Raw genomic sequence first — 144,179 nt, 5'->3', positions numbered from 1 at the left:
ACAGTGACAAAACTGACCCCATCTGGTTGGAGGACAGCATTGCTCATCGGGTTGGAAGACACACCACTGTCAATCAAGGTTTGCCTCCACCCCACCCATCAAGTGCACATCTGAACAATTGACCCCTTTAAGCACCTTTGTCCTTGATGGCACCGGGCCATTGGTCCTTTTGAACGACCTGGGCTGGACCACCCAGTCCTCCAGCGGTATAAAAAGTGCCACATGCTTGATTCTGCCTCTTTGTCTTCTCTGAGGGATATTGAGGTAAACTGTGCACTGCAAGGGTAATTAGTTAAGAATCCCTGGGACCTAGGAGCCGATGTTTGCACTGAGTCAAGGAGGGTGGCAGGTGTCGTATTGTTTCTTCCTTGATTTGTTTGTATCCAGTTTATGTGTGTGTGTGTGCGCGCGCATCTCACCCCATTGTGATTTCCCCCACGTTTGCGATCACCCGTGTGTGTGTGCGCGTGAGTGTGCATCCGTTCCCATTCGTTCTGTTCCCGCACTTGTCTTTGTGAATAAATCATTTTTAAAACTCCACGAAGACTGTGTCCAGAGTCCTCTACCTTTGAGACCTCAAAGAACCTTTTCTCATAGCACTGGGTGGGTGGGGTCTTTGATTATGCTGGCTGCTTCACCAAGGCAGTGAGAGGTGTGGACAGAGTAATAGTAAGTGACGTAGAATTTAAATTTAAAAGAGTGGAACATGTGAACTGTCCTTCACAAAGCCATGCTGGCTGTCCCTAATCAGACTATGATTCTCCGAATACCCATAGATCTTATCTCTAAGAATCCTCTCCAACAGCTAGCCCACCACAAACGTAAGGCTCACTGATCTATAATTCCCTGGACTATCCCTACTTTTTGAATAAGGGGACAACATTTGCCACCCTCCAATCCTCCGGTACCATTCCCATGGACAACAAGGATCCAAAGATCCTAGCCAACGGTTCAGCAATCTCCTCCCTCGCCTCACGGAGCAGCCTGGGGAATATTCTGTCAGGCCCCGGGGACTTATCTGCCCTAATATTTTCTAACAGCTCCAACACATCCTCTCCCTTGATAGCAACATGTTGGCTTGCCTGTAGAAAGCAGAGGGTTGTGGTGGAGGGAGTGCATTCAGATTGGAGGGCTGTGACTAGTGGTGTCCCTCAAGGATCGGTTCTGGGACCTCTGCTTTTTTGTGATTTTTTTAAAATTAATGCCTTGGATGAGGGGGTAGAAGGGTGGGTTGGCAAGTTTGCAGACAACACAAAGGTTGGTGGTGTTGTGGATAGTGCAGAGGATTGTTGAAGATTGCAGAGGGACATTGATAGGATGCAGAGCTGGGCTGAGAAGTGGCAGATGGAGTTCAATCTGGAGAAGTGTGAGGTGGTACACTTTGGAAGGACAAACTCCAAGGTGGAGTACAAAGTTAATGGCAGGATTCTGGGCAGTGTGGAGGAGCAGAGGGATCTGGGGGTCCATTTCCACAGATCCCTGAAAGCTGCCTTACAGGTAGATAGGGTAGTTAAGAAAGCTTATGGGGTGTTAGCTTTCATTAGTCGAGGGATCAAGTTTAAGAGCCGTGAGGTAATGATGCAGCTCTATAAAACTCTGGTTAGACCACACTTAGAGTACTGTGTCCAGTTCTGGTGGCCTCCTGTGGAAGCGTTGGAAAGGGTGCAGAGGAGATTTACCAGGATGCTGCCTGGTTTAGAGAGATTGCATTATGAGGCGAGACTAAGGGAGCTAGGGCTTTACTCTTTGGAGAGGAGGAGGATGAGGGGAGACATGATAGAGGTGTACAAAATATTAAGAGGAATAGATAGAGTGGACAGCCAGCGCCTCTTTCCCAGGGCACCAATGCTCAATACAAGAGGGCATAGCTTTAAAGTAATGGGTGGGGAGATATCAGAAGAAGGTTTTTCACCCAGAGGGTGGTTGGGGCATGGAATGTGCTGCCTGGGGTGGTGGTGGGGGCAGGTACCTTGGTCAAATTCAAGAGATTACTAGATAAGCATACGGAGGAATTTAAAATAGAGGGACATGTGGTAGGAAGGGGTTAGATAGACTTAGGCGAGGTTTAAAGGTCGGCAGAACATGGTGGGCCGAAGGGCCTGTATTGTGCTGTACTATGTTCTATAACAATTACAGTATAAGTAATGAGTAGATCTGCAGAGAGCAGCTAGCAATGAGTCGCCACGCTCCAGTTGGTCCTTGTTTGTATTAATACCTGCGACCCCTATTCTGTAACCACTGGAAGATGTCTCGTATCTGACAATTCCCTAACAGGTGGACGCTATTTACTTGGATTTTCAGAAGGCCTTTGACAAGGTGCCGCACACGAGGCTGCTAAACAAGGTAAGAGCCCATGGTGTTAGAGGCAAGATGGAGGGAAGATTGGCTGACTGGCAGAAAGCAAAGAAGTGGGAATAAAGGGGCTGCCGGTGACTAACGGAGTTCTGCAGGGCTCAGCGTTGGCACCACAACTTTTCACCTTATACATTAATGATCTGGGTGAAGGAACTGCCGGCCAAGTGTGCAAACGACACCAAAATAGGGGGAGGAATGGACAGTGTTAGGGGCAGGGAGTCTGCAGGAGGAGTTGAACAGGTAGGCAGAGTGGGCAAAGAAGTGGCAGATGGAACAGAGTGTAGGGAAGTGCGAGGTTATGCACTTTGGTTGGAAGAATAAAGGGGTAGACTTTTCTAAATGAGGAGAGAATTCAGAAATCTGAGGTGCAAAGGGACTTGGGAGTCCTAGTTCAGGATTCCCTCAAGGTTAAGTCAGTAGTAAAGAAGGCAAATGCAATGTTGGCATTCATTTCGAGAGGACTAGAATATAAAAGCAAGGATGTACTGCTGAGGCTTTATAAGGTGTTGATCAGACCGCATTTGGAATATCGTGAGCAGTTTTGGGCTCCATATCTGAGGAGGGATGTGCTGGCCCTGGAGAGGGTCCAGAGGAGGTTCGCAAGAGCGATCCCTGGAATGAAAGGCTTAACCTATGAGGAGCGTTTGTCTCTGGGCCTGTACTCAATGGAGTTCAGGAGGATGGGGGGGGGGGATCTCATTGGAACCTACCGGATACTGAAAGGCCTGGATAGAGTGGGCGCAGAGAGGATGTCTCCATTAGTGGGAGAGTCCAGGATCCGAGGGCACAGCCTCAGAATGAAGGGATGTCCCTTTAAGACAGATGAGGAGGAATTTCTTCATTCAGAGGGTGGTGGATCTGTGGAATACATTGCCACAGGGGTCTCCGGAGGCCAAGTCACTGGTGTATTTGAGACAGAGATTGATAGGTTCTTGATTGGTAAGAGGTTTAACGGTTACAGGGAGAAAGCAGGAGAATGAGGTTGAAGAAATAAAAAATCAACTCCATTGATCGAATGGCGAGCAGACTCGATGGGCCGAATGGCCTCATTCTGCTCCTATGTCTTTTGGTCTTGTAGGTTATACTGCACAGAATAAGGCCATTCAGCCCCATCAGTCCATGCTGACTGTCATGCTCCTCACAAGCCTCCTCCTGGCCTTCCTCATCTATCAGCATAAGCCTCCATTTCCTCCTCTCTCATACCCAGCCTCCCTTTACAAGTAACTGTCCCAGTGTCTTTAACCGCTCCTTGTGGGAGTGAGTCCACATTCTCACAAGTCTTTGGGTGAAGAACTTTCTTCTGAACTCCCTGTTGCATTTCTGGGTGACCGCCTTATTGACGACCTCCCCTCGTGCTCTTCTTCACAAGTGGAAACATTTGGTGTCCACTCTGCCAAAACCCTTCACCATTTTGAAGGCCTCTATTAGCTCAGCCCTCAGCCCTTCCTCAAAAGAAGTGATCCAGTGTGTCCATCCTTTCCCGTTGTGTATACTCTCCATTTCTAGTATCACTCTTGTAGGTCTCTGCACCCTCTCCAGCGCCCTGAGATAGAACACAGGACAGTACAACACAAGAGCAGGCCCTTCGGCCCACGATGTCTGTGCTGACCACGGTGCCAATTTATACTGCTCATCTTCCTGCACATAGTCTGTATTCCTCCAGCCCCTGCCTGTTCATGTGCCTGTCTAAATGCCTCTTAAACATTGCGATTGTGTCTGCTTCCACCATCTCCCCCGGCAGCACGTGCCGGGCACCCACCACTGTGTGTGTTTAAATCTCCTTTAAACTTTCCCCCTCTCACCTTAAACCTTCACCCTCTAGTATTTGGGCCCTGGGAAAAAGACTGACTCTCTACTATAATTTTATAAACTTCTATCAGGTCTCCCCTCAGCCTCTGACGCTCCAGAGAAAACAACCCAAATTTGTCCAATCTCTCCTTATGCCCTTTTTATAACACAGACAAATGCTTCACACGTTACCCTTGATCTACCCAAGGTTTGACTCAAGTTTAGCAGAACATCCCTACTTTCCAATTCTGTCCCACTAGAAGTCACCCAAGAGCTGGATCTGCCTGTTTCGATGTCCTCACTGCCCTGTTTACAAGGCCTTTCCAAAAAAAAAACCTTTTCAAAATTTGGCTATCCTCAGAAATGTGTTAATATTCTGTCCACGACGGCATGCAAGCTGTGATCATCCACCACAAACCCAATCCCAGTGCAGACAACTTTCTCGGCATGAATGAGTTGAGCCATGCTGTATAACCAGGGTCAAAAAAGGCTGTCTCACTTTTCTCAGTGGAGTATTACACCTCACCTTGAACATGCCTCCCAATTCTACAGGAAACTGTTTAACCAAGGTCACACTAACCCGCATCATCAAATTACAGCAAAGCAAATGAGACTTGTGTGTATGCACCTTGAATTATTCACTAACGTGTTCAGTGCAAGGCCCATTTTCTTGAACTTCTTGAAGACAAAGACCCTTCACCGATTTGCCCTTGCTGTAGAACACTGCCCCCTGACAATAGTGGCCCAGGGCAAGGAAAATGTGGGACCACTTCCTACATCTCAGAGCTACTTCTTAATGAAAGCAAGCATCAGCAATGGAATTCACCACCACCTCCAGTGAGACAGCGCGGTGCTTGGCCATTTTAGGAAAAGATCAAGTCTCATGGACTGCAAGGTAGCAAGGATCCCACACTCCCAAAGAAACAGAGTCATTCCCTTCTCCTGAAAGATCGCCTGGGAAGAAGAATACAAGTGTCACAGAATCAAAGAATTTTACAGCACAGCTCAACTTGTTCACACTGAGAAAGTTGTCTGCCTGAGCTGTTCCTATTTGCCTGCATTTGGCCTGTATCCCTGATTGTCAGTTTAAACTGATTTGCCCAGAACTCAGTGCTGAGTTCAGGTCGGGAGTCACACCTTTAACCAGTGTTCTCAGCATCACCTCACACACACTGATTGCACCCACATTTACGTGATCCTAACACAACACACACAAGGTGCTGGGGGAACTCAGCAGGTCAGGCAGCATCTATGCAGGGAAATAAACAGCCGACCTTTTGGGTTGAGACCCTTCATCAGGACTGGAAAGGAGGAGGGTGATAGGTGAGAGGGGAAGGTAGGTGTGTGGGGGAGGGGGGAAGGTAGGTGTTTGGGGGAGGGGGGATGTAAGAAGCTGGGAGATAGGTGGAAGAAGCAAGGGGCTGAAGGAGGAGGAATCCGGTAGGAGAGGACAGTGGACCATGGAATAACGGGAAGGAGGTGGGGAATCATGAGGGCAGGGGAGGGGAAAGAGAAGGGGTAACAGGGCCACAGGAATAGGGTAAAACAAAAGGGAGGGAAAGAGGGGTGGGGTTACTGGACGTTAGAGAAATCGATGTTCAGGCCAGCAGGTTGGAGACTCCCAAAGCGGAATATGAGGTGTTGTTCCTCCAACCTGTGTCTGGCCTCAACGTGACAGTACAGGAGGCCGTGGACAGACACGTCTGTATGGGGATGGGATGTGGGATTGAAGTGGGTGGCTGCAGGGAGGTCCTGCCTGTTGCGGTGGACGGAGCAAAGGTGCTCGACGAAGCGGTCACCCAACCTGCGTCGGGTCTCACCGATGTACAGGAGGCGGCACCGGACGCGATAAATGAGACCCTTGGACTCACAGGTGAAGCGCTGCCTCACCGGGAAGGACTGTCTGGGGCCCTGAATGGTGGTGAGGGAGGAGGTGTAGGGGCAGGTGTGGCACTTGGTATCTGTACAGGGCAGGGTGCAGTGGAGGGGTGACTCTGCATTCAGCAGCAACAGTCTGCTGGAGGGTCGAGCAGCATCTGTGGAGGGAGAAGACGTTTCGGGTCGGGATGCCCATTGAGCTGCTCACTCCTCCACCCCCAGCCCCACCCCCCCCCCCCCCAAGCCCCAGTTGAGCCTGACCGGTGGGGAAGAGACCCAAACCCCACCCACCCATGCCACCCACCCCACTTACACCCCCCACCCACATGCCGCCACACACATCCCCACGCACCCCCTCCACACACAACACCCCCCTCCACACACAACACCCCACACACACCACCCACACCCCCCCTCCCCCCCACACACACCACCCACACACTCCCCCCTCCCCCCACACACACCACCCACACACTCCCCCACACACTCCCCCCACACACTCCCCCCACACACTCCCCCCCCACACACTCCCCCCCCACACACTCCCCCCCCACACACACACTCCCCCCCACACACACACTCCCCCCCACACACACTCCCCCTCACACACACTCCCCCCCACACACACTCCCCCCCCACACACACTCCCCCCCCCCCAACACACACTCTCTCCCCCCTCCCCAACACACACTCTCTCCCCCCCTCCCCAACACACCTCTCTCCCCCCCTCCCCAACACACACTCTCCCCCCCCTCCCCAACACACACTCTCCCCCCCCCTCCCAACACACACTCTCCCCCCCTCCCCAACACACACTCTCCCCCCCTCCCCAACACACACTCTCTCCCCCCCCTCCCAACACACTCTCCTCCCCCCCTCCCCAAAACACACTCTCTCCCCCCCCAACACAGACTCTCTCCCCCCTCCCCAACACACACGCTCTCCCCCCTCCCAAACACACTCTCCCCCCAACACACACTCTCTCCCCCCCTCCCCAACACACTCTCTCCCCCCCCAACACACTCTCCCTCCAACACACACTCTCCCCCCCCCCCCCAACACACACCACTCTCCCCCCTCCCCAACACACACACTCTCCCCCCTCCTCCCTCACACTCTCCCCCCTCCCCACACACTCTCCCCCCTCCCCACACACTCTCCCCCCTCCCCACACACTCTCCCCCCTCCCCACACACTCTCCCCCCTCCCCACACACTCTCTCCCCCCTCCCCAACACACACTCTCTCCCCCCTCCCCAACACACACTCTCTCTCCCCCCTCCCAACACACACTCTCCCCCCCTCCCCAACACACACTCTCTCCCCCCTCCCCAACACACTCTCCCTCCCCCAACACACACTCTCTCCCCCAACACACACTCCCCCCCTCCCCAACACACACTCTCCCCCCCTCCCCAACACACTCTCCCCCCCCTCCCCAACACACACACTCCCCCCCCCTCCCCAACACACTCTCCCCCCCCTCCCCAACACACACTCTCCCCCCTCCCCAACACACACTCTCTCCCCCCTCCCCAACACACACACTCTCCCCCCCTCCCCAACACACACTCTCTCCCCCCTCCCCAACACACACTCTCTCCCCCCTCCCCAACACACACTCTCTCCCCCTCCCCAACACACACTCTCTCCCCCTCCCCAACACACACTCTCCCCCCCTCCCCAACACACACTCTCCCCCCTCCCAACACACTCCCCCCAACACACACACTCTCCCCCCTCCCCAACACACACTCTCTCCCCCCCTCCCCAACACACACTCTCTCCCCCCCTCCCAACACACACTCTCTCCCCCCCTCCCCAACACACACTCTCTCCCCCCCTCCCCAACACACACTCTCTCCCCCCTCCCCAACACACTCTCCCCCCTCCCCAACACACTCCCCCCAACACACACTCTCCCCCCTCCCCAACACACACTCTCTCCCCCCCCTCCCCAACACACACTCTCTCCCCCCCTCCCCAACACACACTCTCTCCCCCCCTCCCCAACACCACTCTCTCCCCCCCTCCCCAACACACACATCTCTCCCCCCCTCCCCAACACACACTCTCTCCCCCCCTCCCCAACACACACTCTCTCCCCCCCTCCCCAACACACTCTCTCCCCCCCCTCCCCAACACACTCTCCCCCCCTCCCCAACACACACTCTCCCCCCCTCCCCAACACACACACTCCCCCCCTCCCCAACACACACACTCCCCCCCTCCCCAACACACACACTCCCCCCCCTCCCCAACACACACACTCCCCCCCTCCCCAACACACACACTCCCCCCCCTCCCCAACACACACACTCCCCCCCTCCCCAACACACACTCTCCCCCCCTCCCCAACACACTCTCCCCCCCCCTCCCCAACACACACACTCCCCCCCCCCCCCCCCCCGGCAGCGGGGCGGACCCTCCGCCTGCCGCCCGCCCACTGTCCCAAGTCCGGCAGCTTCCTGCCCTCGCTCCCCGGCCCCGGGCTATGCCTTTCCTGGAGCTGGAGAGTAACCTGGCGGCCGGCTGCTTCCCCGAGGCGCTGGTGGAGCGGCTGAGCCGGGCGGCGGCCGCCATCCTCGACAAGCCGCAGGAGGCAGGTGACGCTTCGGCGGCGGGTTCCCCTCTCCCGCCGGCCGGCCGCGGGTGGGGGTCCGGGAGCCGGATGGGGGTGGAGGCAGGGGGTCCGGGGGTGGGGGCAGGGGGTCCGGGGGGTGGGGGCAGGGGGACCGGGAGCCGGGGTGGGGGGCAGGGGGGGTCGGGGAGCCGGGGCGGGTTGGGGGCAGGGGGCAAAGGGGGTCCGGGAGCTGGGGGGGGGGTGGGGGCAGGAGGGCAAAGGGGGTCTGGGAGCCGGGGGGTGGGGCACGGGGTCTGAGAGCCGGGGGGGGGGGGGGAGGTGTGGGGGACTGTGCACAGGTCGGGCTGACGGTGACTGACCAGGAGCCGGGCAGGAGGGGACTGGGTGGGGGGCTGGCGGCGAGCTCCGGTGGGACTGTTGACCTTGTGCAGGAGGCAGCTTGGGCGATTCCCACCTGCTGCTGGAAATCTCATGTAAAAGCAGAAACTGCTGGAAACATCCGGCAGGTCAGACAGCATCTGTGGAGAGAGGAACAGAGTTAGCGTTTCAGCTCAAAGATCCTGCATCAAAAAGGTCCTTAAGTCGCAAAAGGCACTGTACTCGTTCCATTACTTCACGTTTCCAGGTAATGGTTTGGTCCTAGAGTTAATTTACTTAATTTGAATAGACACCACCAGCAATTCTTACAAAGTACAGTAGAAGCAACTTCATTTAGCTCATCAAGAGCAAGGTCTCCCAACAAAACATGCAGTGGCCAGTTGAATGAAGAGGTCTTTGTTCCACAGCCTCAAAGTAGTTGTGGTAATCGATTTGTCTTCATTGACCTTGCACCTTATTGTCTATCTGCACCGCACTTTCTCTGTAGCTGGGACACTTTACTCTGCATTCTGTATTGTTTTACCCTGTACTACCTCAATGCACTGTGTAATGAATTAATCTGTACAAACGGTATGCAAGACAAGTTTTCACTGTACCTTGGTACAAGTGACAATAATAAACCAATTCCAAATTCCAATAAAGTGCAAGACCATAACGAGGTAGATTGTGAGGTCAAGAGTCCATCTTATTGTACTATGTGACCGTTCAGTAGTTTTATAACAGCAGGGTAGAAGCTGTCCTTGAGTCTGGTGGTACGTGCTTTCAGGCTTTTGTATCTTCTGCCCAGTGGGAGAGGGGAGAAGAGAGAATGTCCGGGGTGGGTGGGGTCTTTGATTATGTTGGCTGCTTTACCGAAGCAGTGAGGTGTAGACAGAGTCCGTGGAGGGAAGGCTGGTTTCTGTGATGCGTTGGGCCGTGTCCACAACTGTACAGTTTCTTGTGGTCTCGGGCAGAGCAGTTGCCGGATAGGATGCTTTCTATGGTGCATCTATAAAAACTGGTGAGTGTCAAAGGGGACATGCCAAATTTCTTTAGCCTGCTTAAGGAATTAGAGGGGCTGGTGAGCTTTCTTGGCCGTGGCATCCACGTGGTCAGATCAGGAACAGGCTGTTGGTGATGTTCACGTCCCAGGAACTTGAAGCTCTCAACCTCGCACCATTAATGTAGACAAGGTGCATGTACACCCGCCCCCTTTCCTGAAGTCAATAATCAGCTCTTATGTTTTGCTGACATTGAGGGAAAGGTTGTTCTCATTACAGCATGCCACTAGGCTCTCTGTCTCCTTCCTATACTCTGACTCGTTATTTGAGAGTGTGTTGGGCCTGAGCAGAATTGACAAAATAGCTTTAAAGTACAGAGTATTTGGTATTGGTTCATTATTGTCACTTGCACCGAGGTATAGTGAAAAACTTGTCTTGCTACCGTTCATACAAATAAATTCATTACACAGTGCATTGAGGTAGTGCAGGGTAAAACAATAACAGAATGCAGAGTAAAATGTTACAGCTACAGAGAAAGTGCAGTGCAAGGTCATAACGAGGTAGATTGTGAGATCAGGAGTCTATCTTATCGTACTAGGGGACTGTTCAATAGTCTTATAACAGTGGGATAGAAGCTGTCCTTGAGCCTGGTGGTTCAGAGTAATTTATATGATCTAAGTGAAATTTTCAAGCAAATTGGTAAGACCTGGGATTCAAAGGCTCTGTCCTCTTCTCTGCTCTCGCAGAGCAGCTATGATGCTGTCCTGAAGTCTCACTGAGCCAACGGCCCAAACTCTCCCTAGATCCTGGTGTGCCAGAGGGCTCCCTGCCATTCTGAAGCCCAGGCACCCTGACTTATCCCCCTTGGACACTGAGCCGTGGAAGGGGTCAGCACCACAGTGAGGCAGGGGCGGCATTGTCGTCCAGGGAAAGGAGGGAACAGACTTGGTGAGGCTTTGTTCCTGTGTTGTCTGTTGTTGTATCATTTTCTCCTCTTGACGTCGAACATCTCCTGCCTAGAATATTAACAGGCTGCCCTTTTTTTCTTTGACCTCCTCTACAATTTTGCTGCCTCTTGCCTATTAATTCTCTAACCTTTCTTAGTTCTGACTTATCTGGAATGTGAACTTTGAGACTACATCCTGATGCTTCAAAATGAATCAAACTACGGCATAGCTATTACTATTAATGCATAATTTTGTTAATCTCTTCCTAAAAGAAAGTTTTATCTTTATAGAGAATCAATGTATCTGTGAAGCCAAACATGATCATGTCAATGGGAGGCAGCATGTCACCGTGCGCCCAGCTGATTGTGTCTTCCATCGGGGTGGTGGGAACCGCCGACAAAACAAGGAGCACAGCAATAAGTTCTTTGAATTCCTTACCCGGGAGCTGGGCTTATCTGCAGACAGGTAGGTGGTGAGAATTCAGCACCTTGTGCTATCACTGCCTTGTCCAAGTGGCAGAAAACCTTGTATTCAAATCCCGTGCTACAAATTTGGGCACATAATTTAGGCAGGTACTGCAGTACGGTACCGAGGAAATGCAGTTATGCAGTGGGCACTGCCTTTTGCATGCGTTAAATTGAAAGGAACATTTGAACTTCTATTATGCCTGTCAGAACCTCAGGACTTCCCAAAAGTGTTTTACAGGTAGTCAAATACCTTTGGTGCCTTCCTTTTCTTAGGCAGTCCCTCGGGGTCAAGGATGACTTGCTTTCAGTCTGGTATTGTGGGTTGTCAGGGAAGTCTTCAGAAGACCGTTGCACGGATGTGGTGGGAGGTGACTGACAGGGTGGGTGGGTGTTTAGTTTGTGAGGCGGTGGTAAAGTTGCAGTTTTTCCCGGTGTCTTTGAGCACATTCTTGAATCTTTGCCTCTGTCCACCTGGTGATCTCCACCCCTGACAGAGCTCAGAGTAGTGGCAACATTTCAGGAGTCTGTGAGGGACATGGCCTGCCCAACAGAGCTGAATGAGTATAACGGTGGCCATTGGTTTGTTATCCTCCCGAGTAAATTTGGAGGATTTTCTACAGACTGCATTGTAGCATCTTTCAGTGTCTGAAGATGCCTGCTGTAGGAAACGTTTATAGAATTAGAGTAATGCAGCATGGAAACGGGCCACGTTCATTGACCAGTGGGCACCCATCCATATTAATCCCATCTTTAGCACTTGGCCCATAACCTTCTGTGCCTGGGTGATTCCAGTGCTCATTCAGACATTATGTAAATGCTGTCGGTGACTCTGCTTCCACCAGTCTCTCTGGCAGTGTATTCCAGGCACTCACCACTCTCTGGGTGATAACGGCCCCTCAGACCCCCTCTAAATCTCTTTCCCCTTACCCTAAATCTGCATCCTCTAGTTTTATCTACCTGCGATATGGGGAAAGGTTTCCTGCAGTCTAACTTAACTATACCCCTCATAATTTTATATATCTTAATCGTGGCCCCAGTTAATCTCCTCCGCTCCAGGGGAAACACAGTCTCTCCTTCCAGTCTCTCCTTGTAAGTGAAGCTCCATCCCGTGCAACATCCCGGTGAACCGCCTCTGCACCTTCTCCAGCACTACCACATCGCATTCTAATGTTGAGAATAGTATCTGGCGATCTGCTGTCGTATCCAACACATTCAAACTTACTGTTGGGAGACAATTCTCCCTAGAAAATAGAAAACTGAAACCATTTTTTGATGGATAGGCTGGGGCAACTAACAAGAAAGAAGTCTGATTTCCTGGAAATGTGATCCATGAGTGAGCAGACGGTGCATTTGGTGATTGGGATGGCACACTCCACCCTGAGCACGATGATTGGACTGTGCAGTCTGATGTTCTGCTGATGTTTGTTGCGGGACTTGTGTATGGAGAGCCACTGCTAACCCAAGGTGCAAAGCCGGGCAGGTGCAATGGTCTGCTGTGTATTGTCATGCAAGACTAAAACACAGCGTTAACATACACATTCACCTTTAGCCAGCCACATTAAATACAATCATGTAAACCTGGTAACACTGCTGTACTTTTGTTTATTGGATAGCTTGGATTATGCTCATAAGTCTATATTTGAACACCAGAACATGTAGGTATCAGTAGCTTGGGAAATTAGGAATATTGAAAATGCTGTTTCAAACTTTATTAGGTTTGAAGAGGCTTCCTGGGGTAGCCTGCCACAACACTCTTGATTAATCCACTTCCGTGACTCCAGAAAGAAATAGAAAGAAATTGTAATTTAATGTTTTCTGAACTTTTAACTTTTTTTAGGATCCTGATTCGATTTTACCCATTGGAGAAGTGGCAGATTGGGAAAAATGGTACCGTCATGACCTTCCTGTAGACAAATAATGGACTCGGAACCTTGTGTATTGGCCTGCCCATGGCTTTAATCGACAGCCACATTTGTAAACACGTTAGTGGACCCATTATTAAACATTTTCATTGATTATATCAAACTGACTCTGATTCTAATTCATGAGCAATGGTTGAGTGGTGAAGAGGAAGTTGAACTTCACAGGCTAGGTCCTGTCCAAATGTTGTAGCACAATTGGTTTAGGGAGTAAACCACATGGGAGACCATATCTCACGAATTTGATCGAGTTTTTGAATAAGTAACAAAGAAGGTCAACGAGGGCAGGGCGTTAGACGTAGTCTATATGGACTTCAGTAAGGCCTTTGATAAGGTTCTGCATGGTATGGCTGCTGTGGAAAGTTAGATTGCATGGGATCCAGGGAGAGCTTGGCTAATTGTATACACAGTTGGCTTAATGGTAGGAAGCGGAGAGTGATGGTAGGAGGTTGTTTTTCAGACTGGAGGCCCGTGACTGGTGGCGTTCCTCGGGTCAATGCTCTGTCCATTGTCGTTTGTCATCAATATCAATGATTTGGATGAGAAGGCGTGGTCAGTAAGTTTGCAGATGACATTAAAATAGATGGTGTCGCAGACAGTGCAGACGTTTATCAGAATTTACAGAGGGATCTTGATCAGCTGGGTAAGTGGACCGAGGAATGGAAAATGGAGTTTAATTAAGATAAATATGAGGATTTTGGGAAGACAAATCAGGGTAGGACTTTCACAGTGAATGGTAGGGCCATGGGGAGTGTCGTGGAACAGAGGGACCTAGGGGTACAAGCCGATAACACCACTGTTGTTGGAGGAATCACAGGTGGTGGTGAGTCAGCGTACAGGAGCGAGATTGGACACCTGGCTGAGTGGTGCTGCAACAACACCCTCTCAACATCAGTAAAATTAAAGAGCTGATTGTTGACTTCAGGAAGGGGAAGGAGGGTGAACACGCGCCAGTCTACATTGGGGGATCGGCAGTGGAGAGGGTCAGCAGTTTTAAATTCCTGGGCATCAACATATCGGACAACCTGTCCTGGCCCAGCACATAGATGCAATCACAAGGAAGGCGTGCCAGTGTCTTTACTTTCTTAGAAGGTTAAGGGAGGTTCTGCTTAGCAAACACGCTAACAAACTTCTACAGATGTACTATTTGAAAGTATCCTGACTGGTTGCATCACGGTCTGGGACGGCAATTCGAATGCGCAGGAATGTAAGAATCTGCAGAGAGAGTAGTGGACTCTGCCCAATACATCACGGGCACATCCCTCCCCACCATCAGCACTGCCTCAAGAAGGCAACATCTATCATCAAAGATCCCCCACCATCCGAGCCATGCCATCTCCTCGCAGCTCCCATCGGGCAGGAGGTACAGAAGCCCGAAGTGCCACACGACCAGGTTCAGGGTTAGGAAGTTTGCAGATGACGCTAAGGTAGGTAGTATAGAGGAGAATGAGGAACGTTATCAAAAATTACAGGAGGATCTTGATCAGATGAGTAAGTGGGCTGAGGAATGGCAAATGGAGTTTAATTTGGATAAGTGTGAGGTGTTGTATTTTGGAAAGTCAAATCCAGGTAAGACTTCCACAGTGAACAGCAAGGCCCTGGGGCGTGTTGTAGAACAGAGGGACTGAGGAGTACAAGTACATGATTCACTGAAAGTGGAGTCACAGGTAGACAGGGTGGTGAAGAATGCTTTTGGCACGTTGGCCTTCATACGTCAGGGCATTGAGTACAAAAGTTGGGAGGTCATGGTGCGGTTGTACAGGACGCTAGTGAGGCCGCACTTGGAGTATTGTGTTCAGTTTTGGACACACTGCTATCGGAATGATGTTATTAAATGGGAGAGAGTACAGAAAAGATTTACAAGGATGTTGGCAGGACTTGAGGGACTGAGTTACAGGGAGAGGTTGGACAGGCTAGGACTTTATTTCTAGGAGCGTAGGAGACTGAAAGGTGATCTTGCAGAAGTGTATAAAATCATGAGGGGCATAGACAGGGTGACTGCACTCTCTTTTTCCCAGGGTTGAGGAGTGAAGAACTAGGGGGCACAGGTTTAAGGTGAGAGGGGAGAGATTTAATAGAAACTTAAGGAGTAACTTCTTGCACAAAGGGTGGCACGTATGTGGAACGAGCTGCCAGAGGAAGTGGTTGAAGGCAGGTACAGTAACAACTTTTAAAAGTCAGTTGGACAGGTACGTGGATTGGAAAGATTTAGGCTAAATGCTAGCAAATGGGGCATCTTGGTGGGCATGGACCAGTTGGGCCGAAGGGCCTGTTTCTGTGTTGTATAACTCTATAACAGCTACTTCCCTTCAACCATTCGGTTCTTGAACCAACCTGCATAACCCTAATCACTACCTCAGCAACACTCGGATCACTTTGCACTACAATGGACTTTGTTTTCTTGTTCTAATTGTGTTTTCTTGTAAAAATTGTGTATAATTTATGTTTAATTTATGTTTCTCTTGTGAATGCTGCTTATCTTGACGCTCTGTGCCTGTGATGCTGCTGCAAGTAAGTTTTTCATTGCACCTGTGCACACACGTACTTGTGCATGTGACAATAAACTCGACTTAGAACTTTTGAACTTTGAGTATAGTTCCCTGAAAGTGGCACCACAAGTAGACAGGGTGGTGAAGAAGGCTTTTGGCGTGCTTGCCTTCAGTCATGTGTCCAGAAGTTGGGATGTTATGTTGCAGTTATACAAGACATTGGAGAGGCTGCATTTGGAATGCTGTGTTCAGTTTTGGTCACCATGCTATAGGAAAGATGCCATTAAACTGGAATGAGTGCAGAGGAGATTTACGAGAATGTTGCTGGGATTCGAGGGCCTGAGTTATGATGAGAGGTGAGCAGGCTGGGACTTTTTATTCCTTGGAGTGTAGGAGAATGAGAGGTGATCTTATAGAGGTGTATAAAATCATGAGGGGCATAGATAGGGTGTACGTGCAGTCTTTTTCCCAGGGTTTGGGGAATCAAGAAATAGAAGATATGTTTAGGGTGAGAGGGGTGAGATTAATAGGAACCTGAGGGGCAACTTTTTCACCCAACTTGTTCAGTATATGGAACAAGCTGCCAGAGGAAATGGTTGAGGCAGGTACATTAACAACATTTAAAAGGCACTTGGACAAACTATTTAGAGAGGTAAACTGTTTTATTATTGTCACATGTACCAAGGTACAGTGAAAAACTATTTGTATGCATTCCATACAGATCATTTCATTACAACAGTGCATTCAGGTAGTACGAGGGAAAACAATAACAGAATGCAGAATAAAGTGTTACAACTACAGAGAAAGTGCAGTACAGGCAGACAATAAGGTGCAAGGCCATAACGAGGTAGATGGCAGGTCAAGAGTCCATCTTATCGTACTAGGGGACCATTCAATAGTCTTATAACAGTGGGATAGAAGCCGTCCTTGAGCCTGGTGGTACGTGATTTCAGGCTTTTGTGTCTTCTACCCGATGGGAGGGGGGAGAAGAGAGAATGTCCAGGGTAGGTGGGTCTTTGATTATGCTGGCTGCTTTACCGAGGCAGCGAGAAGTATAGACAGAGTCCGTGGAGGGGAGGCTGGTTTCTGTGATGCACTGGGCTGTGTCCACAACTCTCTGCGGTTTCTTGCGGTCCTGGGCAGAGCAGTTGCCGTACCAAGCCGTGATACATCCAGATAGGATGCTTTCTATGGTGCATTGATAAAAGTTGGTGAGTGTCAAAGGGGGACATGCCAAAATCTCTTTAGCCTCCTGAGAAAGTAGAGGCACTGCTGAGCTTTCTTGGCCGTGGTGTCCACGTGGTTGGACCAGTACAGGCTACTGGTGATGTTCACTCCTTGGAACTTGAAGCTCTCGACCTCAGCACCATTGATGTAAACAGGAGCATGTGCACTGTCCCCCTTCCTGAAGTCAATGACCAGCTCTTTTGTTTTGCTGACATTAGGGGAAAGGTTGTTGTCATGACACCATGTCACTAGGTTCTCTGTCTCCTTCCTGTACTCTTACTCATTGTTATCTGAGATACAGCCCACTACAGTGGTATCATCTGCAAACTTGTAGATGGAATTGGAGCAGAATCTGGCCACAGTCACGAGTGTATAGGGAGTAGAGTAGAGGGCTGAGGATGTAGCCTTGTGGGGCACCAGTGTTGAGGATAGTCATGGCAGAGGTGTTACTGCCTATCCTCACTGATTGCGGCCTGTTGGTCAGGAAGTCAAGGATCCAAAGGGAGGTGTTGAGTCCCAGGTCTGGCCCAAACACGGACAAATGGGACTAGCTTAGATGGGAATGTTGGTTAGCGTAGACTAGTTGGGCCGAAGGGCCTGCTTCCATGCTCTGACTCTGAGTAAACATTTAGTTACAGGTCTGCTTTTCATGCCACATCTATTCACTCGTGACTGTCAAGAAGTGTCGGCAAAAAAACTAAATCCTTAGGAACAGACAGTATCCCTACTGAAGTTCCAAACCTTGACAGTAAGAAACCTCATCACCCACATCTGGAGAGAGGAGGATATGTCAGGGAAACTCAGATGTTGTAAGTGTGACCATCTTCGAGAAAGGAGACAAATCTAACTGCATTAATTTCGGAGAGATCTCCCTGCTACATGCTACAGGGAAACTCATTACGAGAGCCCTCCCCAACCTCCTCCTTCAGTGGCCCAAGAGCTGCTGCCCCAAATCATAGAGCATCGTCAACCACCAGTCCTCATTGAGGGGTCAGCGCTGGAAAGGGTGAGCAGCTTCCAGTTCCTGGGCGGCAACATCTCCGAGGATATATCCTGGGCCCAACACATTGACGCAATGGTTAAGAAGGCACACCAGTGGCTCTACTTCGTTAGGATTTTGAGGAGATTTGGTATGTCACCAAAGATTCTTATAAATTTCTAAAGATGCACGGTGGAGAGCATCCTGACTAGATGCATCACAGCCTGGTATGGAGGATCGAAAGGGGCTGCATTAGTTATAGACTTAGCCAGCTCATCACAGACACAACCTACGCCACCATCATCTTTAAGAGGTGGCGTCCGTCATTAAGAACCTTCACCATCCGGAACATGCCCTCCTCTCATTACAACCATCGAGGAGGAGGTACAGGAGCCTGAAGATCCAAACTCAACAATTCAGGAACAGCTTTCTGAGCATCAGATTTCAGAATGAACCTTGAACCTCATTATTCCTTCCTTGTTGCACTATTTATCTATTTACGTAATTTATAGATTTTAATGTCTTTGCGCTGTACTGCTGCCACAGGACAAAAATTTCACGTCATATTGTCGGTGATAATAAATCCGATTCTGACCACCAAAAATGGCCTTTCTCAACCTCACTAAAGCCTTTGACTCCATCGATCGGGATGAGCTGTACAGCATCCTCCTCAGATTTGACTGCCCTGAGGAATTCACCTCTATTTTACTTTTGCTTTCTGGTGGCATACAAGCCACGATCCAGGCCAACGCGTCCACAATAGACCAGTTTTGGTGCAAACTAGTGTTAAGCAAGGCTGCCTCACTGCCACAGCTTTCTGCACCTCACCTCCAACTTATTCCATTCCAGCAAGAAGTTTATCTACAGGACTACTAGGAAACTCTTCAACCTATTATCACCTCCAGTCCAGAACCAAGGTCTCCCCAACTTCAGAGCTGGACCTGCAGTACATAGATGACACTTGCTATTGCGCAAGTGCTCCAAATAATCACTGAAACACACAGGAAGATGGACGTTGCACACAACTCCTGCAGAACAAAGGTCCTCTACTGACCCGTCCTGCTGCACAGCATGGCCATCTGACAATCAGGGCCCAATCTGAGACTCTCTGAAAATGTGGACCACTTCCTGTATCTCGGGGCCATCGCTCAGTGAAGACAGACATGGATGATGAAATTCATCATCACCACGAGTGTGCCAGCACACGCTTTGGCCAGCTAAGGAAAAGAGTGCTTGATGAACAGGACTTCAAACCCAGTAGAAAAGTCATGGACAACCATGCAGCAGTAAACCCTGCTTCCTTTATTCTTCTGAGATTTATCTACAGCAGGAACTTCAAAGCACTGGAAGATAGGGACCTATGGATTAGGAGCACGTGTTGGCCACTTGGTGCCTCAGGTCTGTTCCATCATTCGATAAGATTATGTTTGATCCTGACGGTAACGTTCTCTGGTAACCTTTCATCCCCTTGCTTATCATGAATTTACTTACCTTTGCCTTGAAAAGACTCTGCTTCCACTGTCCTGTGAGGGTAAGAGTTCCAAACACTCACTTCATTCCAAAGACTCACAACCCCCTGAGGGGAAAAAATTTACACCTCATTTCTTCTGCCTTAATTGGACAACCCTTTGTTTTTAAACACTAACACTTAGTTCTAGATTTTCCCACAAGAGGGAACATCCTCTCCGCCTTTCCTGCTGTGTGAACACCACTCAGCCTCTAACCTTTTTCCAGTCAAGTCCCCACTCGCCCTTCGAAACTCCGGTGGATAAAAGGCCAGCGTGTCTGACCATTCCTCAACCCACAGCACCCAATCCAGGTATCAACACACACGAAATGCCGGAGGAACTCAGCAGGCCAGGCAGCATCTCCGGAGGGAAGTAAGCAGTCCTGATGAAGGGTCTCGACCCGAAACGTCGACTGTTTACTTCTGTCCATGCTGCCTGACCTGCTGAGTTCCTCTGCCACTTTGTGTGCGTTGCTCCAGATTCCAACAATTGCAGAATCTCTTCTGTCTCTGTGTGCATTCTAGGTAATCTGCTAAACCTCTGAATGTGTTTATATTTCTTCCTCAGATTAAAAGACCAATACTGTGCACAATCCTCCAGATGTCTTCTAACCAATCCCCAATAACTAAAGCATAATATTTCTACATTCGTATTCAGTTCCCCTCTCAATAAATAATAGCTGTCAGCTTTCCTAATTACTTGCTGTAACTGCATGGTAGCCCTTTGCTTTTTTTTTGCCAATGTGGACAATTTTATAGTCCTCATAATGTATTCTATTTGCCAAATCTTCTCCAGCTCACTAAACCTATCTGTATCCCTTCATAGCCTCTTTATGTTTTCTTCACAACTTGAGAGGAGATACCAGCAATATTGTCTGCAAAATCCTTCAGATCCACTGGCAGGATAATCAAATCATCATTGGTGTCCCTGCCCGGGGTAACATTCCCAGCAGCGAGATCCTAATCGCAGCTGGCTCCAATTTCCGTGCCTGATGCTATTCCAAGCTGTATCACAGGAATCAATACCACATGGACTGAGGAAAAGATGTGAAAGCATTCCCAAACCTTCTTGGAAAAAAAACTGCAACATCCTCACTGACTCCAGGGAATCCCTGGCTTCAATTCTGGCAATCACCAGAATTCCAGATTTGAGATCTGCTCAAAGTGGAGGAGGAACATTCAGGGTATCCCTGAGAGCATTGAGTCCGTGCATCAGGAGCACACATGAGACCATTGTGTGATTCCTGTATACAGCTTGGAATAGCGTCAGGCATGGAAATCGGAGCCAGCTGTGATTAGGATATCGCTGCTGGGAATGTCCCAATACCTTCAAGAATCTAAAAGATCTTTTGTTTTACTCTTGAAAGTATTCAAAGACCGAAGATCACAGACCTTGAGCAAATAGCCACTCATTTACCCTGTTAATCCTTCTCAAAATTATATGTATTTCAAAGAGATTCCCTCTCATTCTTCTAAGCAGAAATGGATATTGACTCATTTTCCTCATCTCCCCAGGGCAACACCCTCTTCCCAGGAATCAATCTAGTGAATCACTGCTATTCTGTATATCTTTCTCTAGGTACAGAAACCTAAACTGTACATGGTACTCCAAAAGAGATCTCACCAAAGTGAAGTTCAAGTTAGCAGGACTTTTGTACTCCAACCCTCTTGCAATAAAGGACAATGCACTACTTATCTTTTCAATTGCTTGTTGTAGCTGTATGTTTACTTTCTACATCTCATGAATGAGCAATCCAAGCACCAGTGTTAAAGAAAATACCGTGTTTCCTTTCCAGTTGTCTTCTTCACAGGATGGTCCAGTCTTTAGACTAGAGGGTGTAAAACTGAGTAACAAGAAATAATGGGAGCCATCAAGAAAGGTACTTCAATAATCATGGGTGACATTCATTTTCTTAGAAATTGGACATATCAGATTAGCAAGATAGTTTTGGGCTGAACTCCATGGTGTACTTGGGTCAGTTTCTTGGAACCATACGTTGTGGAGCAAACCAGGGCAAAAAGGTTATTTTAGATCTAATCATGTGCAGTGAGACAAGATTAATTAATGATGTCACGGTAAAAGATGCTCTAGGGAAGAGTGATCATAACATGATATGAGTTCACATAAAGTCTGAGAGCAAGGAACTTAGGTCTGAAACTTAAGTTCTAAATGTGATTATGAAGGTATGAAGGCAGAACTGGGAAAATAGATTTAAAGGTAAGACAGTAATTGAGTAGCAAACACAAGATATTTCATTATTCTTAGCAAAGAAATAGCCTACTAAAAAATAAAGGCTCTACGAATAGGATGAAGCATTTGTGACCCACGAGAGAAGTTTAAGGAATGGTATCACACTAAAGGAAAAGCATGCAAAGTGCAAAGATTAGTGAAAGGTCAGAAGGTTGGAAATATCTTTGGAAACCGGCAAACGATGGCTTTAAAAAAAATTGAGAGCAAGCTGGCAAGAAAAGACGCACAGTAAGGCTTTCATAAAGTATATTAAAAGGAAGCAAGCAGTTAAAGTAAACATTGGTCCCTTAGAATATGAGACTAGCAAATTAATAGTGGGAAATAAAGAATTGGGAGAGATGTGACACACTTTGCCTAGTTTGCCTAATATTTCCTCCCTCCCTTTTGCCCTCGGATTTTCTACCACTATTAAAGTGCTTTTGAATAATAGTAGAAAATCAGAGGACAAAAGGGAGGAAATATTAGGCAAATTTAAAAAAATAGACTAAAGGCTCACAAGTCCCCAGGACCTGATAACCTCCATTCTAGGGTCTTAAATGAAGTGGCTGTGAAGATGGCAATGGACTGAGCTGTGATCTTCTAAAATTGCCTAAATTCAAGGCAGTACTGGCAGATTGGAATGCCACTGTTGAAGAAATGAGGGAAACATGAAGCAGTGAAGCGAGAAGCCAATTAGCCTGACATCTGTCATTGGGAAAATGCTGGAATCCATTATTAAGGTAATGGCGGCAGGGCATTTGGAAAAGCATAAAACATCCAGCAGAATCAACATGGTTAGTGAAAGGGAAATTATGTCTGACATGTTTGTTATCATTCCTTAACAAATAGTATTGAGTGAATGAATAATATTCGAGAATTAATGAATGAGTCATTTGTTAAACTGTAACCAGTGAGGTGCCACAGGGATCAATCAGTGTAGAGTCCTCAACTAGTTATAATCTAATGATTTAGGAACTGAGTGTACTGAAGCCAAATTTTTGGATGATACAAATGTAGATGGGAAAACAAGTTGTGAAGAGGACTTGGCCTGCAAGGGGACGTTAATTAGTTAAGTGTGTGGGCAAAAAATTGGCAGATTGTAATGTTGGGAAACGTAAGGTTATCTATTTTGGTAGGAAGAATAGCAAAGCAGAATATTATTTAAATGTAGACAATACAACTGTTTCTGTACAGAGGGATGTGGGGGAGGGGGGGCAGGGTCCTTGTGCATCAATCACTAAGTTAGACTGCAGCTACAGCAAGTCATTAGGAAGGCAAATGCAATGTTGGCCTTTATGGCAAGGGGGACTGTATAGAAAAGTAGGAAGTCTTGCTACAACTGTACAAAGAGTTGTGAGACTGCACTTGGAGTGCTGCATACAGTTTTGGTCTCTTTAAGAGAGGATTACACTTCCATTGAAAGCAGTTCAGAGAATAAATCATAGAACAATACAGCACAATACAGGCCCTTCGGCCCACCATGTTTGTGCCAACCTTCAAACCACTCCTATGACTATCTAACCCCTTCCTCCCACATATCCCTTTAACTTAAATTCCTCCATATGCTTATCTAACAATCTCTTGAACTTGTCCAACGTATCAGCCTCCACCACCACCCCAGGCAGCGCATCCCATGCACCAACCACTCTCTGGGTGAAAAACCTCCCTCTGACATCACCCTTGAATTTCCCAGCCATTACCTTAAAGCCATGTCCTCTTGTTTTGAGCATTGGTGCCCTGGGAAAGAGGCGCTGGCTGTCCACTCTATCTATTCCTCTTAATATCTTGTATACCTCTATCATGTCTCCCCTCATCCTCCTTCTCTCCAATGAGAACAGCCCTAGCTCCTTTAGTCTCTCCTCATAATCCATACTCTCTAATCCAGGCAGCATCCTGGTAAATCTCCTCTGCACCCTTTCCAACGCCTCCACATCCTTCCTATAATGAGGCGACCAGAACTGGACACTGTACAAGTGTGGCCAAACCAGAGTTTTGTAGAGCTGCATCATCACTTCGCGGCTCTTAAACTCGATCCCCCAACTTATGAAAGCTAACATCCCATAAGCTTTCTCACCTACCCTATCCACATATGAGGCGACTTTCAGTAATCTGTGGATATGAACCACCAGATCCTTCTGCTCCTCCACACTGTACAGAATCCTGCCATTTACCTTGTACTCCGCCTTGGAGTTTGTCCTTCCAAAGTGTACCACCTCACACTTCAGCAGATTGAACTCCATCTGCCACTTCTCAGCCCAGCTCTGCATCTTATCAATATCCCTCTGCAATCTTCGACAGCCCTCCACACTATCCACAACACCACCGATCTTTGCGTCATCTGCAAACTTGCTAACCCACCCTTCTACCCCCTCATCTAAGTCATTAATAAATATCACAAAAAGTAGACGTCCCAGAACCGCTCCCTGCGGGACACCACTAGTCACAGCCCTCCAATCTGAATGCACTCCCTCCACCACAACCCTCTGCTTTCTACAGACAAGCCAATTTTGAATCCACATGGCCAAGCTTCCCCGGATCCCTTGACCTCTGACCTTCTGAAGCCTACCATGCGGAACCTTGTCAAACGCCTTACTAAAATTCATGGAGACCACAATCCACTGCACTACCCTCATCAATCTTCCTGGTCACCTCCTCAAAGAACCCTATCAGGCTTGTGAGGCAAGATCTTCCCTTCACAAAACCATGCTGGCTGTCCCTAATCAGTCCATATTTCTCCAATTGCTTATAGATCCTACCTCTTAGAATTCTTTCCAACAGCTTACCCACCACAGACGTAAGGCTCACTGGTCTGTAATTCCCTGGACTATCCCTACTACCTTTTTTGAATAAGGGGACAACATTCACCACCCTCCAATCCTCCGGTACCATCCCCATTGACAATGAGGACTCAAAGATCCTAACCAATGGTTCAGCAATCTCCTCCCTCGCCTCACGAAGCAGCCTGGGGAATATTCTGTCAGGCCCCGGGGACTTATCTGTCCTAATATTATCTAACAGCTCCAACACATCCTCTCCCTTAATATCTACATACTCTAGAACATTACCCTCACCTGCACAGTTCTCAGCATCATCAACTCCCCTCTCCTTGGTGAATACTGAAGAGAAGTATTCATTGAGAACCTCACCCACTTCCACAGCTTCCAGGCACATTCTCCCACCTTTGTCTTTAATCGGACCCACCTTTACTCTCCTCATCCTTCTGCTGTTTACGTACGAGAAAAAAGCCTTGGGATTCTCCTTAACCTTACTTGCCAAAGCCTTTTCATGTCCCCTTCTCGCTCTCCTCAGCCCTTTCTTAAGCTCCTTCCTTGCTACTCTATATTCCTCACGAGCCCTGTCCGATCCTTGCTGCTTACACCCTATGTACGCTGCCTTCTTCTTCCTACACTAGTTGTTCCACCTCTCTCGTCACCCACGGTTCCTTCACCCTGCCATCCCTTCTCTGCCTCACCAGTGGTCACTGTCCCCCAAATGCTCACCCACCGATAGATCTGTCACTTGTCCCGGTTCATTGCCTAAAACTAGATCTAATATGGCATTCCTCTGGTTGGCCTGTCAACATACTGTGTCAGGAATCCATCCTGGACGCACTTAAACAAACTCCGCCCCGTTTAAACCTTTGGCACTAAGTAGGTGCCAATCAATACTTGGAAAGTTAAAGTCTCCCATTATAATAACCTTGTTACTTTTGCATCTTTCCATAAACTGCCTCCCAGTCTGCCTATCCTCACTGATTGCTGTCTGTTTGTTAGAAAGTCAAGGATCCAGTTACACAGGGAGGTGTTTGAGTCCTAGGTCTCGGGAGTTTGGTGACAAGCTTGCTTTGAATTATAGTATTGAAGGCAGAGCTGTAGTCAATAAACAATAGTCTAACGTGGGTGTCTTTACTGTCTAGATGCTCCAGAGCTGACAGGGGAGATCATGTCTTACAAATTAGATTTGAGTTTTTTTGAGGAGATCACTAAGAAAGTTAATAAGGACAGGGTGGTAGTCGGGTTTACATAGACTTCAGTAAGGCTTTTGACAGGGTCCCACATAGTAGGCTCGTCCATAAGGTTAAGGCATGTTGGCAAACTGGATCCAAAATTGGTTGGGTGATAAGAGGCAATGTGTAGCAGTGGAAGGGTGTTTTTCTGACCGGAAGTCTGTAACAAGTCTGTACCACAGGATAGGTTCTGGGACCTTTGTTGTCTATAATATGTATAAATCACTTGCTGAAACTGGCAACGCAGGTGGATAGGGTAGTGAAGAAGGCAGTTGCCACGTTTGCCTTCATAGGCTTAGCATTGAGTATAAGAGTTGGGACGTCACGTTGCAGGCTGCGCAAAACATTGGTTAGACTGCATTTGGAGTATTGTGTACAGTCCTGGTCGCCACACTACAGGAAGGATGTGGTAGCAATAGAGAGCGTGCAGAAGAGATTCACCAGTATATTGCTTGGAATATAGGGTTAAAGTTTTAAAGAGAGATTGGATAGGCTGGGTTTATTCTCACTGGAATGTAAGAGGCTGAGGGGTGATCTTATAGAGATTTATAAAATTATGAGGGCAATAGGTAGGATAGATAGAGTCCTTCCAAGGACATGGAAAGCTAGAACTGGAGGGCACAGGTTTACGGTGAGAAGGGCGGAAATTTAAAGGGGATCTGAACGCTAAATTTTTCACACAGATGGTGATGGTTATCTGAAATGAGCTGCCAGAGGAGGTGATGGAGTCGGATACAGTTACGTGTTTAAGATGCATTTGGACAGGTACTTGGATAGCAAAGGCATACAGGCCTAATACAGGGAAATGGGATTAGCATAGTTTGGTATTATGGGGCAGGCCACGGTAGTGTAGCGGTGAGCATCATGCTATTACAGTGCCAGCGACCCGGGTTCAATTTCCCACCGCTGTCTGTAAGGAGTTTGTACGTTCTCCCCGTGTCTGCGTGGGTTTCCTCCGGTGCTCCAGTTTTCCTCCCACATTCCAAAGATGTACGGGTTAGGAAGTTGTTGAGGAGGTGTAGGATTAATAAACTATAACTGTATTCATATCTTAAAAATGGATGAGGACTATGGCTGCTCGAAATACGATTAAAAAGTGTCCTTCAGGCCAGAACAGCCATACCACTGCTTCCTGGTCTGGGTGCTGTGTGTTAATTGCTGTGTCTGGAACTTAATTGGATTCCCATTATGTTGGACTATGGAGATGATGGGCAATCTTAACGGGAAATGGGAAGGCTGTCTCAAACAATGAAGGTGATACCTGCCTTTGTCTCACCTGATAGCAAATGATTAGCTGAACCTGGGGTGTGAGGCTGCTCTTTGTCCATCTGCAGTAGCTCTTTGTCCGTTTTCTGCTCAACCAAGAGCTCTGGCGCCGGACTCATTAAAGTGTGAGTGACAATGTTGTATAAATTACTGTCTGCTCCCTCTGTACCTTGGAGAACCCCATTGCGGACTCTGCCTGAGAGTCAGGAGGTTCCTCCCTAGTGATATATGCTAAATAAAACGCGTTTGAATTAACCTGTGGCACCGTGTGATTTACAGCAGATGGAAGTGGGACTTCAAAATCGGGTTAACATTGTGGGCTATGCTATGTTGGCGCCAGAAACGTGGCGACACTTTGCGGACTGCCCCAGAACACTCTACGCAGAAAAGATGCATTTCACTGTGTGTTTCGATGTACATATGACTAATAAAGATATTTTATCACAATCAGTATGAACAAGGTAGACCAAGAGGGCCCTATTTCTTTGATGTGCAATTATATAATTCCTATGACTCCTATTATTTGTTTGGGTTTGCGGTCTACATCAGTTTGTGCTTATGGATCTGAGTAAATATGCAAGCTCCAAATCGAAAAATTCTTTCAAAACTCTTATCTTCCATGTAATCCTGGTATTCACATTGAAGATCCTTACCTGCAGAAAAAAACTGTTCCATTGGACAAGCTGCAGGTTTGACCTAGACTCTGGTAATCCGATGCAGATTCCATGCTGCCAATGTCTAGACTGCACATACATCCTAACTCAATGTTTTTAGCTCCAAAACGAACATAAGGAATTGAAGCAGGAATCGGCCTTGATCTTTCAGCCAACTGCACATCCAGTAAGGTCACGGATGATCTGATCTTGACTTCGACTCCACTCTCCTGCCTGTTCCCCATAAGCTCTCTACAAGACAAGATCCATCTCTCCCTTGAACGTATTCATCAATTCAAACTCTACAGCTTTCAGAAGATGGGAATTCAAAAGTTCACAAGGTACTGAAAGGAGAAATTCTTCCTCATCACCTTAAACTTTTAATCCTTTATTCTGACTCAGGCACTTTAGTTCTATGAGGGGAAACGTTCTTTCAGTGTCTACCCAGAATCTAATATTTCTTATAAGGGCACCTCTCAATCTTTTACACACTAACTGGCATAGGTCCTCCCTGCTCAAACTTTCCTCATAAGTCAATCCTTTCATCTCAGGAATCAGCCTAATGAATCTTTTGGTGACCATTGCTCCATAACCTTAGAATTGTCATGGACAGGGATAGGAGCAAAGAGGATGGGAAGGTATTTAATTGTGGGAAGGCAAATTATGAGGCTATAAGGCGAGAACTTGGGAGGGTAAATTGGGTTGACATTTTTGAAGGGAACTGTACTATGGAGATGTGGTCGATGTTCAGGGATCTTTTGCAGGACGTTAGGGACAAATTTGTCCCGGTGAGGCAGAGAAGGAGTGGCAGGGTGAAGGAACCGTGGGTGACGAGAGAGGTGGAACAACTAGTTAGGAAGAAGAGGGTAGCATACATAAGGTGATGATGCTGAGGACAGTGTTGGTAAGGGTAATGTTCTAGAGTATGTAGATATCAAGAGAGAGGACATGTTGGAGCTGTTAGAAATATCAGGACAGATAAGTCCCCGGGGCCTGATGGAATATTCCCCAGGCTGCTTCGTGAGGCGAGGAAGAGATTGCTGAACCGTTGGGTTAGGATCTTTGAGTCCTCGTTGGCCACGGGGGATGGTACCGGAGGATTGGAGGGTGATGAATGTTGTCCCCTTATTCAAAAAAGGTAGTAGGGATAGTCCAGGGAATTACAGACCAGTGAGCCTTACATCTGTGGTGGGTAAGCTGTTAGAAGGATTCTAAGAGATAGGATCTATGAGCATTTAGAGAATCATGGACTGATTAGGGACAGCCAGCATTGGCTTTGTGAAGGCAAGATCTTGCCTCACAAGCCTGGTAGGGTTCTTTGAGGAGGTGACCTGGAAGATTGATGAGGGTAGTGCAGTGGATGTGGTCTACATGGATTTGATTTGATAAGGTTCCGCATGGTATGCCTTCTTCAGAAGGTCAGAGGCCAAGGGATCCAGGGAGGTTTGGCTGTGTGGATCAGAATTGGCTTGCCTGTAGAAAGCAGAGGGTTGTGGTGGAGGGAGTGCATTTCGGATTGGAGGGCTGTGACTAGTGGTTGTCCCCAGAGGGGATCGGTTTCTGGGACTCTCTACTTTCTGTGATATTTATTAATGACTTAGATAAGGGGTGGAAGGGTGGGTTAGCAAGTTTGCAGACGACCATAAAGATCGGTGGTGTTGTGGATGCTGTGGAGGGCTGTCGACTCACACCAAATCAGCCCCTTCAAACCAACAAGTGTATCTCAGTATTAAACAAGCAGGAAAATCTGAAGCATATTTACTCAATTGTTCCCACCCTCATCTGGTTATCCAATTATATAGTTAATTTGACTCAGGGACTGGTACAGAAATGGTACAGAAGAGGCAGAAGATATTACAGCCTTGTGGGCCAGTTTGCATTCGCCACTGAGCTCTGCAAACCATCGAGGCAGGACAGAAACTGGGATAGAAACAGGAGAAAAAAGGGATAGAAGATGGGAGCAGATAACAGTTGCAAATAGGGGGGAGGGACAGAGAAAATGGGGGAAGGGGTTGGGGAGGATGGGGGCAAAGGGATTGGTAAGAGGACAAAGGGGTGTGGGGCAAAGGGGTTGGTGAGGGTGGGGGAGAAGGGGTTGCTGTGAGGGTAGGGGGGTGAAGGGGTTGGTGAGTGAGGGGTGGGGGCGACGGGGTTGGTGAGGGGGGTGGTGAAGGGGTTGGTGAGTGAGGGCAGGCGAAGGGGGTTGGTGAGGGTGGGGGGTGAAGGGGTTGAGGGTGGGGGGGTGAAGGGGTTGGTGAGGAGTGGGGGGGCGAAGGGGTTGGTGAGTGAGGGGGTGAAGGGGTTGGTGAGGGGTGGGGGGGGCGAAAGGGTTGGTGAGGGGTGGGGGGGCGAAGGGGTTGGTGAGGGGAGGGGGGTGAAGGGGTTGCTGAGGGGTGGGGGGGGGTAGGGGTTGGTGAGGGTGGGGGGAAGGGGTTGGTGAGGGGTGGGGGGAAGGGGTTGGTGAGGGGAGGGGGTGAAGGGGTTGCTGAGGGGTGGGAGGGGGTAGGGGTTGGTGAGGGTGGGGGTTGAAGGGGTTGGTGAGGGGAAGGGGTTGGTTGAGGGTGGGGGAAGGGGTTGGTGAGGGGTGGGGGAAGGGGTTGGTGAGGGGGTGGGAGGGGGTAGGGGTTGGTGAGGGTGGGGGTGGAAGGGGTTGGTGAGGGGAAGGGGTTGTGAGGGGTGGGGGGAAGGGGTTGGTGAGGGTGGGGGGAAGGGGGGTGGGGGGTTGGTGAGGGTGGGGGGAAGGGGTTGGTGAGGGTGGGGGGTGGAAGGGGTTGGTGAGGGTGGGGGTGGAAGGGGTGGTGAGGGGAAGGGGTTGGTGAGGGGTGGGGGGAAGGGGTTGGTGAGGGGTGGGGGGAAGGGGTTGGTGAGGGGTGGGAGGGGGTAGGGGTTGGTGGTGAGGGGAAGGGGTTGGTGAGGAGTGGGGGGAAGGGGGTGGGGGGGTTGGTGAGGGTGGGGGGAAGGGGTTGGTGAGGGTGGGGGTGGAAGGGGTTGGTGAGGGGTGGGGGTGGAAGGGGTTGGTGAGGGGGAAGGGGTTGGTGAGGGGAAGGGGTTGGTGAGGGGTGGGGGGGAAGGGGTTGGTGATGGGGTGGGAGGGGGTAGGGGGTTGGTGAGGGGAAGGGGGTGGGGGTTGGTGAGGGGAAGGGGGTGGGGGTTGGTGAGGGGAAGGGGGTGGGGGGTTGGTGAGGGTGGGGGGAAGGGGGGTTGGTGGGGTGGGGGGGTTGGTGAGGGTGGGGGGGAAGGGGGGTTGGTGGGGGTGGGGGGAAGGGGGTGGGGGGGTTGGTGAGGGTGGGGGGAAGGGGGGTTTGGGGGGGGGGGTTGGTGGTGCGGGGGGGTGGTTGCCATGGTGAGGGGGTGCCGGTTCCACCGCGCGCGCTGTCTTCTACGTCACCGCCGCCATCTTTGTTGCCTCGGCGCGGAACGAAATGGCGGCGGGCGCGGGGCGCGTCCGGGAGGAGCCGCGGGCCTCGGGCCCAGCCGGCGCGGAGTGAGCCCGGGGCCAGCGGGCCTGTGATAGGGTGAAGGTAGGAGCTGCCCCATCACACCGGCCACTCGCATTCAGTTCCTTTCCAACCTGTGTTTTTTTTTATTATTTAAAGTAATTATTTCCGCATTTCAGCGCCCGGTCTGTGGTTCACGCACCAACTCTGCCCTCCCCAGTGGCCCACCCCCGGAACCTTCCCGGCGGCTCTCCCACCCCGTCCTTCACGCCCACCCCCAGCCCTGCCCCACCCCCCATTGCCCCACCCCCCCATTGCCCCACTACCACCGCCTCTACAACCCCCCATTGCCCCACTACCCCCCATTGCCCCACTCTCACCGCCTCACAACCCCCTATTGCCCCTCAACCCCTCATTGCCCCACTCTCAAGTGCCCCACAGCCCCCCATTGCCCCACTCCCACCAAGTGCCCCACAATCCCCCCATTGCCCCACTCTTGTGCCCCACAACCCCATTGCCCCACTCCCAAGTGCCTCACAATCCCCTATTGCCCCACCACTCCCACCAAGTGCCCCACAATCATTGCCCCAATCTCACCGTGCCCCATAACCCCCATTGCCCCACTCTCACCGTGCTCCACAATCCCCCCATTGCCCCACTCCCACCAAATGCACCATTCCAAATGCCCCACTCACACCCAAATGCCCACACAACCCCCTCATTGCCCTATTCCCACCAAATGCCCCACTCCTCACTGGTGCCACAGCCACTTCACTTACCTCACTTCCAGATACTCCCACACTTCCAATTAGCGCACTGCCAGCTATTCCTTCTCCCTTCCAGTTATCTTACTTGCTGCTGATCATACAGCCCCTCCAATTATCCACTTCCTGCTCTTCCTAAAGCTCCTTAAATTATCCCACTTCCTGCTATTTTCACAACTTCTGAAATTACCCCACATCATCTCATTACCACAGCCCTTCCAATATCCTACTCCCTATATTCTCACAGCCTTTTCTATTCTCCACAGTTCCTTCAATTTCCAGACTCCCTGCTATTTCCATAAGGGCTTCTGTCACCCCACTCTTCCTCTGCTCCCTCCTGTTCTTGTAACCACTCCAGTTACCTTCCCCTTCCTGCTATTTCTGCAGCCTTCCATTTATCTCAATGCCCGCTATCACCCCAGACTCACCAATTTATCTCACTCCCTACTCTTCTCATGGTTCTTACAATTATCGCACTTCTCTCTAGTCCTACAAACCCTCCAGTTTCCCCACTCGGTTCTATGCCCACAGTCTATCAATTATCCCATTTCCTTCTATTCTTACAAACCCTCCTCTTCCTATAGGGTTATCCCACTCCCTCAGCCCTTCCAATTATCCCACTCCTGCTATTACCACAAACTCTCCAATTATCCCACTTTCTCCTTTTCTGATAGCCTCTCCAATCACCCAACTCCCCACCATTCCCACAGCCTCTCCAATAATCCTGCTCTCTCCTCTCTGACAGCCACTTCTTTCTGTCTTTGCCAAGATTTCACGGATTGTTTATTCACGAGTCTTCTGCCTGAAACATTGTTGAAAGTTTTCTGAAAGTTTAACCCAATTAATTACCTTGTTCTGAAGTCTAACCCAATTGAATTACCTTGTTCTGAAAGTCTAACCCAATTGAATTACGTTGTTCTATTAGTTTATTTGATCTGTAATTGTGAAACATTTTTAAAGATCATTGCCTGATAATTTCCTTCAGTCAAACATTGCAATAGTAAGTAAGTACCTTTTGAAGGCTGTTTTTACAAGTGTAGGGTGTGAAATTTTTCTTAGTTGCTGGCACAGTTCTACCTGGTTCTCTTTTTCACCAAAACCAACCCTATGTTTTTATGTTGCTAGAAACATATTGATGAGAATAGAAATTATAGAGGCAAATATAGCGCACTCTGTAGCATTGCCTGGGTTAGTGATTTGTGGCTTTAAGGCTTGCTTCAGGATTTGTGAATGCGATCACTTATGATACTACAGATTACTGTTGAGATACTTTAGCTTATCTTTTAGTTAACTTACTGAGCTGAAGTCTGTCTGAAGGAGGGTAGAGAAATGTCTTGCTAAGTAGGCTGACACTCCTCCTTCTACCAGTGCCATAGAAGAGCACTTGTTCATTCATCTCATTCCTGCATTTGGATATGGAAATTATATATTACTCCACTGATTATTGCAGCTGTGTGTGCTTTACTCCATGGCTGCAGTTCTGGTCCTTGGCATCTTCTCCCTCATCTGCCATTGTTTCTCAGTGTCATCATTAACATCCAGTCTGTGTGTTGCCCAGAATCTCTGACCATCTCTTTTGCCATCAACACACACACACTTGAACAAATATACAAAACCATTGGATCAAAGCCTTGCTGGACCATGTACCTGGCCCCATTTTGTTGTAATATATTATATATAGAACAGCCAAAACTAGTCACCTGAGAGTGTTAAAATCCAGAACAACATCAAGTAGGAATTAGTAATATTGAACATTAATTTCCAGTATCTTGGTGACTGAAACTAGTTGAAGAGACTGCATTGGTACCAGAGTCTTGCACGATATGATACTTGTCTACAACTGGATTAGATCCAGCTCTCACTTAGAGGTACACAGTGAATGGCACTTGGTGCACAAACATGCAACTTGTTCCATAGTCCTATGGAAAAAGTAGACGGCCTAATATCAGAATAATTTCTTCTCTCACAAGTGATCAATGGTGTATCACTGCACCACACCTTCCCATCCAACGTGTATTTCTCTGACCACTTGTTCAGGTTGGAACAGACTGTGTGAAACCTTTGAGGCACGATCATAAGATCACAGGATAGTTGGGTGCGAAGGATGCCTTTTGAAGCATCTGAATATCTGTTCAGAAAGAACGTAAATTACCACAAAACAGCTTTAAATTGTTCCTTGACAGGTTCTGGGGTTTCCTCTCCATTATTCCTAGTCTTTGTGTTACTAACTTTGTATGAAATTTTTTTGACATTAATTCTGTGTGATCTAGCATAAGTTTCAAATCCTACATGTTGCTCATTATCAAGACTGCTTGTCATTGCTTCAGCCCACCAATTGCTCCTCCAGCTTTTTTCCCTTAAACTTGTCCGTGCAGCAGCTGGCCATACCTTGCCCAACAATAAGTCTTCATTTGCCCATTGCTTTTGCTATCGATGACCCAGACTGATTTGATAGGGTTGATGTGGAGTTACTATTTCTGGATAAGAAAGCAGGAGGTCATAAATGTAAGGTTTCTGCTAATGCATCAAATAAAAATTTAGAAAGGTTTACTTTATACGGGATAGTGAGAATATGGAATGTACAGCCAAAGAAGTGCTTGAAGTTGGAGCAGGTTTGCACTTAGTGAGAGAATTGATACATACATGAGTAAAAGGAGTAGAAGGAAATGGAGTAGTAGGCTTATGCATAGAGCAGTTGGGCCAAATGGACTGTTTCTATGCTGCAGTTACTCTAATTCTGATTGGATTGCTTTTACTTGGCTCTTGTGTGTGTTTTTTTCTGTAGCTTTGGCCATGACTACTGGACAGCTGCATTCAGTTTCAGAGACCCAGATATTTCCATCCCGGACAACAGAAGCTATTGCCTTGGGAGTCTTGTGACCAGTACACATGCAATAATACTTCTTAATACTTCAATAATTTACTGCTTTGGAAAGCAAGCTATTTAAAAAAAAATAGCAGCGGATAGATGATGAGCCTGCTGAAACTGTTGGTTTTGCTTGTGGGTTCACTGCCAATGAAAAACTGTAGTTAAAGACTTAAAAACAAAAGCAATGACTGCTGAAGTTTTTAAAAAAATATGGTCCTGGAAACGTACAGAAATCAGCAACTGAAAAAGAGAAGATGGCAGTTCATATTCAGGTGGAGCCCTTCTTCAGATCTTGTGGTTGGGTAGGTGTTTTGTCTTAATGTGTTATGGGAGTATTTAAGGAGATTTTTGATTTTAAGTTTTAAAAATCTGTGCTCTGGTGAGTTGGCAGAACTTTTGCCTGAGTTAGAAGGTTTTTCTTTCTAATTTTTCTACAACATCCTCGTCAGTCCTGTTTGTCCTGCTTAATTCCCTGCTACCTATATACTCTCATATACATACTCCAGAGACTCAAGTATATAATGAAGCTGACTGTCCAGTGCAATACTGAGGGAATTGTGAACAGTTGCATATATCTATAATAAGTTCTTTGTTTAAATAAGTCATACTACCATAGTAATATCTCATAATATAATGCCTCATATAATAAAAATCATTATAGTGAAGTTTGCACTGGGTCTTCCTTTCCTTTTTGTTTACTACAAATTGTTTGGCCAAATATTCAAAATAAATATTTTGAGCCTTTCTATAATTGTTCCATGAATTTTCGTTGTCGAAGGCAAAGTGGTTTCTTAACAAGGTACTACTGTACTATTTTCATTTGACAGGAAGTGCATAAAATGGGAAATCCGGTGTAGCTGTTAATCAGATGGTGAAATTAAGTGGCCCTGGCAGCAGATCTTAAGAGTGCAGACTGATGTGTTATATTCCATCAGATGAAGGCATTATGGCACCTGGCATTGGCCTTCAACTTCAACTTTGTAGAGTAGTTGTCTGTACTTTCTACCATCTGTAGATATTGATTAAATGCCATTGAATATGTTTGAGGTGTAGCATTAGGGATCTCTGATGTTGGGTCAACGTTGAGGTGTTTGTGCATGCATTGTCTTTCTGCATAGTGGATCAATGACTGTAACGTGAATGTTAACTGTGGTTTCCCGTAACAGGCAACATCATGATTTGTAGTGGGTCTTAAGTCTTATTGAATGTGAAGGCCAATGTGCCTGTGATTTTCTCTTTCATTTCACAGATTCAGAGACAATATTGTAAAAGGGATCATTAGCTGAAGCGATACTCTTCATATGGTTCTAACTCAGGTGACCAAGCTCCATACTCTGGATTTCCCTCCCTAATCTCTTCTTTGGGACCCTGGTTAAAACCCAGCTCCGTAACCAAGGATTTAGTCATTCTTAATACTTCAATCCCTTTTTGACTGAATCACTGCAAAAGAATATAAAACATAGCAGCAAGCCAAAACAAAATACTGCAGATGCTGGAGATACAAAACTAGTTTTGAAGATGCAGATAAAGTGTAGGAGTGGGTAGAACAAAAGTAGACATCTGACATCTGAAATAGTGAAAGGCTGGAGATATTGAATGATAAAAGTGGGTGAAAGAGGGCAGCAAGAGCATTCGTGAACAAAATACTTTGAGAAGAGATCATTTCTTAGTTCCACCCAACTGATCCTTCTTGAGTTTCCAAGCTAAGATCCTTTCCATCTACTGCCTTTAATCCCATCTTTCATTATCAAGGCTGTTTGTCACCTTTTCCATTCTGCCTTTCTTTTAACAGAGTTATCGGGAATATTTAATACCTAAATCTTGATCACTTTGCAACCATGTCTCCACAATGGCCACTAGATAAGTCATAAATCATTGATGTTTACTTCTATTTGTGCTATCAACTGGTCTATTTTGTTACAACTGTTGCATACATTCAGATAAAGAGCCTTCAGTCATCTTTTTACCATTTTCCCTAGTATGACTATAATTGGAGGTATAGGGCAGGCATGGTAGTGTAATGGTTAGCGTAATGCTATTACAGCACCAGCGACCTGGGTTCAATTTCAGCCACTGTCTGTAAGGAATTTGTACATTCTCCCTGTGTCTCCGTGGGTTTCCTCCCACATTCCAAAGACGTACGGGTTAGGAAGTTGTGGGTATGCTATGGCAGCGCCGGAAGCGTGGCGACACTTGTGGGCTGTCCCAGAACACTATGCAAAAGATGCATTTCACTGTGTGTTTTGATGTACATGTGACTAATAAAGATATTTTATCTTATCTGGATTGAAAATTGGCTGTCATATAGGAAATAGAGTTAGAAAAAGTGGGTCCTTTTCAAGTAGGAGGGATGTAACAAGTATTGCTGGGGAATGAAATGTAAGGTTTCCAAGTTTGCCGATGATATGAAAATAGTGGAAGGGCAGGTTGTAATGAGAACATTGTGACTCTGCAACAAGATACACATAGAATGAGTGACTGGGTGAAAACCTGGCAGATGGAATTTAATGTGGGCAAGCGTGAGGTCCTGCACGTCAATCAGAGGAATCAAAAGGCAGATTATTATAGGAATGGAGAGAGACTGCAAATGAGTGAAGTTGAGGGATCTTGGTGTGCTAATGCATGAATCACAAACAGTTAACAGGCAGAATCAGATTTATTATCACTGATGTATATGATGTACAATTTGTTGTTTTGTGGCAGGTCCAACAAGTAATCCAAACAATATTTTGACCTTTATTGCAAAGGGGTTGGAGTTTAAGAACAGGAAGGTTTGTTACAATTGCACAGGGTGATCGTGAACCTACACTTTGAATACTGTGCACCCTTATTTAAAAATGGATACAGTAGCATTGAAGAAGGTGGAAGGGGATTCATCAGGCTAATTCCTAGGATGAGACATTTGTTGTATCAGGAGAGGCTCAACAGTTTGGGTCTGTATTCCTTGGAGTTAAAGGAATGAGTTGTTATTCTTATTGAAACATACAAGATCCTAAAGGGGGCTTGCCAAGGTAGATGTGAGCAACAAACAATCCAATGAAGACTCAGTGGGTCAAGCAGCATCTGTGGGAGGAAAGAAATCATCAATGTTTTGAAATGTCAACAGTTCTTTTCCTTCCACACATGCTGCTTGACCTGCTGAGTTCTAACAGCAGATTGTTTGTTGCTCCAGCTTCCAGCATCTGCAGTCTCATGTGTCTCCAAGGTAGATGTTGAGATGTTCAGTAGTGGAGAGTCAAAGGGCCAGTTATTTAAAATGGAAGTTCATAGACTTCTCCTCTAAGGTAGTGAATCTGTTAATTTCTGCCCCAGAGAATGAGGGAGACCAGATGATTAGCTATATTTAAAGTGGAGATAGATAAATATTTGAAAGATTGAGGAATTGAGGGTTATAGACCAGCCATGATCATGCAAAATAGTGGGGCATGTTTGAGGGGCCAGTGACTTACTCCTGCATCTATGTTCTTGTGCATGTCAAAGCTCTGTCCATTCTCAACATGTTGATTACTCAGTGCAGATTAGTATCACTATTCTTTTTAATTCTGAATTTTTCCTTCACCCAAACCTCCTAGAGGAGGTAACATTATAGCACAGTACAGGCCCTTTGGCTCACAATGTTGTGCCAACATTTTATCCTGCTCTAAGATCTAACCCTTACCTCCCACATAGCCCTCCATTTTTCTATCATACATGTGGCTACCTAAGAGACATTTGATGTATCTGCCTCCACCACCTCTGCCAGTAGTGTTCCACACACCCACCATTCACTGTAAAAAAAACTTACCCCTGACATCCCCCATACCTTCCTCCAGTCACCTTAAAATTATGCCCCCTTGTGTTAGCCATTTTCATTCTGGGAAAGTCTGACTGTCCACTTGATCTATGCCTCATCTTGTACACCTCTATCACATCACCTCTCATCCTCCTCTCCAAAGAGAAAATCCCTAGCTCACTCAACCCATCCTCATAAGACATGCTCTCCAATCCAGGCAGCATCCTGGTAAATCTCCTCTGCACCCTCTAAAGCTTCCACATCCTTCTTATAAATTGACAACTAGAATTGAACACAATACTCCAAGTGTGGAGTAACTAGAGTTCTATAGAGCTGCAACATTACCTCACACCTCTTGAACTCAATACCCTGACTAAAGGCCAACACCATATGCCTTCTTAACAACCCTATCAACCTGTGCAGCAACCTTAAGGATCTATGGACATGGACCCTAAGATTCCTGTTCCTCCACACTGCTAAGAGTCCTGCCACTAACCTTGTATTCTACTTTCAAATTAGATCTTCCAAAGTGTATCACTTCACACTTCTCTGGGTTGAACACCATCCGCCACTTCTCAGCCCTACTCTATGTCCTATTAATGTCCTGTTGTAACCTACAGCAACCTTCTATACTATCCACAATGCCACCAACCTTTGTCATCAGCAAACTTACTAACCCACCCTTCCACATCCTCATCCAAGTCATTTATAAATATCACAAAGAGCAGGGGTCCCAGAACAGATCCCTACAGAACACCACTGGTCACTGACCTCCAGGCAGAATACACTCCATCTACCACCACCCTGTCTTCTATGGGCGAGCCAATTCTGAATCCACAGCCAAATTTCTCTGGATCCTATGCCTCCTGACTTTCTGAATGAGCCTTCCATGAGGAACCTTATCAAATGCCTTACTAAAATCCATGTACACCACATCCACTGCCCTACCTTCAATGTGCTTTGTCACATCCTCAAAGAATTCAATCAGGCTCATGAGGCATGACCTGCCCCTCACAAAGCCATGCTGACTGTCCCTAATCAGCCTATGCTTCTCCAAATGCCCATAAATCCTGTCTAAGAATCTTCTCCAGTAATTTGCCCACCACTGAATTAAGACTCACTGGTCTAATTCCCAGGGTTATCCCTACTCCCTTTCTTAAACAAAGGAACAACATTTGCCACCCTCCAATAATCTGGCACTACTCCTGTAGCCATTGAGGATACAAAGATAATCACCAAAGGCACAGCAATCTCTTCCCTAGCTTCCTGTAATAACCTTGGATATATCCCATCCGGCCGCGGTGACTTATCTATCCTAATGTTTTTCAAAAGTTCCAGCATCCTCTTTCCTCACGTCAACATGCCCCAGCATATCAGCCTGTTGTACACCATCCTCACAAATGTCAAGGTCTCTCTCACTGGTGAATACTGAAGCAAAGTATTCATTAAGGACCTCCCCTACCTCTTCTGACTCCAGGCACATTAAGGACCTCCCCTACCTCTTCTGACTCCAGGCACTCTTTTATCCCTGATCAGTCCTACCCTCACTCTAGTCATCCTCCTATTCTTCACATACATGTAGAACACCTTAATCCTACTCAAGGCCTTCTCATGCCCCCTTCTAGCTCTCCTAAATCCATTCTTAATCTCCCTCCTGGCTACCTTGTAACTCTCCAGAGCCCTGTCTGATCCATGCTTTCTAAACCTTAGGTCAGCTTTTTGCCTCTTGACAAGATAGTCTACATCTTGTGTCTACCATGGTTCCTTCACTCTACCATCCTTACCCTGCCTCAATGGGACAAACCTATCCAGAAGCCTATGCAAGTATTCCCTAAATAACCTCCACATTTCTGTTGTTCACTTAAAGAACATCTGTTCCCAATTTATGCTCCCAAGTTCCTGCCTAATAGCATCATAATTCCCCCTTCCCCAGTTAAATACTTTCCCATATTGTCTGCTCCTTTCCCTTTCCAAGGCTATGGTAAAGGTCAAGGAGTTATGCTCACTGTCTCCAAAATACTCTCCCATTGAGAGATCTGAAACCTGATCAGGCTCATTGCCTAGTACCAGGTCCAGTTTGGTCTCTCCTCTAGTCAGCCTGTCCACGTACTGTGTCAGGAATCCTTCCTGTACACACCAAACAAACTCTGCCCCATCTATCCCTTTTGTACTAAGGAGGTGCCAGTCGATATTAGGGAAGTTGAAATCACCCATGACAACAACCCTGTTATTTTTGCATTTCTCCAAAATCTGCCCCTCAAGTGTCTTTGCTGCTATTGGGGGGTAGCGTCTGTAGAATACTCTTAATAGAGTGGTTGCTCCCTTCCTGTTTGACTTCCACCTGCACTGACTCAGTAGACAATCCCTCCAGGAGGTCCTCCCTTACTTTAGCTGTGACACTGTCCCTGATCAGCAAAGCCACTCCCCCACCTTTTACCTGTCCCCATCCCTTTTGAAACATCTAAACCCCTGAATATCCAGCAGCCATTCCTGCCCTTGTCTCTGTAATGGCCACCACGTCATAGTTCCATGCACTTACCTATGCTCTAAGTTCATCACCTTGTTCCTGATACTTCTCACATTAAAGTAAACACACTTCAGCCCATCCAACTGAAGAAACAAACTGTACAATTTTGCCCTTTCAACTGCCTATCCTACCTCCATCTTTCTCCACTCTGCATCTACTTGTGCACTAACTTCTGACCGATCACTTGGGTTCCCATCCCCCTGCCAAACTAGTTTAAACCCTCAACAGCTCTAGCAAACCTGCCCAGAAGATAATTGTTCCCCCTCCAGTTCAGGTGTAACTGGTCCCTTTTGTACAGATTGTTCCTTCACCAGAAGAGATCAGAACCTGGAACAAATCTGAAACCCTGCCCCCTGCACCAACTCCTTAGCCACACATTCATCTGCCAGCTCAACCTATTCTTACCCTCACTGGCACATGGCACAGGCAGCAATCTAGAGATTACTATCTTTGATGTCCTGCTTTTCAGCTTCTAACCTAGCTCCCTATATTCCCTCTTCAGGACCTCATTTCTTTTCCTACTTATGTCATTGGTACCAATATGTACCACAACCTCTGGCTGTTCACCCTCCCCTTTCAGAATGCTGTGGACCTGATCAGAGACATACCATCTGGGAGTCTTTCACATCCATAGCATCTCCTGTCTGCCCCCTTATTATTGAATCCCCTATCCCTACTGTTAACCTCTTCCCCCCTTCCCTTCTGCACCACACAACCAGGCACAGTACCAGAGACTGGGTCATTATGGCTTTCCCCTGGTAGGTCATTTCCCCTCCAACAGTATCCAAAGCTGTATACCTGTTACTGAGGGGAAGGCCACAGGGGTACTCTGCACTACCTGCCTATCTTCCTTTCTTCACCTAACAGTCTCCCAGCTACCTGCCTTCTGCAGCTCAGGAGTGACTGCCTCCCTATAGCTTTTATCTATGAACTCCTTATTTTTCCCTAGGAGCCAGAAGTCATCCAGCTGCATCTCCAGTTCCCTAACACAGTCTAAGGAGCTGCAGCTGGATGCACCTTCTTCAGATGTAGCTATTTAGAGAGACTAGAAATCTCCAGAACTCCCACATCTCACAAGATGAGCACACCACTGACCCTGGAGCCATTCTAACTACCCTGGCACTAAAGGAAACACCAAAGCAAGAAAGAAACTTACCAGAGATTTACCTTAGCCTCCATCACCACTCACCAACACCTCTTGAGCCAAAACCTCAGTCAGTCAGTCAGTCATCTCCATCTCCTCCTCACCCCCCTCTTCCTCCTCCCCCTCACCCCCTCCCCCTCCCCTCCTCCCCCTCACCCCTTCCGTTCCAAGCTCCTGTTCAGCTCTGAAGAGTTCTTCTCAACCATGGCACCAGGCAGCATTGCAGTCTGTGGGATTCACAGGCTGCAGTGTGGCTTCAGAGAACAGTATCTCTTCACATATTGGTATTGGTTTATTATTGTCACTTGTACTGAGGTACAGTGAAAAACATCATGCATACTGATCGTACAGGTCAATTCATTACACAGTGCAGTTACATTGAGTTAGTACAGAGTGTATTGAGGTAGTACAGGTAAAAACAATAACAGTACAAAGTGTCGCAGCTACAGAGAAAGTGCAGTGCAATAAGGTGCAAGGTCACAACAAGGTAGATCGTGAGGTCATTGTCCATCTCATTGTATAAGGGAACCGTTCAATAGTCTTATCACAGTGGGATAGAAGCTGTTCTTAAGCCTTGTGGTATGTGCCCTCAGGCTCCTGTATCTTCTACCTGATCGAAGAGGAGAGAAGAGAGAATGTCCCGGGTGGGTGGGGTCTTTGATTATGCTGGCTGCTTCGCCCAGGCAGCGAGAGGAGACGACAGTCCAAGGAGGGGAGGCTGGTTTCCATGATGCACTGGGCTGTGTCCACAACTCTCTGTAGTTTCTTGCAGTCCTGAGCAGTTGCCGTACCAAATGATAGATAGGTCTTCTACTGAGAATGGTCATGCTTGACTGTCATATAACATCCATTTTCATTCTTTGTTCAGAAAGTTTATTTTTCATTCTTTATTCAGAAAGTTTATTTTGAGTGGAAAATGTTGCCCCACCGAAATGGGCAAAGAAGAACTGGTTGGTTTTGGTTCACCCATTGGTTGATATGAAGAGGGCATTTCTGCAGGTTAAGGTCTCCAGAATAGGGGAGTTATTTATAATACAACAATAGGATACTCTGGGGACACAAGAGGAGGCAGAACAGAGGAGGTTCACCAGGTTGATTCCGGAGATGAGGGGGTTAGCCTATGAGGAGAGATTGAGTCGCCTGGGACTATACTCACTGGAATTCAGAAGAATGAGAGGGGATCTTATAGAAACATATAAAATTATGAAAGGGAGAGATTAGAGGCAGGAAGGTTGTTTCCACTGGTAGGTGAGACTAGAACTAGGGGACATAGCCTCGAGATTAAGGGGAATGTATTTGGGATGGAGATGAGGAGAAACTGCTTTTCCCAGAGAGTGGTGAATCTGTGGAATTCTCTGCCCAGGGAAGCAGTAGAGGCTGCCTCATTAAATATATTTAAAACACAGATAGATTTTTGCATAGTAGGGGAATTAAGGGTTAAGGGGAAAAGGCAGGTAGGTGGAGCTGAGTCCACGACCGGATCAGCCATGATCTTATTGAATGGCAGAGCAGGCTCGACAGGCCAGATGGCCGACTCCTGCTCCTATTTCTTATGTGCTTATGTTAAGAGACAGCGGATACTGGAATCTGGAGCAACAAACAACTTGCTGGGGGAACTCAGCGGTTTAAATAGCATCTGTGGGGGGAAAGGAATTTTAGATGTATCAGGTTGATATCCTGTATAGATATACTCTGGGTGCTGGAAATACTCAGTCAAGTGGCACTGGTGGAGAGAGAGAGACAATTAACAGATGAAAAGTCTTTTTTTCTGAAATGCTCTGTTTTTCTCTCCACAAATAAGATCTCTTTATTAGTCACATGTACATCGAAACACACAGTGAAATGCATCTTTTTGCGTAGAGTGTTCTGGGGGACAGCCCGCAAGTGTCGCCACACTTCCGGCGCCAACATAGCATGCCCACAACTTCCTAACCCGTACATCTTTGGAATGTGGGAGGAAACTGGAGCACCCAGAGAAAACCCATGCAGACAAGGGGAGAACATACAAAATCCGTACAGACAGCGGTCGGAATTGAACCCGGGTTGCTGGCACTGTAATAGTGTTACGCTAACCGCTGCACTACCATGCAGTCAGTTGTTAATCATCAAAGTCAGAGCCAGGCCTTTCAGGATATATCTAGGAAAGCTTCTTTGCACAAGTTACTTCAGTCCTGAAGCTGCTGTGAATGTTGAGGCACCTGACATGGTATAACAGCCCTCCTCTACACCACCCTATGTGGTCTGGCATTGTTGACCCTATCTGACTCTGACCCATCCAATGTGAGATGGTTGAGTTGCTTTGCATTTCTCTATGGGCAGAGTGACCTGCCATCCGCTCTCCTTGTATTATTCTTGTTTTTACTCCGCCAGCCTGATTGGCCTCTTGCACTACAATCCCACCACCCATCAGTCACCATTGGATTAGTCAGCGAAACAAAGGTATTTTTAGTCCAACGGTGTTTTCTTGAAATATAAAGCTGCACCTTTGTTCTTCGCTCAATGTTCACATTCTTTAAGCACTGCACACTGTGCTTAGTAGAACCATGACTTTATATTCCCGGGTTCCACAAGTTCTGCCCATAGCTGAATATTGTCCAACTCATGCTGTATATACTCAGCTTCTTATGCTGAAGGATTGTGAATAAGTTTGAACAGTTGTGCAATCATCAACAAACTTTTGACTTATGATCCCAGATTCTGTGAATTCAGGTCAGGCTGACAGTAATTTTGGTTAATCCATTCCAGCTGGGTACCTAATTAACTGTAAGATTGACAGCCAACTTGTTTATAACATATTACACCTCCATATTTCTGCAAATGAAAAAGTTTAAGAAAACTTGACAGTAAAGCTAATCATTACTCAGCAGAGTCCATATTCTGTAGAGATTGTACCAAGTGGGTACTGACTACTATGCTGCAAAACATTTTTTTAAAAAATTCCAGTTTTAGTTAAATGTATGTGTTAGATAATTTAATGCAAACATTTGTCTGCCATCTTGGGTTAAAAGTTAGATTACCGAAGTATGCAAAGCAACATGCGAGTCTGAAAATTACCATTAAAAAATTGCTACAAGAATTCCTGGGGTACTGTCCTAGGCTCAAGCATCTTCAACTATTTCTATAAAGACTTTTCTTCTCTCAAGGGAATGCTTGCTATGACTGCACAGTGTTCAACTCTGTTTGCAACCCCTCAGAAATGAAAGAGTCCTGTGGTGTTGGGACATTTTATTATGCTAAAGGTGCTATTTGAATGCAACTTATTATTGAGATTGGTTGCTTTAACAATAATCAGAGAAGAGAACTTGGTTGACCAGCCTGGATGTGGGTGTGATGATAGAATAATTCCTGTCTGCTGAGCATATTGATGTTTCATCAGAGCTCCATCCATCCCAATCCTGCCAACATTCCTGAGAAAAATTGTCATGGTTGAATACTGAACTATGGAAAATAATATGTTCACAGAACAATCACAGTCTCGGCAGATGGTACATAACTTATTTTTCAGCAGGTCAGATAGAATCTGTGGAGAAACAATTAACATTTTGGGTCAATTTCATCGGAACTTTCTGATGAGAGGTCATTAATCTGAAAAGTTAACTTTTTTGCTATCCACAGATGCTGCCTAATCTGTTGATTTCTCTGCCCCCCCCCCCCCCACCAATGTTTTCTGTTTTTATTTCAGATTTGAAGCATTCTTTCATCATAAGGTCAGAAGTGGAGTTGCTCACTGTTGAGTATACAATGTTCACTTCCATTTGCAACTCCTCAGCAAGTGAACCAGTCCAGGTTTGCATTCAGCAAGACCAAGACCACATTCATGTATCAGCTAATAAATAACAAGTAATATTCATGCCACCGTGGTGTTTATGAATGACCATCTGAAACACAAGGAAATCTAATCGCCTACCCTTGACATTTAATGACTTTCAAAGGTACCAAGATTGCTGAGTTACTACCAACATTCTGGGAAGTCACCATTAATGAAAAAACTCAGTTGGACCAGCCACACAAATACTGTAGCTATAAGTGCAGGTCTGATGTTTTGGGTCAGGACCCTTCTTCAGGACTGAAGATAGGAAAAGGGGAAGCCCAATATATAGGGCGGAGAAACAGAGCAGTGATAGGTGGACAAAAGACAGGAGGTGGGGTGGGCACAGGGTGGTGATAGGTAGATGCAGTTAAGAGATAGTGATAGGCAGGTGTGGGGGGAGAGCAGATCCACTAGGGGATGGGTCAAAGGTAAGGAGGCAGACGGCATGGGGGAGGGGAGGAGAGGAAAAGGAGAGAGAAGGGAAAAAATGGCAAGGGGAAAGAAGAGAGATAGCTAGGAAAGGGAAGAAAAGAAGAGGCAAAGTGAGGGCGGGGTTGGTTTACTTAAAGTGGGAGAATTCGATGTTCGTGCCATTAGGCTGTAAGGTCCCAAGATGGAAAATGAGGTTTGTTCCTCCAGTTTGCGTTTGGACTTCTCCTGGCAGTGGAGGAGGCCGAGGACTGACATATCAGTGATAGTGTGGGAGGGGCAGTTGAAGTGACTGGCAACCCAGAAATGCAGATCGCAGTTACGGATGGAGCGCAGGTGTTCTACGAAATGGTTACCTCATCTGCGTTTGGTCTCGCCAGTGTAGAGGAGGCCACACTTGAAGCACCGAATGCAGTAGATGATATTAGGAGAAGTGCAGGTAAATCTCTGCCTCACCTGAAAGGACTGCTTGGGTCCCTTGATGGAGGTGATGGAGGTGGTGTAGGGGCAGGTGTTGTACCTATGGTGAGGGCAGTGGAAAGTTCCCTGCCTTTCTTAGGGACTGCTCTCTCTGCGACTCCCTAGTTCCCACCCATCCCACCCATCCCGCTCCCACCCTGGGGATTTTCCACTCCATCACTGATATGTCAGTCCTCGGCCTCCTCCACTGCCAGGAGAAGTCCAGACGCAAAAACTGGAGGAACCTCATTTTCCATCTTGGGACCTTACAGCCTAACAGCATGAACATCGAATTCTCCCATTTTAAGTAAGCCAACCCCACCCCCCCCCACCTTGCTTCTTTTCTTCCTAGACCATCTCTTTACTCCTTGCCATCTTTTTATTCTCGCTGCTTTTCCTCTCCTTCCCTCCCACCATGCTGCCTGCCTCCATATCTTTGACCCATCCCCTGGTGGATCTGCTCTCCCCCACACCTGCCTATCACTATCTCTTACCTGCATCTACCTATCACCACCCTGTATCCACCCCACCTCCCCTCTTTTGTCCACCTATCACTGCTCTGTTTCTCCCTCCTATATATTGGGCTTTCCCTTTTCCTATCTTCAATCCCAGAGAAGGGTCCTGACCCGAAACGTTGACTGTCTGCTTTTTTCCACGGATGCTGCCTGACCTGCTAAGTTCCTCCAGCATCTTGTTTTTTCATCTAGATTCCAGCATGTGCAGTCCTTTGCTTCCCTAGTGCAGGTCAGAGACTGGGTATCCTGCATGCCCTCCCCCCTTCCCTCAGCCTTTCCACCATCCAAAGAGCACTAGTCAGAAGTCTCATGGAATACTCTCTACTTCCCTGGAGTGCTATACTAATAACCCTAGGATGCCATCAACATTCTGGTGATAAAGCAGCCCAGTTGGTTGATACCTCATTTACCACCCCAAACATTCATTTCCTTCACCATGAGTGCGCAATAACTGCAGTGCGTACCATTTAGAAAATGCACTGCAGTTGCTCACTCTGACAGCATCTCTTGTAATCACAGCCTCTGCCAGCAAAATGATAAGCATGGCAGATGCATGGGGACACTATCACCCAGCTGCAGGTCCCCCTCCAAGTTGTACAACATCTTGATCTGAAATTGTATCATCATCATTGGATCTAAATGCTGGAACTGGCTCCCCAGTAGCACCATGGGAGCACCTCTACCAGAAGCATGGCAGAAGTTCAAGAAGGCAGCTTATCATCATAGTTTTGAGGGCAGTTAGGATAGGCAATAAATGTTGGCTTTGCTAGCAATGCCCAGATCAAAAAAAATGAATGGAAAAAAAATCTGTTTCTTTGATGTTGGTTGAGGGACACCAGGGAAAATTCTCTGAATTGGTTCCTGAATCTATAACCTTCTGATTCCAAGGCTATCATTGGACAGTGAAAATCTGCAGAGTGACAGTCACTTGGAATCCAGTTAATTTTTTTATTGTTTTATCCAGCTCACTGAGGCCATTTGTAGGACTTGTTATCTCTTTTTCCTCCAAGATGATCCTCAAAGACTTTGTGTGTGACTTGGGTCTCAGAATATTGATAAATAATTCTCCTATGAAATACCTTGTGACATTTTACATTAAAAGTGGTATTTGAATACAGTTGTTGTTGAAATCAGTTGTTTCAACATTAACAAGGAAAGAGAAGCTGGGAAATTTCTGGATGACTCAAGACACTCACTAAATTACATAATTTATTCCTATTGGAAAGCTCCTATGTAGTTTAAATGATTTTGTTGAAAAGAAATCACCTCATTTTAAATATGAAATATATGGTTATTCACTTGTGAAATCATCAATGAAATGAATTGTCATTCAAATCAACTGGTGTTATTTTGTCCACTGTGGAAGAGAATTTAAAAGTGAAACTGTCACAGGGTATGTATAACAGTTGGGTCTATTTGAGATAGATAGTTCTGCAAAGTTCTTCCTACTCGTAAAGGTGACTTGTTGACCTGCATAATAAATTGAAAATTGCATTCCTGGCAGATTTCTCGAGTTAGCAGAAAGCTGTTTTATTTGGCTTCTGCACAGTATGCCTTTTTCTTTGTTACAGAAGTCGGTGCTTGTCTGTCTTTGCATTCTTAACAATTTATTGTATTTAAATTTTTCACAGAGCCATGAAGCATAAGAGACAATTTGGCCCATTGTACTTGCATTGTTTGTTTGAAAGAGAGTCTTTTTCTTTTTTTGCTTTTTTTCTTCTCTTTGAAAACGCAAACTAATTAGCCCAATCTCTGTTCTGTAATTTTTCCTTTAGGTATATACCCAATTCCTTTTTGCAAGTTGCTTCTGTTTCTGCTATCACTGCTCTCTCATTCCATACTATTACTTGCAATCTGTGAGATCTTATTTCTCAGAGTAGACTGTTAACCAGTGACCTAGTTTGAACCAAACTTTTGGTCACTATGTCCTTGTTTGTGTTTCCCACTTTTTTTTCATTTTGGGATAGTTTGCTACAATTGAGCTGTTATATAACTGCAAGTAATTATAGTTGATTGAACCTAGGAAATTGCAAATGGGTATTCACTGCCTAAAGGGAGTGAGTATGTATATTTCACTGGTTCCCTGTCAGGTATGTATTAGAACTGGGTAGCATTTCGGTGAGTGAATTTTTTGGTAAAGCAGTCACAGTAGATTGCTCTTGGGTCAGCTAGTTGAGGGAAACCATTGCCAGGGATTGGAGGCAAATTACCTGCCTAAGTAGTGGGAAGAAGAAAGTATAGATAGGTTGTACTTTTTAAATAGATATACTTTTTAAACAGATACTGGGTGTTGGCAATAAATGTTGGCCTCATCAATAGTGTCCACTTTCTGCAAATAAATGGAACCATTACTCTTTGTGAATTGAAGCAGTTTAAAGAAAAACTTCCAGACATACAGATTAAGGGTTAGAATGATGTAATCGGTTATTCAAAAGCAAAATACTGCAAATGCTGGAAATCTGAATTAAATTAGTAAATTCTGAAAATACTTAGCAGTTCTGGCAATTCCTGTGAAGTTAATGTTTCAGGTTGATGACTTTTCATCAAAACAAGTTATGATATTAGACTTGGAAGCATGGAGTTGTACAGGACTGAAACAGGCCCTTCAGCTCACCATGTTCACCGCTGGTCATTTTGCCCATCTGTTATTTGCCCACATGAGGTCCACACATTTATATGCCTTGCTTATTTAGTGACTGTTTAAATGCCTCTTATATTAGTGATTATATCTGACTCCACGATCGCATCTGGCAGCAAGTTCCAGATAACAACCACGCTTTGAGTAAAACAAAACTTTTCTCTCCAAGTTCCCTTGAAAAACTCCTTCCTCTCACCTTTAGACTCTCTTGTTTTTGATACCCCCTGCTTTGGGAAAAAGATTATGACCATGTACCTCATCAGTGCCTCTTATAATGTTATGTACCTCCATTAACCCTCAGCCTTCACTTCAGGGAAAGCAAACCCAGCCTATCCAATCTCTTCCCATAACTAAAGTGCTCCAATCCCAGCAACATCCTGGTGTATCTCCTCTGCACTGTAATCAGTGCAACTACAGCCTTCCTGTAGTGTGGTGACCAGAGCTGCAAGTGCGGTTGAATCAGTGTTTTGTAAAGTTGCAACATAAAGTCCAACATTTATATTCTATGCCCCACCTATGAAGGTAAGGATGCCATATGCCTTTTTCACTGCCCTATCTACCAGTGTTGCTACTTTAAGGGAAACTGTGAACTTGAACCCCAAGGCCCCTGTACTCATCAACATTCCTTACTGCCCCTACCATTAACTGTATGTTCTACCACCTACTTGACTTCCCAAAAATGGAACATCTCGCATTTGTTGGGATTAAATTCCATCTGATCTATGTCCTGTCATAACCTTAGACAACCCTTCCTCACTATCCAGAACACCACTGACTTCTGTATGACCCGCAAACTTACTAATCGTACTTCCTACCTTTGCATCCAGGTCGTTAATATATATCACTAACAACAAGGCTCCTAGCACCGATCCCTGTGGTGTGCCACTAGTCACAGACCTGTAATTAGAAAAGCATCCTTCCACCACTACCCTCTGCTTTCTATCACCAAGCCAATTTTTGATCCAGTTAGCCAGCTCACCTTGGATCCCATCTGCCTTAATCTTCTGGACCAGCCGATCATGCAGGATCTTGTCAGGTGGCTTATTAATGTCCATATAGGTAACATCAGCTGCTCTGCCGTCATCAATCATCTCAGTTATCTTCTCAAAGACCTCAATCAAAGCCATGCTGACTATCGCTAATCAGCCCTCCAAATCTACATAAATCCAATCCCTTACAATTTTCTCCATTTTTCTACCACTAATGTAAGGCTCAATTGGCCTGTAGTTACCTGGCTTATCCCTGCTGCCCTTCTAAAATAAAGGAACAACATTAGCTATCCTCCAGTCTCTGGCACATCACCTTTGACTAATAAAATGCAAAAATCTGCATCAGGGCCCCAGCTATCTCCTTCCTTGCTTCCCATAACAACCTGGGATAGACCTCATCTGGCCCTGGGGATATATGATGCATCCATGGCATCTAATGACTCATCCTTCTTAATACTGACTTGCTCCAGATTATCCATATATCCCTGAAATCACTATCTTCCATGTCCTTCTCCCTTGGTGAATACAGATGAGAAGTACTCATTTAGGACCTTGCCCACATCCTCCAGCTCCACACATAGATTATCCCTTTGGTCCCTAAGGGGATCTCTTGCTCCTGATATAGAATGTCTTGGGATTCTCCTTTATCTTACTTGCCAAGGATATTTCGTGGTCCCTCTTGCCCTCTTTAATTTCGTTCCTACATACACTATGTTCCTCAAGAGACTCTCTCAATCCTATACTTACCATATGTTTCCTTTTTGGCTGATCAAACCTTCAATGTCCTCTGTCATCCAAGGTTCCCTTGCCGTCATTACCTTTCACCTCTTTGAGAACATGCTGTCCCTGAATTAATACCATTTCTCTTTTAAAAGACTCCCACTTGTCAGCTGTTGTTTTACCTGCAAGCATTTGCTCCCAATCTACTCTTGCCAGGTCCTCTCATATGCTATTGAAATCAGACCCTCCCAAGACCTTAACGTGAGGACCAACCTTATTTCCATAACTACCTTGAAACTTACAGAATTATGGTCAGTTCCCAAGGTCTCCTACCGATACCTCTATCACCTGTCCAGTTTCATTTCCTACTGCCTGTCTCTAGTAGGACTCTCTACATATTGTCTCAAAAAACTTTCTTGCACTTAACAAATTCTGCCCTATCAAAGCCCCTTACACTAAAATTCCCCACTACTGTAACTCTATAACTCTTACACGTTTCTGTGATTTGCTTACATTATCTTTCTATAATTCCCGCTGACTATTGGGAGGCCGGCCCATAGTATAACCCCAGCAAAGTGATCACCCTTTTCTTATTCTTAAGTTTCACCCATATGGACTCATTGGATGATCCCTTTAGGATCTCCTTTCTAAGTACTGCTGTTATGTTCTCCCTAATCAGAAGTGCGGCTCCCCCTCTTGCATTCCCCTCTGTCACGTTTGAAACTTCTATGCCCTGGAACATAGTCTACAATTATAGAATCCTATTGGACACACCAGAACCATTCAATATCAGGTTGATTTAAGCATGGATGGCAGTGAGTTCATTAGTCAGGAATCCGGCTTCTAATCACCCTGTGGTTAACCCCTGCTGAGAAATGCCTGTGTGGAAATTTGGTGAGGATATTTCCCGTTGCCTCTAGGAGTTAATCAGTAGAGTCAGGCTACAGATCCCTATAGGCTATAAAACTCATTGGGGAAGGAGAAGTCAGTAACAAAAAAAACCTTGGATGATACAATGCAGTTTTGGTGTGATGCTCAGCTATAAGTTGCAGGGGAGTTCCAGGTTCATTCCTGTCTTTACTGTGATGATATAACTAGGACAGCAGAGGGAGCAATGAATTAGGATGTCCACTGAATATGGAGGCTGTGGATCAGCTGGGCTCCTGCTCTTACATAAAAAATGTATGTGGATATTGGCTCAGATAGCAGAGGGAATGAAGTGGGCTGAAGATGGATTGGAAGATCTAAGGTAAGAAGCTCTGCTCAAGATTAGATAGGTCCTGCAGTTTGTGAGATATCTTGTTTGGTTGAGACACAGGCTGAGAATTACCATTCTCAGATTTAAATATACAGTTCACCAAGCATAAATAGTCGTTTGTGGAAGTGATTCATATTTCTACTACTTTCTGTGTGTAGAAATGTTTACTTCACTTCAGAATGTACAGGCTCTAAATGTAAGACAATAATCCTGGTCATTGACTCCCCACCCAGTCTCCACCCTGTTAGTTTCCCATAATATCTTGACCCTCTAACTTCAGCACAATAAACATAAAAAGATCAAATCAGAAGTGATTCTGGCCTTTATTTGTAATATTTAAGCTGAATGATTTTGGCACATTTTAATATTTTTCAGAACAGTCAGTCTGGAAAGCCATCTGTTGGCCTGGTTTTCCTGAAAGTTGGGTGTCATCAACAACATTGACCATGGCAGAAGAGCGTGAGGGCAAACAGCAAAGTCAGAAAAAAGTGAGCCAGATCTATCAGAGCTCAGCGCATTCCCAGTCTCTGCTGGATGGACTGGTTGCACTCCGGAACAGCGCAAGTCTGTTTGATGTTATACTGATCGTAGAGGGCAAGTCCATTGAAGCTCACCGCATACTTCTAGCAGCATCGTGTGACTATTTTAGGTACTACACCAGTCTAGTGTGTGTGGGTATGGATCTCCGTGTGTCTCTAGGTTTTTTTTTCAGGTATGGTTGTGCATTGTGTTATGTGTGTTGTGATGTGGGCATTTACTTTGCTAACTAATTGAATATTGCAGCATAAAAAGCATTTTTATCTATTTGTATATTCTTCCCATTCCTTGGGATACATCAAAGAGCAGATGCCTGTTTTGGGTCTACATGGCTGAAATTATGAGGGAATCCTGATTTTTCTTTCCAGTCTAGTTCTGTTTTGAGCCTGCCATATAGATTAGACAACAGTTGTTCATTTATTCCATAATTGTTTCTGCTTCCTGTCTTGCCAGATTAGTATTTTTTTCAATTACCCAGAACCAATTACATTTAATATGTGCTGATCCATTGTCTTCATTGTGATTCTGATTGCAAATGTCTTCTCATGGATATTTATCCTAATTCAACTCATTCATTCAGAAAACAAACTTTCATTGATGTTGATCTAACTTTCAGTGTAGAATCTTTACTGAAATTCCTTCAGACAGAAGAAAGCTGTCCATCCCATCTTGCTTGGCCTAATCCTGCCTCTTGCCTCTTAGCTTGTTGCTTGAAGTTAATGGCAGTTATGTGATGTCCAAGTATCTTTAAATGTGAATGGGATTCCTTGCAGGTTGTGACCTTAAATCCCTACTACCCTGTATGAAAGCACTTCTGCTATAATATAAACCATTGTTCCCTGGTTAATGACACTGCTTTAAGGGATATAGGTTCTTTCTATTCACCCTCTGATTGCTCCACTTTCCTTGCACCTCCCAAGGTGAATTGGCCACTGTAAATTGCCTCTAGTGTAGGTGAGTGGTAGGAGAATTGGGGGGGGCTGGGGGTGTTACTGGACATGTGAGAGAGATTAGGTTACAGGGAAAGACGTGGGGGAATGGGATCGATGGGGTTGCTCTGAGAGCTGGCATAGACTTGACAGGACGAAATGACGCCTTTGATGTTGTAAGGATGTATGAGAACACTGTTGACCAGATGGCTAATTTTTCAGCTTTCTTTTTGCAAACTTCCTATTCATGGTCCTCACCTTTAAGTCTAAATAAAATCCTCCTCCTTTCCCAATATCCCTTCCCTTCTACGTCTGTCTTCCTACTATATCACACCTTCTCTCGCAAATCCTTACTCACTCACCTTCTACTTCCTAACCCATCCTCACCTTTCTCCATCTCCCTCTACCTCCACCCACACCTCTCACTCCACCCCACGTTTCTCTTTCCCACCCTCCCACCCACCCACCCACCCTCCCTCCCCCTTCCTGCACTCTTTCCCCCCAGTTTTCTCTTTTCCCTACACAGCCACATCCTTCTCCCCACACTTCAATTCCACATTAGTCACTCCTCATCCCATTTCCATCCTTCCCCTCCCTTCCCAAACTTCAATCCTTCCTTCCCTTCTCCTTCCCCCATTTCTCTCACCCACTGCTTTCCCATCACCCCATTTTCTTCTCTCCCTCCCCACTTTCTTCCCCCTCCCCTCCCTTTCTTCCCCCTCCCCTCCCTTTCTTCCCCCTCCCCTCCCTTTCTTCCCCCTCCCCTCCCTTTCTTCCCCCTCCCCTCCCTTTCTTCCCCCTCCCCTCCCTTTCTTCCCCCTCCCCTCCCTTTCTTCCCCCTCCCCTCCCTTTCTTCCCCCTCCCCTCCCTTTCTTCCCCCTCCCCTCCCTTTCTTCCCCCTCCCCTCCCTTTCTTCCCCCTCCCCTCCCTTTCTTCCCCCTCCCCTCCCTTTCTTCCCCCTCCCCTCCCTTTCTTCCCCCTCCCCTCCCTTTCTTCCCCCTCCCCTCCCTTTCTTCCCCCTCCCCTCCCTTTCTTCCCCCTCCCCTCCCTTTCTTCCCCCTCCCCTCCCTTTCTTCCCATCACCCACTTCCTTCCCCACCCTTCCCGTCTCCCTCTCTCTCTCTCTCTATATATATATATATTGCTTGCCTTGCTTAATTTTTCTAGAATTTTCTGCCTTAATTCATCTATGCATTTCTAAATGAAGTTACTATTGACCCTTATATTTTTTTTTCCCAGTAATCTGTCCTTCACACAGGATGGACTGACTGATTTAATTAACTGGTCTAAAACTTTCTCCCAGTTAAACAGTGTTGATGGTTCTGTACCTGTAGCCAGGAATGTTGAAAAAACTATCATCAGAGATTCTGCTATTTCCTCACTTGCTTCTCTTAATAACTTGGAAAACTTTTCACTTGGAAGTGGTGGTTTATATAACTGGAGAGATGTTAACACCTTCATATTTCTTTTTTCACCATGTTTTATCCCAAACAATATTTCACAGTTCTCCTTTTCCTTCTCATACTTGCCTCAGAATTTCTACGTTAACATGCTATCTGCACAGTTCCCAATGGTAGTTGCTTGCTGAAATTTTGGGAGGTAAAGGAAAACCATTCGGGTGGGGGATGGGCTGGGGGCTAGAGGGGAACAGCATGTCTTCAGTGTGTGTAGCTACCACACCAACCCCTCATACCTGTGATTTTCTCCACATATTGATTCCTGTGCACTGTGTACATCTAGAAAATACACAATAGTAATTCACCACTAAATAATGCAACAGTATTCCAACCTTCCTTTTTCCAACTGAGAATTTCTAGCAAGTTAACATGGTGCTTTTTGTGTATGGAACATGCTGGTAGAGGGAATAAGTGTTTAAGTTGGTGAATATAGTTCCAATCAAGCAGCCCACTTTGCCAGATAACATCAAGCTTCCTGAGTTTTGTTGGCGCTGTATTCATGCAGGCACGTATTCCATCACACGCTTGGCCACCTTGGTAGAAGGCGAAGTCTTTGGAGGGTCAGAGGATACAGAGGTCTCTTGTCACAGGATACACAGGCTCCAATTTGCTCTTGTAGCTACACTATGTGATTTCTTCAGTTGAGTTTCTAGTTAATAGTTAGTGGGGCATTCAACAATGTAATACTGCTGAATGTTAAGGAAACGTGGTTAGAGTTCTATATGGAAAATATTCATTGCCTGTCACTGTATGACACAGAAGTTGCTTGAAACTTCCGTCCCATGCCTGAATGGTGTACTTGCTTCATTACCTGAAGAGTTGTGAATAAATTGTGCAATCACCAGCAAACTTCCCCACTTCTGGGGCCTATGAAGGAGGAAGGTCATTGATGAAGCAATAGAAGGTGATTGGGCCTAGGACAGTATCCTGAGGAACTTCTGCAGTAACGTCCTTTGGATAATTACCCCACCCTTCCCCCCCATCATCCATAATTATTTTCCTTTGTGCTTCCAGAAGTGTAGCTTTTCCTTTTATTCCCATTAAGTTTACTTTTACTAGGACCCCTTGATGCCACAGTTTTCCTGTTACCTCCAGACTTGGGTTATTTTTATTTCTGGCATCATCGGCAACATCATCCATCATATAGCTGAGGTTGGAATCGGCTGATGGGATGATGGCTGACTACATTGGATTTGTACTGCTTGTTGGACAGTTTTCCACATTGTCAGGTAGATGTCACTGTGTGCTTGCTCTAGAACAGTTTGGGTAAAAGTCTTGCAAATGCTTGACCACAAATATCAGCACTGTAAGAAGAATGTTTTTGGCCCACAATCTTTGCAATTTCCGTACACTCAGTTGTTTCTTGACGTCACATAGAATGAATCAAAATTGGCTGAAGGTTGACTCCAGTGACAATGAGAACCTCAAGCTGGGGGCCAAGGTGAGTTGGCACTTACGATTTAAGATGATTACAAATGCTTCAGCCTTATTTATTGCCCAGTTGGACTCCAATGTTATTTTTTGATGGAAGTAGTTAGAGCCTTCTCCTCTTTCTCATATCAACCATTTTGTCATTCATGACAAGATGTGGCAAGGCTGAAGAGTTTTGTTGTGGAGTTGCTTAGTCGAGTCCATGTTTAGCATAAATGTAATCCCACATTGTGGGTTTGATAGTTTGGGTCTTCCTTTTCGGGTATGGAGTTGCTGTTCTCTCGATACTGAATCAAGGTCAGTCCTGTGTTTGAAAGTAATCAGAGTGTGAGATATGCAGACCATCAGGTTAGGGATTATGATAGACTATACTGTGGCTGCTGAAGGATAACAGTTTTTCATGGATGGCCAATATGAGCTGCTAGATCTTTGTGGAATCTACTCCATTCATCGCAGTTCTCGTGTCTTACTACACCGAGAGTATCCTTTATGTGAAAACTTTGAAAAGATTTTGTAGCCACTCCTACCAAAAACGCACATGGATGGATTCATGAGCAACAGGTATTGATGAGGGCGAGGTCAGGAATGTTTTTCCCACATGTTGGTTCTGCTGATGATTCTTTCAATCCTGGTTCTGCTGATATATCCATTAGAACAAGGCTAGTTGGATTAGTGGCGGTACAACCAAGACACTCGTAACAATGTTCCTCAGATCAAGTCTATAGTGATGTTGTGACTAAGTTACTCTGAGGTTCAGCATATTGACACTGAAGTTCTAGGTGATGTGACTGATGTTTGTTTGTGCTGTATCTAATATCTTTTGTGCTATGTTTGTAGGATTAGAAACCAGTGCTTTCTAACCTGTGACTGAGATTGTGGATGCTGTGACTGAAGTTCTGAGTGCTCTGATGGCTGGTTTTGATACTGTGATTGCTGTCCTTCTGGGTGAATGAGCTGTGATGCACATGAATGCTCATCTATATTCTGTTTCTTCCTTGGATTATTTGATCCTGATGTAGTTCTCAGACTATCAATTAACTCAAAATTGCTGTGGTTCAGGGCAGAGTGACACATTTATGATAATCACAGTCACTTAAATCATATGTGGGAGTCTTATACTATGGCTTTTTTTAGGAGAATCGTTAGTAAATCTCTGGCCAGTGATTCCAATGAGAGTGAATTCTGATCTGTGTTTTGTTGTTTGCAGGGGGATGTTTGCTGGTGGACTGCGGGAGATGCAGGAGAAGGAGATATTTTTACATGACATATCCTATATGGTCATGTGCAAAATTTTGGACTTTATTTACACTTCTAAGATGGAGCTGAACCTGGACAATGTGCAGGATGTGCTGGTGGCTGCTTGTCAGCTACAGGTAATGGACTAATAATTTTCCCCAAAGGCTTAACTACAAACACTAATCCAGGGAGAAGTCTGCCGACCAGGAATCAAGCACAATTTCATGTGATTACAAGTCCATGGGGTTTAATCTCAGGGGATACATCAATTCTAACACCAGAATTGAGACAAATCAGAACATCCTGTCACCAAATCCACAAGGAGAAGAGTAATTCTCTGGGTTTCAGGACTTGCCGGATCTGCTCATGTCCTTCAAGTGGAAGGGCCTCATTGGCAACCACTGGAGTGAAAGCTATAACCACCTGCATGAAAGCTCACACGATAGTTGTTTCTATCCTTGCACATTCCTAAAATTCACAGCTACCAAGACAGTTTCCTTTAATTTGGCCTTACCCTAGCCTTCAGCTTTCCACGTGCACCATATGTTCATCTAAAACAGGCACACTTACACACATCAGTTTCCATTTAGGGTCATGGCAAAGTTGACCAAGGGCTATCTTTAAAGACATCAGCAGATACTCAACACATTTAAATAATTTGACTTCCTGGTCAACGACTCAAGATCCACATTGGTTGTTGGTGATCAGAGGTGCCTCATCACTCATTGCCTCCAAGCTGTTTCATCGTCTTTTAGAAACTGACCACTCTTTGATAAAGAGATGAATCATCAGAGCAGATAACTTCCTTTGTATCCTCATCTGCTAATAATGATGATCATTGGACTACATGCTTGTCTGATCATAAGATTCCTTTAACTGAATCCATTTTTGGTTATGTAGAACAGCACAGGAACAGGCCCTTCAGCCCAACTAATTAAACTAGTAATTAAACGCCTAACTAAACTAATCCCATCTGCCTTCGTAGTGTCCATATCCCTCCATTCTCTGCACATTCATGTACCTATCTAAGAGCCTCTTAAAAGCCTCCACTATCGTCCCTGGCAGTGCATTCCAGGCACCCACCACTCTCTGTGTAAAACACAAGCTAGCCCCGCATATCTCCTTTGAAGGTACCCCCTCTCACCTTAAATGCATGCTCTCAAGTATTAGACATTTCAACCCTGGGAGAAAGATTATATGTGGCTCTCATAATCTTATAAACTTCTATCAGGTCTCCCCTCAGCCTCCATTGCTCCAGGTAAAAGAACCCATGCCTGTTCAACCTCCCCCCATAGCACATGCCCTTTAATCCAGGCAGCATTCCGGTAAACCTCTTCTGCACCCTCTCCAAAGCCTCTACATCTTTCCTATAATGGGGTGATTAGAATTGAATGCAAGACTCCAGATGCGGCCGAACCAGAGTTTTATAAAGCTGCAACATAACTTCCCGACTCTTGAACTCAGTGCCTCGACCAATAAAGGCAAACATGCCATACACTTTCTTATCCACCCTATCAACCTGTGCAGCACTTTCAGGGAGCTGTGTACTTGGACCCCAAGATCCCTCTGTACATCAAAAGATGGTTGTGTCATATCTGGTGATGCAGCATAATTCCATGAATCAAAATATTTCCCACATTCAGCCATGAAATAGCCTTGATCATAGATGTAGTGCCATTTTATAATGGAGGTTCACATAAAAATTGACCCAGACGTAGTCCTAGTGATGCATTTACAGCTTCATGGTCTGAATGGTACATTTAGCTTTGCAACAGTTTCCACAACAAGGTTGACCCCTTTGGCTGTGGAACATGGCAGTTGTTTAGAAGATAGACTAGCTGGATAGGACTCATTCCAGAACCAGTAGTCAAGATGCAAATCACTTAAGTGGAAAAATGCCAATTCTGAGATAGATTGTAGATAGGAAGGACGGAGTGAGTTGAGAGGAGGAAGGTATAAGGGGGATGTCAGGGGTAAGTTTTTTTTACACAGAGAGTGGTGGGTGCGTGGAACGCTCTGCCGGCAGAGGTTGTGGGGGCAGATACATTAGGGACATTTAAGAGACTCTTAGATAGACACATGAATGATAGGAAAATAGGGGGCTATGTGGGAGGGAAGGGTTAGATAGATCTTAGAGCAGGATAAAGTGTCGGCACAACATTGTGGGCTGAAGGGCCTGTACTGTGCTGTGGTGTTCTATGTTCTATTGTCAGCCATTCTCATTCATGCCAAGATGCTGAGGACTCTTCTTCCCAATCACTGGCATGAGGCTGAATGGTCTTCGAACAAAATATCTGCACCATCTGGGAAAGCAGTTATATAAAAAAGCATACACACTGAAAATTCAAGTCCAATTCCAAATAATCAGGTATGAACTCGAAGGAAAAAAATCTGAGAATCATAATTCTAGAAACATAGTCAAGGTGCATAAAATATTAAATGGTATGAATACAATAAACCTTCGAATTAAACTAGATAAATTAAACCAGTCAATGTAAGTTAAAGAGTGGCACTGATATATGTTTAGAATGATCTGCCATTTAGAGCAGGGGAAGAACAAACTCTAAAAATACTCATCTTGAAGCTGAATGTCTGAAGTAAGAGTTGGAGTAATAGTGGGGTATGGTTTCAGTGAGAACAAAACAAGGTTATCAAACAAAATTTGACACTGAGTTACATGAAGGATGTACTAAGCCAGCCTGAAGAAAGAAGTGGATTGTAGGGAAGTTCTTAAAGAAGGAAAGGGTGAGAGAAGGGCAGAGACCTTTAGGTAGCGAATTCCAGATCTTAGGGCTTTGGTAGCCACGTCTTCAGCTGCTAAAGGCAGAATTGTTAAATTTGGGAATCATCAGGATGTCAGAATTGGTGGAGCATAGACATTTTTTGAGAGTTCTAATTGTGTAAGAGTTGGGAGGGATGAGGCTATGGAGTGATTTGAAAATGATGAGAATTTTAAGATTGTAGCAGAACCCAGCTAGATACCGATATATATCAGGGAGGATAGGGGTGATTGTGAGTGGGATGGAGTGAGTTGAGATTCAGGCAATAAACTTTTGGAGGAACTCAAGTTCACATGTGGTAGAACATAGGAAGCCAGACAGGAATGCACTTGCATAGTCATAAAGGCATGGAGGAAAAAATTCTACACAGATGAGCCGGAGCAAGCCTGGGGTTTGTTATGTTACAGGAGTGCAAACTGGTAGTGTTGGTAATGTCACGGATATGTGGAGTGAAGTTCTTCCTGTTGTCAGGTTTGATACCAAAGTGGCAAAGAGTCTGGCTCAGGCTTAGACTGCAGACAGGATGACAAAGAAAGTCAGTGGCTAAGACACATAATTGGGGAAGTAGACCAGTATTCTAATGATCTTACCAATATTCAGACAAAAGAGTCTTGAATCTGGAACCAAACAACAGAATGTTGGAAGAATTCAGCTGGTCAAACAGCATCTGTGGAAGCAAAATGTCTAAGTTGACATTTTGGGCAGAGATCCTGTATCAGATTAATGTCTTGACTTGCAATGCTGACTTGCACGTTTTGCCTCCACAGATGCTGCCTGACCTGCTGAATTCTTACAGCATTCTGTTTTTCTTCTTCCCAGTATTCAATTGGAGGAAATTTTTGCTCATCCACTACTGGATATTTGATGAACAGTCTGAAAATTTATAGGCAGCAGAGGAGATGATGATCATGGTGCATTAAAGCACCAGAGAGATGGGTTTAATTGTGCGGGTTAAAGTACTAGAAATTTGGGCTTCAGTGAATGACATTGCTTCATTGGAGAGTTGGGATACAGGAGGAATAGATTTTGAGAGAGAGTTAAGATACTGAAAGGTCAGGGAGGGGGGCTTTGTTGGGAGCATGGGAGTGCTGGAGGAATTAAGTTGAGTGGGAGGGTTTGAAGAACGACCTTGGATGAGAGAGTTAGCTACAGGAGAGAGGTACTTTGATAGAGAACTTTGGGTACTGGAGAAATGGGCATGAAAAAGAGAGTTAAGCTTTCAAAGCATACAAGGACCAAATGTCCTCAGACTTGTAATCTTTTTATCAAAATTCCTATCTAATCAGCTGGCAGCAGGTTTAATTGAAGAACTGATTTTTGTTTGCACTTCTGCAATATACATTTCCAGTCACCAGGTGGCACAGAGCCACTTTGTGAATGCAGCAGTCCCTTTAAAAAGTAATTCCACTTTACTGATAATAGTCTTTTAATACTAGATGACTTGAACTCCTTAGTGTAAGAATTATTAGGAATAGGTTATAGCTATCTGCCTTTGAGAATATATGTCGTTGTCATCGTTGATCTATTTATGGGCTCTCAAGTGGCTTATGAGCCCAATCTTGGCTCTGAAAGTTCTTCCGCATTCAGGACAGGTAGTTCCAGGTGGCAGATTGGGCTTTGGTTTTGGCTGCCTGTCTCTTTCATTTTCTTCTCTTCTAATTCTGCACATCTGTTGGCTTCGAAAGTTGCTGTTCCTTCTCGGATGATGGTTTGCCAGAGTTTCCTGTCCTTGGCAGTGGTTTCCCAATTGTTGATGTCGATGTTACATTTCTTCATGTTGGCTTTTAAGACATCTTTGAATCTCTTCTGTTGTCCGCCTCTTTTATGTTTGCCTACTTTAAGCTGGGAATAGAAGATTTGTTTTGGCAGATGTTCGTCTTTCATCCGAACAACATGACCGCTCCATCTTAGTTGGTTCTTGATAACGTAGGCTTCAAGGCTTGTTGTTTTTGCTTCATTTAGCACGCTGACGTTGGTTCTTCTATCTTCCCAGCTGATATTTAAGATGTTTCGAAGACAGCATTGATGGAATTTTTCAAGTGCCTTCAGATGTCGTCGGTATGTTGTCCAGGTTTCTGATGCATACAGGAGCGTTGGGATCACCACTGCTTTGTACACTAGCATTTTAGTGTCTGTTCGGATGTCACGATCATGAAAGACTCTCGTTCAGAGACGTCCAAAAGCTATTCCAGCACACTTAAGACGATGTTGAATCTCGTCATTAAAGTCGACATTGGAGGAGAGGTGGATATGGAAGATATGGAAAGTGGTCCAAGATATGGAAAGTGGTCCACATTTTCCAGGGTTGTTTCGCCAAGTTGAATTGATGGTTCTATCCAATTTGTCTCAGTTCATGACGGTTGGTAGATGATCTGAGTCTTCTTGGAATTGATGTTAAGTCCTAGTTTCGTGTACGCACAATTGAAGGCAGTCAGAATCTGTTGTAGGTGGTTTTCTGAGAGAGCGACAACACCGTTGTCATCTGCGTATTGGAACTCGATGAGGGAACGTGGATGTCTTGCTTTTGAACTTAAGACGGACAAGATTGAAAAGTCTGCCATCTGTTCTGTAGACAATTTCGATCCCTGGGGATAGATCGTCCTTGATGATGTGGATGATTGTCGCAATGAAGATGGTGAACAAAGTTGGGGCAATCACGCATCCCTGTTATACTCCTGATTTGACTTGAAAAGGCTCACAGTTACTGTTGCTGACCATGACTGTGGCAAGCCTACCATCGTGGAGGAGTCTCAGGATTTGAATGTACTTCTCAGGGCATCCACAGGTGGATAGGACATCCCATAGGAGTTGCCTTGATACCGAGTCAAAGGCTTTGGTGAGGTTGACGAATGTCATGTACAAAGGCTGAAGTTGTTCACGACATTTTTCTTGCAGTTGTCGCATTGTGAAGATCATGTCGATTGCTCATTGTGATGGTCTAAAACCGGCTTGTGTCTCCGGAAGGATCTTCTCGGCTAAAGGCTTGAGCCGGTTGTTCATGATGCGGTTGAGGATCTTTCCTGCTGTTGCTAACAGGGAAATTCCACGATAGTTTCCGCATTTGGATCGATCACCTTTCCTTTTGTAGATGGTAATGATTGCTGAGTCTCTAAAGTCTGCTGGTACGTCTTCATTTATCCAGATCTTGATGAGAAGTTGATGCAGTTGGTAATGAAGCAGGTCACCTCCAATTTTGTAGACCTTGGCTGGTATTCCATGGAGTCCAGCGGCCTTGTTGTTTTTCAAGGTTTCCTTGACTTCTTCAAGTGTTGGTATTTTGCTTAGAAAGTCATCAATGGGCTGTTTTGGAACGTTATTAATCATATTCCTGTCAAATGAGATGGTTTGATTTAGAAGATCTTCAAAGCACGGTAGTGTAACGGTTAGCGCAACGCTATTACAGCGCCAGTGATCGGGGTTCGATTCCCGTCGCTGTCTGTAAGGAGTTTGTACGTTCTCCCGTGTCTGCGTGGATTTCCTCTGGGTGCTCCGGTTTCCTCCCACATTCTAAAAGACATACGGGTAGGTCAATTTGGGTTTAAAATGGGCGGCGCAGACTCGTTGGGCCGGAAGGGCCTGTTACCACACTGTAAATAAAATTTAAATTTAAAAAAGTGCTCCCTCCATCTAGAATTGATGTCAACGTTGCTGTTCAGGATGGTTGAACCATCTTTGCTTTTGAGAGGGGCTTGACTATGAATGGATGGGCCAAAAATAGCCTTCGTTGCATTAAAAGAGCCTCGAGTGTCATTGGCGTCTGCTAGTTGTTGGATTTCCTGAGCTTTCTTCCTCCACCATTGATTTTTCAGGTTTCGGGTGCTCTTCTGGACTGCAGCCTTGCATTCCTGATAGCGTTTCCTTTTAATAGCCGATTGTTGGTCATTTTGTAAAGTGATGAAAGCTTTTCTCTTTTCATCGATGAGTTGTTGGAGTAGTTTTGTCGTTATCATCGAACCAATCTTGATGTTTTTTTGTCTTGAACCCAATTGTTTCTTTGCAGGAGGTGATGATAGTGTTCTTCAATTGATTCCAGTGTTCTTCTACAGATGGTGAGATTTGTTGAGGCAGCTGTTCTTGAAGATTTTGTTGGAACTTCTGTACATATGTATCTTGCGTGCATTTAATTGAAACCGTGTATCATTACATATAGATAAAATTAAAGAGCTTTCTCTTTGTGCAATGTTAGAGTCATATAGCCCAGAAACAGCCCCTTTGGCCCACTAAGTCCGAGCCAGTCATTATATGTTATCGGCAGCTGAGCAGGCAGAATCTTAACTAGAGTTATCCTGTGGTCAAAGATTGTGCAGCGCAAGAATGAACTTGGGCTTGATCCTAAATTTACAGACTTCCAAATTCATGCCCATCTTTCTTGGAACTTCTCGTTTGATTTGGTCCTTCAATCAGTTTTTACCCTTGCCACGACCTGATGCAGATATATAAAACTATGAGAGTCATAGGTAGGTAGATAGGTAGAGACTCTTCCCCAGGGTGGAAATGCCAGATACTAGCGGTCAAAGGTTTAAGGTGAGAGGGGAACTTTTAAAGGAGATTTACAAGGGAAGTATTTTATACAGAGATTAGTAGGTGCCTGGAACGCGCTGCCAAGTTGGGTGGTGGAAGCAGATAGGATAGCAACGTTTAGGAGGCATTTAGACAAATACATGAACAGGCAGGGAATTGAGGGATACAGACTATGTGCAGGCAGATGTATAGTTTAAATCGGCATCATGGTCAGCATAGACATTGTGGGCCAAAGGGCCTCTTCCTGTGCTGTACTGTTCTATGCTCAAGTTTCCTTGAACAATCAACTTCCAGCTTTGGTCACCCTGTAGCCACATTTCCATAAAGTTATCTACCTTGTACCCATTTACTCTCTCTTGCAGTATTGATTCATCTGTCTTGTTCTGAATGCTGCATGCATTTAGATATAGAGTAAAAAGCTGATGGCACACTCAGGATTTTGGTGGTGCCGGACAGGCAGATTTCCCAGATTATCAGATATTACCCCTATTAATACACCAACACACTTTTAATTCACTTTTTTATAGATGTTACACAGTAGTATAATAAATTTTCCAGTGAACCCAGTGAGTTTAAGGAGAGCATGGGAAACAAGGCCCTAGTGAGTTTGAAAGGAACTTGGGAATGGGGCCCTGGTGAGTTTAAAGCCTGAGAAACAGACCCAGGTGAGCTAAATGCCAAACCATTGGAAGTTTCAAAAATAGGAGAGCAGATTATTGGAGTTCTCCTGTCAATTTTGCCATTTTAACATTTCTCTGTACTTTTAATCTGTTTGTTGCTTGTTTTTATTTCTGTTGCCTGTGTTTATTTCACTTACTACTTCTGTAACTTTCACTTCCTGCCTGATATTGCTCCTTCCTGAATTCCCCTTGAGGTTAGTGTGCTCTTGACAAGCCAGTGTAAAACTTCTCCAATAGCCACAGCAAACCATCCCCCATGAGGATATTGGTGCTGGTCCTGCTGAGTTGTTACTCATCTGATTTGTTCAGGTTCCATCTGCGCCAGAAAGATCCTCAACGCCTTTCCTCTTGCACCACCTCTGCAGCCATGCATTCGTTTACTATCTTCCCATATTGCTGTATTTATTAGCACGTGGCACTGGGAGTAATCCTGAGTTAACTACCCTTAAAATCTCTTTCCTGGCTCCTTCAAATCTGCTCGGAGGACCTCAATCCCTTTTTTTCTCCCTTTTGTCTCCCAGTGTGGACCACTACTTCTTCTTCAACCTCCCCTTCCAGGATGCTGTGCAGCTGTTCAGTGACATCCCTGCCACTAACACCAGAGAGCCAACATACCATCCTAGAGTTACGTCCCTGGTTAGAGAAACACCTGTCTATTTCCCCAGTTATTGAATTCCCTATCACTATTGCTCTATCTGCCTGCTCTTCCTAGTCTGCTTGGCAGTCCCCATTCCTTTCACGCCTCTTTTTGCCCCTCTGAATTTCCTTCTTTAATTTCTTTCCTACATCCTCTGTATTTCTGAAAAGGCTCATTTGATTGTAGTTGCCAATATTTGTCATATGCTTCCTTTTTTTTCCCTGATCAAAACTTCAATAACCTTTGTCATACAAGGTTCTCTAATCTTCCATCTTTGCTTTTCACTAATCAATTTAAAATAAACTCATTCCCTTATTCACCAAAGCCTGCACTCTGTCGACTGTGCACTCTGTCGACTGTGCACTCCAAAGGTGCTTGTGTTGGAACCACAATATGCTTTCAGAGCAACACAAAATGCTGGAGGAACTCAGTGGGTCAGGCAGTATCTGTGGAGGGAAATGGACAATCAATATTTCGGATTGAGACCCTTCGTCTGGACTGGCCTCTCTTTTGGTGACATTCATTCATTCTAGTCACGTGTCACTTGCATCTGTCCATGCTACTTATGTTCTGTGGCTCTAGAGCTAACAGTTGTGCACGGTTGTGACACTTGGTGCTAAACTTTTGTTTGATTGTGCATCTTAGGAATATTTTATAAAGAAGGAAAGACTGCATTTCTTGGTACTGTATCAGATCACATCAAAGTGGATTGCAGACAATTACATATAGTCATTTAGATAATAAAAAACTTAACATGTAGTATCAATTTATGTGAGGCAGGATCCTTTAAACATCAGTGTGATAATGACTGAATAATCATCCATGTTTGTAATCTCACTTGAGGATTAAATATTGGCCTGAACTCCAGGATAACTCTCCTGCCCTCGTTGAAATAGTCCCTTTGAATCCAGTACGTCCATCTGGAAGGGCAGGTGGGGTCTCAGTTTGAAGTCTCATCTGAAACATGGCAAACCTCTGCAGCTCAAGGCTCTGGAGGGGGCTTGAACCCAGAGTATAGGTACAACTCACCAGCAATGGTGGACACTTTGCTATGTTAAAGATCCTATATAAAATTTGTTGTTTGTCATAAGTAGATGCATGGGTGAAATCAATGAAATAGGCATTGTGATGTCATTGAACTAAATTTTAGGATCCATTTGTTGTCATTTGAATTAAATCTTAGTTCAGGAACAAATATTTTAGATAGCAGATGGGTGGATTAGCAAGTTTGTGGATGACATCAAGATTGGTGGAGCTGTGGACAGTGTAAAGGACTATCAAAGAATACAGCAGGGTATAGATCAGTTACAGATATGGACAGAGAAGTGGCAGATGGAATTTAATTCAGGCAAATGTGAGGTGTTACACTTTGGGAGGTCGAGGAGAAAGTATACAGTGAAAGGAGAAAGTATACAGTTAATCAAAGGCCCCTCAATAGCGTTGAGGTACAGAGGGATCTTGGTGTCCAAAATCATAGTTCACTGAAAGTGGCTACACAAGTGGATGTGGTGGTGAAGAAGGCATATGGCATGTTTGCCTTCATTGGTAAGTCGTGTTGCAGCTATATAAAATTTTAGTCAGACTGCACTTGGAGTATTGCGTGCAGTTCTGGTCACCCCATTATAGGAAGGATGTGGAGACTGTGGAAAGGATGCAGAAGAGGCTTACCAGGATGCTGCCTGGATTAGAGGGTATGAGCTATAAGGAGAGGTTGAGCGAACTTGGCTTGTTCTCCTTAGAGCACGGAGGCTGAGGGGAGACATGATTAGGGAGGCACAGTCGTGTAGCGGTTAGCGCAATGCTATTATAGCGCCAGCGATCGGGGTTCGATTCCCATTGCTGTTGTAAGGAATTTGTACGTTCTCCCGTGTCTGCGTGGGTTTCCTCCGGGTGCTCCGGTTTCCTCCCACATTGCAAAGATGTACGGGTAGGTTAATTTGGGGTTTAAAATGGGCGGCGTGGACTCGTTGGGCCGGAAGGGCCTGTTACCACGCTGTAAGTAAAATTTTAAACACCCTCCCTCTCTGACTGAGGCCAACATATTTTGTCTGATAGCGCTTCTTTGAAGCACCTTACTGACTTTTTAACCACATACAGCTTGTTATTTCAATACACTTATTTCTTTTCTACAAATTAAAACAGGGAACCTTCTTTGCACTTTGCACTTAATAGAAACCTGGAGCATTCCCCCTCAATAATAAATGCTCTATCAATTCAAAGTTCAAGAGATTAATAGATTATTGCTGTATAAGGATGTTGAATGGCTTAGAAGCAAGGTAACTAAATGAAGTTGAAGTACAGACCAGCCATGATTTAACTGAACAGCAAAAAACTGCAGATGTCGTTTTAGTTGAATAGCTGAGCAGTCTTGAAGAGCTAAATAGCCATCATGTTCCTAAATCACCTGACTGTGTTAGTTTGCAGTCCAAAAGTGCTATGCTCTTTGGATTCTGTAACCCAGTCGTCATCTAGGACCAAGGCAGCTCTTGTTAACTGTTCAGACTGGGAGTGCAGGGACTTGCAACAGTCATGCATGTCACTTTGGAACAAGCACTGACAAATCTAGATAATGTAACCATTAAGAAACCAATTTACTTCAAGTCATTGTTTAAACCAGGAAGATGTTTAGAAAAACTAATGTGAACTAGATTTTCTTCGTCATTCTCTCACTTTTCATTTTTTACCTCATGTATCTGGAGGCACTGACTCCTGCAGAAGGGGTGTCAGCCCTCAGAATCTTGTCCTTTCTCTTGTGAGAGAAACACATTGGATAAGCTGCTTAACCAAATGAGCCTTCTCCTGCTCTCATTCAATGCAATTCCCAACAGTGACCTGGGATCAGGATATGGTGGGGTAAATAATTGGAAGAGCAGTTCAGAAACCTGGAGACATCTGGTGAGATGAGTTCATTCTCCCACCATGGCATTTGGCAAGTTCAAATTCAGCTAATTAGATAATCTGGAACAAAAAGCTAATATCCGCAGCAGTGACCATGAAATGACCAGACTTTCATTCACTAACATCCTATGAGTAGAAAATCTGTTGACCTTGCTCAGTGTAGCCTGTGACTTCAGACCCTTAGCGGACTGGGTTTACACCACAGTTCATGGATAGTTGGGGACAATGCTGCCCACATCCATTGAATGAATTTCCAGAGTGCACACTGAGCTGTGTGACCTCAGAAAAGTGCAGTTATTCTTGAGGTAATCCTTTGTTTTTCTAAACATGTTACAAATTTCCCTGCTGTTAAATAATACCTTTGACTGGTCAGTTTATGGCATTACAGTTTTGTATATTTCTGTGGATTTTGTGTCAAATTAAATTCCTATATCTATTCAGAGTCAAAAAAGTAACCCCAGGCCCTGTAGTGAATGCTGAGCAATATGTTGGAAATGGCTTAGTTTTAGTCTACATTTACGTTGCTAATTTGACCGTTGGCAAAACAGAGAGAAATCTGCTTATGCGGCAACTTTCAAGGCTAAAGGACAGCCCAGAGTGCCTTTGAAGTGCAGTTATTGTTGATTTGGTCTCACTCTAGCTCTTGTTCAACACAGCCCTATTCAGGTGAATATCTAATTCCCATGGATAGAAATGTGCATGTTCACAGTCATGGTTGGGGTGTATGAGAGACAGTGGATGTTTCAGAAAGCAGTGCACTGCTCTGGCTACTCAAATGGTACGTCCCAGTGAGGAAAGGTGAGGGGAGGTGCTGATAAGCTGATTCTAACCCCTGCCGATCACCATAAACCACAAACTCTTAATCTGACCTTGCTTGAAGAAGTGAGATCAAGAGTGATCATTCGGTGCAAGCATTCGTGATCACAAGCTCACGTTCCAGTTCTCCCCAGCGTATGACTATACTTGTTCCAGGAGGATTATGGTAGCCCAATTTTACTTTGCCTTCGAAAGGCACAGCAGTGGCACAGCTAGTAGAACTGCTGTCTCATCTGGGTTCAATCCTGACCTTGGGTGCTGTCTACATGCTGCTCCCACATCCCAAAGATGTGTGGGTTGGTAGGATAATTGACCACTGTAAATTGCCCCTAGTGTGGAGGTGGGTGGTAGGATCTGAGGGCTGGTGGGGGTGGAGAGAATTGATGGGAATGTGAGGAGAATGTAAAATGGGATTGGTGCAGAATGAGTGTAAATGAGTGCTGGATTGTCGGTGCAGACTTGGTGGGCTGTTTATGTGCTGTCTGACTCATGGCTATTGCCTGATTGAGAAGCATCTCCCTCGGCAGGAGTCTGTGCGTGATTCTGAATGCTCAGAGTTTCTGTTTACTTGCTCCAGATCCCAGAGGTAATCGATTTCTGCTGTGACTTCCTCATTTCCTGGATCGATGACGATAACATTCTTGAGCTGTACAGACTGGCTGAGCACTACAGTCTAGCCCAGCTGAGTGAGAGAATCGACTTGTACATCCTGGAAAACTTCCTGAGTTTCAGCAAGACAGAGACCTACCGCCGATTGCCCCTGGCCAAGGTGCAGAGCCTGCTGAGCAGCGACAAGCTGCATGCAAACTCCGAGAATGATGTGTATGAAGCTGCCTTGCTTTACCACTACACCCAGGAGGAGATTGAGAGAGACCAGGTCTCCTTGCATGACCCACCAAAGCTGCTGGAGATGGTCCGCTTTGCACTGATTGAGCAGCAGACATTTCAGAAACTATACAATCGCCTGAGCCCTTGTCCTCTTAAGGAGGTCCTAGCAGATGCCTTGGCCTACCACCAGAATGAGATTCTCCAGCCTGTGCTGCAGACCCCACAGACACAGTTGAGGTCAGAATTCCAATGCGTGGTGGGATTTGGAGGGATGTACTCGTCCCAGGATGAAGACTTGAGTGATGAGGTCAAGTTTCTGAACCCACTGAGCCAGGAATGGCGAACTTTAACCCAGGCGCAGATGCCAAAGATGTCAAACCAGGGCATTGCTGTTTTAAATAACTTTGCTTATCTTGTGGGTGGGGACAACAACACAGCAGGGTACAGAGCAGAGGTGAGCTGCTGGAGGTATGGCACCATTTCTTTCTCTATTCTGCACGAGAGAATACGGTTTAGTGAAGAATAATTTGCATATTCTAACACTGTAATAATGCACTAGTTGTTGCAAGGATGTTCATGCTCTTGCCTCTCCATTCCTCCTCCTTTTCCTCCAACTTCTTGTGAAGATGTCAGTGGTTTCAGCATTCAATACATTACCCAAGTGTTCTTGTGAGAGTCCTTGAGTGGGAAACATCACACCTCAGGCCTGTTGTCTTTCCATTTGACTTCCAATATTCATAGAATAAGTAGTGGGGTAAAAGCAGGGGCAGGACCCAGGCTGTGATAAACATCCATTTTTGTTCTAAGAGCTGGAGATTCAAAAGTAGGCACTCTGTGGATAGCTGTAAACTCATTTTGGAATGGCTATTAAACCAAAAGGCTTCTAGAGGCATTCCAAATGTGTTCTCCAGTATAGGATTAACCAAGCTTCAGCAGCTGCTGAGGGAACTGAGGTTAAGTCCAAAATTGGCTGTTTCCCCCTTGTTATTTTCTTAAATGTTTCCTTGTAGAGAAGGAGGTCAGAAGATCTTCAATTCTGTCAGTGCTGCACAAGGAGAAAGTGTGGAGTACAGTGATCCTGCTCCTGATCTCCCGGTGTGGCTGTGTTACAGGGTGTGGAGTACAGTGATCCTGCTCCTGATCTCCTGGTGTGGCTGTATCACAGGGTGTGGAGTACAGTGATTCTGCTCCTGATCTCCCGGTGTGGCTGTGTTACAGGGTGTGGAGTACAGTGATCCTGCTCCTGATCTCCTGGTGTGGCTGTATCACAGGGTGTGGAGTACAGTGATTCTGCTCCTGATCTCCCGGTGTGGCTGTGTTACAGGGTGTGGAGTACAGTGATCCTGCTCCCAGTCCTGCTGTATTACAGGGTGTGGAGTACAGTGATCCTGCTCCTAGTCCTGCTGTATTACAGTGCATGGAGTCATGTGAACCTGCTCCCAGATCTTGCAGTCTCCAATATTACAGGGGTGGAGTACAATGAAGTTGCTCTGCTAGTCTTGCTGTGTTTACCCATGTGGAGTACAGTGTCTTTGCTGCCAGCTCTTCCAGTTCTGCTATACCAGAATTTGCATGCAGTGGTCCTTTTCACAGTTCCGTCAGTTGTGGTGTTTGGCAGGGTGTGGTAAGTATCAGTAAGAATGATCTGCTATGTATCTTGTTGATAAACATTGTGTCTTCATACTCTAACAGGATTTCATCAGGGAGTTATATCAGGTTTTAAAAGAGTGGTTTGGCATTTTTCAGAATATGAGTCTGAGTGTAGTGCTGTAATAAATAAGTTTCTGGTTAGTAAGGTGATGATATACTGTTAACTATCTCCATTAACTCATTTGCTTTGTTTTTATTATTCCTGAATCGACATGGCTTCATCTCTTGTTTAAATACTCTTCAATTTAAATTCTTGGTTTCAACCTTGAACAAGCTACATTTGAATGCCCCTGATGTTTACCTTGGAGCATTTAAAGTGCTGTGGCTTTCCTGTTGTTGAATCAGATGTGTTGTGAGCTGAGTACTGCAGTAAAACTTCACAGCAGTGTGACCTTGGTTGGCTTGATTCTTGTTTTAAGGTATGATCCCCGGCACAACAGGTGGATTAGAATCCAGTCGCTGCAACAGCCACACGCTGACCATTGTGTGTGTGTAGTGGGCGAGTATCTATATGCCATTGGAGGCCGAGACTATCACCAGGAATTAAATGTGGTGGAGCGCTATGACCCCCGGTTAAATTCTTGGGAATATGTGGCACCGCTGAAAAAAGAGGTACGTACAGATTCATACTGTCAAAAATGTGTAGCTTCAAACAGGTGTATTATTCTCATTTTGTTGTTGTGATCTGTGGATAGTAGGGCAGAATGTATTCCTCATGGTCATTCAGCAGTGGAGTTTCTAGCCAGTGTGGTAGGGGATTTGCAGGAGCTATTCAGGTGTAACTTTGAGATATTATAAATGGAACATTGCCTCATTCTGAGTGAGGACCAGGGCTGTTATCTTTCAGGAAACAGAAAATTTAAAGAATCTTTATTTTCAAACTACTTTGTTCTGTTGTCCTGTGAAAATACTCCTCTTTATAGCACGTAGAACAGTACAGCACAGCAAACAGGCCCTTTGGCCATGAGGTCAGTGCCAAGCATGATGCCAATCCAAACCAGTCCCATCTGCCTACATGTGGTCTGTATTCCTCCACCCCCTGCCTCTTCACGTGCCTGTCTAAATGCCTCTTAAATGTTGCTATTGCATCTGCTTCTATCACCTCCCCTGGCAGCATGTTGCAGGCACCTACCACCACTCTGTGGTTAAAAAAAACTTGCCTCGTAAACCTCCTTCAAATTCTCCCCCCCCCTCGCCTTAAACTTACGCCCTTTAGTATTTGACATTTCCATCCTGGGATAAAGGCTGTCTACCCTATCTATGTCTCTCATAATTTTATATACTTCGATCAGGTCTCCTCTTAGCCCCGATGCTCCAGACAAAACAACCCAAGTTTGTCCAACCTCTCCTTATAACTAATACTATCTAATCCAGCTAACATCCTGGTGAACCTCTTCTGCACCCTCTCCACAGTCTCCACAACCTTCCTGTAACATGGCAACCAGAACAGCACACATTGCTCCAGATGTGCATAACCTAACCTAAGTTTTATAAGCTGCAACATCGCTTCCTGACTCTTATATTCATTGCTCTGACTGATGAAGACAAGCATGCCATTTGCCTTCTTTATCACTCAATCTACTTGTGTTGCCACTTTCAGGCACCTATGGACTCGTAACTCAAGATCTCTCTGTACATTAGTGCTCCTAAGGGTCCACCAAAGTGCAACACCTCACACTTGTCCGGATTAAACTCCATCTGTTATTTCTCTGCCCACATTTCCAAGTGGTCTATATCCTGCTGAATCCTTTGACAACATTGCTCACCATCTATAATTCAGTTGATTTTTGTGTGATCTGCAAACTTACTAACCAGCCCATCTACATTTTCATTGACATTATTCATATATATCACAGACAACAGAGGTCCCAGCACTGATCCCTGTGGAACACCCCCCACAGTCAGAATGCTCTCCACCGCACATCTATATAAATTTGCAAGAGTCTTTGTGACATACCAAATCTCCTCAAACTCCTAATGGAGCCACTGGCGTGCCTTCATCGTGATTACATCAATGTGTTGGGCCCAGGACAGATCTTCAGAGATGTTGACACCTAGGAACTTGAAGCTGCTCACCCTTTCCATGGCTATATATAAAATGCCTTGTATGTATAAAATGCTTTGGGATTCCCTTTAATCTTAATTGCCAAGAAAATTTCATGGCCCCATGGAGGCCTCCTGATTCTCTATTTAAGTTCTCTCCTTTTTTATTCTTCAAAGGGCCTAAACCTTACATATGCTTCCTTTTCCTTTGTGACTGAAGTTGCAATATCTCTCGACATCCAGAATTCCCAAACCTTAACCATCCTTGTCTTTCTTCCTCACCGGAACGTGTTGGTCCTGAATTCTGACCAGCTGGCCTTTAAGTGACTCCCACATGTCAGATGTGGATTTATCCAATAATAACTGCTCCCAATCTACTCTCCCCAGATCCTGCCCAATACTGTTTTAATTAGCCTTTCCCCACTTTCCCCAGAGGCCCAGTCTTATCCTTATCCATAACTACCTGAAAACAGAGTTATAATCACTATTCCCAACATGTTCTCCCATTGAAACACTGATCACCAGGCCAGGCTCATTTCCCAATACAAGGTCTAGTATGGCTCCTTCTCTGGCTGTGAACTTTCAGGTCTTCCTGTGGGGCTGACACACGCAGGTGAGAGAAGCTGTGCATTTCCTATGGAACATTTCCGCCTCTCATATCATCAGATAGAAGGATGAATGAAGGACCCTCCAGCCTTCCCGGGTTTAGTCCCCTGTAGTCTGTTATTGTAGCTCATTAATCTTCAAACTCTAATACTTTCATCTTGTTCCTGATCGGGGGTGTCCCCTCCACAAAAAGTGGGATGTATCTAATCCAGCTAGTTACTGCCCGATCCCAGCAAAATGAGGGTTCTTACTCACTCACAAGTAATCTGCTTACTAGTGTCAGTTTTGGGTTTTCCCAGGACCAGCTAGCTCTAGACCTCATGGAGAAAAGAACTGAAATCCAGAGATGTGTGTGAAACACTGCCACAATGTTTGAGTTAGTGAGGAATCAAGGAGCGGTGGTAGAACTGGTCAGTAGGCATTAAGGGTAAAACAGTCCAAAGGTTGGAGTCATACCTCTCACAAAGGGAAATAAGTGCTGTTGTTGGAGGTTGCCTTAGGGGTTCCCCAGGGCACTCCTAAACCCAGGTTTCATCAAGACCTTGTTTCTATCATAAGGGAATGCTTTCTGATGATTATATAATGTTTAGTTCTATTCATAACTCCTCACCAAATGAAGCAGCCTATATCTATGCAGCAAGGTCTCAGTAACATTCAGGCATGGGCTAACAAGTGGCTACTGAGATCCAGGCTACTTAAGTTCTAGGCAATGGCCGTCTTCAAGAAGGGAGAGTACAACTGCCTACCCCTTTCATTCAGTAGAATAATTTAACATCTTGGGGGGTCAGAAACGTAACTGGACCAGCCACGTAAATACTTTGGCTACAAATGCAGGTCAGAGATTGGGTATCCTGCGGCAAGTGATACACCTCCTGACCCCCCCCCAAAGCCTCCCACAGTCTACATTACGTATAAGGAGCAAGATGGAAAACTCTTGGATGAGTGCAGTTCCAACAGTTCTCAAGAAGCTAATTGCCCTATAAGACCAAGCAGCCTGTGTGGTTGGCACTTACTCACCACTCTAAATGTTGATACCTTCCACCACCACTGCACTGTGTGCAGCTGGAGGGCTCAGGGCAGAGGAGACAGTGGGAGACCGTCCCCTTTGCCGGAGGGGTTGAAGACCAGAGGTCACAAGTATAAAATAAAGGGGAAGAGAACTAAGAGAGAAAAAACTTTTTTATGTGGTGTGTGGTTGGAATCTGGAAAGTACTTCCTGGAGATGTGGAAGCAGGTTCCATTTTGGTCTTCAAGAGGGAACTGGATAGAACAAATTTCTAAGGCTATGAGAAAGGGTCAATAGGTGGTAGGAAGCTGGTGCAGACATGATGGGCTGAATGGCCTCCTGTACTGTAGCCAGTCTATAATTCTATATACATAGTATGGTGCAGTTATTTGTCAAGACCAAACCGAGCACCTCCAAACCCATAACCAAGGAAGGCAAGTGCTTCAGGTGTACGTGACGCCAGCACCTGTAGGCTGCCCTTCAAATTGTACACCATTCTGACTTGGAAGTATACTGCCAAATCTGGGTGCAAGTCTTGGAACTCCCCAACTATACCACAAGCGTGCCTTCACCACAAGGACTACAGCAGTTCAAGAAGGTGTCTCACTACCTTTTAAGGATTGTCAATTAAGGAATGGCAGTGAATGCTGGCCTCTTGATGAAGAGCCAGTTCCCATAAGTAGTCACTTTTCCATGAGTGGAATCCACAGCTTTACTCACATTGCAGGGATTGTAATTATCTCCTCTCGTAGAGTATTGTTCTTACACATTTCTCTGTGTAAGATGATATATGAATATTTCATTTCAAGTCATAATGTTAAACTTAACCTAATAATTGATTTATAATAATTGAACTAGAATAGAATAGTTTACTTAATGCAATTCACAAATTTTTCCAAACCAAAATAAAATAGTTCAAATATTTTGTAGTTCTTTTCTATAGTCTTTGACTGAATCTCTGGAAATTACAGGGAGTATTGAATTTGTACAAAACTCTTCCTACCACCTACTTTTCATGGAAGGAAGGAACTGGAGACAATGGTAGCTCATCAGTTGTGTTTGCTGTTACCCTGATGACTTGTGAAGTCAGAAAACACTAGTCAAATGTCAGGCAATTGGGTTTTACACACTTCTAGCAAGTAGTTTTGTGAGCAGTTGTCTCCTGACCATTAGTGGAAGTTTTGCTTTTGACAAAAGTAGAAATTTTCATTAAAATGCATGACCTAAGCAATTCGTAACAAAAAAATGAATTTAAAATATGACTTGTTTGTGGACTACCACCTATTGGCATAACAAAGATGGCTGTCAGCTTGCAAAATTTTATAAATGTTGAGATTCACAAGGTCACAAGACAAGGGAGCAGAAGTAGGCCATTCGGCCCATCGAGTCTGCTCCATGAGCTAAGGAAAAGAAAAAAGAAAAAGAGGAAAGAAATGAGAAATGGAAAAAAAACTATTGCTATCTAGCCCCAGTTTCCGGCCTTATCCCCATATCCCTTGATACCTTGACTAATGAGATACCTATCTATCTCCTCCTTAAGCGCCTCCAATGATCTAGCCTTCACTGCTGTACGTGGCAAGGAATTCCATAATTTCACTACCCTCTGGCTAAAGAAATTTCTCCTCATCTCTGTTTTAAACCTGTACCCTGTAATTCTAAGATTGTGCCCTCTGGTCCTCGAAACAAGGGAAACAGCTTGGCCACATCTACTGTGTCCAGTCCTTCCAACATTCTAAACGTCTCTATGAGGTCCCCTCTCATTCTTCTGTACTCCAGTGAGTACAGTCCAAGAGCTGACAAACGCTCATCATACGTAAGCCCTTTCATTCCAGGAATCGTCCTTGTAAGTCTCCTCTGAACCCTCACCAACATCAGCATATCCTTCCTAAGATATGGGGCCCAAAACTGGACCCAGTATTCCAAATGAGGCCTCAGTAGTGCCCCATAGAGCCTCATCAACACTTCCCTACTTTTATACACTATACCTCTCGAAATGAATGCCAACATAGCATTCGCTTTCTTTACCACCGATCCGACCTGGTGGTTAACCTTTAGGGTATCCTGCATGACTACCCCCAAGTCCCTTTGTACTTCTGTACTTTGAATTTTCTCCCCTTCTAGATAATAATCTGCCCGTTTATTTCTTTTTCCAAAGTGTACAACTGCACATTTCTCAACATTGAATCTCATCTGCCATTTTCTTGTCCATTCTCCTAAACTATCTAGGTCTCTCTGCAACCTTCCTGTTTCTTCAATAATCCCTACTCCTCCACCTATCTTGGTGTCATCTGCAAACTTAGCCACAAAACAATTTACTCCATCATCCAAATCATTAATGTACAAAGTAAAAAGAAGCGGCCCCAACACCGACCCCTGCGGAACACCGCTAGTAACCGGTAGCCAACCAGAACAGGATCCTTTTATTCCCACCCTTTGCTTTCTGCCTACCAGCCAATGCTCCACCCATTCTGTTATCCTACCTGTAATTCCATGACCTCTCATCTTATTGATCAGCCTCTTGTGCGGCACCTTGTCGAAGGCCTTTTGAAAGTCTAAATACACAACATCCACAGCCTCTCCCTTATCCACCCTACCTGAGATTTCCTCAAAAAACTCCAAAAGGTTGGTCAGGCAGGATCTTCCCTTCATGAAACCATGCTGGCTTGGACCTATCTTGCCTTGCACCTCTAGGTATTCCATAACCTCATCCTTGAGGATCGATTTTAATAACTTTCCCACCACCGATGTCAGACTAATAGGTCTGTAATTTCCTTTATGCTGCCTCCCACCTTTCTTATACAGCGGAACTACATTTGCGACCGTCCAGTCCTCCGGAACCATGCTGGAGTCTATTGATACCTGGAAAATTATCACCAATGGCTCCGCTATCTCTAAAGCCACCTCCTTCAGAACCTGGGGATGTACCTCATCCGGTCTTGGAGACTTATCAGTCTTTAGTCCATTTAGTTTTCCTATCACCTTCTCTCTAGTAATCTTAACTGAACTCAGTTCCATTCCGTGAGACCCCTGACTATCCGGTATATTGCTGATGTCCTCCACAGTGAAGACCAATGCAAAATACTCATTTGATTCCTCTGCCATCTCTTTATCATCCATTATAATCTCTCCCGCACCGTTATCGATTGGTCCTATATCAACCCGTGTCTCTCTTTCACTCTTCATATAATTAAAAAAACTCAGTGTCCTTTCGAATGTTATCTGCCAACTTCCTTTCATAATTCATCTTTTCTTTCCTAACGACTTTCTTAGTTTCTTTCTGCAGGTTTTTAAAAGTTTCCCAGTCTTCTGTTTTCCCACTAATTCTTGCTTCCTTGTATGCCCTCCCTTTTGCTCTTATTTTAGCCTTAATCTTTTTCGTTATCCACATTTGTGCCTTTTTTCCATTCAAAACCTTTTTTTCTTGGAATATATCTATCCTGCATTTTGTTTATTTCTTGTAGAAATTCTATCCATTTCTGTTCTGCCCTCCCTCCAGCTGGCTTACTCTTCCAATCAATTTGGGCCAACTCCTCTCTCATGCCACTGTAATTTCCTTTGTTCGACTGAAATATCGATACACCAGTTATCAGCTTCTCCTTCTCAAATTTGAAACTGAACTCAATCATATTGTGATCACTAGATCCTAATGGTTCCTTTACCTTTAGTTCCCTAATCACCTCCGGTTCGTTACACAGCACCCAATCCAAAACAGCCGATCCCCTGGTGGGCTCATCAACAAGTTGCTCCAAAAAGCCGTTCCGTAGACATCCCACAAACTCACTCTCCTGAGATCCACTGCCTTGCTGGATTTCCCAGTCCACCTTCATGTTAAAATCCCCCATAATTATCTTAACGTTATCACTCTGGCATGCTTTTTCTATTTCTAACTGTAACTTATAGTCCACATCCTGACTGCTGTTAGGGGGCCTATATATAACTGCTATTATTGTCCTTTTACCCTTGCTATTTCCTAGCTCCACCCATAAAGATTCCACTTCTTCTGACCCAATGTCCTTCCTTTCTATTGATTTTATATCATTACTAACCATCAGGGCCACACCACCCCCTCTGCCTACCCGCCTATCCTTCCTATACACTGTGTACCCCTGGACATTCAGTTCCCAATCACATCCGTCATAAAGCCATGACTCGGTGATTGCCACAATGTTGTATTTAATAACCTGTAGTTGTGCCACAAGGTCATCCACTTTATTCCTAATGTAACGTGCATTTAAATATAGTATATTTAGGCCAGTATCTGCTACTGATTTTGTTGTACTTCTATTGTTCAGCAAATTATCCTGACTTTTCATCTGCCTGTCCTTCTTACCATCCTCACTGCACACTATCTTGGACTTGTTTCTATAAACCTCCTCCCTTACCGTAACATCTTGTATCCTAACGTCCTGGTTTGCATCCCCCTGCCAGATTAGTTTAAACCCTCCCCAACAGCTAAATGAAATATTCCCGCCAGGATATTGGACCCCTTGGAATTTAGGTGTAACCCATCCTTAGTGAATAGGTCATGCCTCCCCCAAAAAAGGTTCCAATGATCCAGAAATTTGAAGCCCTACCCCCTGCACCAGTCACTCAGCCACGCATTCACCTGCCAGAGCTTTCTATTCTTACTTCCATTAGCACGTGGCACAGGTAGTAATCCTGAAATTACCACCTTAGAGGTCCTACTCATCAACCTTCTTCCTAACTCCTTGTATTCCTCCTTCAGGACCTCTTCTCTTTTTCTACCTATGTCATTGGTACTTACATGTACCAAGACTTCTGGCTGATCACCCTCTCCCCTCAGAATATTCTGGACACGGTCCGTGACATCCTGTACCCTGGCACCAGGGAGGCAACACACCATCCGGGATTCATTGTCGGGTTCACAGAATCTCTTATCTGTTCCCCTCACTATAGAATCCCCAATAACCACTGCATTACTCCTTCCCTGCTGGACCACAGCACCAGGCACGGTACCAAAGTCTCAGTTGCTGTGATCTTCCTCTGTTGGGTCATCCTTTCCAACAGAATCTAAAATGAGATACCAATTTTCGAGGGGGACCACCACAGAGGTACTCTGTACAAACTCTTCATAACTTCTGTCTACTTCCTGCTCACTCTCCCTAATCAACCGAAGGTCATCGAGCAGCTGCTCCAGACTCTCAACATGTTCCTTGAGGAGCCGCATCTCGGTGCACTTTGTGCAGATGTAGTCATCGTGGAGGCTGGTAGTCTCCCAGGGTCCCCACATCTGGCACTCCAAACATAGGACCAACCCCAGATGCATACTGCTATAGCACTGTCCAATACTATACTACTGAGATAAATGAACCAGTGACTTACCCCTGCTCTATAAATCTCGCCTCTTACCCGGTCTCGCTGAAGCCTGTTGAGCCAAAGCCCAACCACTCTGCTCCCTCTCACTCCGCTGCCCGCTCCTATGCTGCCCGCTGGATACGGCAGTCTTCTTTTTAAATCGCCCGCACGCTTCCGAGTGACGAATGAATGACTTTGTACAAAGGACATTGGGCTTTCAATCACATAGCACATTTTTTAAACACAGATTGAATTGTGATGTAAAATTGGCCTTCTGGTTCTCGCACACAGAACTTTTGATGATTCTGTATGCATCATACCTGTGTCCAAACCAGCAGAGCACACAGTGATGCCAGCTGTCACACAACACACAATTAATTCTTACTTCCCTGCCTCTCATTCCTGTGGCCCCCTCACCCCTTCTCTTTTCCCTCCCCCACCCTCATGACCTGCCCATCTATTCCCCACCTCCTTCCCTTTATTCCATGGTCTACTGTCCTCTCCTACCAGATTCCCCCTTCTTCAGCCCTTTGCCTCTTCTACCTATCACCTCTCAGCTTCTCACATCACTCACTTTCATGCCCCCTCCCCCACCCACCTACCTTCCCCCTCTCACCTGGACTCACCTGTGCCCTGCCAGCCTGTGCTCCTCCCCCTGCCCCAACCTTCCTATTCTGGCTTCTGCCCTCTTCCTTTCCAGTCCTGATGAAGGGTCTCAACCTGAAAAGTTGACTGTATTTGCCTCCGTAGATGCTGCCTGACCTGCTGAGTTCCTCCAGCATTTTGCGTGTGTTGCTCCAGATTCCAGCATCTGCAGAATCTCTTGTGTCTCTGTAATGCTTACTGTGATCTTGACTCGTACATCACCACACAATATGGGTCACGCACAGAAATTCAGGTCTGAACAGCGAGACAAGCCCTGCATCTGCTCTTTTGATAAGCATTGCCATTTTTTCTGAGGTTAAGAGCAAGAGAATAGCTGGAGAAAGGATAGGTCCACTTCAAGGACACAGGAGGGATCTTATGGCTGGAGCCAGAGGAAGTGGTGAGGTCCTTGCTGCGTACTTTGCATCGGTATTCACCGAGGATGACGATCAGATTAGGGAGGGGTATGTCGATATTACAGAAGAGGCGTTGGGCGTGTTGAAGGACCTGATGGGATCTATCCCAGCATACTGAAAGAAGCAAGAGAGGAAATTGCTGGAGCCTTGACAGAGATCTTTGTATGGTCTTTAGTCACGGGTAAGGTCCTAGAAGATTGGAGAATCTCGTTTAAGAAGGGCAATGGGGACAAACCAGGAAATTATAGACCAGTGAGCCGTACATCAGTGGTTGGAAAATTATTGGAGAAGATTCTTAGGCACAGGATTTACTCACATTTGGAAAAGGATGGACTTATTAAGGATAGTCAGCATGGCTTTGTGTGGGGGTGGTCCTGTCTCACAAACGATTGTGTCTTTTGAGGAGATGATGAAGATGATTGATGAGGGGAGGGCAGTGGATATTGTCTATGTGGACTTCAGTAAAGGTCCCTCATGGTAGGCTGGTCACATGGGATTCATGATGAGTTGATAAACAGGATCCAAAATCGGCTTGGTCATAGAAGACGGAGGGCAGTGATGGAGGGGAGTTCTGTGACCAGTGGTGTTCCACAAGGACCTGTGCTGGCACCTCTGATGTTTGTAATATTTATTAGCGATTTGGATGAAAATGTAGTTGGGCTGATCAGTAAGTTTGCAGATGGCACAGAAATCGGTGGAGCTGTGGACAGCGAGGAAGGATGCCGCAGGATGTAGATCCACTGGAAACTTGGATGGAGAGATGGCAGATGGATTTTAATCCGGACAGCTGTGAGGTGATGATGCATTTTGTGGGGTTAAATGCAAGAGGAAAGTATACAGTAAATGACAGGACCCTCAGGAGCACTGATGTACAGAGGGATCTTGGGGTGCAAGTCCATAGCTCCCTGTAAGTGGCAACACAAGTAGACAGGGTGTATTGCATACTTGCCTTCATTGGTCGGGGCCCTGAGTATAAATGTCGGCAAGAAGTGTTGCAGCTGTGTAAAACCTTGGTTTGGCTGCACTTGGAGTATAGTGTGGATTCTGCTTCCCCCATTACAGGGAGGGACGTGGTGTCTTTGGAGAGGGTGCAGAAGAGATTCACCAGGATGGAAAGGTCAAATATTGGAGGGCATAGGTTTAAAGTGAGTGTTCCTTCTGCATAAGTTATTAGAGCCAGAAGCAAGTAAATCATCTGAACATTTTTATTCATTAAATCAGGGCCAAACTCATAGAATTGTTGACTAAGTCACCCTGGTGCCTCCCGTCAGTGCCCAGTGCCTGCCTGTACTTTGTCAATGCAACATTCACCTTAAGGCGCAGTAGAACTGGTAGACAGTTGCTTACTTGCAATGGAGGAGGCGGTAGACCGCTGTGCAGAGTGACCGTCAGCAGATTTGGGCCTTGAGAGCCTAGCTTCAGACTGCAGGATCCCACCTTGAACACCTGTGTGTTGGGCAACAGTGAGTGCACTCTCAGTGTGCCTGTGCTTACAGCTTGAATGTTGTCACCCTGAACGTTAGCAGACTCAGCTCCACAGGATTGGGGCATCAGCCCTGCTAGATGTTGTTTGAGAATAGATTGCTAAGTGCCATGACATTCTTGAAATCCTATCAGAGGTGGAACCAGACCCATGATGGCATCAGCCAGTTTCCATGGCACGAGTTTGACCTTCCCTCTGTGCTTCATTGTGATTGGATTAGAGAGTATGAGCTATAAGGGGAGGGTGGACAAACTTGGATTGTTTTTTCTGGAGTCTGGGAGTCTGAGGGGTGACCTGATAGAAGTATTTAAAATTATGAGAGGCACAGATGGAGTGGACAGTCAGAGTGTTTTTCCCAGGGTGGAAATGTCAAATATTAGAGGGCATAAGTTTAAGGTGAGAGCGGAAGGTTTAAAGGAGATTTATGAGGTAATTTTTTATTACACAGAGAGTAGTAAATGTCTGCAACGGGCTGCCGGGGGAGCAGATACAACAGTGGTGTGTAAGAGGGGGCAGGGAATGGAGGGATATGGACCAGGTGCAGGCAGATGGGATTAGTTTGGTCGGCACAGACAGGGTGGGCCGAAGGGCCTGCCATTGTGCTGCACTGTTCCATGTTCTATGAATGCTACCGTAGAGCTGTTCACCACTTCCATACCGGCAAGGATGGGCACCAGCCTTCAGTTTCCGCTCGAAGCTGATGCAGATTTAAAGACGGAGTCAGCAGTGCTTGTGCACGTCTCACGTAGGCTTTCAGGCGAGCCGGATAATGTGCCGGGCACCTCCATGTGCACGAGCTTCAGTACTTGTGTATATACTCAGCCACTATAGTCCATAGCTGAATGCTCAGGATCACTCTCCAGTACTCAGCTGCTCCTTCCTCTTGGCCGTGCTGCAGTCCACTTGTGTCTGACGACTCACTACGTGCAGAGTCCCTCTGCTGTCTGCTCAGTGCCCGGAGTGCTGAGTGTGAGTAGCTGATGCAGTGACAGTTTTCACTAGTGCCTCATCAGCAGGGCCTGTAAAGGTACTGGGTGAGAAAGCCCCGAGGTTAACGTGAAAGGGACAGAGGTGTTTACACTGTGGACGTGGCCGAGCTCTGGGAGGGGATGCCGATCCTCCACAGGGTGTGGGGGTATGGGATGGTGGAATGTTGGTACCTGGACTGGAAACCAATACAAAATACATTGTACTGTTGGAATGTGTGCTGTGAGGTACGTACTTGGGGCTAGACTGTCTGACTCATTGTAGCATCAGTGATCCAGACACAAGTTCAGCAAACAAAGTTCTCTTGTTTGACTGGGTTCATGTTGCAAATAATCCGGCATCTTTCTCTCTTCCATTAGGTATACGCCCATGCTGGAGCAGTACTTGCTGGGAAGATATACATAGCCTGTGGGAGAAGTGGCAGAAATTACTTGAAGGAGCTGCACTGTTACCACCCAGAGTCAAACCATTGGGAAGCAAAGGCTGATGCCCCAGTGGAACGAGCCTGGCATGGAATGGCTGCAGTCCAAGGCCAACTTTACCTTCTGGGTGGCAGTAACAATGCCAATGGATACAGGCAGGATGTGATGCAGGTGAGCCCTGAGCCAGTAGAGAAGGTTCTTCCATCTCAGGACAGCCAGTGGGGGAGATTTGATGCCTGGGACTTAACTTGGATATAAACACACTGTAAGTGCACATACCAGTGGAAGAAGGTTTCAGACCCCCTCTGGGGCTCATGGATAATAAAATGCCCCTTGTATATGAGGGTAGTCCTGCCTGTTGCTTCAGTTGGTTTGCCATTGGCAGCTGCCCTTCAGCTCTGCAATTCCTTCCCCAACCAGTCTTGCCTTTTCCTCTGTGATTAAAAGATAAAATATCTTTATTAGTCACATGTACATCGAAACACACAGTGAAATGCATCTTTTGCATCGAGTGTTCTGGGGGCAGCCCGCAAGTGTCGCCACACTTCTGGTGCCAACATAGCACGCCCACAACTTCCTAACCCCGTACATCTTTGGAATGTGGGAGGAAACCGGAGCACCCGGAGGAAACCCACGCAGACACGGGGAGAACGTACAAACTCCTTACAGACAGCAGCGGGAATTGAACCCGGGTCGCTGGTGCTGTAATAGCGTTACGCTAACCGCTACACTAGTCCTTTGGCCAAACACTGTCCCTAGCATCTGCCAACATGGCCCCTTTCGTTAAATACTGCCCCTGTGAAGTACCTCGGGATACCATGTGAAGGGGAAATGCAGCCAAGCCGCAAGTGGTTCAGAGCACTGGCCTGTAAGGTGCAATGCCGATAAAGGTGCATGCTTACTCTTACTCTGTGCCCATCGACTCAACCTTTCTCCTTTTTCTCTTTGTGTAGGTTTCCTGTTACAACGTTGAGCGGGACCAGTGGTCGACAGTGTCTGAAATGCCCTTTGGCCATGGGGAGCCAGGCATCGCCACCCTGGGTGACAAAATATACGTCCTGGGTGGGAGGTCACATGACCGGTACACACGCACGGACTATGTCCACATATACAACGTGACAGATCGATGCTGGGAGGAAGCCCCTGACATTGAATGTGCCAACTCGGGCATGTCCTGCTGTGTCCTTACTCTCCCGAGGAGGCTGGTGGAGGACCAGACAAATCCCATGCCACGAAAGCCAGCCCAGCGAGCTTGCCGCCGCCGTGCCTACATGCTTCCTGAAGTGGTTGGGCTTTCTGACTTTGAGGAGCTCAGTTCCAGCGAAGACTGAGCCTAGGTGAGGGAGCCCAGACTGTTAAACGCTCTGTCCCTATGGATGTTCACCATGCCCTTTTGTTTTTCCCTCTCTGCTCCTGAACGGTGTGGGTTGTCTTCACGCTTCGTAGACTTGCCTGCTGAGTGAGGTTAGTCTGCAGGCATACATATGCCCCTCTCCCTGCCTCACCCCCACCATTACCCTGTTGAAGCGGCCATTCCTCAGCAGCTAAGTCTGTTCAGCAAGAGCTGACAGAACGCAGGAGCACAGGGAGATCGTTGCATCTGAACCCGCTTCAGTCATCCTGCTGGTTTGCACATACTTCAGCAGGGATCGTGAATTCATCTCCTCTCCCAGCATGACTGCGGAAACTAATCGCCAGCTTCAAGACTCAGAATTCTAAATGCAGCCGAGGAATGCTCCCAGGACCACGTGCGTGGTTTTCAGCGCATCACTGAGGAGACGCACTGCATGGGTGGATTTAGGAAGTTCCGCTGCAGGCTAACCAACATTTTCCTCTGCATTGTCACCGCTCCCTTGTGCTTCCTTCCCACTCCCATTCGCTTATTCTGCTTTGGGTGGTACTTCTGAAGCATCTCCCTGCATTTTCAGCGTGTTGAAAGTAAAACTCATTCCATGCTCTCTTGTTATTGCCCCATGCCCCAAATTATGGAGTTCTTTCTCTTCTCCCCCTCCCCACCACCCACCCTCCCACAATTACAAAATCCCAAACTAGGTATCTCCATACTGACCGTGGCACAGCACTAGCACTTTTACCCCGAGTGATAAGCTGGTGGGTTCAAGTCCCACTCCAAAGAGTGCTCAGACTCCATGTACAGCACAAGAAGAATGTTGCAGCCAGAGAGGGCCATTTGCCCAGCTGGATCAAGGCTTGTCCTCGGGACAGGATGTACCATTCACCTTGCAGATAGACGGGAGTGATCCATGGCTACTTCCAGGAGCAGGGGAATCGCTCCCAGTGTTATGGGCCACGTTCTTGCTTGTAACTGGAAGTTTGCCCCTCGGTGCACTGAACACATACTGTGTGCAGCAATGACTTCCATTCTGACACCAAGTAAACGTCAGCCACTGTGAGGTGAGTTTGTGCGTGGGAATGCCTGGGCCACTTCCCCAGTGGTCACTGGTCGGGGAACGATCACCAGCACCCTTTGTGCATCAGGAATGTGCTAGAGAGACCAATCTCTAGGTGGTGATTTGGTGATGATCACATTGCTGTTTCTGGGAGCTTGCTGCATTTCACAGTGTATCTCACTGGCTGTACAGTGGTTTGGAGATTTTATTACATACGATATAAATGCAGGGTTTTTTATTTAATTGATTTTATTTTTTATACTCCACTCCTCTGAGGAGGGCTGCACTTTACACAATGGGCCATCATCTGGTTTTCCAATGAATTAGCAGTGGTGAGATTGGGGACCTGCACTTGGCAGTGTTTAACGGACCCAGTTCCCCTACCGTAGCCTCTAAACATGAGAGAACATTCTAACTGCCCTTGATGCTCACTTTCAAAGTTTATAGCCGTTGATGCAGAGTTAGCGTCACTTGCGTCTCCTCCTATGGCTCAGTGTCTCTTTGCCTTGTATCTGTGAAGTGCCTCGGGATGTGCTTCCGCAGTCAAGGTGTCATATAAATGCATATTACCAAGGTCTGTTGTATTTTACACTTAATTTATTGACATTAAACTGCTTCTGATCAGTGAGTGCACCACTCACACTCACTTCATTTTTAAAATTTGTACTGTCCATGAGTGACCCCAAGGTAGAAATCTTCAGCACCTCCTTGCAAACACAGCAGCTTTCCTGGATCTTTCAAGATTGGTAATGAATTTAATGTGCACCTCACCTTCATGGTGCTGCAAGCCAAGCCTGTGAAGCAACCAACAGGCTGTTCGCCAGTCAAAGTCTGGTGCATTCCTGCCAAGAAACAATTGATTGCATGAACATTAGAGATATTTGCCAAAATTCCTGATGCAGCGTCTCAACTGGATACGTCGACAATTCCTTTCACCTCCATAGACGCTGCTCGACCCGCTGAGTTCCTCCAGCAGATTGTTTGCAGCTGCAGTCTCGTGTCTGCTGGCCGATCCAGAGAAAGCATCATCAGTGAGAAAGGCTTGTATGAACCCAGGAAAAGTGCCTCAGGTCCGTGTATGTTTGAAATGCTGCATGTTATTTCCTTGGATAGAGTTTGTTAACATTTATCAAGGATTAACCTGGCAATGAGGTCTTGAAGATAACTGGAAGTTTGATCGAAATCATCAAATCATGACGCTTTTGCTGGGAGTTTACACTCCATCGTCCAGAGCATTGAAGTTTCATAAAATTAAAAACCGCACTCGTAATTAATTTCAAAGTGTAACCTTTCCGCTGCATGAAATCCAATAAAACTTTGTACGTTTGCGTAGATTTTCGATGTCTCACCTTGTGTGATCCTTACGCTGACTCTCAGGACAGCTGTGTACACAGTTCTAAACGTGCTTCAATTCCAAGAGCGGTGGGGATGGGAACTTGTGCATGGGTGGCAGGGACACATCCAACAGCAGGGCTGGGGAGTACCTCAGGGGCTTCACTCACAGATTAGCCGTAAACTGAAACCAGCAACTCCCTTGTGCTGCTGGGTCATAGACCACATGGATGGCCTGTCTCCCCCCACAGGTGAATGTAAAATATCCTGCTGCATTTTAAAGAACAGGAGACTTTCCCCTGAAGCCCAGACCAATATTTCTCTGTAACCATCGTTAGTTATTTTTCTTATTGCAGTTTGTGAGATATTGCTATGTTCTAATTAGCTGATGTATCACAACAGGTAAACCTATTTAGCTGTAAAGAACTTTGGGATATCTAGAATTCACAAGAGGTGCTGTATAAAGTTAGGTCTTTCCTTCAAAGCAGTGACAGTCTGCACACTGTTGCTTTTCTCCTGAGACTGCTGTGTTCATAGATCAGTAAACAGCTGAAGGTGATGATCATAAGTAGGGCTTTAACAGATCTGTGCCGTGCCTTGATGCTGCACAGTTCCTCAGTGTGGTCAGGTATCTCTGGTTTTTATCAAAACTCGATGTGCTGATGTGAAACTAAACCTGATCCGTTAGTGAGGAGGGCAGTTGGTTTGTGTACTGACCACTTCCTGATTCTGCATTGGATGCTTTGTAATATAATGTCCGCTTTGCACCCTGAAGGGAAGACCAGCTTTCCCAGAAGCACAGTTCTTGTATAGTGAGTAGATCAACCCCCTCCCCATTAACCCACTGATCGTTGCAACAGATAAGCACAAAACAGCTTGCATTTTGAAGACTGAGGTCAATCACTGAGTGCTGGTGCTGGGGCAGGGACATTGGTACTCAATCTGGAAATGACAGTATGGCCCAGCCCTGGGAGATTCTGACTTCTATTTCTCTTCTACTGTTTTTGTTGAGGTTTAACATAAGTCAGGAATCAGTGGTTCAGCAGTGAAGTCCTGGGAGCTCAGGAGGTGTTAAAACCACGTGGGGGTGGAGTCAATCACACTTCCTGCACCAAAGGCTGCAGAAGAAATTTGCCTGGGACGGAACGTTTCAGTTCTGAAGCGAGACGGGATGGGCTGGGTTTGTTTTCCTTGGAGCAGAGGAGGGACCCGATAGAGGTGTACAAAATGATGGGCATAGATGGGGAAAAGTTTCTTTCTACCCTATGGTAGAGATGTCAATAACCAGAGGCCTTAGATTTAGGGTAAGCAGTAGGAGGTTTTGAGGGGGACTATTTTCCCTGAGAAAGGGAGGGCAGGGGTTGGAGTCTGGAATGCACTGCCTTAGGCAGAGATTTAAGGAGTGATTCACCAAGGCAGAGAAGGTCGTAGACCAAGTGCTGGTAAATGGGATCAGTGTAGGTGGGTGGTTGGTACGGACAGGGTGGGCTGAAGGGCCTGTTTCTGTGCTGTATGACTGCATGACTTGAAGTGCTCTTTTCTTCAATGGGTAATGAACTCTGAACATGCTAGTTTTTTCCCCTCCATAGTTTACCCAAATGGTACAACTCATGTGGTTTACAAGCTATCCATGGAGGTGATCCACAGAAAACCAGCCTCCGAACTCGATAATTCTCCCCACTCAATCCACCTGATATCAGAAAAAAAACAGAAAGTGCCAGCAGTTTCTGCTAACTGGTGATTTTCTGGATCCTGTAGTCAGGAGCAAACTGGAATCGTGCAGTGGGAGAAGGGTAAATGAAGGAGTCACGCTGTGGGCCCCCGGGTAGCACAGTCGTCATAATGTGATACAACAGACGATCTGCTGGAGGAACTCAGCGGTTGAGCAGCCTCTGTGGGGGTTGGGGAATTGTCGACATTTCGGGTCCTGATGCAGGATCTTGACCCAAAACATTGACAGTTCCTCTCCCCCTCTCCACCCCCCCCCCACCACAGATGCTGCTCGACCTGCTGAGTTCCTCCAGCAGATCGTTTGTTACCCAAATTGCAGCGTCTTGTGGTCTCTTGTCATCATAATGTGATTGACCTTTACATTCAGTCTGAGAGAGAAGGACAAGTTCAAGATCAGCATGTTAAACAATACAACTACGACAGCAGGAGCAGGCCACTCCACCCATCAGCCCTGCTCCACTATAAGAAGATCATGGCTTATCTGGCCATAACCCCAGTTCCACATTCTTGTTTACTCCCAGTAACCTTTCACTCTTTGCCAAAGCATCTCTCCACCTCTTTCTTACAGGTATTCAAAGACTCTCCTTCCAGCACCTCCTGAGGAAGAGAGTTCCAAAGATTCAGGGCCCTCAGAGAAAGAAATTCACCTCATTCATGCCTTGAATGACAGAGCCTTTATGATGTCGGGGAATGTCTTGGGTAGAGAGAATTGTACCCAAGGCCAGATTGACAAAGCATAGAGGTGGCTGGAAGTGGTGGGACCAAGCTTGAGGAATCACCCAAAGGAAGAAGACAAGGCTCCCACCCACAGGCAGTAACTTGGGCCACCTTGAAATGGCGAAACAGGCAGAGGCCTCCTATGTGGAAAGTTGCCAAAGTGACATCAAACACATGGTGCAGGATGTCTGAAGTGACTGTGTTCCTCATGGCCTCCGCGTCTACATACAAGAGGACCAGGAGCAACCATCTGTAATTGTGCCACTGGCTACTGCAACTACAACAGGGCTTTGGCAAAATTCAGTGCACAGCACAGAGTTACGATTGCTGTTAGAGTTTCCAAATCATCATCTTTTAATGCACTCCTGTTGCTGGAGCATTGAAAAAGACATTTGAAGCACATTGACAGCTGCCAAAAATAATATTCAAAAATTCTTTGCAGCCCTCACCTCCCTGACAATCACACTATAAATAAACACTGCTTTCACCACTGCTCGATGCAGTTATTTTCACACCTCCAGTCAAGGTCACTGAGTACATTCTTTGCCTAATGGCTAAAACAGGTTTTTAAACAGGTGAGTCTTAGTCATACAGCATCTACATGATATTCCTTCTATCCTATCAACATAACTCCATGGGCCAAAACCCAATGAGCCATAGCCAAACAAACCTCTGAAAACTCTGGACAAAACCCAGCACCAGAGACAGTGGAAACATTGTGCCAAAACCCAGCACCAGGTATTTATGAGGAGTGGCAGTACTGTCTTCTGTCAACCCTGCTATTCACTATGATCATGACAGCTCAGACTGTGCCTAACCTGATCAGTGCATCAATGAATATAGTTCAAAACCCAGCAGGTGATCATTGAAGACTTGATGCAAACAGCATGCCGGACCAGTGAATGTACTGTGCCAAAACCTAGCAAGTCAGTTAATAAACACATTTAGGTAAAAACCAATAAGTGGTTCATGGACAGGAGGCAACCAGAGAGTCAATGAAAGCAATGGGCAATGCTGAGCATTGTGTCAAGCAGGGAAACAGGCCCTTTGGCCCACCGGCCCACCGACTTAGTGCCGACCATTGATTGCCCATTTATACTAATCCCATTTTATTCTCCCCACCTTCCCATGATCTCCCTCCAGACTCTATCACTCACCTACACACTAGGGGCAACTTAGTGCAATTAACCTCCTGGTCCACGTCTGGGTTGTGGAGGAAACAACCAAGATTCACATGGTCACAGGGAGAAAATGCAAACTGCACTGGAGCTGAGGCAGTGGCTCTACTGGCTGTACCACACTCAATCCTTACCACTCTAAGCAGCTCCATGCATTTCCAAGCACTTTTTGGAAAAGAACAAGCCTAGAATGAAGCAGATCCTTTAGCCACTCATTGGGACCTTGTTGAGCGGATGTGCTCAGGCTGCCTGGATCTGAAGGCCAGACCTGAAGACATGGAACAAGTCCAGTGTTGCTTCTACACTCCCCTCTAACACCGCTGCTGCCGTCCCAGTTCCCAGGTCTCTCCACATAACTCTGCCTTTCCCTACACCCTACCTCAGGGGCCGTGGCAATAACAGCCCCTGCATCACTCCCCCACCCCTCAGTGGGGCAGTGTTTCCCCATAACTGCCCCCTCTCCACCAGTGTGGCTCCTTGGGCCCCATTGCTTTCCGGTCTAATGGTTCATTCATGCTCCATGGTTGTTTATTGCAGGCTCATACCTGCCTTCCCAGGTACGCCTCCATGACCGTCCCGTCTACTCCAGGGCAGTGAAGCCCCACAAGCTGTTGCTCTGCTCCATTGTGCCTGCATCACTCAACAAGTCTGGTTGTGGCTGTCCACCTGCTCCCCAGTACAAGCTGGTGACAGTGCATCTGACTCCACTGTGCTGATGACCACCCTGCCTCTGTGCCAGTGCAGGTCCACCGCAGCCTTCTTCCCCTCCAGCACACAGTGGCACAAACTGCAATTGACACTAGGGACCAAATGCACCCAAGCTTGAAGCTATAAAGCTGGGTGGCAGTGTTGGGCTCTGAGGCTTCAGCGGATATGAACACGTTAAATGATTGAAGGACTAGGCAGATGAAATAGGATGTAAACATGGAAACACAAGATACTGCAGATGCTGGACTCTGAGTCCTTGCAGCAGTTTATTTGTTGCTCCAGTGTCAGGCAGCATCTGTGGGGTGGGGGGGGGGGGGGGAGAGGGATTGTCAACATTTTGTCTCAAGACCCTACATCAGGGGAGATATCCAGTGTCCAGAGCCAAGACAGGGTGAGAGAGGCTGGTAGGTGATAGTTGGAAACAGATGAGATGGGGGATAATGGACAGATGGAGCCAGGTGAGGGGGGGGCAATGAATCTTGATGGGGGGGGGGAAAGAGGGGAATGGAAAAGGTGAACAAAGCAGAGAGACCTTGGGGGACCAGTGGGAGTAGAGAAGAACACGGGGGGGGGGGGGGGGGTTACCTCAAGTTGGAGAATTCAATGTCCATACCATTGGGTTGTAGGCTACCCAGGTGGAATACAAGGTGCTGTTCATTTAGTTTGGGTTTGGCCTCACCACGGCAATGGAGAAGGCCGAGGACAGACAGGTCGGTGTGGGAATGGGAAGAGGAGTTGAAATGACATGCAACTGGGAGCTCAAGACGGTCGTCATGGATAGAGCACAGGTGCTCCACGGAACAGTCGTCCAGTCTACACTTGGTCCTGTCGATGTAGATATGGTGGCAAGTTATCCACTGTGCTAAAAAGTGAGAGGGGTGAAGGTTCAGGGGGACCCTTGGGCTGCCATGCACATTAAAAGTTGTAATCACAGAACAGTATGTTGGTCTTCATTCAAGTGGATGCCAGCCCTCGAGTAAGACATCTTGCTCCAGTTAGAGAGAGGCCTACCGAAACAGCACTTGGAGCATTGTACACAGCCTTACTCTCCCTACCTCAGTGAAGGATATATTTGCAACAGAAGGAATGCAATGAAAGTTCACCAGACTGGCTCCTGCAATGGTTGGCTCATCCCTCAATGAGATTAAAACAGATAGGGTGAGAACAGGAGGATCTTTTCAAAACCTGCATGATCCTTATGGAGTTTGACGACAGTCATACTGGAACAATTGTGGATTGGTCAGTAAAACAATTATACAGTTACAAGAGTTAATCATTTTATTGTGTTTTTATACAAGATAACAGCCCCAATATTATTTCAAACCATTTGTACCATTTCCACTTCAGTGCACGCACCCCAAAAATTTATGTTCAAATGTGACTAAAATGGTCAGGGATGAGGAGACGTTGGTGGTCTGGGGGGATGGTGGTACAGAAATCACAAACCATGAAACAGAAAATTGCAGGAGATTAAAATGGGAGAGACAAGTAGCCCCTACCCGAGATCAACAGACACTGTTCTTTGGACACAGCAGCCAGACATCAGATTAACTAGTCACGAGAATAGTGAACAAACAATTGACCGGAAGAGGCTGCTTTCCACGCAGTAATGAATATATTAACCACGAGGCCCATACTAATCTACCAGATCTTTCCCCACCCTTTACACTCTTTACACTGTTCAGAGCTGACAAACATGGGTCACCCTCAGCACACACACACACACACAGCAAAGCAGCCTTCCACACAGAGTGTAAATGTAGCTAGAGCTCTTCCTAAAGGTGTTTTGTAATTACACTTTATGGATTCATTACATTGCTTTTTGAGGAACTTGTGGGGCTTGCATGCAGTTGGGCTGGAGAATGAGGCACATTAATTAGAGACCAAAAGCATTTGTAGCTTCAGCCAATGTCATTTCAAAAAACAAGCCACTGGTTTTGGGGACAGATCCATAGCTCCGTGGCAAAAGTGCATCCACCACAGCTCTACACAGAAAAAACGAATGAGCTAAAATTAGCCCAGTACTGACTCATTGGCAAACTAATAGTAAACTGACAGTGGCGGAAATGTTACACTTCAAAACTGCAAGCTGCATCTGCCATGGTACGTTATTTGGAAAAACAGCAGCCTGTGGCTTCAACCAGTATTCAATACAATTCTTGACAAAGCCACAATAGTGATCAAATGCTTCAGTCACACTGATACAAATTTGGGGTAAGGTAGACTGTGAAAACCAAGCCCAGGATTTGAATTGGGTGAACTGCGTTCATTGGATTACCTTGTTGATACATCCAGATCATTAAAACTTCTCAAAAATTGACCAGGACTCTTCCAATTCCCAAGACCACACTGCTCTGGAGTAGCAACAGGGTACACAAACACCTTGCCTTTTTTTTTCAAAAAGTTTGCTCCAGTCTAATATCAACATTAGCTTTATTAATGATGCAGATTCAGAATAGTAAGGGGAAATTGGGGATTCATCTAAAGTTTACTCAGTATATACAAACTGGCAATACATTGATTCACTGGAATACTTCCACATTTGAATTCAGTGATGAAAACTACTTAAGATACTATATTGTGAACAAAAAGTAAAACACTCTCAATGTCCCCGAAAACAGGCCAAATTTTGTAATACTGTTAACGTCTGAAAGAAATCAAAAGACCCCAAATTGCCCATTTAAGCACAAGGTATTTTATGGATTTACTGGGGTTGCAAGCAGAGCTTACAGTTCTTGACACGTGCATTCAAAATACTAGGTTTATTCAGTCAATGGTTAGACATGATGTGAACTGTTCCCAGGCAAATGCTCCCATTCCCAGAATGTTAAACAAAAGGCATTTAATGGTTCTTTTGGAACACACATCGAAAGCTCTCTACAAAAATAAAAGTGTCACTAGCATGCACATAGACCAGAGGTATTTTCTGTGATCATCTAAGCATCAAAGACCTTCTGCAAGTTTGATGTGTTGTAAACAAGTTTTATTGGCAACAGATGTAGTGGGAAGGCAGGCAAGTGAAGGTGGGTACGTCTGTCCTGCACAGTTTGTCTCACCTTCTGGCTGCACTTACTGTTTTACACCTTCCAGAACCACAGATACCAGATTTATTTCCTTCCCATGGCACAAGCCTAATTACAATATTGTGAATGGACACAAGCGAAGCAGGAAGAGAAGCGGGCCGGGTGCTATCGACTTGTAAAGGGGAAACACTCACAAACTGCAACCCAATCAGAGGTTTGAAAAGGGAAAACAAGGAAAAATATAGGCCATCGCCTTTTCTCACAAAGTATTTCGGGCGACTAGACAGGATTTCAGGAGTCCAGTGTAATAGCTTGGCAGGCAGGCCAAGGGATCCATAGTGGTTTGACAAAGGAAAGAAAACAAACTAGGCCCAAAACATTACTCTGAGCAGATATATGGAGACAGATCCAAACACGTGAATGATGCTGTGTTGAACAGTCTGCTGGGTCAATATTGCTGTCTTATTATGACCCAGGACCTGTTCACTCAGCAGGGCCAGAGTCACAGGATGAGGAATATAAAACAGATATTCAAAACACCTTTTTACTGATCCTTATATTTGCTTAAGTTCTAAAAACCCACTTCTAAATATAAGCAGAACAGTGATACCTAATCTACCCCAACCTGGCTCCTTCCACATCTTGATTTTTTTTTAGGCACTAGGTACATACTTTGGTTTGATGGTGACATGACCTCAAGCAGTCAGCCATTTCCCCCCTCCCCCATGCTGCAGAAGAACTACCAAGGCTTTTGTTTAATGTGCTGTGAAAAACAAATCCTGCTCAGCAATCATTCACAAACACACCCACTTGTCGAAGATTGTTCGGGGGAAATAACTATTCTAAGTCGCTAAATGGATTGATTAAAACCCACCCTATCTGAATAGCATCCAGTCAGCAACGATTTCCCATCTGCCCATTGGTGGCAGCTACTCATTCACCCCTCACCCTGTTAAACTGTGTACACCACTGCTGAGATACTGGAGTTCAGCGATCAACTGACCTTCCCAGAGAACGACAAAAGGTCCAACTGATGATCTCTTCCCCTCGAGCCCCTATCCAACCCGATGACCTTGGTGAACACATCAATCACTGCACAGTTCCTGTATAGTTATTCCACAGGTGTCATTTGTATTGGCATTACTGGTAAATCCCATTTACACAGTAGTAAAGGCTTGGCCCATGTCTGATTTTAGTGTTGCACTGTGGGTAACACTTTCCACCCAGCTCATTAATTCAGTGCACCTGTATTAATGTACTAGCCTTGAACTTCAAATAAGAGTAATTAACTAAAAATGAGGAAGGAAGTCAAAGGAAGCTCACTTCAAGAGATTGAATTGCTCTAGTTAAGGGAGCATCAATTCCTTTCTTGCAGAATGAGAGGAAGGACAATGCATTTCCATATCATGCATGAGAGAAAGTGTGTGTCAAAGTCAGAAACTGAGCAGAACTCAAACACGCCACAGCCACAATGCATTCAGCTACTGGATGCTGAAGCTCAGCTCCTGCAGTCACCCGCACCAGGGAAAGATCTGCCAGGACACTGCTCATAGTTCAGCCAGGTGCATGTGGTGGTTACGGACTTACTCAGTGTCGTCTGACACACAACATCAGCAATCAATGCAGATCGAGAAACTTTCTCTTTGGAAACCATTTCCAAAAGAAAAGGCACAAATATTTCCATGGGAATAGTTTCTGCCTGTTACTTGGGTATTTGGTACCATTTAAAATTTTCTGAACAGCGAACACAGGGCTATTTCCTAAAATGGAACCCTGACCCCTCTATTCGTGGATACGAAAATCTCCTCACTGAGTGAAACACGAGTCCCTGGGCCAGTCTTCAGAATACCTGCTCCCAACCCCAGAATATCCTGGGTTGTTAATGACCAGCCCCACAAAACTCTTGAGGCATACTCAGACTATTGCTGGCAACCTTTCTAGACTCTAGGGCAATTCTGTTCCTGTCTACCCAGAGTGTTTCCCCTTTAAAAGCTCATTTTACAGGTGTTACAGAACTGTATAAGTGACATCCATGATTGTAATCTACAGCTATCTATCTGATTGTATCCAAAAAAAATTGATGGCTCCTCTACAATGTCGTATACTGCACAACAGGCTAATATATACGTTGTATTGAAAACGATTTAAAAACATTCTTGAATTCAGGTCCTATTCTCTCAGCTGTGACGTTGTTATCGTTCAGAATAATGCTGTATTTAGTCCCAGTAGCATCCCTACATGCCACAATTAATAAACATAGGAAGGAAGATTCTCCATTCGAGTGTTCCAAGTGCTTGTTATCCCAGTTGTCTACAAGTTCCAGTCTGTAGCTCGACCTATTGTGGTACTGGGACTGATGCTGTTCCTCTCCTGTATTTCCACTTGTTAGTAATCGTGTATTTTAAATGGGAAATGGGAACAGCTCAGACAGAAACGTTAAATTCCAGCAGCTAAGCAGATACTCAAAAAACCAATCGCGTTTCCATGGCAAAATGATGTGTCCCCCTTTAATCTGGAAGCGATGCACCACATGTTGATGCTGACTGTGTGATGAACAGGCATATGGAGGCGACCAAATGTTCAGACCTTCAGGTCACTCATTCTCCTCAGGATTCTGGGGGTCGATGATCTGGACATGAGTGAAGGGGAAGAGTCCTTGCCGGCCATTCACTTCACCCTCCCACTGACCACTGATGTTCATCCTGGTCACTTTCACAACGTCACCAACCTGTTGGAGAAAAAGACACCACATTTCAGCCCGTCTGTCAGTCTTATCCATTTCTATGCCAGGAACAGGCAAAAAACAAAGGGAAGCCAAGGAGACCGTTTACACAGCATGCACACTCCAATTTGCTGTACAAATTCCCACCATCTTATTTACAACCAAACTACTGGCTAATGCTGGACAAGTAACACTTTCAGCACAGATAATACTTTCATGAATAAACTGTTCAACTAACAAGGCAGAACAAATTTTGTTGCATGATCGTATTTGAATTCTCCATCAGTAGATCATTGCACTGCACACATCCAAGGACCCAACAGGCTGACAAACCAGGCACTGCTATGCCACAGCACACCTTAAAGGAGTAAAACAACTAAAACACATCCCCAGTGCCCTTCCACTATTTTAACATGGTTTGCACTCAGAGGGCCTTTCTTGCCAACCACGTCCTTTACCCACCCCTCATCCCCCAACCCCAGTCAGTTTAATGTATCCTCTGAGCAGGGGTGCAGACCCATTTGAAGCAGAGAGGAACTTTGGCAATGTGCAGTGGGTACCAGTGTACTGCAGTGCTAGAGCCAGGCAAAAATCAACATTGGCCCCGTTATCTGAACACTAAAACCTGTAACACAGTTCCACATAATTTAGTCAAACTGATACAGCTTTTGATTAGCCACAAATGCTAAAAGAAACCAAAGAAACAAAAGATACAGAAAACAAAACATACTTGTTAGTGAAGGGAGTTTTGATAATGCAACATTGATGTCAAAACTGAGACGAGAAGGAATTTCTTGAGCCAGAGGGTGGGAATCTGTGGAATTTGTTGCCAGAGGGCTGCAGGGGCCAAGTCATTGGGTGATTTAAGACAGAAGTTGTAAAAACGTCTGTTATGCCACATTTGGAGTATGTTTGCAGTTCTGGTTACATTACAGGAAGGATGTGGAGCTTTGGAGACGTTCACCTGGATGGTGCCTGAATTAGAGTATATTAGCTATAAGTTGGACAAACTTGGATTGTTTTCTCTGCAGTGCCAGAGGCTGAGGGACAATCTGGTAAAAGTATATAAAATTATGAGGGCCATAGATAGGGTAGACAGAGTCTATATCCCCAGGGTGAAAATATCAAATTCTCGAAGGCATAGCTGTAAGGTGTGGTGGAGTGGGAGGGGAGATATGTAGGGCAAGTTTTTATTTATACACAGATCGGTAGGTGCCCAGAATGTGCTGCCGGGGGAGATGGTGGAAGCAGATACAATAGCAACATTAAGAGGCATTTAGACAGGCACATGAACAGGCAGGGAATGGAGGGATATCGATCACGTGCAGACAGATGGAATTAGTTTGGACTGACATTGTGCTCAGCACAGACATCGTGGGCTGAAGGGCCTATTCCTGTGCTGTACTGTTCTATGTTCAGTGTATGAGCAAACAGCTTTGACACAAGCAGTGTATTTCCTCAGATTCTGGGAGGTGCAGCATAAGACAGCTTTCAGCGCCAATGCTGTAAAGGTGTCCTTATCCTGGCCACAACCTACACACCTACAAATGAAGCTGGTTTGTAGTGTGCTGTTGGGACTTGGTCCTTGTCGTTGGTGACCTGTTGGTCACAGCATAGCCTCAAAGGATCCAATCAGACAGGGTACAGAGTTTTATACTGGATGTTGGGGGAACACAGTCAGTACAGAGATGAACACCAGGTGGCAGTGGAAGCTGAAGAGCTGGGCACAGGCAGTGACTGAGGAAAGCCTTCAGGGCACGCACAATGCTGTCCACATCTTCATTCAAATGCCATGAAACGTGTAAGGAAACGTCACCCACCTCAATCATGGTTTAATTTCATACTTCAGAGTCTGACCAGTTGGATGAAATCATCCTTTGTTTACCAGAGAAATTCTCAGAATACAAAGAGAAATCTTTAGTGCAGCAATAAGGCAGCCGCCCTGCAATGCACCCTGCACAGCACCAAATCTTCAGATAGTTTGGGCTACAGCTGCTAAGGAGTACAGGGGAATGAACTATAAATTGGAAGTGCTCTCTCAGAGCACGTGAAGAGATTTGCATCCAAACCTTAATTCAGGTTAATTTAATTTTTACCAGGCTGCTAATGCTGATGTTCAACAGTCACTGATTTCACCTATGGAATTCAGTTCACATGTTTGGAGAGTCGCTTGGAAAAATCCAAACTGAGGGGAATTACTAGCGAAGAGCTACGCACATGGAACCAGATCGGTGACATTGTTTCATCACTCCCCCTCTTTATACTGATCCTACTAGCTCGTTCACCAGTCCCCTCTCTTTATACCGGCCAACACCCCTCTCCACTCAGTCCTGGGACAGGGTTTCAACCCGAAATGTCAGCAATCCACCCCCTTCCCCCACCCCCACAGATGCTGCTCGACCTGCTGAGTTCCTCCAGCAGACTGTGTTGCTCCAGATTCCAGCGTCTGCGGTCTCTTGCATCTCCATATCAGACTGACCTTCTTGGGGGAACAGCAACTTCCAGAGAATAGTTGATTCATGAAGCCCAGGTATTTATTATAGCTCTAACTTTAAAAGAATCCTAAAAGATTCTATTATTAACAGCAAAAGGTTAAAAAGGGAGAGAGTAGGTTCCCTTAAGGATCAGTATGGTAACCTATGTATGGATCAACAAGAGATGGGCAGGAGTTAAATGAATAATTCTCCTCTGTATTTACCATAGAGAAGGGCAAGGAAACCAGCGTGTTCAGGCAACAGTGAAATCCTGAAGCACATTAATGTTATGAAGGTGGCAGTGGTGGTCTTGGAGCACATGAAGGTAGATAAATCCCCAAGGCCTGACTAGGTGCATCCTAGTATGTTATAGGAAGAGAAGAGATTGCTGGGGCTCTGGCAGAGGTATTTGTACCTTTGTTAGCCACGGGTGAGGTACCCAAAGACTGGAGGGTGGCTAATGTGCCTTTATTTAATGAGGACTGCAAAGATAAACCAGGGAACTACAGGCTGGTGAGCCTCACATTAGTGGGGGAGGAGGGTGGTTTACTGGAAGGGATTCTGAGGGGCAGGATTTATTTGCATTTGGAAAAGGAAGGACTGAAAAGATAGTCAGCATGGCTTCGTTCATGGGAGATCACGTTTCACAAATTAGGTTTTTGTTTTAGAGGTAATCGAGAGGAATGGTAAGGGGAGGGTGTTGGATTTTAGCAAGGCTTTTAATAAGGTCCCTCATGGTAGGCTGGTCCAGAAGGTTGGAATACATGGGATCCAGGGTGAGATAGCAAGTCAGATACAAAATTGGCTTGGTGGTAGGAAGCAGAGGATGGTAATGGAGAATTGTTTCTCAGATTGGAGACTTGGAATCAGTAGTGTACTGCCAGGATTGCTGCTGGGTCCTTTATATATGAATGATTTGGAAGAGAATGTAGGTCAGAGTCGGAATTATATAGCACAGAAACAGGCCCTTCTTGCCAACTTGTCCACATAGACCAGAATGTCTATCTGAGCTAGTCTCACATGCCCGTGTTAGTGGTGACATAAGTTTGGAGGTGACACCAAAATTGGTGCAGTGGACAACAGGGTCTAGATCAACTGGGAAAGTAGAAAGGGAATGGCAGGTGGAACTCAACTCAGACAAGTGCGAAGTGATGCATGAGAAGTTTACCCAGGCCAGGACATACACAATGAATGGCAGGGCCCTGGGGGGAGTTATTAAACAGTGAGTCAGGGTACAAGTACATTGTTGCCTGAAAGAGGAAACACAGGTAAAGAGATGAAGGTGTGTGGTATACTTGCCTTGAGTGTCAAGAGTTAGGACACCATGTTACAGTTGTTCAAATCATTGGTTAGGTCACACTTGGAATATTGTGCACAGATTTGGTCACCCTGCTATAGGAAAGATGCGATTAAGCTAGAGGATGTATAAATGATTAACAGAACGTTGCCTGGACCGGAGGGCTTGAGTTACAAGGACAGATTGGATAAGCTGGAGCTCTTTTCCTTTGAGCTAAGCAAGCTGAGGGGCAATCTTAGAGAAGTTTATAAAATCATAAGGGGCACAGATAGGGAAGATAGTCAGTCTTTTTCCAAGCATAGGGGAGTCTAAAACTAGAGGGCATGGGTTTAAGATGAGGGGAAAGATTTAAAGGTGACCTGAGGGGCAGGTATATGGAACAAAATGCCAGAGGCAGGTACAATTAGAACACTTTCTGACATTTGGAGAGGAATGTGGATAGGAAAGGTTTAGAAGGCTGGCGGAGTGGGATTAGCATTGATGCCATCTTGGTCAGCTTGGAAGAGTTGGGCTGAAGGGCGTGTTGAATACCTTGGTTTTTGGAGCTCATGCTTGAAGAGCACAGTTTGTCCACCGGCAATGTGAATAGTTGAATTCACTGAGATGCAATAATGTTAACTGAAGGGGTGGAATTCAAACTTTAGAGATTTCTTGTTGCTACTGCTGCCCACAAAGCTACCTGTGGCCACAGTCAAATGTGGCTTGGCTTTGAGGGTCACAAGGAACATGAGCTACTGCATCCTCAGAAGGGTGCAAAATCCGAGCTTAGCAATAACACAGCTGATGTCAGGTCTATCTCAATAATGGGTTTTGGTTTTCATGGCTCCTTAAGAAAGCCACTTTTATCCCTTGTAAAAGTGGAAGATTCTTTGCCATATGACTGGGACAGTCTAACTCGCCTGGTAAACACTCATTTACATCAGAAAATAAGTGTTTTAAGCACAGGAGACTGAGCACAAAAATCTAGGCTTACACTCCAGTTCAATATTGATGGATACTCTTATGCCCTTCCTATTCTCGCCAGCAAATGTAAAAGACCCAGTGTACTATTTCAAACTGCAGATGAATCCTCCAGTTACACTGCTAGTTGTACCAGCTGAGCTGTGCACCAGGTGCCACACTTTCTACATTGAAATACCTTTGAAATGTAACTGTACTGTAAAGACTATAGTGTTAGATAGCAGTGCTATGCAAGACATCATATAAATGTCTTTTTAAACCCATGATGATCCCAAAGGATTCCGCACTTTGGGAAAGGCGTAAGCAATTCCTGTCATGCAAGGAGCAGAGTGTAGGTTCTCATTGCTGAAGCAGCCCTTTTCGCTCATTGAGCAAGCTGCACTGTGTACCAACAGCTGATATAACCAGGTGCAAAGCAGGAATGTTTCATTCCTTTGCACACTTCCTTTGAAAGACAAAAGGATCTCTCAATAGAAATCTCTTCCTTGAAGCCTGGGATTCCCAGGAACATAATAGCCCAATTTCCTTTAGCTCCTCCAAGAACGAAGGCTGCATTTGCTTTCACACGTGAAAACCCGTTCCTGGGGACCCTCAGACTGTCTTCATTCTCTTCAGTTAACCTGCGTCAATGCCCTTGGTCATAGCCATAGTACACTGAAGAACCACCTTGAACTTGAGTTTTAAACAAACCTCCAGTAAAAGAATGAATGCTGCCCACAAACACACACATGCAAATCACACAGCAGTAATGTATACATTATCAGTAAATTCTGTATGTACTCCAGGCTGAGCCAGATTTGGATCTGTGCGAATTGAACTTTGATAGGAATATTGTGGCATTGACATGCGGATGGCATGAAAATTGGTGGTGTTGATAGTGAGTTGGGCAGTCTTCAGCTGCAAAATGAAAATGATGGGTTGGTAAAATGGGTAGAGCAATAGCAAATGGAATTTAATCCCAGAAGATTAGTCACAGAGCAATACAGACCCTTTGGCCCAACCAGTCCATGCTGACCACAGTACCCACCCATCGAGTCCCAATTTCCTGTGTTCGGCCCATATCCCTCGAAGTCCCACCCCTCCATGTACCTATCCAAGTGCTTCTTAAACAATACTATTGTACCTGCCTCACCCATCTCCTCTGGCAGCTCGTTCCATATACTCACCACCCTCTGCGTGAATAAGTTGCCTCTCAGGTCCTTTTTAAATCTTCCCCCTCTCACCCTGAATCTATGCCCCCTAGTTTTGGGCTCCTCCACCCCGGGGAAAAGATTGCTACCACCACCTTATCTATGCTCATAATTTTATAAACTTCTAAGATCACCCCTCATTCTCCTACATTCCAAGGAATAAAGACCTAGCCTGGCCAACCTCTCCCTGTAACTCAGGCCCTCTGGTCCTGGCAACATCCTCGTAAATATTTGCTGCACTCTTTCCAGCTTAATCACATCTTTCCAGCTTAATCACATCTTTCCAATAACAGGGCGACCAAAACTGTACACAGTGCTCCAAGTGCAGCCTCACCAATGACATACAAGAGGTGAGATATTTTGGGAGGCCTAATAAGGCCAATGAATGGTTGGGCCCCAGGGTGCCTGAGGAACAGGGGGACCTTGTTGTACAAGTTGAAGGATCCCTGAAGGCAGCAGCACAGGTAGATAAGTTGGTTAATGAAGCATACAGGATACGTGCCTTCATTAGCAGGAGCATTCAATACAACAGGGAGGTTATGGCACACTTTCATAAACAATAGTTAGACCAGAGCTGGAATACTGTGTGCAGTTCTGGTTGCTATACAGTAAGGGCATGAATACATTGGAGAGGGTGCAGGAAAGATTCACCAGAATGTTGCCTGGGATGGTGCATTTCAGTTATGAGGTGCAAGTGGATAGGTTTATTTTCCTTTGAGCAGAGGCAGTTCAGGGGGGACCTGAGAACTATATAAAATTATCAGGGGCATAGATAGGGTAGATAGTAGGAAACTTTTCCCCATGGTGCAAGTGCCTACAAGCAGAGGGGATAGGATACTTAAATATTTGAGAAAGAAATTTTATGGCCACAGGGTGGTAGAAATCTGAAATTCACTACCTGAGGTGGAGGAGCCAGGTACTAATTGCTTTAAGTATTTGGATGAGCACTTGAAATACCATGGCTTAGAATGTAAGGGACTGAGTGAAAGGATGTGGATCAGTACTTGACTCCTGGGACAGACACAGCAGCAGAAGGGCCTGTTTCCATGCTGTATGACAATGACACGGGACCTGAAAGAAAATTACAGAAAAGGCCAAACAAATGTGAAGGCCAAATAAAATTAGAACCTTTTAAACAGCATGAACTAACTTTAGTGGCGATAAGGAAACCCATCAAAATAAGGCAATAGTGAACAGTTTGTCACCTCATCTGTTTATGTACCTCTCTCACGCTACCTTCACCCTTTGGAAGTTAATATCAAACTGACAACTTATCTAATTGCTCTTCAGGAACACCTGTGATTCTCAATTATGAAAGGCTTTATTTCTGCTCCCTCCTTCCCAGGGGGCAGGGTACTAAAATAGCTCTGGAAATCTGGACCCAAAGAGCAATGACAAATTCCAGTTTCCAGAGAAGGGTGATACATAAGCCAGCAATTTTCACAGGACCGGCTCTCTCGCCTCACTTAGCCCTACTTCACTCCAAGACGTGCATCCTTCCAACTCTGGCCTCCTCACACTTCCCACTTTCCTTCATTTTGTCCATTGCCAGCTAGGTTTTTTGCTGCTTGACCACAAACTTGCATTAATTCTCTTAACTTCTACCTCTTGCTCATTAAAACCTACCCCTTGTACCAAGTTGTCTATAGTGGCTCAATGTCAAATTTAGTTTGACATTTGTGAAGTACCTTTGGACCATAGATGCTATGTAAACAAGGTTCAAGTGATAAACTAGCAGTTGGGAATTGAAATGCCACACTTTGTTTCTCTTTCTGTAGCTGAGTGGCCTGAAGCCAACTGTTGCTAGTCTGCCTGCTGAGCTCAGTTAATGAGTTCATGCTGGAAACTCAAACAATAACATCACCCGGATTGTTCAATATCTGTTATCATTAGTACACTTATCTCCGCTATAAACCAAGATTTTGTCGAAGTAAGGAAATTAAACAGATTAAGCCAGTCTTTAAACTCATGGCCTTCAGGTAACCAAGCTTCAAGACTTGGGTTCGTGTAACAGAATTCTCTGCACTGACAAAAATGCAAGAGAGTTTATTAGTTCCAGTATACATCTGAAGTTGCATAGAGGAGCTTTTATTCAAATGAAATATATAAAATGCAGATGCTGAAAATTTGAATAAAAACAGAAAATGCAAACAAGACATCCGTGGGAAGAGGAACAATGTTCAGGTCAAAGGTCCTTGATCAGCCTCGTCAGTGGGCACAGTGTCTGTACCAATGGCAAATTCCTTCTGCTTTAAAAACAAGAAATGAATATTGTGCACAAGTAAATTGCCAATAAATACAAAGGAAACAACTGCACTTATAGCAACTTTCCTAAACTTTAGGGCATCTCAAAGTGTTTCCCCAGCCAACTTGGCTGTGAAGTTCATTGTTGAAACTGTGGTGTTGCAGCTAATTCTTGCACATCAACCTTCCCAAACAGCACTGCAGATTAGATGAAGGTGGCCAGTGGATGTTTACTACATGAACTTTAGTAAAGCACTGGACAAGGTCCCTTATGGTAGGCTGATCCAGATGATTAAGGCACATGGGATCCATGGAGACTTGGTAGATTGGATTGGCCATAGAAGGCAGAGGGTAATGGTGGAGGGGTGTTATTCTGACTGGAGGACTATGGTGTTCCACAAGGATCAGTGCTGGGACCGTGTCATTTGTGTTATATATAAGTGTAGTCAGCCCGAATGCAAGTTTACAGATGGCAAAAATTGGAGAAGTTGTGGACAGCAAAGATGATTGTCAAAGGATTCAGATCATAGACTGAGAAATGGCAGATGGAGTTTGATCCGGACAAGTGAGAGGTGTTGCACTTTGGGAGGTCAAATGCAAGAGCAAAGTGGACAGTAAATGGCAGGACCCTTGGGAGCACTGATGGACAGAGGGATCTCCGGGTGCAAGTCCACTACTCCCTGAAAGAGGCAGCACACAGCAGTAAACAATGCGTACAGCTTGGGATAATGAGTATAAAAGTCAGCAAGTCATGCTGCAGCTGTAAAAAAAACATTGGTCAGGCCACATCTGGAGTATTGCATGCAGTTCTGGTTGCTACCTATAAGAAGAATGTGGTGGCTTCAGAGAGGGTGCAGAAGAGGTTCACTATGATATTGCCTAGATTGGAGTGTATTAGCTATAAGGAGAGGTTGGACAAACTTGGATTGTTTTTGGCTGGAGCAGAGGCTGAGGGGTGGCCAGATAGAAGTATAAAAAAATATGAGAGGCACAGAAAGGGTAGATAGTTCCACCATGGGGAAAAAGGCTATCAAATACTAGAGGGCATAGATTTAAGGAGAGCAGGGGAACACTTAAAGGAGATTTGAGAGGCAATTTCAGACCTGAAATGCACTGCCTAGGGAAGTGGTGGAAGCAGATACAACAGCAATATTAAGAGTCATTTAGACAGGCACATGAACAGGCAGGAGATGGAGGGATAAAGACCAAGTGTACGCAGATTAGTTTAAATTGGCATCACGGTCAGCACAGAGATGGTGGACCAAAGGGCTTGCTCCAATACCGTGCTATACAAGATTCACTAGCCTGTCATTTTGTGTAGTTCATTGACAAAATTGACCATGTCATCACTGCAAACTTGCCCCCTCTTCAATGTGTGTTATGGGGTCCGTTATGTCCAATTAACTCGAGACAGAGCCTTGGTTTAACTTATTACAAACTTCTGGTCTCCAGCTGAATCACCTCCATCTTGTCGGCCAGTATGTCAAATGCTGTGTTGTTAACCCAATATCTGCTAGTGTGTCAAATTTACCAGTGCCTTAATTCTTCAAAAAAGGCAGAAATAAAACTAGGTTGTGTATGGAGAAAAAGAGAATTAGTGTTTTTAGATCGTCTCTCCTGAGGTTGTTCATTCTGTTCCTCCCACCACATATACTGCCTTACCTGCTTAATATTTCCAGCATCTGTGTTCATGAGAACAGAAATTGGAGCAGAGTAGGCCCTTTGGGCCCTTGTCCCTGCTCTGCCATTCAATAAGGTCACAGCTTATTTGATTCAGCCCCAGCCTATTCCCCATAATTGACTCTCCTGTAGACCAAACAGGTATCTTGGCCTTAAACTGAATGGTTCAGCCTTCACTGCTCTATAGGGTAGAAAATTCCAAAAATTCATGGCCTTGAAGAAATTCCTCCTCTCCACCATGAGTAACATTTATTGGAGAATTGAGAATTCTCAAGAGTTTCAGTACGACAGACCGACACAGCGTACAAGGATCTTGCATTTGTTACCTTGAAACTACAGCTATTTTCTTTTCACCACTCCCGAAGCTTTGCGGAGTTCCACTTTGACACAAGGAATGATTGAGCCAAAGTCATTGCAATTTTTAAAAGAGAAAATACAATGTGTGAAGTATTCAGAACTAAGCTGACAATTGGTCTCAACAACAGCCAGGAAACAAGGTGAAAGGATGCCTTAGCGTGTGGTAATTGATGCATGTTTTAGTTCCTGCTGAGGGGTGATCGGTTGTGCCTTATGTACCACATCAAAAGCAGGATTTTACACAGCAGTAGCAGCGTGGTACTTATATAGCACCCCCAATATTACAAAAGATCAAGGTGCTAAAATTTGACACCAAGCTACACAAAGCATTAGGGCAGGAGACTACAAGACGAATTGAGATAGGTTTTAAGGAACATCTTAAGGAGAAAGAGAGGTAGAGGCAGAGATTTAGGGAAGGAATGTCAGAATGATTAGTCAGGAATAACTGAGGCCAGAATTACAGGAAAGCCATAGATTTTTTTTTAGGAAGGAATGTTGCAGGGCTGAGGAGATAGGGAGGGAGAGGCCACAGAGGGATCTGAAGAAAAAAATTTGAAAAATAAAACAAATGTAGTATGATGCAAAATCTTCAGGTCTCTACGAAGGGGCCATGACAAAGTTGGCCACTGCCACTGGAACCATGCTGCTCCCTCAGAAGAAAGTTTGAAGCAAGACTATGTATTGTCAAAAATCAACACATTGGTGCTGCGAGCCATGCAATTGTCTGACAGCTCCAGTGACTAGAGTTTGATTCTGACTTCCTGTGCAGTCTGTGTGGAATTTACACATTCTCCCTGTGATTGTCTGGATTTCCCACAGGTGCCACAGTTTCCTCCTCCCATATCCTAAAATGAACTGGCAGTTTGTTAACTGAAGGTGGGGGGGGGTTTGCACGTCATTAATAGGCACGTTTGAGAAGGGCTGCAGGGAAATGAGGGGGAATTGATGGAATTCTGAGAGCCTGCATGGACTTGATGGGTTGAAAGGATTCGCAAGGAAATACCAGAAATCACATCTCATTACCAATATTAAAATCCAGTTTCAATACTTACTTTAACCTGGCAGGATTGCAAAGCAACCTACAAGGAAATTTTCAGAGGGCATGGATTAATTTGTTCTTTTCCACTCCTGCTCTAGCCATCTCCAATAGATGTGCCTGACAACCTGGGGCCCTAATGAATAAGTATGATTGCAATCCAAAATCCCACAAGTGATTTATACCAACACAAAAACTGAAGGAACTCAGCCAGTCAGGCAGCACAAGAAGAAGAAAAAAAGAAAATGCTTAAGGTCTCAGACCCTTCATTAAAATTGAGAAAGAGGATCTAGCACAACTCTCTTCAGTCAGAGCTCTTTTCCCCCTTGGCCCCCAATGTGCAGGCACCTTTCCTGGGACTACCCAAAAGAGCAATTATACAGTCTAAGGACTTCACTGCCAGTGTTAACTGATGTAAAGCTAAAAATCACCCATGAAGCCAGCACTGTTGTTTCTCCTGAATTAAAGCAATAAAACATAACCCCTCCTGCTCCACTCCAACAACTTACCAACATTTTACAAAACATTCAAGAACATTTTTAAAAAAACTAAGCAACTTAATCTGTAGTTGTGTTCCTGGTGATTAACTGACAGTTTTCAATTCTTATGTAATTACAGACTTTGGAACTGGCAGTTGGCAGGTTTCACAGCAAGTGGCTGATAATGGGATCCAACACAGAGGTTGCAAGCACTGAGACTTTAATATTTGAAGTTTTGTTAACATGCCATTATTCAATAAACCTTTCTGACGCAGGACACCAGAGCAAGAACTGAGGAAGTGGGTGCACTGAATACAGCTTTGTTTCAAGGGTGCTTTTAAAAATCAGCAAGAAAGGTTGCTTAAGGTCCCAGACCTGAAGGTTGCTTGCAAGCATGGGTTTAAGAGAAAGAATCCCAGGGTATGGAGAATGACAATAAGTCAGAAGATCAGCTTACAGTGAGGGTCTGCACTGTGAATCTGATAGGATGAGTGTCTGCAAACCCTCATAACTTGAGCTCCAAATTTCAAGTATCACTAATGGGGAAAAAAAACAAGAATCTCTTGGAACATTCTACTTTGTCATCCCACACCTTAGGACTTACCAAGTAGAGTCACTGTTGTAGAGGAAATGCAGCAGTGGAGGTATAGGAAGCTCCTACAAACAGGCAGCAAGATAACCAGTTTTAGAAATTCTAAGTGAGGGATAAATATTAGCTGGGACTTGGAGGATATCACGTATTCTTCAAAACTGTGCCATGTGTCCGAGACAGAAGGTTGAGCCTCAATTTAATTTCATCAGATAGGCAGTACCTCAAGCAAATAACGCTCTACCTTGGTACCAAGGGATTGTCAGCTGAACTTTTGTGCTAGAAACCTCAAAGATGACACTGCTGCCAACTGAGCCACCGAGGGTAGTGGTTGTGGACCTGATCCATGCAAAGCTACACAAATTTCAGGGATGTCATGCATTTAATTTTTTAAATCCCCATTTTGCATCAAACTGCATTCAGTTTGCAGCAAAATAGGCACACTATATTGCAAGGGTTAATGCCTAAAACAAAATATACCAGGCATTAACCTACGCCAGCAATGAAGCAGCACAATTACTCCATAACATACTTCCTCCTGAAGATATGCTGCCTTACTACAGTAATAATGGGCCAGCAATTCTGAGAATGGCACCACAGCTCAGTGCTCCCCTTTGGACAGCTTTCTCTGAATCTCAAACACTTAAAATACAAATTATCAGAATATTCAGTGTTGATCAAGCACAACCAAAGACATCCAATGATGGGCATCATTTTGCACAGCTACACAGTGCCAGCTGCTCCATCTGTTTACTGTCTAGTGCAGATTTAGTCCAGTTATTGACAGATTTCCAGGGCTTTTCCTATCAGACTATTCTAGCACATGGTAACAGTGCACTCAGATAAATCAAAGGTGAACTAAAACTTAAACTTTGTCACCCTTATCCTAACCTACCACATATCCCCTTTACCATCATCCCTATGCTTGCTGACTTGCTTTCGCTCCCAATCCAGCCACACCAGTTTACAAGTTTAATCCTTACTGTTTAAACTCCCAATGGGCTCTCCCTCTCTAAATCTGCAAGCTTCCCACAATGAGCAAGTACCAACTGTGGGAGAGTAAGCTGAAGTTTCAGGTCAACAACCTTTCATCAGAACTAGTGAAAGTGGGGCATGTAAGTTTTAAGTTGCAGATAAGGTGGTTAGGCAGGGAAGGAAAGGGAATCAGACTGAAGGGTAGGTTTGTGATAGGATGGAATGTGGAGTAAATGACAAAAAGCCAAGAGAACACATGAAAAGGCCTTCGAAGGGGGTAAATGAAAACAATCTTTATCTTAAACAACCAAAGGAAAATGCAGTGGATGAGGGAAATCTGGTATAAAAATGTTGGGAATGCTGAGAACACGTTACCTGAAGTTGATGAACTCAATATCAAACCCAAAAGGCTCTGGTCATGTTGCTCTGAGCTCCTGCTAAGCTTCAGTGGAACAATGCAGGGACCAAGAACAGACAAGTCAGAATGGAAGGGTGAATAGAAGTAATGTGATAAGTAATGTTCCACAATCAACAATCAGGTGTATGAACTAAGGTATGCCACAGATGTCAAATTTCCACCTTGTCTGTTAAATAAAGTTATTTGCAGTGTACAGAAAATGGAATCAAACTTTAAGGGGTTGGGGAGGGAGAAAGAAAGGTAGAACTGCATTTTAAATCCTGGTTCTCTCTTAACTCTGACTTACTAGGTATTTCCAGCAATGCTTACTACATAAACAATTCTGCTGTCATTGTACCAAATCATGTCTGGGGTGGCTCATCCAAATCCACAGGCAAACTAATGGTGGCAATCACTGATTATGGGCAGAAAAGGTGCTCCACTTCCTTCAACAGAGGCCCAACCAGTTCACCTCCACCAACACTTATTACCTGGTTAAACCCATCCTTGCACTGAACAACTTCAACTCCACTTACTTCCTCCAGATCACTGGTGCAGTGATGAACACTTCCATGGGCCCAAGCTATAACTGGTCTTTTTGTGGGATATGTAGAACAATCTTTGTCCCAGTCCGACTCAGACCCATTCTCTCAACTCTTTCTGGTGGATTAAAAATTGTATTGGTGCTGCTTCCAACACATGCAGAACCTGAGGATTTCATCACCTTGCTGAATTTCCACCTTGCTCTCTCCTTCACATGATCCACTTGACTCTTCCCTTTCCAGACATCTCTGCCTCCATTTCAGGGGGAAAGCGAGCCACAAATATCCATTACAAACCCAGACTCCCATAGCTATCCCAACTACATTTCCTCCCAGCCTGCCTCCTCCAAAGACTCCATTCTGTTCTCTCATTTTCCCCACCTCATCAACTCCAAATGACACATTCTGCACGTCATCCTTTTTCATGAAGCATGGCTTCCCATCTACTGTAGCGGACAAAGCCCTTGACTACATCTCATCTATTTCCCATACCTCTGCTCCTCCTGAACTGGGGAAGAGTTCCATGGTCCCTGCCTTCCACCCTACCAACCTCATCATCCTTTGTCATTTTCTCAGCTCCAAGGTTCCACTACCACATTTCCCTCCCCGTTTAGCATTTCAAACAGATTGCTCCCTTCTCAACTCCCTGGTCTATTTTTCCATCCTTGCCAACCATTCTGTCTTACAGCACATCCCCATGTAATCACATGAAGTCCAACACATTTCTTTCAACTCCCTCCTACCATCCAAGGACCCAAAGAGTTTGTCCAAGTGAAGCAGCTTCTTCCAACTTACTGTACTACATTCAATGTTCACACTGTTATCTCCTCAGCATGGAGAAACCAAATGCAGATTTGGGTGACCAGTTTGCACAGCACCTGCTTTCAGTCTTCAGCAGCGACCCCAAGCTTACTGTTGCCTGCACTTCTATTCTCCATCCCACTGACCCGTCAGTAACCTTCTAAACTACTGCAACTAGGCCCAATGTGAGCCTTAGGAACAGCTCATCTTCTGCCTGGGATGTTGCAGCTTTCTGGACTCAAATAGAATTCTCCTGCTTTAGTTAACTTGCTCTTTGTGTGTGCATCAGAACTGGCCATTTCTGCCTCTCACACATCTGTGACTTTGGCTTAGTTTTTCTCTGTCTACTAATAAACCTGAACTGCTGGGCATGTCCCACAGCCCTATTAGCAGAAACCGTTTAAAACAGTAAGAAATGTAACCCGTCTCTGCCACTTTTATTCATTTGGTCTCACCCTACCAGAGATGTTCCTTTTATTCTAGCTAAATCACTCCTTCCACTACCGCTCCCCCTCTCTCCCCCACCCCCCACCTTCTCCGTAGCTGAAACCAACTTGTTTTTCCTTTCCTGGTTCCAATGAAGGGATTTGGGATCTGAGACATTAACTGTTTGTCTTTCATAGATGCTGCCTGACCTGAGTGTTTTCAGCCCTTTCTGTTTTTATCAATAGTTTATATGTGCTCTGAAGTCACATGCTCAAGAAAATCTTGTTTTTCTTCTTTTTGCCTTTATGTACACTTGCCACAACCTCGTTAATAAATTAGGAGTTCATTGTCAATGAATATCAGCCAAGTCTAATCTTTTCAGTACATTTATATAGTAATGTTTTTGGAGAGCTAATTCTTTTCCTTACAAATATTACATATGCTACCCATTTCTGATTTGATTCTGAAAGAGCCAGGACTCCACCTTCCAACATCTAGGTCCCAAGCTGCCAACAGAAACCCCGGTAACCAACAAGGTCAATTTTCTTGCTTTAAAATAAGTGCTGACAACCAGACAGACTTAAACAAAAACAACCAAATTTTAGGTGATCAGCAGATCTTTTACTTGGGGAATCTGTGCTCTCAAAAACACAAAATCCTATACAAGATCCTATACTCTCCTTGGCTAACACATTGGTCACAATGCAATAGGTGGGTATAAGAATTGGCACTGATGAATCATTTAAAGCCTATGTGTACGAAAACATCTCAGTTCTGGCTTCAGATATTCAAGGGGTTCCTATTATACTATTTAGCATCCCTCTCAGGCATTCTCTACATTGCATTTTCTTTTGATTACAGGGTGAGTGCTCAGGATCCACTTGGAACTGATTACATCGCCACCAGAAACATGCATTCAAACAGTTTGTGTTGGATAAGAAAACAGTTTAAAAAACTTAACAGCCTTTTAGGAAGAAGATAATATGTTAGCCATTCCCATATGGGAAGGTTGGTCTCAGCCAAATGAGTCAGCAATGGAATTTATGAATCAACATATACAACTTATTTCTCAATTCTGGCAAATGAGAAATAGTGTGGGAAAACATTAAACTATCCACTTTAGCAGGAGATGTAAAAAAACATCATCTAAATAAGAGATTGCAGAGCTCTGAGATGCAGAGGGATCTGGCTGCCCTGGTGCAGGATTTGCAAAAGTCTAATGCATAGGTATTGCAAGCTAGTGTCACTAGGGCCAATTAACCTACCCATGTTTTTGGTATGTGGGAGGAATGCAGAGCACCCAGGGGAAACCAAAAGTCACAAGGAGAACTTGCAAGCTCCACACAAACAGCACTGGAGGTTAGGATTGAACCTACGTCTGGGCTACCACCCTAGGAGAGCTAAGGGAATGTCAACCTTTACTGATGGGAGTATTATGCTTTAGTTACATCAGAACTGAGGAGAACAATATTCTATATATAACATTGGTCTACTTATTTAAGGATGCAAGTGTGTTAGCAGTTCAGAAAAGCACTGCTAGGCTAATACCCGGTCTTACAAGAACAAGCTAGGGTTGTATTCATTTATGAGCGCAAGACCTGATTGAAACCCACATGATCCTGAGGGGGTTTGATAGCCTGGATGTGGAGAGTATGTTTCCTCTTAGAGAATCTAGAACCGGGGGTCACTATACAAAAACAAAAATCAAGATTTGCCCATCTAAACCAGATGAGGCAAAATTTTTTTCTCTGCAACTTATGTCTTTGGAACTCTCCTCAAAAGGCATGGAAGCCCAAGATTTCAAGCTTCAAACATTTTTAATCAAAGATGGATAGGTATTTCAAGTGGTTGGAAGCAGGAGCAGGGGGGTGGCGGGGGGTGGCAAAGGTTATCTTGAGTTGAGGTTACAATCAGATCAGCCATGATCTTATTAGATGGCAGAGCAAACTTGGAGTCAAATGGCCTACTCCAAATTCATGTCTGCGAACCCAAAAACTTACACACATTGGCTTATTTCCAAACAGATCAGTAAGCAGTCATTTAAAACAGCTCACTAAGAGGTATCTAACACAGGCACGATGACAGAACCACTTTTCCTATACAGTCAGTTCAAGTAAGAAATACACAAATAATTGCTGCTATTCTGCCAATTTTTAAAAACATGGACCAGGAGTAAATGTCATGTCAGAGTCTGGCAGCAATTCTCAGAGCAATGTGTGCTGTTATTCTACATTTGTTTTTGCTACCTTCCCATTGTGGAATAGCCTTCATTGCTGGAAGAAAATTAGACCTATGGCATGGCAAGAACTTGAAAGGAGAAACTGATACTAATGTGACTCATGGATGATACTCTGCCCTCTGATTTGCATATCCCAACCATCTGATTATACTGTGGGGCAGGTATAGAACCATAAGGGGAACAAGTACAAGACTCGAAGATGTCCAGTTGGCAACGAATTGCTTTATACAATTACAAAAATACATTACTTTTGTAAAATATGACATTCAATTTGTATGCAGAAGACACTCAAAAATGATTAGTTTTGACAGCTGATGGATAAACATTAGCCAGGTTACAACACCCTAGTTCTATCAAGAATGCGACAGGAACCAAGGCAGGTAGGGGCACTGTTCAATGTTGTCAGAAAGATGCATATCTGAATGCAGAACCTCTCAGTACTGTAATTACATGCTAAAGATCCTGGATCAGGGCTTGACCTTCAATCTTCAGACATAGCAGGTACATCACTGAGCCAAGCTTATACATCTCAGGACAGATTTCAGCAGGGAGAGCATTTAAGAGTAGCTTTTCAGCCTGCCAGCCACTGGAATTTACACAGGAGCAGAAGTAGGCCATTTGGCCCATCGAGTCTGCTCCATGAGCTAAACTAATACTATTCCTATCTAGCCCCAATTTCCGGCCTTATCCCCATATCCCTTGATACCTTGACTAATTAGATACCTATCAATCTCCTCCTTAAACGCCCCCAATGATTGGGCCTCCACAGCTGTATGTGGCAAAGAATTCCATAATTTCACTACCCACTAGCTAAAGAAATTTCTCACTTCTGTTTTAAACCGGTACCCTCTAATTCTAAGATTGTGCCCTCTAGTCCTGGACTCACCCACCAAGGGAAACAGCTTAGCCACATCTACTCTGTCCAGTCCTTTCAACATTCTAAATGTTTCTGTGAGGTCTCCTCTCATTCTTCTGTAGGGAAATTTTCAGGCAGAAAGTTTAGCAGTCAAACAAAGACCCTCTCCCTATAGACTGGGCTGTGACCATGGCAATTTGATTTGAGGGATACAACGCCCTTCATTATTCTTGGTCTTGGGAAGCATTCACTCGTTTTATCCCCAAAAATGATAGCAATGGCCAACATGAAGGCCGCAATTTTTCTGTCAGATGCACTTAGAAAAGAGGATTTTGCTGAAAGCAAACACTACTTAAGTTTAGTTCACCTGTGCCAATCAAATTAACTTCCTCAAACAGGGAGATTACCAACTTAGAGGTCAGATTTGAAATATTTGGTAGCAAGATCTCCACTTTGTGCAACTTCAATTAATCCTTAACAACATAAGCCAAAGGCAGCAGACACTACCATCCACAGACTCACATCCAAATTGCATTTCATCTCAACATGGAAATCTATCATTGCTCTTTGATCTTCACTGGCTCAAAACCATTGAACTCTACCAAGCAACACAGTGGTAGCACCCTCATCTTGCATGTTCCAATGGCTCATCTTCTTCTAAAAGGGCAATTTAAGAGCAAAAAAATGGTGCTCTAGACTGTGATACACACCCAATGAGTGGATGTTACATAGCTAGCAAAGGAGGCATAGAGAGGGAAGAACTGCACTAGGGAGGAAGTGGAGCAGTTGGGAAATGTTGGATTTTGTATTAGTCAACAACTGATTCCTGGCAACCACCCACTGAAGATAAATTTTCTAAGCACACTGGTGGTTAGATTTCTTATTTATATGGTAACCCAAATAACCTGCACAAAATTCGTGGACCTCCAGAGTTTCCTAGAACATTGCTCAGTCACTTGAGGGAATCAGGGAAGAACTGCCTACAATATTTCCTTTAATTATTCAGTTTTTTTGTCTCCTTTGGGAGAGTGTATAGTGTGTGTCCAGATGTTCACATTAGCCACTTATCTACTGGGTAGGCTTGCTGGTCTCATTCTTTGCTCATGCACAGGTAGCCAAGATAGGTTTAACATAATCTTCTTACAATGACACTTATCCAAACTGATTCAGTGCAGAAAATTGAGCCTTACAACTGACTGGACTTCTAATATGTATGGCAAAGGATTCTATAGCAGGAACCGGCCTCTCCACTTTCATCCAACTGGACTCAGAACCCAGGGTACTTGGAAGGGAAGAGTAAAATGAAAAACAAGTAATTATCAACAAGTATCCACCCTTCAAGTTCATGCTGAATTAAGATAGCATCGTCTATACTATCCTGACCAATCATTGCTAGAAGTAGTCGATAATATTAGCCCCTACACGGGCATGGGAACTGTGCTGGGAAGGTTCAGAGGGAGTGCAGAAGTGGGAAATCTGTTATTATAGACAACTCCAATCAAGGATATTGCACAAAACCACTTAAGTAAACCCCATCCTTATTCACAGGGCAAAAATAGCATGTAAATTGTGCACATCCTACAATGTTAATGACCACTGCATAAATGATGATTTTGAAGAATGGAAAGAAAGAAATCTGCTTACCTGATACAAAGTAATAGTATTTGGTTTAATATTACACCCTGCAATAACAAGCACAGCTCTCAAAAGCAATCTGTTCAACAGATATCATTCCCAAAGCCATTAAGAATGAATACCAGTATGTTAACTATTTCCCAAACTCAGAACTACCATGGAATTGTGGCTTCTTTAAAACAGAATTACAAAAGAGGGGGTGATGAGAACTGCACCACCACAAGGACTAAAAACGTTCAAATGCGAGTACAGGCCAGTTCAGTATTTTGTATAGAAAAAATAGATTAGCAGATCAGTTCTAATCTTCAGAATTATTGTAATTTTTTTCCAAAATTAGTTCAGTCTACTTAATATAAATTGGTTGTTAATGCTCTGAATTAGAGTAGGTGGACTGGGGTTGCTTAAAATATTGTACTCTCCAATTTGTTAAATTGATATAGTCACTACCTTTTAATTACCCAGCACTATAATGCCTAGGTTTAGTTTCCTTGCTGAAGATCTCTATGGCTATATGATTCTGAGAGTTTTGAAAACTTCAGAACATTTTCAAACATGCTTTGTACTCTCAGCCCTCTGCTAATGTCTCTTCAGCTACTTGCAGAGCACTGGACAGGGTGCACCTGGGTTATAATGCCCAATTTATGGACACTCTTCCTATAATATTAAATTCAAAAGGCCGATGTACATACATCTCTTTCAAAGAGATTTTTCATAGTGCTCAACAAAAGTATATTCCAGTTAAAAGCAAGGACAAGGGTGGGGAGAGCCAGCCTTGGATAACTAAGGAAATAAAAGAAGCAACAAGCTAAAAGCTCATGCATACGAAGTCACCAAAACTAGTGGGAAACGAAGATTGGGAAAACTTTAAAAAGCAAAGCAAGCAACAAAGAAGGGGAAGATAGATTATGAAAGTAAACTAGCACAAAATACAAAAATAGACAGTAGAAGTTTTTATAATTATATACAACAGGAAAGGGTGGCTAAAGTGAACATAGGTCCCTTGGAGGATGAGAAGGAGGAATTAATACTGGGTAATGGGGAAATATCCAAGGCTTTGAATGACTATTTTGTGTCAGTTTTCATGATGGAGTACACGTCTAACATGCCAAATAGAGATGTTATGGATGCAATGGGGGGACCTCGATACAATCGCTGTCACTAAAGAGGTAGGTGATGTGCAAACTAGTGGGTCTGAAGGTAGACAAGTCCCCTGGTCCTGATGGGATGCATCCCAGGGTACTGAAAGAAATGGCACAAGTTATGTAGAGGCACGTGTGATAACTTACCAAAATTCTCGGGACTCTGTGAAGGTCCTGGCAGATTGGAAGATAGCAAATGTCACGCCACTGTTTAAAAAAGGACGTAGGCAAAAGGAAGGTAACTATAGACCAGTTAGCTTAACGTCTGTAGTCAGGAAAATGCTCAAGGCTAGCATTAAGGAAGAAATAGTGGTTCCATCAGGCAGACACAGCATGGATGCAGGAAGGGCAGGTCCTGCATCTTACTGGAGTTCTTTGAGGATATAATGAGTGCAGTGGATAGAGGGGAACAGGTGGATGTTGTATACTTGGATTTCCAGAAGGCATTCGATAAGGTGCTGCATAAAAGACTTATCCACAAGATAAGGATGCATGGAGTTGGGGGGGTAATGTATTAGCATGGATAGAGATTGGAAGATAGCAAATGTCACGCCACTGTTTAAAAAAGGACGTAGGCAAAAGGAAGGTAACTATAGACCAGTTAGCTTAACGTCTGTAGTCAGGAAAATGCTCAAGGCTAGCATTAAGGAAGAAATAGTGGTTCCATCAGGCAGACACAGCATGGATGCAGGAAGGGCAGGTCCTGCATCTTACTGGAGTTCTTTGAGGATATAATGAGTGCAGTGGATAGAGGGGAACAGGTGGATGTTGTATACTTGGATTTCCAGAAGGCATTCGATAAGGTGCTGCATAAAAGACTTATCCACAAGATAAGGATGCATGGAGTTGGGGGGGGGTAATGTATTAGCATGGATAGAGGATTGGTTAACCAACAGAAGGCAGAGAGTTGGGATAAATGGGCATTTCTCTGGATGGCAATCAGTGGTGAGCGGGGTGCCGCAGGGCCCGCAAATGTTCACGATATACATTAACAATTTGGAAGAGAGGACCAAGTGTAGCATATCTAAGTTTGCTGATGACACTAAATTGAGCAGAAAAGCAAATTGTGCAGAGGACGTGGGGAGTCTGCAGAGAGATACAGACAGGTTAAGTGAGAGTGCAAGGGTCTGGCAGATGGAATACACTGGTAAATGCAAGGTCATCGACTTTGGAAGGAAAAATAGATCAGATCATTATTTAAATAGTGAAAGATTGCAGCATTCTATTATGCAGAGAGACTTGGGAGTGCTGGTGCATGAATCACAGAAGGCTGGTTTGCAGGTGCAACAGGTTACCAAGGCAAATGGAATGTTGGCCTTCATTGTTCGAGGGATTGAATTTCAGAGCAGGGAGGTTATGCTGCAGCTGTACAGGATACTGGTGAGGCTACACAGAGTACTGTGTGCAGTTCCGGACTCCTTACTCAAGGAAAGATGCACTGGCTTTGGAGGCGGTGCAGAGGAGGTTCACCAGGTTGATTCTGGAGATGAGGGGGTTAGCCTACGAGGAGAGGTTGAGTCGCCTGGGACTGTATTTGCTGGAATTCAGAAGAATGAGAAGGGATCTTATAGAAACATATAAAATTATGAAAGGGATAGATAAGAGAGGCAGGAAGGTTGTTTCCACTGGTAGGTGAGACTAGAACTAGGGGACATAGCCTCAAGATTCAGGGGAAATAGATTTAGGATGGAGATGAGGAGAAACTGCTTTTCCCAGAGAGTGGTGAATCTGTGGAATTCTCTGCCCAGGGAAGCAGTAGAAGCTACCTCATCAAATATATTTAAGACAGAGTTAGATAGATTTTTCGCATAGTAGGGGAATTATGGGGAAAAGGCAGGTAGGTGAATGAGTCCACAACCAGATCAGCCACGATCTTATTGAATGGCAGAGCAGGCTTGATGGGCCAGGTGGCCTCCTCCTGCTCCTATTTCTTATGTTCTTACGTTCATATATATGTTTGTTCCTACGAGCAGAAGTAGTTTCTTCTCTCACCGAGTAATTGTCCTTTCAAATAAGTCCTATGTGCTTTTGATGTCATTCATTACAATACTGTGGAGGTGTGATTACCGTATCCAGTGATTTTAATGTATTTTCTGACAAGGACAAAATAGACTTTTGGACGTCTGTAAAAAAACAGAACCTGTTACCCGGAGAAGGCCTGTATACAGTATGCGGACTGTTACATGAAAGTAACTCCCCCACAAGTGTTCCTTCCTGTAGGTCATATCTAACCTCTACTTAGAACTTCCACATGACAACAGCAGAAATGAGGAACCAGCCTGGCAACAGTACTGTCTGTGAAGCTGTACTCAATCATAAAACTGAAGGGTTATATTGGGATCAATAGTGGAACCAGTGGAATATGCTGTCTAAAATACCAGATGCAAAAGGATAGACCAGCCTCATTCAATGTAGTCATGGCAGATTTGCATCTTACTTCCAGCTGCCACCCATGCTTTCTTTATACATTTGCCCTACAAATAACCAATCTCATTGAGAAGGGAAATTAATTTATGATTGAGTGAAGAACCAAAGGATCTTAATCTCTAACAGGCAACAAAAAGTTTTAATAAAAACCTTAATATTCATTTATGCTCTTATATCTGCCCTGTTAGTTTTAAGCAGAGTAGTAAGCAGCACCCAAATACAGAACAAACTTCCATACTTTATATTGGAATTAATAATGTGGATACAGATTTTACAGAATTAAGGTTAAATATATTTAACAGTTTTAATGTACAGTGGAAAAAAAGTAGAATTACACGGAAAATGCATAAAGAAATGCAAACAAAAAACAACACACAAGAAAGGCCAATGATTTTGTTGGATGACCAATTCATTGGAATTCAATAGGGTAGGTGCACAAGGGTATGGAGAGAGGATTAAAATTATCAGAAATTCACAATGAAACACACAGGCTGCAAAAGGTCAGAAGGAACAGCCAGAGAGATTTCAGACAAAGGATACACAATGATGATGTGGAAATTGAGCAAAGTGCAATGATGAAACATTGCAACGTCTAAATAAATTTAATTGGGGTGGGGGGGGGTGTGGAGAGAAATGTGATCAAAGCAAAGATACAGACTGGCAAGGAGCTTGTGGGCAACAAAGTGTCAAAGAAATATGGAATGAGCATCCAAAAGTAGTTAAAAAAAAAGTTAATGCTATCACTGAAATGAAAGGTAATTCTATTGTGTCTATCAACCGGTGCTTGTTTAATCTGGAATCCTTTGGACACAAACCTTTTTAATAATGCTGCCTGAGAGATAAGTTTATCTTGTCATTTTCAGATTACTCTCTGCATAAATAAACTGTGGGTTTATTGATTGCTGCATACTTCACTACAGTGACAACACTCCATTTTCCATAAAGTCTGTGGTTGGGGTCAGTTCCAGTTGCTTAGTGGAGTGCTCATCATACTTGATTAACACTGGGAAGGTACTTAGTTTCAAGCAGACTTATTTTGATAAATGCCCAGAGACATACTAGTCTGAAAATTCCTGATCTCAGAATCCCTGCTCAGTCAGATTAGCTCAATGGACTTAAGCCTTTAAAACCCTTCTAGGGACCTAGAGCTGCCTCCTGTAACTTGTTCACAATTGAGCAGTCTTCTGCAATTCCTTTCTGCCATCTTACTTCACACGTAGGTTTTCCTGTACAGGCGCGTCCTTCACACTCTCCACTTCCTCGCCCATCTGCCATTCACCTGCAGCATGATTGACATCTAGCAGTGAGGGAAATCCACACTGTGGTTCTCGGGTGCAAGAGCCCTTATCCTCTACTCTGGGGAGCTGGGTTGCAGTGTTGTACTCAGAAGTCCTGTGTAAGTGTTCATTTCAATTGTTTTCTTTTTATAAAGGCAGGTTCATGGACCAGAGCTCTGCCTGTAATTTCTGTGGCCTCGAGCGGTTGCAGGTCCTTGCATTTTAGTCCATCACTTCCAATCCTCTGAAATCTGGTACGGGATAGGGATAGCCAACTGGGAAATTTTGACAGATTGCTCTAGCCTTGGACAAAAATGGTCATTTACAGTTCTAGAGATTGGTCTGTCCAGCCTGGTTCTTTTGGTTTATTTACTGCACTTAATTTTTTTTTGAGGGGGGAAGAAAATAAATGTCAGCTCATTATCTTTAAGCGATAGATATACAGAAGTGGTAGGCTGCATTAAGACACAGAAGAATTGCTTTTAATTACAGATAAACAATCTGGGGTTCAGTTTAGGTATAGAGGGAGATGTGATTTAACTGGAGATACAAGAGCAGTCAAATGCAAGGAAGGAAATATATGCAGGCCTGCAATAAGTTGTCTTAATAGCACTTCTCCCAGCAACTATTAAAAAAGTTATCTTACAAGGTACTTATCTGTAGCAAGCTCTCCCTTCTATTGGGATTTACCTTTTCCAGGCCTCTTTCTGGATTGTTCCAGGACTTGTTCTCACACTGTAGAAGTGCACATAGCAGCTGAGGCACAGCACTCCTGTTAACAGCTGTAGCCATAACAGAAACAATCCAAGGTTCAGGAAGCCAGTGGCATTGTAGACTTACAAAAATGTAAGCGATTTCTGGTATTAGATTAGAACTGCTTCTCTGAATCACTCACACTAGGATTTTCACAGGATGTGAAAAATGAGGATACATCTGCCCCAAGCAGTCAATCTGCAATCGGGCTATTTGGAGACCAGATCAAAAACAACATGAATAAGAGGCAAAATGCACACATTTCATGCTCCCAAAACTTTAACTACATACAATAGAATGTTGATTTAGATTGCAGACATCTGACAAGTTGCATGATGAGCATCAAATCAGCATTCTCACAATGCTCCAATTAACAATTTTGTCCCACTAATTCCATACCCAAAGGAAAGCATTCGACCCCACAAAATATTAGGATGAGTCACAGATGCCCCTTGGACAGTGAAAACAAGATTGAAACAAGCATTAATATTTAAGCAGATTAAGAACTTTTCACAGGTTTATTAGTAGTAATGCACTCTGCTTTTCCTTTCTACAATACCAACCAGAGAAGAACAAGATATTTTTGCCAGTATTGGTAAATTTTCAAAAAGAATGTCCATAAGGACTCACTGGATGACCCACATTTAGTAAAGATGTTCATCAGGTGTGTTAATTTTTGCATCTCTCAAGTTGTAAAGATCAGGTGTCTATCACAGCAACAGGCCACATCAGCTGAATAGTTTTGACAGTTCAAGGCATAAAATTATACATTTACTTAGATCTCATCTGCTTCTGGAGAACACAGCTTAAGCTATCAGCAATATACACTGAATGGACAACATACCGCCCAGCTGCCAAGCCATGGAAGTGTGTATTTTCCTGAAGCCACAGGCCAAAAGCCAACACTTATATAAAATAGTAAAAGTAGGCCATGCTGCTCTTTAAGTCAGTTCTACCCTTCCACCAACTCAATTTCCTCATAATTCTTTTATATTCAAAGCATCAGTTTTAAATATTCTCAACTGAATATTCACTACTCCAAGACCGAAATCCCCAATAAATAAATATCCACTCATTTCAATCCTAAATGACCATGGACTTCATTCTGAAATGACAACACTAAATTTCCCTGTTTTAGAATACATAACTGGCCAAAGAGCAATGAACAAATTTCATAAAAGCATCAGTAAAGTCACAGAAATTTCAGTTCAGCACAGGAATTCTTCTGTAGACTCAGAACGAACCACAGCCAGACTTTGATCAAATTGTTTGAAAGCAGCAATAATGGGCATTCAGCCACTCATGCCCATTCTACCACTCAATAATATCATGGCTGATTTTTTTTTGCCTCAGCACCATTTCTCTGTACCAACCTTACATTCCTTGGATGGCAGTGGTGCAGCTAGCAAGAACTGCTGCCTCACAGCTCCAGCAACTACTCCCGACCTCTGGTTCTGTCCGGGATGGTATTTGCACCGTCACTGAGACCATGTTGAGTCTCCTTCAAGTGCTCCAATTTCCTTCCACATCCAGTTAGTAGGTTACTTGGCCACTCAGTTGGCCCTACTGTAGGTGATTGGTAGTATTTGGTGGGGAGATTAGATTACAGGGGGGAAATGGGATAGCTCTGAAAGCCAGTATAGATTTGATGGGCCAAAATGGTTGATGTGGGAAGGAAATATGGATTTCCTTTATATCCAATAACTATAGATGTGTCTCAAATATACTTGGTGACAAACATCTCTAGCGCCTTTGGGTAGAAAATTCCTAATGTTTTACTGGGAGAAGAAATCTCTTTTCAGCCATCTTGAATGGCTGACCAGACATCATGACCAGAGGAAATTTCATCCACAAATCTATGGCATCAAGCTCCATAAGAAATTTGTATGTTTCAACAAGATCACTCTTATTCTAAATTCTAGAACACAGGTCCAGTCTATCTAATCCCTGCTAGTAAGACAATCTCGCCCAATCCTGGGATCAACTGGTAAACTGAGTTTGTATTGCATTTATACTTTTTTATGCCTCAAACTCCAGCCTGATATTGTTTTACACTTAAGAAACTTAGGAATTTTGGCAAGTCTCCACCTGTGGCATAATCTTTCTCACTCAACAGAATAAAGGACTTGCAAGTAAGTCTGATGCACATGACTGCCATCACAATTCACAATGAAATCAGAAGCACCAAAAAGTCATCTGGATCCATCTCCCCAGGATTCCCAATCTGCATTAGCATAGATAGAGATATTGCACCCTGGGAAAGCTACATGGAATGAGTCCAAATAGCTTTAATAGGTTACTAGAGGATAATCAGTTTGCACCGACATGGAATACCACTCAGAGGCAGTAGAAATGGTGGGTTAGCATTACACCACTTGAGAGTTAAGTTCATTCATCCACACATGTTGAGAGCTTTCTCAATCAGCGTTCTAACCATATAGGAACCTGCAATGAAAAGGAGGTCTGCTTGGTTGAATTTTGAACTCAAGTTTGCTAACCAGCTGTTGGGTTGCAAATGCACCCTGAATTAGAAACAGAACAAACATAATGCTTGGTTGTGCACTGTAACCTCCTGCAAATTAGCAAGATTGCCACAAAACCGACTGGAGCTGCTGGGATTTCAGTCTTCAGGTACTCTCAGATCACTGGGAGCCTGGACGCAAATCACAAAAATATTCTCTTTTCCTTCACAATTCATTGCATAGCATTCAAAAATTTGTTCTGAATGAATACAGGCCACCCTTGCCTATATACCATTGATCAAGAATTGAGCAGTTTAAGAGCTTCTTAGATCCTCTTGCTCATTTAGTGGAAGCCCAAGAACATTGTGTCATGTTAAAGTAAGAGTTCACATTGGTCTTGATTACAGCCCAAATTTATCCACAATTAAAAGAATGATCCTTCTCCAATTCTGCAGGCTCCTCCTGGTTCATTACTGAATACCACCCATTTGCTACTTAAACAAAATTTATCAAGAGTTACAGCTTGCACTGTTAACAAAAATAGAGAAGACCAAAGCAGGTACAGGGAAAAGGATACCTTTAAAACACACAAATACCAAATATTCTGAACTTCTCATTACTCAAAAGTCATCAACTTGTGACCAGATACCATTAGCCCAATGGACTTTATTCTTCACTGATGAAAGATCCAAAGCCAAGAATGATCCTGTCCTTGCCCAACACTCAACTGTATTTTTGAAGAGAAACTACAGACACCAGTAGGGAACAGCTTAATTTCCATTCGTCCCACATGTGACTTTCACCAATTTTTATAGATGAAAGCATCATTGAAAGCATCCTATCTGGATGCATTAAAGCTTGGTATGGCAACTGTTCGGCCCATGACCACAAGAAATTGCAGAGAGTTGTGAAAGCAGCCCAGTCCATCACGAAAACCAGCATCCCCTCCACTGACTGTCTACACTTTCTGCTGCCTCAGGAAAGCAATTGACACAAGGACCCCTCCCACCCCAGTCATTCTCTTTTCTCCCCTCTCCTGTTGAGCAGAAGTGCTTCCATCCCGCTGTAAAAGACTATTGAACAGATGTCTTGTACTCTCGAGATGAACTCGATCTCTCAATGGCCCTTGCACTTTGTCTGCCTACACTTTCTCTGTGAACACTATATTCTGCATTGTTTTGTTTTCCTTTTGTACTACCTTGATGTACTTGTGTATGGAATGGCCTATCTAGATGGCATGCAAACAAAAGCTTTCACCATCTCTCAGTACATGTGTCCATAATAAACCAATTACCAATATCCATATCCCCACAATCAGCATGGAAACAGGCTCTTCAGACCACCAATCATCATCAGGCACCCATTTTGTTCTCCCCCACCTTCTCACCAATTTATCCTTCCCCCCCCCCCCCCCCCCCCCCCCCCCCACCCCCCCCTCCCCCCCCCCACCCCCCATGCTACCACTCACCCATACATCAAGGGCAATTTGCAGCATCCAATTAACCTACCAATACACACAGTTTTGGTATGAGAGAAGAAACTGGAGCACCCAGGGGAAACCCAATTGGTCACAGGGAGAATGTACAAACACTGCAACCAAAGAGCATCTGAATCAGGATTAAACCTGGATCATTAGAGTCGCAAGACAGTAGTCTTACTAGCTGTGCCACTGTCACCTGCTATACCACTGTATCACCTGTGTTGTCTCAGTCTTGCATGTGCATGGCATCATTTGCTGGGGGCTGTGAATGGAACTGAACATTACAATCAACCACTACACCTCTAGCCTTATGCAGGAAGGCCAGTGATGTAGCAGCTAAAGATAGTTATAGCTGAACAGTGAACAACCCAAGGCACGCCCTGGGGCTTGGATGATTGATCAGCAACAATGACATTCATCTTCCTTTACACAAGGTACAAATCCAGCTACTGATGCCTTAATGCCCATTGACTTCAGTCTTACTAAAGCTTCTCAATGCCACACTTGGTCAAGTGCTATCTTGGTGTCAAGAATTGAAACAGTTCGACTTAGAATACATATAATCCTAAATTGTTGGCCTACATTCATTTCGAACAATTACATTTTAAGTGTGTACTGATCCAATGGGAAAAGCAATCCTAGGGGTGTCTCAGCAGGTAAAAATGTCTTTCTAAAATGATATTGGCCAGGAAGACTGAAGTAATAATTCTATCTTTATCTGGATAGAGCCAATAAGTGACCTCAACACTTTTGGGTCACAGAAATGTAAGAGCACAGCCCTTCAGTCTAAAAACCCTCTCTGGATAGGAAGGATCAGCAAAGTCAATAGTGTCATGGAGCTACCCATAAACAAAGCGGTGTCAGCAAATAAGTAAATGGAAAAGAACAGGGATGACAAGGTGGACGGTAGGGAAAGATGAGTGAGAAATTTCAGATTTTATGGATATTCAATAAATACAGACCATGTCAGTTGACACCCAATTATCAAAATAACAAAACATCAAAAATAGAAGTGTGTCATTCAGCCCTTCAAACGTGCATTGACATTCAATGCAATTAAGGTCGATCCTCTATTTCAATACCATATTCCCACTCTCCCCACACCTCTTGCTGCCTGTGCCTGGAAATCTCTCCCCATAAATAGGTTCTATCATTGACAATGAGAGCTCCACACCCCTCTGAGCAGAGGAATTTCTCATCTCAGTCCTAAATGTTTTGTAACTTTTTTTTACATATCTTAACTTTTGTTGGCCCCATTTATCTTATTACATGTGTATATAATTACACATTAGTCTCTAATGGCTAGTGTTTGTATGCAGTTCCTTCCTTGATTAGAGACACAGGAGGCTGCAGATGCTGGAACCTGGAGCAACAGACAAAATGCTGGATCTACCCATCGCCTGCCCAGCTCTTGCTCCATTCTTTTCCTCCACTTTTTTTTATAACTGGTTATGCCCCTCTAAATTTCAGTCCATTTGAAGGGTCTCGACCCAAAACATTGACTATCCATTTCCCACCACAGATGCTGGCCTGGCCTGCTGAGTTCCTCCAGTGTTTTGTGTTGCTCCTTCCTTGACTCATTGGTGCAAGGGTAACCAAATCATCTTCCCTGCTCTGCTTCCATCTGTTTTCTTCAGCATTCTAGATTTCACTCCAACAGTCTTCTCCCCAAAGACCATCAGCCCACCCATTTTTAAAGCTTACCTAACTACCCAACTATTCATTTGGTAGAACTCTGACTGAAAAATGGTTCAGATTTAGTCCACCCTAATGCACGAGCTCTACATTTTCCAACATTCCACAAATCAATATCTACTTCTCCCACACCAATCCATAAGATGTGCACCCCTACCTATTAACTCTGTGCCAATTTGCTTGCAGCTCAAATAATAACCTAGATATCCAGAATTGGGGCTCTGCTCCTATAATTTCAGACAGCAAACTCCAAGCACAATTCTGGTGTTATTATTTATAGCTCCTTTAGATCTTTTTAAACTTTGTTGCCCAACTGTGAACTACTTTTGACTGAACCACCCTTTTTATCATCTAATCACTCTGATCTTCATGCTGAACACCCATTGTGCTCGCCTCCCACCTGTTCATCTGCACCATCTTCCAGTTTCACTGAAAGGTTACAGCCTGAAACTAACTCTTTCCAAAGGTGCTACATGACTTGCTGAAATATCAGCCTTCTGTTTATGTAACCAAATCATTTTGCCATAAACAGTCATGGAACCACAAAACAAAGCTTTTTCCAAAAGGTACAGTAAATTAAGTTTAGGATATCATCTGGAATGCTGCACTAATCCCAGAACAAGGTAAAAACATCAAAGTAGCTGCCAAATTTCATGTGCGTTTTGTCCAGATAATACAGTTTAATCCTATTTAGCCTAGACAATGTCAACGTAACTACCAAACACTTGTTATTGCCACATCCAATTCTCAATGTGAAATAGTGTAAGGAATTTTGAAAGGCATCCAAATTCAGCGCAAAACAAAACAGACCAGTGTGGTAAAGCTCTTGGCTTGACAAGTCAGAAGGCTCCTGTTTGTTCCCCAGTCTCTGCCTGGCAGCAGGTGCAATATTTTCACTTGAACGTGGACAAGGTGCTGGAAGTGCAAGCTAATTAAGGGTTGTGCCCCAAAACACTGCCCAGAGATAAAGGTTACCCTACTGGAACATGTCCACATGCACACTCCGACTCCAACCTCAAGTCTCAAACACGATGACATCCATTAACTCAACTGCCAAAATTCACGTCCAAGCAAAACAGAACAGTAACCCAAGTAATGAGCTGGAATTTTGCCTGATTGCTCCACTGCCTTCCTCAAAAATCACACAGTTAATGATGCACTTCAGACTATGAACCCTTAATTTGGAGTTCTGTAATTAATTTTCATCTGGAGTTTGAAGGCTGTAAGTGCACAATGAAACAAACAATCTTACAATATGGATTCACTTCCAACACACAAGTTAGGGCTATGGTGCACAACATCAAAACTGAAGGTCACACTTGATCCACTGGACATCATTTTTCATTCTGCCTTGGAGCCTCCGACACAGCTGCTAGGCTGAGTAGTTGTGCACAATTCCCTGTAGCCGTATTTCATGGTTTAAGTGGAGAGAGGAGTTAGTTCATCAGCAAACTGAAAATTCCAAGTTCTGTTCCACTGGGATGTCCATTATGAATGCCCTGCTATTGGATGAGATTGTGTTCATGTTGCCCTTCAAAAATGAGCAACTTTAAAAGTACACCATCTTTGGTGCTGTGTGGACTTTGCACATTGTCCCAGTGATCACATGGGATTTTAACCATAGAACACATGGGTTTTCTCTGAATTCTTCCCACATCCCAAAGATGTGCGGGTTGGGATATTAATTGGCTACTGTAAATTGCCGCTAGTGTGTAGATGAGCTGGAGAAGTCAATGCAAGGAGAATAAAGTGGGATTGGTGTAGGAGTGTAAATGGATGCTCAGTGGTAGTTCAGACTCAAGGGACCAAACAGCCCATTTCTGTGTTGTATAATTATGACTCTAACACGAGTCAATGAGGAAGCAAAGCTGCTGTTCCCCCTAATGCCACTTACATGCCAAGAACATAGCACACAACTCAATGTTGGCTTCAATGCCAGAACCATTAGCCTGGTACCCAATTCTTTCAACCGTAATCTCATGAACAGAAGCCTGGACCCCGAATTGCTATTACACCCTCTCCTGATGTAGCATTGAGTCACTACCTCACATCAACCTTCCTTAAAGGCCTTTTGCTCCCCAAGGACATCCTTCAAGGGGCCTCAAATGATACAACTGTAACAATAAGGACTCGCGTACGAAATACCCGAAGGACTACACAATTACTTAAGGGGGACTGGCACAGTACGTCTACATAGAGGTTTCTCTCCCGCCAGAATTGCCTTTGCATTGCTGACAGACTCTGTATCCAAAACATTTATCAGATACAGCAGCCAACCAGTGACTCTCTTAATTGTCCAGGGCCCAGAAGTTGGTCAGTTACAAAATGAGGGCTTTACACTATTCATTTGGCAGAACTCAGTCTAGCAATGAAATATCAATTGACAGCAGGTGCTAAGCAGATGGTGACAAAATCCTCTGGTTATGTCAGGGGCTGAGAGGAATGTAGAATAATGGTTGAGAGTTTCATTGGTTGCACATGATGGAATGAGGCTGGGACTGAGGTCTTCAGTTGGCGTGGAGGGAAATACATGTTAAGTTCCAATGCTTGGGTGCCTATTTTTCAAACTGTAATTTACACCATTAAATTTTAATAAAACAGTATTTTAAAATCAGTACGTTTGTTTTAATTAAAAATCCAGGTTCTCATCCATAGTGATCAGAGCTTAAACCATTGAGCAAATTATATATCAGCCAAAAATACTCAATTTCCAACATAAGGAAACTATCATTGACTTCTATTGTAATTTGAACAGAAACTAGACTGAGTAACAATGTGCACATATGTGATCATGATTAAAATAACCATATTCACTGAAGCCTGAGGAAAAACTACCAGCTTTGCACAGGTAAATTTCCTAAAAACCCAAGACACACAATACAATAATTCAGTGTTCTCTAGCACAAACTCATTACACTTGTGTCCCAGCCGATGTCAGCCCTTCAACCTATGTTTAAAACAAATTTCTATGAACTTTGATGTACGAAATATACAGTCACCATCTTCTCCACCCAACCTATTCAACAATCTTGCCTTTGTCTACACAGAGGCCTTTAAGCTACCCCCTTCTCTGCAACTCTGGATTCTCCCCTTGCTCCTAATCCAGATCCTGTAAACCCCACCACCTCTCTAATGACAGCATCCCAAGCCACTCATTTCCTAATCTTTTGAGACACCTTCCCCAAATTATAACACCCATCTTTTCCCATTAGATTTCAGCTATCCTTCTGACATCATCTTCCAAAACAGATAATTTCCCTATGCCTATTTAAATAACCTTCAGGTACATTGTTACTTTGAGGCACAGTACACATGCAAGGATCTTGACTAACGTACCCTTTTACTAAACAGCTAACTAAAAATCTGCAGGTACACCTTGTGGTATCCCAACATTAAATTCCATTGAAACCTTGCACAGCATAGCTCAAAGTGAACATGTTCACAGGTACTGTTGACTATTATTCCAAGCATGAAAAATACCTGTCTATCTTAAGCACAAGTTGTGAAGTCTTACCAAAAATGTAAAGTGGATGTGCCAAGTAAAACAAAAACCAGAAATGCCAGAAAAATTCACAGGTCAGGCAGCATCTGTAGATAGAGAAATAGTTAATGTTTCAGGTCCAAGACCCTCTGTCAAAACTGGGAAAGGTTTTTGTAGCAGAGGAAATGGCTGGGTAAAGCAAAGGGAATATCTTTGGTGGGAGAGATCAAGTTACTGTAGCAATTAGAAATAAGCAAATTATTCTTCTTTACTGTGTAATATGTTAACAGCAGGGCTACAGGACAGGCCAGACAATACCAGTAAAAAAAACTACCGAGCCAAAATTATGAAAGATAAATGTTCAGTTTTGAAACTAACAAAAAGAATGAGCCTATTACTTGAAGTTGGAGAATTTGCAGCCTACGGAAATCAATGTCAATGTGCTCAGACGGATGAGGTATGGCTTCTCAAGCTTGTGATAGGCTTTACTGTAACAGTGCAGGAGGCCAGAGACAGACAGGTCCAATGAGAGTGGAATGGAGAATTAAAGTGACAGGCAACTGGAAGCTTGGGTTTGATCCTGCGAACTAAGTGCAGGTGTTCCACAAAATCCAAAAAGCACTTTGTTTCTCCAGTGTACAGGAGACCACATTGTGAACACCTATACTACAATGGACCAGAGGAAGAGCAAATGAATTACTGCTTCACCTGGAAAGACCTTGGATCTGTACACTGGCTCTACTCTATCAGGTGGCAACGAGGCGACATACAGAAGTGAGATAGATCAGCTGGTTGAGTGGTGCCTTAACAACAACCCTGCACTCAACACCAACAAGACAGAGGAATTGATTGAGGGCTTCAGGAGGGGAAGACGGCAGAACACACACCAGTCCTCATTGAGGGGTCAGCGGTGGAAAGGGTGAGTAGCTTCAAGATCCAGGCATCAATATCGCATCCTGGGCTCAACACATTGATCCAATCACAAAGGCAGCACTTCAGCAGCTCTACTTCATTAGGAGTTTGAGGAGATTTGGTACATCACCAAAGACTTGCAAATTTCTACAGATGTATGGTGGAGAGCATTCTGACTGGTTGCATCACAGCCTGGTATGGAGGCTCCAATGTTCAGGGTCGAAAGAGGCTCCGGAGGGTTGTAGACTCAGCCAGCTCCATCATGGGAACAACCCTCTCCACCAGAGGACATCTTCAAGAGGCAATGCCTCAAGAAGGCAGCACCCATTGTTAAGGACCCTCACCATCCGGGACATGCCCTCTTCTCATCACTACCAGCAGGGAGGTGGTACAGGAGTATGAAGACCCACACTCAACATTTTAGGAACAGCTTCTCCCCATCCATCATCAGATTTCTGAACAGTCCATGAACACTACCTCATTATACCTCTCTTGCACTATTTACTTTCTCTTTGTAACTTATATAAACTACTAAGTTACTATATGGCTTGCACTGTACTGCTGCCACAAAATAGCAAATTTCTTGACATATGTCAGTGATAATAAATCTGATTCTGAAACCAAACGATGCATCACGTTTCCAACAGTTTGACTTCAAGGTATCTACCCTAGAATCAGATTCCTACCCATCTTCTTCCTGATGTAAACAGCCAAACAGAAATTACTGTTCCAACTTGTCTCAAAATTAATCCCCAGAAAAGGGAAATCACTGGAAAGGCACAAAAAAAGTCTTTTCACTAATGAAAAGCAGAAGAACCAACCAGAAACCTAATGACTTATTTCCTTGGTCTGTAATTGGTACATTTAAAACCCCAACATCCAAGTTGAGGTCAAAGTGCACAATGATACAAAAGAACAAAAGGAGAATTCTTTCAGCAGAAGAGAAAATAACAAGGACTAACCTTTCCACCACCGTCCCGTGTCAGCCCCAAATTCCCACTTCTAAAATAAACTGATCACCCTACCTTCTAGTTCGACCACTTTTCCAATCCCTGCTTTTTCCACTCTTTTCCTTCATTCTCTATCACCTTTATGTCAGCCCTACTGACAGAGCTATAACATAGTCATTACCACCAACCCCTTCCCCTGAAAAGCCGAATAGTTATAAAGAGACCCCCAAGTATATTAAATAGAAGAACTATCAAACACTTGAGTAAATTTGAATACAGGCATATGCACCAGAAACTAGTAAATAATACAAGGTATAATTTGGACAGCTTGCTTCAATGGAGTAAAACTAGTTCAAATGGTTTTATAAAACCAGACTCAATACCCCATAGTTTTCCTACAAGAACGAATTCTCCAATATAGTTTTCTGAAAAGGTCACAATACTCAATCTCAATGCAGCTTTAAAAAAAGCATGCTAATTAACGACTCAGATGAGCCTTAATTTCTTTCTACTTTTGCTTGAGCAATGACCTCCACAGGGGCTGAGAATGGAAAACAGATCTGAGCACATAGGAATCAATACCATGAGGAATTCCTGTTAATGATTCAGCTCCTATGCAAAAGTCACCAACCTGTGTCAATTATTGCCAAAGATAGCAGTTCAGAACTGGATTACACTGCCCTACAATTCTCACTTTCCTAATAAAAGTCATGAGGTTTTAGTGAACACTCAAGCCAGCTGGTTTCATTCAAATGCACTACTTTGTCCTCCATTGCATACATTTGAAATCAGAAATTTCTAATGTCCATTGGCTAAATTCCAGGTGGTCTCCCATTCACTCATCATCAGATCCATAATGTAACAAAGATCCAACTGCTACTGAAATGATGAGTGACAGAAAGTTGCCAGATAACTGGGGGAAAAGAAAAATCAGGCACAGAAAAGTTCAAAACAAATCAAGTTCATCTGGCAATGATGCAGCATGTAAAGCATTGCCAGTGGGTACAAAATTAATACTTTTAGTTTTCATTATGTGCTATGTAATATTAATTGGCAATATCGATGACTCCCGCTCCTCTTTATGCAGGAATAGGCCAGGAGTCAACTGTATCCCTCCCATATGACAAACTAAAACAAATTATGAAAGTCTTGTTGCAACTTGGAAACGCAACGAAAATACTCGTGAGAATTTATGCCAAGGCTCTTTCAAGTGGAAGGCTTTCATGACCAACTTAGTGTCTGCTGAACAGCTGTTAGCTCTTGCTTGAGGAAATCTTCAGATCAGATTCAACACAACCCTTGTAACTGGCTTGTAACCACTTCATACATTCAGCTTGGAAAACAACATGCTTCCATCAATGGTCAGCGAAGAGGAAAATTCAAATCAGGGGCCTCCCTGAAGAGCTGACCTTCAGGTGGAAGGTACTGACACCAATTTTGCTGCTGCACTACTGATTCTGCAGGTGGAACAGAAAAAACTATTTGCTGCCTTATCTGGTCCACCAAAAACAAGGCAAATTCCTCTTACTCTGACTACATATTGGCTGACTTTTTCCAGTCACAGAAACTAGAGCGACATAGTATGGAAACAGGCCCTTTGGACCATGCCGACAATCAAGCACCCATTTTATCACCGCTTACCCATCAACTCTTGCCAGATTCTACTACTCAACTACACACAAAGGGCAATTTACAGTGGCCAATTAACCTACCAACCTGCATGTCTTTGGGATATGGGAGGAAACTAGAGCAGCTGGAGGAAACCCACACAGCCACAGGCAGTACGCAAACTCCATACAGATAGCACCGGAGATCGGGATTGAACTCTGATTCTGGAGCTGTGTGGTAGCAGCTCCACTAGCTGCACCAATGTGCAGTCCTGTAAAAAAAAATGAAGTTTTTTTTAAAACATTTCCATCAGAAAAATGCTGTCACTATAATGAACCTCTGGACTACTGAAATAAACACGATCAATTTCAGTTAATTACCCAACTGAATCTTTCCAGGACTATCCTCTGCAAACCTTGCATTCAATTTCAACATGCAGGCAGGCCACCACTTTACAGATTATAGTACAGCCACTATATAGAATATAAAACACAGGAAGTGTTGGAAATACTCATCAAGCCAAACAGCATCTCCAATGAGATTGTGTCAAAGTTTCAGGTCAATGATATTTCCTCTGACCTGCTTCAACACTTTATAGCTTTATTTCAGATTTCCAGCATCCGCAATATGCTTTTAGTTTCTGAAGAGCTTCACAGTAGTTTCTGAAATTCAAAGTAGCACATAGATCATTAAAATAACCCCAAACAACCATAAATGATGGTAAAGAAACATGATCTGGTTCAATAAATCTTACTATACCCCTCACAGTCGTCTGATTTGTTTTTCCACTGTCTTTTTCTCTAACTAGCCTAGTTTAAAAACTGCAGTTCAAAACAGTCCCTTGTCCGATGCCTTAAATAATTTGATACATTTCAGCACATAGGAACATAAGAAATAGGCCATTCAGTTTTTTGTGCATGCTTTGCCCTTCAATAAGATCCTGACTGGTCTTTACTTCTACATCACTTTCCTTCCTTAATTTAATATCCCTTGATTATCTTAATATCCAAGTATATAGCAATATTTGATCATCAGATTTCTTTCATGAAGTCAGAAAGAGGTCCCAGAATAGAAAAAAAGGCCCTAAATGAATAGCAATGCCTCACTCCACCAAAAAAAATGTTTTCAAAGTCAGTTCTATACACAACTCCTGATTCTCTGGCTGATGAAATAATAATTGGGATTTGCTCTCCATCTCTGAGTCCCTTCTGAATTGAGTTCGCTCAATTATTTCGGTACTTCTACCCAGTCATGTTTCACATTTTGAAGTGAAATATGATTTTAAGGATCACGCAGAAGTAATAATTTATCCAGCGCAAGGCATCGCTTTACAAGAGACACTGATTAATGTTATTCCATTTTAGTTCATCCCAAGTTCCTTTTAAGAACTTCTTGTCGAACGCAATTTTCCAAATAACGGCTCAATACAAAAAAAAACATATCCACCCACTCCTTCGTTTACTTTAAAAGCACGCAGTGGTTTTCAACTAACTCCACACTGGAAACGAGTTTTCACCCCAACTACAAGACCCCTCCATTACTTCCCATTAAGACTGCCCCAAGAAGAACAATCACAGTTCCTCTTCCCGGCTTCAGGACAAATGCAACCGAAGCGAATGAAGGGAGCCTGATACCGCGCCTACCTCCAACGCCAAGGCAGTTTTGTCGTAGGCGCAGGGAACTCTCTTCTGGATGGCCCTGGCGTAGACGGGCCCGTTCTGGGTGGTGGGCAGCGGGTTGGCGCCGGTGGGCAGGGGGCTGCTGGTCTGGGGCTGGGCGTAGGCGTGTGCGGGCTCGGGGATGCCGTAGCTGCTAGAGTTGCGGTAGCCCGGCCCCTGTTGCTGCTGCTGCGGCGCCGACTTGACCACCACCTCGACATAGGGGACGGGGATCATGCCGAGGCGGCCGTCCTTGTTGCGGGCGCTCCACCATTGCTCCTCGGGCTTCTCCACGATCACCAGCAGCTCGCCCTTCTTGAAGGGCAGGTCCTCCACGTCGTTGCCGGGGAAGTCGTACAGTGTCCGCACGTACTCGGCGCTTTCCTCGCCGCCGCCCGAGGCCGCGCCGGGCCCAACCAGGACGTGGCCCTGAACCGGGCCTGGGCCCGGGCCCGCGGCCTTGCCCAGCGAGGCGGGCGGGCCCGCCACCCGCGCCGCCGGCTCGATCAGAGTGGTGGTGTCCAGGTAGTGGATCTTGTAGAACTCGAGCAGGCCGGGCAGGTGCTCGAACTCCTGGTCGCCGATCTTGAACTTGCCGGGCAGGCTGTTGATGATGTAGTGCGACACCTTGGAGTTCTCCGACACCGACAGCACGTAGTCGCCCGGGCAGGTGGTGCTGTCCCGCACCAGGAAGGTGCCGTGCCGCTGGCCCTGCAGCTTGGCCTGCGCTTCCTGCCGGCTCAGCGGCCCGAAGTACCAGCTCGTCCGGTCGTGCGATTCGAACTTGGCGGCCGCCATGGCGCCCGGGCTCCCCTGCCCTCCCCCCGAGCTACGGGCCCCGCTTCACAGGCGCACGGCGGCCAGGGAGGGCCGCACTCCGCTCGGCTCGCTGCCTCCTTCCTCACAGGCGCCTCGGCACGCCGGCATCCGCGGCTTTCGGTCGGCGCGGCCTCCCGGCTCCCGCTCGCTGCCCAACCGCCGCCTAAGATGGCGGCTGCGCGGCGCTTCGTGCTGGGGTGTCGAGCGGCGCCGTGACGTCAGCGCGGCGTTGTGCGTGACGCATTGGGCGGGAAGGACGGAGCGCGGCGGCGGGAGGCAGGTGCCGGCGGTTGACGCCTGTCGCCTGAGGCGAGGGGATGGCGTCCCTCATGGAAGGAGCATTGACGCCTGATCCTGACGGCGAAGGGATCGATAGGTCTCCTGCTGAGAGTGGTTACGTTTGACTGTGGTATGACGCCCATTATCATTCCTTATTCAGAAAGTTTATTTTGAGTGGAAAATGTTGCCCCACCGACATGGGCAAAGAAGAACTGGTTGGTTTTGGTTGATATGAAGAGGGCATTTCTGCAGGTTAAGGTCTCCAGAATAGGGGAGTTATTTATAATACAACAACAGGATACTCTGGAGACACAAGAGGAGGCAGAGCAGAGGATGTTCACCAGGTTGATTCCGGAGATGAGGGGGTTAGCCTATGAGGAGAGGTTGAGTCGCCTGGGACTATACTCACTGGAATTCAGAAGAATGAGAGGGGATCTTATAGAAACATATAAAATTATGAAAGGGAGAGATAAGATAGAGGCAGGAAGGTTGTTTCCACTGGTAGGTGAGACTAGAACTAGGGGACATAGCCTCGAGATTAAGGGGAATGTATTTGGGATGGAGATGAGGAGAAACTGCTTTTCCCAGAGAGTGGTGAATCTGTGGAATTCTCTGCCCAGGGAAGCAGTAGAGGCTGCCTCATTAAATATATTTAAGACACCGATAGGTTTTTGCATCGTAAGGGAATTAAGGGTTGTGGGGAAAAGGCAGGTAGGTGGATCTGAGTCCACGGCCGGATCAGCCACGATCTTATTGAATGGCAGAGCAGGCTCGACGGGCCAGGTGCCCTCCTCCTGCTCCTATTTCTTACGTGCTTATGTAAGAGACAGCGGATGCTGGAATCTGGAGCAACAAACAACTTGCTGGGGGAACTCGGTAGTTTAAACAGCATCTGTGGGGGGAAAGGAATTTTAGATGTATCAGGTTGATATCCTGTATAGATATACTCTGGGTGCTGGAAATACTCAGTCAAGTGGCACTGGTGGAGAGAGAGACAATTAACAGATGAAAAGTCTTTTTTTCTGAAATGCTCTGTTTCTCTCTCCACTAATAAGATCTCTTTATTAGTCACATGTACATCGAAACACACAGTGAAATGCATCTTTTTGCGTAGAGTGTTCTGGGGGACAGCCCGCAAGTGTCGCCACGCTTCCGGCGCCAACATAGCATGCCCACAACTTCCTAACCCGTACATCTTTGGAATGTGGGAGGAAACTGGAGCACCCGGAGGAAACGCATGCAGACACGGGGAGAACGTACAGACAGCAGTTGGAATTGAACCCGGGTTGCTGGCACTGTAATAGTGTTACGCTAACCGCTACACTACCGTGCAGTCAGTTGTTAATCATCAAAGTCAGAGCCAGGCCTTTCAGGATATATCCAGGGGAGCTTCTTCGCACACGTCAGTTCAGTCCTGAAGCTGCTGTGAATGTTGAGGCACCTGTCATAGTATAACAGCCCTCCTCTACACCACCCTATGTGGTCTGGCATTGTCGACCCTATCTGACCTTGACCCATCCAATGTGAAATTGTTGAGTTGCTTTGCATTTCTCTTTGGGCAGAGTGACCTGGTAGCAGTTGGCTCCTCCTGAGACAAGGATACTCATTGAAGTTGAGGGAGAAGCTGTTCAATGTAAGAACATTTTCTGATCGAACAACTTCTTCAACTCCACTCACTTTCTCCAGATCGAAGGTGTATCATAGAAACTTGAATGAGCCCAAGATACAACTGTTTCTTTTTGTGGGATTCGCAGAACAGTTTTTGTTTCAGTCTTACTCAGGCCCATTCCCTCAACTGTTTTCCTGGCATACTGACAATTGTATTGGGGCTGGTTCCTGCATTTATGCAGAACTCAAAATTTTTATTACTTTTGCTGCCAAATTTCACCATGCTCTCACTTTCACATGGTCCATCTCTGACTCTTCCCTTTCTGAATCTCTCTGTCTCCTTTTAAAGGACTAAGCTTGTGACAAAAATTCCTTACAAGTCCACAGATCACAAGACCTTTTTTAACTATTCTTCCTCCCACCCTGCCTCGTGTTAAGGACTTCCTTCCATTCTCCCAGTTCCTCTGTCTTCATCATATATGATATCATCTGTGATCTATTTAACCTCTCCCTGCTTCAATCTGAGGTTCCCACCTATTTTAAGAAGACCACTATCATTCCAGTACCTAAGAAAAACAAGGTAACATGCCTTAATGACCATCGACCAGTGGCACTGACATCCACCGTCGTGAAATGCTTTGAGAGGCTGGTCATGGCACGCATTAACTCCAGCCTCCCAGACAACCTCGACCCACTGCAATTCGCCTACTGCCGAAACAGGTTTTACAGTGAACGCCATCTCCCTGGCCCTACACTCATCTCTGGACCATCTGGACAGTAAAGACACCTACGTTAGACCATTGTTTATTGACTACAGCTCCGCCTTCGATACTATAATTCCAAGCTCCGAGACCTGGGACTCAACACCTCCCTCTGCAACTGGATCCTTGACTTTCTGACCAACAGACTGCAATCAGTGAGGATAGGCAGCAACACCTCCAGCATGATTATTCTCAACACAGGTGCCCCACAAGGCTGCGTCCTCAGCCCTCTACTCCCTATACACTCATGACTGCATGGCCAGATTCTGCTCTAACTCCATCTACAAGTTTGCAGATGATACCACCATAGTAGGCCGTATCTCAAATAATGATGGGTCGGAGTACAGGAAGGAGATAGAGAGCTTAGTGACATGGTGTCATGACAACAACCTTTCCCTCAACATCAGCAACGTAAAACAGCTGGTCATTAACTTCAGGAAAGGGGTTTAAAGTTCCGAGGAGCGAACATCACCAATAGCATATCCTGGTCCAACCACGTAGACGCCACGGCCAAGAAAGCTCACCAGTGCCTCTACTTCCTCAGGAGGCTAAAGAAATTTGGCATG

At 44.9% G+C, this 144,179-nt stretch overlaps 3 protein-coding genes across 5 annotated transcripts; 2 read left to right on the top strand and 1 right to left on the bottom strand.

Annotated features, from left to right (window-relative positions):
• Window positions 1-8,434: 8,434 nt before the first annotated feature.
• LOC127579346 (D-dopachrome decarboxylase-B-like) lies at window positions 8,435-13,401 on the top strand. Its single transcript, XM_052032080.1, is given in 4 exon segments — window positions 8,435-8,622; window positions 11,200-11,305; window positions 11,308-11,374; window positions 13,214-13,401. Coding segments are annotated over 4 exon segments (354 nt in total). The 5' UTR covers window positions 8,435-8,514; the 3' UTR covers window positions 13,287-13,401.
• Window positions 13,402-31,056: 17,655 nt separating this feature from the next.
• Window positions 31,057-90,050, top strand: klhl22 (kelch-like family member 22). 3 transcript variants are annotated; one of them, XM_052032056.1, is made up of 7 exons: window positions 31,057-31,173; window positions 53,360-53,633; window positions 58,546-58,711; window positions 71,484-72,202; window positions 73,804-73,996; window positions 86,246-86,479; window positions 87,262-90,050. In XM_052032056.1, the coding sequence occupies exons 2-7, from the start codon at window positions 53,431-53,433 to the stop codon at window positions 87,637-87,639; spliced, it is 1,893 nt and encodes a 630-aa protein (XP_051888016.1). In that variant the 5' UTR covers window positions 31,057-31,173; window positions 53,360-53,430; the 3' UTR covers window positions 87,640-90,050. The 3 variants fall into 3 exon arrangements, with proteins under 3 accessions (XP_051888016.1, XP_051888018.1, XP_051888017.1); XM_052032057.1 differs by lacking the exon at window positions 31,057-31,173 and adding an exon at window positions 34,996-35,024; XM_052032058.1 differs by lacking the exon at window positions 53,360-53,633 and having other exon boundaries at window positions 31,080-31,173.
• Window positions 90,051-95,642: 5,592 nt separating this feature from the next.
• crkl (v-crk avian sarcoma virus CT10 oncogene homolog-like) lies at window positions 95,643-141,084 on the bottom strand. The gene is made up of 2 exons (XM_052032072.1): window positions 140,132-141,084; window positions 95,643-100,133 (listed from the first exon to the last, which is right to left on the bottom strand). Exons 1-2 carry the CDS (start codon window positions 140,942-140,944, stop codon window positions 99,999-100,001), a joined length of 948 nt encoding a protein of 315 aa, XP_051888032.1. The 5' UTR covers window positions 140,945-141,084; the 3' UTR covers window positions 95,643-99,998.
• Between the last annotated feature and the right edge of the window lie 3,095 nt (window positions 141,085-144,179).

This window comes from Pristis pectinata, chromosome 17, assembly GCF_009764475.1.
Source record: "Pristis pectinata isolate sPriPec2 chromosome 17, sPriPec2.1.pri, whole genome shotgun sequence".
Taxonomy (NCBI): domain Eukaryota; kingdom Metazoa; phylum Chordata; class Chondrichthyes; order Rhinopristiformes; family Pristidae; genus Pristis; species Pristis pectinata.
This window is presented reverse-complemented; position numbering and strand designations above follow the sequence as displayed.

Coding starts and splice junctions, on each gene's coding strand:
- klhl22 (XM_052032056.1), top strand. CDS start 53,431: ATGGCAGAAGAGCGTGAGGGCAAACAGCAAAGTCAGAAAAAAGTGAGC. Junction 58,712..71,483: donor TGGCTGCTTGTCAGCTACAG/GTAATGGACTAA, acceptor TACTTGCTCCAG/ATCCCAGAGGTAATCGATTT. Junction 73,997..86,245: donor TGGCACCGCTGAAAAAAGAG/GTACGTACAGAT, acceptor CTCTTCCATTAG/GTATACGCCCATGCTGGAGC.
- crkl (XM_052032072.1), bottom strand. CDS start 140,944: ATGGCGGCCGCCAAGTTCGAATCGCACGACCGGACGAGCTGGTACTTC. Junction 100,134..140,131: donor AAACTGCCTTGGCGTTGGAG/GTAGGCGCGGTA, acceptor TTTCTCCAACAG/GTTGGTGACGTTGTGAAAGT.